General features: G+C 41.3%; 8 protein-coding genes across 10 annotated transcripts; 2 read left to right on the plus strand and 6 right to left on the minus strand.

Moving 5' to 3' along the window:
• Nucleotides 1-22,286: 22,286 nt before the first annotated feature.
• Nucleotides 22,287-32,048, minus strand: wnt11 (wingless-type MMTV integration site family, member 11). The gene is made up of 6 exons (XM_053441432.1): nt 31,798-32,048; nt 30,012-30,206; nt 28,060-28,304; nt 26,113-26,390; nt 25,649-25,941; nt 22,287-23,321 (listed from the first exon to the last, which is right to left on the minus strand). The coding sequence occupies exons 2-6, from the start codon at nt 30,092-30,094 to the stop codon at nt 23,147-23,149; spliced, it is 1,074 nt and encodes a 357-aa protein (XP_053297407.1). The 5' UTR covers nt 30,095-30,206; nt 31,798-32,048; the 3' UTR covers nt 22,287-23,146.
• A 6,627-nt stretch (nt 32,049-38,675) lies between these two features.
• Nucleotides 38,676-51,721, minus strand: si:dkey-250d21.1 (uncharacterized). The gene is made up of 11 exons (XM_053441241.1): nt 51,357-51,721; nt 49,156-49,276; nt 47,785-47,892; nt 47,663-47,699; nt 45,673-47,468; nt 45,559-45,589; nt 43,459-45,224; nt 43,278-43,326; nt 41,375-43,173; nt 40,984-41,020; nt 38,676-40,844 (listed from the first exon to the last, which is right to left on the minus strand). The coding sequence occupies exons 1-11, from the start codon at nt 51,443-51,445 to the stop codon at nt 39,310-39,312; spliced, it is 7,368 nt and encodes a 2,455-aa protein (XP_053297216.1). The 5' UTR covers nt 51,446-51,721; the 3' UTR covers nt 38,676-39,309.
• si:ch211-266i6.3 (cytoskeleton-associated protein 2) lies at nt 50,866-60,149 on the plus strand. 2 transcript variants are annotated; one of them, XM_053441245.1, is made up of 8 exons: nt 50,866-51,016; nt 56,976-57,358; nt 57,688-57,742; nt 57,852-58,654; nt 58,738-59,014; nt 59,120-59,180; nt 59,275-59,506; nt 59,629-60,149. In XM_053441245.1, the coding sequence occupies exons 3-8, from the start codon at nt 57,701-57,703 to the stop codon at nt 59,885-59,887; spliced, it is 1,674 nt and encodes a 557-aa protein (XP_053297220.1). In that variant the 5' UTR covers nt 50,866-51,016; nt 56,976-57,358; nt 57,688-57,700; the 3' UTR covers nt 59,888-60,149. The 2 variants fall into 2 exon arrangements, with proteins under 2 accessions (XP_053297220.1, XP_053297219.1); XM_053441244.1 differs by having other exon boundaries at nt 50,867-51,016; nt 56,976-57,362.
• On the minus strand, nt 52,263-56,034 carry thap12a (THAP domain containing 12a). Its single transcript, XM_053441242.1, has 5 exons — nt 55,853-56,034; nt 54,901-55,018; nt 54,712-54,810; nt 54,577-54,613; nt 52,263-54,445 (listed from the first exon to the last, which is right to left on the minus strand). Exons 1-5 carry the CDS (start codon nt 55,936-55,938, stop codon nt 52,629-52,631), a joined length of 2,157 nt encoding a protein of 718 aa, XP_053297217.1. The 5' UTR covers nt 55,939-56,034; the 3' UTR covers nt 52,263-52,628.
• Nucleotides 60,150-60,714: 565 nt separating the features above from the next.
• Nucleotides 60,715-69,892, minus strand: stt3a (STT3 oligosaccharyltransferase complex catalytic subunit A). 2 transcript variants are annotated; one of them, XM_053441247.1, is made up of 19 exons: nt 69,756-69,827; nt 69,599-69,663; nt 68,927-69,047; nt 68,763-68,823; nt 68,555-68,676; nt 68,199-68,344; nt 67,045-67,135; nt 66,850-66,956; nt 66,243-66,407; nt 65,923-66,103; nt 65,653-65,808; nt 65,151-65,242; nt 64,860-65,015; nt 64,075-64,263; nt 63,482-63,598; nt 63,302-63,404; nt 62,751-62,939; nt 62,120-62,235; nt 60,715-61,397 (listed from the first exon to the last, which is right to left on the minus strand). In XM_053441247.1, the coding sequence occupies exons 3-19, from the start codon at nt 69,012-69,014 to the stop codon at nt 61,359-61,361; spliced, it is 2,118 nt and encodes a 705-aa protein (XP_053297222.1). In that variant the 5' UTR covers nt 69,015-69,047; nt 69,599-69,663; nt 69,756-69,827; the 3' UTR covers nt 60,715-61,358. The 2 variants fall into 2 exon arrangements, with proteins under 2 accessions (XP_053297222.1, XP_053297221.1); XM_053441246.1 differs by lacking the exon at nt 69,599-69,663 and having other exon boundaries at nt 69,756-69,892.
• A 629-nt stretch (nt 69,893-70,521) lies between these two features.
• Nucleotides 70,522-78,682, minus strand: ei24 (EI24 autophagy associated transmembrane protein). Its single transcript, XM_053441248.1, has 11 exons — nt 78,531-78,682; nt 77,138-77,274; nt 75,755-75,900; nt 75,149-75,209; nt 74,366-74,432; nt 74,157-74,281; nt 73,676-73,795; nt 73,023-73,134; nt 72,817-72,928; nt 71,704-71,778; nt 70,522-71,623 (listed from the first exon to the last, which is right to left on the minus strand). The coding sequence occupies exons 2-11, from the start codon at nt 77,177-77,179 to the stop codon at nt 71,461-71,463; spliced, it is 1,023 nt and encodes a 340-aa protein (XP_053297223.1). The 5' UTR covers nt 77,180-77,274; nt 78,531-78,682; the 3' UTR covers nt 70,522-71,460.
• Nucleotides 78,683-82,543: 3,861 nt separating this feature from the next.
• Nucleotides 82,544-90,596, plus strand: LOC128456964 (beta-galactosidase-1-like protein 2). Its single transcript, XM_053441413.1, has 18 exons — nt 82,544-82,596; nt 82,675-82,743; nt 83,156-83,251; nt 83,994-84,102; nt 84,199-84,291; nt 84,412-84,493; nt 84,653-84,717; nt 84,834-84,918; nt 85,597-85,734; nt 85,930-86,010; nt 86,093-86,199; nt 86,297-86,443; nt 87,215-87,286; nt 87,420-87,498; nt 87,603-87,690; nt 87,777-87,888; nt 87,990-88,106; nt 89,803-90,596. The coding sequence occupies exons 1-18, from the start codon at nt 82,559-82,561 to the stop codon at nt 89,887-89,889; spliced, it is 1,665 nt and encodes a 554-aa protein (XP_053297388.1). The 5' UTR covers nt 82,544-82,558; the 3' UTR covers nt 89,890-90,596.
• b3gat1b (beta-1,3-glucuronyltransferase 1 (glucuronosyltransferase P) b) lies at nt 90,043-116,591 on the minus strand. The gene is made up of 8 exons (XM_053441412.1): nt 116,332-116,591; nt 103,935-104,182; nt 97,064-97,142; nt 94,073-94,215; nt 93,365-93,876; nt 92,870-93,166; nt 92,465-92,570; nt 90,043-91,433 (listed from the first exon to the last, which is right to left on the minus strand). Exons 4-7 carry the CDS (start codon nt 94,182-94,184, stop codon nt 92,484-92,486), a joined length of 1,008 nt encoding a protein of 335 aa, XP_053297387.1. The 5' UTR covers nt 94,185-94,215; nt 97,064-97,142; nt 103,935-104,182; nt 116,332-116,591; the 3' UTR covers nt 90,043-91,433; nt 92,465-92,483.
• Between the last annotated feature and the right edge of the window lie 26,850 nt (nt 116,592-143,441).

Here is a 143,441-nt window from a genome sequence, read left to right on the forward strand (position 1 = left end):
TGGGTGTTAAATGAAATATCTAAGCAATTATGAAACTGATCACTGTGACATTTCACCTCAGGATGAAGTGTTTGATAAATACTTTAACTTTTCGTCTTGCTCCTCTATCAAATCATTGAATACTTTGGTTTTTGACCACTGCCATTATCTTCAGCTCTACTTTAATCAACATGCTAAGACACTAAACTAAGGGGGGGGGGACAGAATGACTCTTCTACTGGTGAAGGGAAAAGATTCATCGGTTTTCCTGATATAAAAAAACCTGTATATATGCGATAATATAAAAGAGGTATTGTTGGATATGTTAACCACATTATGGCTGTAGAGACAGACAGGAAATAAATAGTCTAAGATTCATCCCATAATTAAGATACAGTTTATTTTAACGCTGATTTGGATGCAGGTTTGAAAAAAACTAAGCATCGACTATAAATAATGTAGAGGAAGTGCAGTCTTGACAGAGGTATGTCATACTTCAACCCAGCCAGCTTTTTAATTCACAGAAAACCCCATTTGTCAATCAGCACTGTGGCGCTGTGGCAATAACACGATGAGATTATAATGCAGCATTGCTTAGAAAAATAAACAGAGAAAAAAATAACTCCAGCATAAAAATGTTTGCAGGCAATTGATGACAATCAGAGTGGAGTCCTCCCAGAGCCTCTGCCGCTCCGACAGACTGCTGCATCATGCACGGACCAACATTCTCCCTGTGATGTGATTTACGACACATCATTTGCAGTGTACAATTAAGTCCCGTAAATTTGCCCCGAATACACTGAGTGCTTGTATCTCTGTGCAGTTTGGTGACACACGGAGCCTCGGGCTGACAGCAGCAGATCCCCCACACAGACACGGGATAGAACACAATACATCACACCACAACAGCATGTCGGCCTCCTGCCTCGACCATTAGGAGGATCAAGTCACAACAGCTCCGGGGAAGAGTCACACTTGCAGGCCGAGGGAATGTCCGCAGCAGGGCGCAGCGTCAGCCGAGCGGAACTAGCTGAAAGTTTGGATTTTGCTATGGTGGGGAAACCACTTACTCATATGTTACTGTGTTAGGTTTTATGATTTCAGTTCATACTGGTCTGCAAGCATCTGTGATATTCGTTCACGAGGGACCAGTAAAGCTCTTCATAAAAACTCCCAGAGTTTATGTAAGCTAAATTCTAGTGGTCTCTCCTGACCAGCAAGGCCTCCTTCTCTGTTTTTCCCAGACTCTCAGTGCACCTTATAGACATTAGAGAGATAGGCCGAGAGAAAAAAGGAAGAAGAAGAAGGAAAAACACAGATTTTATTCAGTACAGATAGCAGAGCTGAGGTTGTAGCCTAGGATGCTTTCAGACATGCACTGATCTCCGGATAATCTCCTGACATTCTCTGGAGGGGCAAATGTCCGAATGCAAACCTCCGGGCTTTCTCTGTAGTTTCTCCTGCCAGCCCCAGAGTAAAGAGTCGAGATAATGCCTGAAACTGCCCATGTGAGAATACAGCAAGAGATCCTCTGCATGGATTCACTGCAAGCGAGTGGGCGTGTTGATGAGGTTTCTAACACGCAACAGACGCCAAAAGAAAAAAGTACCAAAAGAACACAACTTTCTCAGGATGAAAAAATCAAAGCCATTCACATGTTTGATGATATCATTTGATGCCGTTGTTGATGTGCAGTAACCAAAACCCCATGATTTCCGCAGGTAGATTTGACATTTTGGTCGTGTCTCTGCGTGAGGCTCCGCCCCTCGCTTCCAAGATCGCTGCGTTGTTGTGAGCATGGGTTAGTGGAGAATCTCCTGCCGTGTTGTTCATATGTTAAAAGCAAACTCTGGATAAAGGCAGGACCCAATCGCGGGGACATTCTCTCGAGTTCATTATCTGAAAACGGGTTTAGAAACACACACTGGGTCCAGGTTGGATCGGCCGGTTTTTGATCCGCCACTTTGGCAACCTCACAGCTTCAGAGGAAAAAGAAACTCACAAACACGTAGATGAAGAACAATATAAGATTAGGAATCCTTGAAATGTTTGAACTCTCTGTCTCACGTAGTTAAACACCTGCTGCTGGATTCAGGCCTGTGGCAGATGCTTACAGTCTGGCTGCATCGCTGTGTGCTGAGTGAAGGATTGCCGGCGTGTGACCCTTCCCTCTGATTAGCACAAGCTAAACAAATCATCCCTAAATGTCAGTTCTGGGTGTTCTGGCTCACCAGGACCAACACTCTACTGCTAATAACTCACCACGCAGATGAAAAGTCACGAGAGGGTTTGAACGCAGAACTGGAAGTGAGTTGTTAAAGCTGCACAGGCAAAAGATTTAACTGTAAAAACAAACGTGAACAGTCCAGACTAAATTATTATGAGGAAGTGTATTATCAGGCCAGAGGCTGCACATTGCCTTGATGATGTGACGTCAACTTTGGACTCCAACACGTCCACCCGGTGTCAAACAGAGAATCTTAGGGAGGTTTTCTGCAGGTGCTGCTCTTTGCTTTGTCCTCTCAGCCTCGGCTATTACTGCTCATGCTAACTACACATTTCCTCTCATATTTATGACAAAGGAACCACTGTTGCAGCTGCGACTGGAAAAGTAAAACACTTCACTTCCTGTGAAGCTCGGGCCTGTTCCCATTGAAGACTGCTCAGGCATGTTCACCAGGGCAAATGTAAAACTTTTCATGCACAGGATATTAGTTGATTTGTTGTTTTTCAGTAGGGCCTGTTAGATTGAAGCCCAACTCGGCTCCAGATCCACAGCTCAGTCCATCAGGGCAGATGGACCCTCACCTCGTAATCCCACCACAGCACAGAGCAACAGGGACAAAAGGCAGCTCAGCCTCTGTAACGGACAGAAACTCCCTGCAGGGTCGGACTCCGGTAAAATCTCTGTTCCCCAGTGAGCACTACATCTCAGGTCTTCATCAATGCCCCAGTTTGGAGCTTCAAGAGAAACAATATACCCTGTGGCTTTCTCTTTCTGCCCCTCTGCTTTCTCCTTCCTCCTCTCGTTGACAGTGGAGCGAAGAGGCTGGAGAGTCATTGAGTAGTTTTAATAGATTGTTTGCAGAGCTCTGACTGACATACTACAATGATCTCAAGCACAGACAAATAAACAGAGTTACTTTTCAATTTAAACCTTTTCTCAGTTTATTATTTTGTCTCTTGTTTTTGTTGTTGTGTAGTTTGTTCACTACATAAAGATCCTTTATATTTATGACTTGCGATTAGTATTTTCACTATTAAATAATCCTACATTCTGGAGAGCAATAACTTATAAAGTTTAATAAAACATTTTCACAGGTTCCATATTCTGGTCAATTTTGTAGGAGATTAAAGAAAGAAAGAAAAAATTCATGTGATACCCTCAGTGGTTACAGCCCTGGTCCAATAATTGTTATACTTCCACTACATAAAGTGAACTGTAAACTAACATAACATCACATATATAATTAATATGGCATCACAAACATGGAAATAAATATTAAAACAATGTTTTAAGACAAAACATATATTATTTATATATTTTGTAATCCACATATATATGTAATACAAATAAAATTTTGGAAAAACATTCAACATTCAAGTGAATAATTGATGATATCCAAATAGACTTATGAATATTGTTAAACCTGGTTCATATTACATTCACCTTGATCCAGAGAGGAAGAACGTTGGCTGGATGTTACACTTCTAGTGCAATCAACATTCTCCATGAGCTGTAAAACAAGTCTCTGCTGACTCACCATAAATTCTCGACAACAACACTGTCATTTCACCGATCTCTGGTTTTTGCAGAGCTATTAAAACTCCGGTTCCTCGGAGCTAGAGGAGTTTGTAATCATACACTTTCACCACACTGTATGAGATGCTTGTGATTACAGAGACTTCTCTGTCTGAGAGGTAATTTTAAAGCGGCGGTGTGTTTGTTTCTGTTGCCATGAAGATAGGTGAATACCAGAGGCCTGACCTTATCAGCTGCATACTTTGAGAGACAACATGCTACAACCTTCCCAATTAGCACTTTGCTCTTTTGGAAGCGATTTGAAAACATTGAGAGGAATTTGATTTAACGGCATGAATTATGATATTTGTTCTCGTGCTGAGGAGCGCGTGCTATCCTGTAATGATCCTCTGGATGTCAGACCTCTAAATCAGCTGTGAAATAAAGCTGCATAAATATCTAAATCATATTTTATGGGGACTGTTATTTTCCTGTCCAGCGATGCCACGCTAGACTATTATCAGAACCGTCTAAATGCAGGGAAATAGCCTTGAACTCTGCCAAGTCCCGTTTGTTAATGATTCTTCAGTTGAATCTGTTTACATCTATTGGACATCTCAGCATGTGAGACAGGAGAGGCCACCATGAGAACAATGGACAGAGTAAATATTTGATCCATCTTTCCTCTCGTGTGTTTCTCACTGTCATTACGAATAGAGGGTGAGATGCAAAAGATTGCATGGCTGGAGTTTGTAATGACTCATAAACAGCTTGTGTGAGAAATGAAATATGGTTCTAATTGAAGTATAAATGTTTATGACAGTATACAAAATATCAAAGCCACGACTGAAACTCTGTATATAACCCTGGCCACTATCAGAGGCTGCTAATAATGCTTATCCGAGCTGATGACCGAGTTTTCATTGTTGGGTTCTTCGAGCAAACAAACACATCTCTCTGAATGTCTGTCTGTCAGTGAGCAGTGTCTCAACATCCACTTCTCGTTATTCAGGCCAGTTTCCATTCAGGAGAAGCAGAAAGAGGGAATCTAAGATGGCAGCCGTCCTCATCGCACAAGTACAAAGAATCAACTCAGAGCACCAGTTTCAGTTCCGGGCACCGACTCACTGAATGTTTAAATCAAAACTGGGTGAAGCCGATACAAAACAAAATGAATTTACTTCATAGGTCAAAACAAAAGTGTAATTGTTCCAGTTATATCGTGGATATGGCTCAATCCAAATCTTTAAATCTTGGGATTTATTAATGTTCACTAATCACCGCATATAAAGCTCATTGCTAATGTGTTGAGTTGGTCAAAGTTATCTGGATTTTCTTTTGAAACTTTTTTCAGTACCATTTAATGTCGCCCTCGACTCCGCTCCTTCACTGTGAACCTTGTTTGCATTTCTTTTTCATATATACTGTATATCTATATATAGATTTATATATATAATCAACTGAATGCAGAAACATTTCTGTGTATACCCTCTGATGTATGCACAAGCGCTATTTTTCTACATCACCATGAGAAGTTTGTCATGGTCCTGAATGAAAAAAGAAATGTGATGTGGAAAAGTTAAATCTATACACAGAAATTTACCATATATAGTGCAAAATAGAGAATGTGTCATATCATTCATGATTCTTCAAATAAACTTATTACAGTCATTTCTGGAAGCAATTTTAAAGCAACTTCCTTAATTACATCATTAATAACTTCCTTATTAATTCACTAAAGGTTCATCAGGTACAATTTTCTTTCATTGTTGAATATTTTACATGTTAGACTAGAGTCCTTTAACATAAATTACTATTATCTTTTTATTTTATAAATGAAATTATATTATATATATTATTTAAATATGAAATCTCAGCAGTATTAATTCTTCTGCTTTAAAGCTTATAAATGAAATTATAAACTCACAAAATACATGAAGCAGAAAGTTTAAATAAAAAATCCCACTGTTACTGTTTTGTTCTTGTTTATAATAATGACGACACATAACTCACATATATTGACACATTATTAATTAACTCAGTAGTAGTCAGGAGCAACCAATTTAAACGGAAATAGAAACAAATAAACATACGTATTATACATACATATTTCTAAACAGCACAGTGAAGTGAACATCAGATCCTCTGTCCTGTGGCCTGACCTCTCCCACACACACCCATAGACACACACTGACACCACATCCAGATGCGTTCAAGCACCTTCTTTTCATGTACTTTTCTAGCCGTGTAGCTTCTGGCGTGTACCAAGGTTTTATGTTCCCAGAAGTGTGGAGTTATTTCCATGTGCATGTGGGGAACCAAGTAACCACTGGAGCGCTCGCATTACTGTCAGTAATAACATCTACATTTGTTTCTCGTTTTGATATTAAAGGTACAAGTGGCATGAAAGAAACAACTTGGCTTATAAATTACCATGGCCTTTTTTATCTGAATATATGTGAATACAGGCTGATTGTTTCTTATGCAGGAGATTTTAACTAGAATTGAAAGATTCAGATTCAAGCTCATGATCATCACAATTCACAATTAAAAATTCAAATATAGTTAAAAAAAATTATAATAAAAAGATACAACTCTCATTTAACCTCTGCTGCTCCAGACTGCTTTCTGAGAATGCTTTCAGAATTAAGATTGGGTAAAAATGGATTTAATCTTCAATTAAATGAGACTGATAATGAAAACTTATGACACTACACCCAATTTTTATAATACACATTCCTATTGTATTGTATAGATGAATTATGGGTATTCTGTCTGTCATAGAATAAAAACGAAACAAGCTATTGTAAGGAGCGGTGCGTGTGAGACAGAAAAGTAGCGCACGCTAAAACACAAGTTTCCAGAGCCGCGGTTGAAAGAATTGACTGTTCTAACCATTTCTCCTCCACCTCAATGGAAAAAATCATGATGTCAAAGGAAAGATTCAAAGGAGAATTCATACGGGCTTAGCTAAAGACAAGTGTGGTGTGAAAACAATCTGACTGCACTCAAACTGGGCAACATAATTATGCCGTGGCAGATGTTGTTGACATGGAATCGTCTTGTAAGTGTTGCAAGGAATTATGGGACTGCAATATATATTTAGCTTGCGCACTTTATGCAAGTACTCAGTGCTAAAAACATCTGTTGTGTGTTTTATTATTAACTATAGTATATTGTTGGATTATATTGCTAATTTGAATTAATTGTTTTAGTATATATAAGTTAGTTTTCCTATTGTAAGCTGTTTTATATCTACATTGTGGGAGCTGTTGGGTTCCTCTCGAATTTCTAAGATCTCTATTTTACTATGTAAACTAACGTATAATATGTGTTATGATCTGGACCTATACAAATGAAATTGAATTGAATTTGAATTGCTTTATAGTCAACATTACTATTACAAGCTATTTATCTTTCTAATAGAAATATTGTGATTTAAACATCGAACTACATTTCTCAGTTCAAGAGTGGTCCCCAGCAGTCAATGTTGACTCCTCTTCCTTGCTTCTACTGAAGTTAACATGATAACCAGATCGCCTTGACAGATTCTGATAGCAACTCACTGTAGAGCTGAGGCTGTCATGAAGAAGTAACACTACCAACAGTGCATATTATTACTTCTTCTCATATGAATGTCACGATGGCTGAAGTGACCATCAGCCCACTTCTATCAATAATCCACATTTAGATAACATTTACAAAGGCCACTTACTGACCTCATATATAATAAACAATATCAGTAATAATTATATATATATATGTCATTTTATGTTTTTATGTAAAATCATCATTTGCTAAGTAATTTTGTATGTGTACTAAAGAAAATCAATTTAATGTGGTAAAAGTACAATATTTCTAAGTATTTTGTAGAATATTAGCACAAGTACACATACTACAATAATTCCATTCTATTTCATGTCTTTATCCCTTGCCGTAATATTTTCACTCTGTGGTCGACTACTCCACTTGGGATGTGTCAGTGTCTGCGTGTTTACAGAGCGGCCACTGAAACAAATTGGGATATTGTTTAGACTGCTGTCATTCCTGTAACATCCACATGGTTCTTGTTAATTTTATTTACTAACTCGTTCCACTGCATTACATTTAATTTAACCAAAAGCACCATATGAGGTTTTTATTTGATTCTTGGTTAAACGAGCATGGAGGGGAAAAAAACTAATGTTCATTGGGGTTATAATTTTGCGGTCAGGTGATTAGAGCCACTGTCAGTGAGAGAAATGGCAGAGGGGCACAGGAAATGATCATGGCCCCCGTGGAGGGAAGTCAGAGGCCAGGGCCACAAGTCCAGCTGCTGCAGCCCAGTGTGTGCAAGGTCAGGAGACTGTTGAGAGAGAGAGAGAGAGAGAGAGAGAGAGAGAGAGAGAGGCTGAACACACGAGCCACAAGAGAAACACTCAGGGGGGCCAACACTTACAGAGAAGTTGACAAAGAAAAACAGTCACACACTCAAGAGCTTCATGGCCCGGAGACAAATGTTGAGTTTTTACATTTAGTTAGAATTTTGATTTGTTAAGTAACCTTGTCCTCCGGGCAGCACAGGGTCGGGCAGGGGAGATCTCTGCCTAGTTGCTCATAAATCATATGTGTTTGCTGCTGATGGCTGCTCAGACACATTGCGCAGGCATGTGGAGGAGGAGGAAGCACGCTAGTTTGATTCCCCGGCACGGCATTCCGTTTAGAACAGAGGTGTTTTCTGACTCATTGAGCTTTTATTTTCAGCAGCCGCAAGTTCTGAAGGTGCTAATGGATTCTGGCAGAGGAGCTCTGGTTTGCAGTGAGCCCAACGTCTAAATGTAAACAAATGGAACGCAGCTAATGTGGAATTTCTTTATTACCTGATACGGCCATTAAAAGGATCAGTGCCACTCCAATCACAGAAAATCCAGAGATGGTCTCCAGGTCTGTGTCATTTGAGCCAATGCAGGTTCAGCTCCACCGAACAAATGTGTCCAGGCCACGTTCAACGTGACGAGCGAGCAGAAGTGAAAACAGCCGCGAGGAACTTTCATCTGTCAAAACAAAAGTGGGATGCAAACAAACAAAGATGCAGCTTGAGCCTGCTAGAACCCAGACATGAAATGGTTCTTCTCAGTCAGGGTGAGCAGTGATCAAAGGGAAAAGCCTGGCGGGGTCTTTCATGTGGGGACCATCTCGTGTGCCCCTCCCGCTTTCAAGGCCAAAACGTTTCTTCCTTCTGACTGGCGGCTACACAGACAGATAATTTCTTCCGCTGCACCCCCCCCAACCCAAAGTTTAGCTCGGGTCCAAAAGTCTCATTGCAAATAATTAGTTTCCCCTGTTCCGGCGCTGCCACGGTTAAAATACCTCAGTAACCCTGGTCGTGTTTGGCAGAGAGACAGACAAATCTGAGAGCAATTGAGGGTCTTGGCACTTTCAATAATTTTGACCCAGAGAAGATTTCCGATCTTTTCTCTCTGACTTGCAGCTAAAGGAAGAAGGACTTCCCTTGCCAAGGCTGCGGGTGCAGATGTTGGAATCTAACTTTTACAAATTGCAACAAATGGATAGTGACACAGCCGAAGCTGAAAGAGTAGAGCGGGAGAACTCAGAATGAATAAAACAATTTACAGATTCTGTTGACATTAAGGAGGACGACATAATGGAGAGCTGATGCAGAATATGCATGAACAAAGGGCAGGACTTTTAGTTCTTCTCAGGCAGTCCAAATCATCTCCAGTCCTCCATTTGTCTTCTGTTCATCAGCCTCTATTAAGGCTGTTTAAGGGAAATGAGTGCTATGACCCTCACCTCAATAGAAACCAGCCGATTGAAACTGTGTGCACATGTGTGGGACAGAAAACGTTACACATGCAAAATATGAACATTCAACAATTTCCATTCTTTGAAACAGCTTTCACGCCAACGCACAGCCAAAATGCAGCCAAGGTCAAGAATATGAATACACCGAATCAACGTCTGACTAAGTTGTTCTGATTGGCCAGAGGCGCAGAGGAGAAATGCTGCGAGGAGACTCATTTCAAAGTTCTCATCAAAGCCTCCTCAAATACCCCAGCCAAAATAGAGCTTGACACACAGCTGCACCTTGTTGAGGAGCTGGGTTGATTTAATCTGTGCTAAACATGATCTAATTTAAAGCTAATAAGGCCCTTGTGTGGTCGAAGTGCAGCACAACTTCAATCTATCAAACTGATAAGAAGAATTGACCTCTGTCAAAGAAGGACATTTTCTGCAGGCTCTGTCAGGCCCCCAAGGGCAAGTGTCCTCCTTTTCATTCTCCATGATGGCTCATTATCTGCCACTTTTTTAAATCTTTGGCTACATCCATACTTCAAAGTTTTCATTTTTAAATTTTCATTCGAAAATGGTGTTTCCAAACTAAAACCATCTCTGTTCACACAAGCATTTTGGCTCCATATCAGTGTTAAGCCCCCTCTGTTCTAACACACTTGACCACTCATGTACACTGGGCGTGCACGTGCCAGTGTAAACGGAGATTGCTTGAATAACAGCTCATCTCCTATGTAGACACTTGTGTCATGACTACAGGGTCCATGTTTTGTTCTACACTGGTAGTCAAGGCTGATGATGGTTGTTTTCTTATGGAAGAGGGGCATGTGATAGTAGCCTGACAAATCAGTGAAGGCTATGTCTCGACTGAAAATATCTTGTCCAATCAGAGAACAGTTTGTTTCAAAACAGAGGCATATCCAAACGTCTACATTTTAGCGTCTCTAAAACTCAAAATATTGTGGACGTGAAGCGCATTCTGAAGCAGAGTCAAACCGAAATGTAGTCGTATGGATGTGGCCTAAGTCTGTTAATTTTTTGTCCTTACTCACTAGCAAGGATACGATGTGTTCTTCCCTGCTTAATCAAATTCTGTGAATAAAAAGTATGCTAATACAGATGGCCTTGTAGTGACCATTCAGCTCAAAGTGGTATTTCCAAACCAGAGCCAGGTGATGGGTGGACGCCCCCTGACGCTGTGTCCACCTGTCACAGCCAGTGATAGTTGAGCAGCAGTAATTGTACCACGCTGGCATGAAAGCCCACAGGAAATCCCTCCAACAAAACACCCGCCAGGCTGGAATGTTGGCACCGCGCTGGTACTCGAGTCTCTCAGCCGGGGCAGCACCGGCGGAGCTCGAGGCCCATGTGAAGCACAGAGGAATGCTGGAGGCCAACACTGGGTCGGAGGGAGGGAGGGGGACGGGTCAGTGGTTGGAGGACAGTGGTGGGGAACCGCCGAGGTTAGTGGAGGATTTGGGTAAGGGATTTGAGGCCAGCAGCCGAGGCTGCAGCGCTAATCCCCAATTGGCAGGCTGAGGAGAAGTGTGAGGGCCTCTATGCTTCAGAGGCCATCTGTCACCGTGAAGTGCTCTGCATCCTTTCTGTCAAACACACTTAAGGAGTGAGGGGTGTTTCTGCCTTGACTCTGGGTGGAAGGACACAACGAGGAGTCCACTGATGGAGAGGGTCAGATAAATCTAATTTCATAGCAGATAAGCAAACGTAGAGTTGGTTATAATGTGACATCAAAAGCTTCAAGCTCATTTCAGCTTTAATACTCAAACATAAGCTATATTGTACACTTAGCTATCGATTTCATGTTTTTACTCATGAAAAGTAAATAAAAGTTAGTAAATTATAGATATTCACAGTACAAGTAAGCACTGTTTCGCAATACCATCAGGAGAGGATTCTGATCTATGCCAATCTTTTTCTGCAGCACGACATTGGCCCCAGACATAGCCTGTCATTTACTGTATGTGGTTCCGTGACAAGCCAAGTGACTGCCATTAGAATCTGTGATCACAGCTGCCCAACCAGCTCAGCTATGAATTGTGGTCCACAGTGGAACGAACATTGCCATGGACATTCTCCTGGAGACATATTCACATAGGAATGCAGTGTTATCTAACCACCCAGTCAACAATCTGGTTCTGTTGCAGCGAAAAGAGAGGGATGAAGAATAATGGAAAATGTGAGGAAACAATCAGTTGTACGTCTTCATCTCAATTTGTTAACTGGCCTGATGGGAAGAGGAAGGACAAACTGCAGTAATAAACATGACAACACTGTACACCATTTATGATGTGCTGGACAATCACATAAACACACCTCCAGTGAGAGACTGGAGGCAGCGTTGAAGAAGATGTTGGCGCTGACGGAGATAAAAAAAGTTTCCTTAATCAGTTACTTGACGTAGGATAAACATTAAAACTGACTCAACTGCTGCCCCCAAAATAAACAGCGGTTATGGAAATTCAGTTATATTTTATCCACTGTTATTGTTATTCTACTGTGGAACAAAAAAATGTTTCCTTGGAGGTCACAGTGCTTTTTAAACAAGAACAGAAAGAAACATACAAGAAAGCAAGAAAAGACAATGCAACACTACTACAGATCTTTATACTGACACAACCCAGATAGCATTCTGATGTGGGCCTCTTCAGCCTTCGATGCAGCACTTCTGGCCTTTTTTGTGCTCCGGACGAAATGGATGCGGGCCTATAAATATTGCAAAACAAATCACGACCATTTTTGACAAACATGCAGGGCTCTAGGCAAGATTTAATCGGTATGTGAACCTAAAATGGTGGTTCATGATGAATAATGAACACAAAACCAATTTCGTCACCACTGGCTAATCAGACAGTGAGGCTAATATGGCCCACATATTGTTGACCAGTATTGGGCCACTTAAGGTATACATATGGCATAGTCAGCACCTGTTTGTCTGGATATGAGCCTAAACATAAAATGCAGCAAAAGGGGTCAGGTTATCTTGCAACATATCTAGGCCAGTTTTGGCAAAGATATGGCACAGTCACTACTGCCTAATCAGACACTGAGCCTAAAGTGACCCAAATATGATGCAGCAAATGTGGCCCTGTTATAAAAACAAATATTTGTATGTGGGCAGGATAAAGATGGAATATGAACAGTGGGCTAGTTTAAAAATGTACTATGGCCTGAATCTGGGCCACAATAAAATTGTAATCTTGCCCAGATCTGCCAAACAGGAGTGGACCGCACAAGTGTCATCATTCCACATAGATTGTGGGCCAGACTATTTTGCTATGTGGGGAAGCTCCGCGATTATACCGTTACACTAGAGGAAGAAGAAGAAGAAGAAGAAGAAGAAGAAGAAGAAGAAGAAGAAGAAGAAGAAGAAGAAGAAGAAGAAGAAGAAGAAGAAGATAGATAGATAGATAGATAGATAGATAGATAGATAGATAGATAGATTTAGTATTGTTTATCTTACTTTGGTTGGTTTTAATTTAGTTTAGCTTAGCTTAGTCTATTTCACACAACATGAATACAAAATACATAAATTAGATGTATTTGTATTTTGTATTGTTTTTGCACCTGACTGCAATTGGATAGCAGTCAAGATTGGCTCACACACACACACACAGACACACACAAACACACACACACAAACAATAACCTGACAAATAAGGCCGCTCCTGTCAGTCCATAGCAGCGCCCCTCCAGAAAGTCACACAAGGCCCTGAAAGGACAAATGTTTGTTTCCCCCAGCAGAACTAATGAGGGCATCAGTTCCTGCCACCTCGGCTCTCCTGCACCGAAACAAACGGCGCCCAGCTCCCGCTTTGCCTGGGCTTGAAAGCGAGAAGTAAATATTAGGACTTGACTATTTAGACTGAGCTGGAAAAGTGCAGCCCACAGCAGGGCCATGAGAGGGGCAGCGGGAGAAATGAGCAGCTCCCCTGGCAGAACATCGGAAATCTGTTCACCAGCAGGATGTGACAGAGATGTGTGCTAATTGCTTTAACCCTTCACACCTACTTGCTCCTTGTAATGGCCCTCCAGTTATCCCTCTTCAGATGAGATGACTCTGGCCTCTCTGGTGATCATATGACATTTGTTTCAGTGTAATAACAATGTAATTGGCCAACTCTGAGAACAAAAAAGTGACGAAGGTCTGTTGTGCTTTTATTACATCTGTTCCTTGGGCAAACTCGAACAACCGCAGATTGTCATCTTACTGTCGTCCATGAGGAATGTGTGCCCTGGTAAGAGCCAGCTAAACAGGTCAATGCTTAACCACAGAGAACAATATTGTCTCAACTTATAAGAACATAATCTCTATAGACAGATCCTAAATGTGAATATGCAGACTCTGTTGGCAAGAGGTGAGGCCAAGATGTCTGGTGTCCGTTTCTACTTTGACCAATCACATTTGAGCATGCAAACGGTCGCATGGAGAGCAGAAGAGGCTGAACACATTGACGGGAATGCTATCAGCAAAACCAAAATGTTGTCAGGACCTAAATCACCTACAGAAACTATCAATGTGTGAAACGTTCAACTTATTTGATGAATTAAAGTAGTCAGCCTGTAAGTGTACGGTGAATGGAAGACAGAGTCCAAAAATCTACACTGGAAGCTCATAAATATTAGCTGTTTTCTCCAATGGCTAATTGTGTGTTAATGAGGTGTGGTAATAATTAGAAAAAATTGTTCCTGACTGCTAAAATTCACGTGAACATCATCTCAAAGAAAATGTGGGTGCACAACTTGCTGACATCATCACTGATAGGAACAACATGATTTTACAATCGCCTACAGTACCTTCCATTGTCAAATGATACACTTTTGTCCCAAACTGTGCCTCCACCTGTCACAATGAACCTAACTGAACACTTTCTAACCAATATAGAGATTTTTCTGGAAAACATCCACACGTTTAAAGATTTGTAGATGCCTCTCCTGATCCCTTTTACCTTTCCCATTATTTTTGAAATATTAGAAAGAGGTACTTACAGCGTGCTGTAAACACATGAATACAACATATTTAGTTTCAGTCTCCCTGTTGTTTCTACTTTCAGACTTCGAAGCACATGAACACACTGAAGTCGGAGCAAGACGTCAGAACACATCTTCCAAGAAGCACATGAAAGCCCAGTCAGTCGTCATAAGACGTTAGCCGACGGGCTCCGAGAATCATAAGAACACATCATGTGTTGTGTGCATGCATCGTAAAATCCTGCAACTAAGTCTGATTGATTTTGCCCTCTCCAATAAAAACACTTATTTTCCGACTTGTGTCTCGATTACTTTAATAAATGATAAACGGTTCATGTAATCCCCCAAATGGAAAAATTTGCTGAAACTTTGTTAAATTAGGAACTTTTTCTAGGCTATGGCTTAAGTTCTCTGTTGCTCCACGTACTTTTCCATTATTGAGTGTTGATCTGTATTTAAGTTAGGCTCTGATATGGCTTTTGGAAACATATTTCTGTTCACACAGATGACATATGTGTGTCTAATGTAGGCAAGAAATCCTTTATGCTTTCATTCTGCCATTACAGGCGTTTGAGACCATGCGTGACCAACTCCACATATGATTTGTATGGACAAATTCTCTCTGCATTTTGAATGTGTTCACACCTGTATATTTACACCTCTGGTCACTGGACAGATCCACTGTGTGTGGGGGTTTTAAAGACAGCCTCTGCAGGAGTTTTTAATCCATCCACCATTGTTAGTTGAAACAAGTTAGTGAGCAGGGTGTATCTGGAGATGGAGCCGTGGTGGCTGCTCCCCTCTTGGCTACACCAGCGTGTAGATTTTACAGCCCAGCTGAGGGTTCAGTCCATTCTAGCACTAATGTAGGCCACTAAATCAGGCTGGTGTCAGGCTGCAGGTATAATGTAGTGGACCTGTGGCCTGTGGCTGAGGTCTCTGGGTCAAACACAGAACAGTGGATGGTTTTCTGCACCATCAATGTTCCTCAGAGCTCCACCGAATAAGGGCGGAGAAACATAGGTCTGTCCTTATGGCTCCAAATCAGTTTGAATCCCCATCTCCTAACAAACCTAAAGACGCATATTACATTACACTACATGTGTATCAAAAGTGACTTACAACTGGTGAATTCGACATCTATGAGGGGCCATTTAACTGCCGACCTTCTGGTTGGAGGACGGCCCCTCTACCCCCTCAGACACAGCCACCCACATCATGTGACCACACCAGGCATGTGCTTGCCATGTACTCAGGAGTCATTTGGTTGTAGGTCGCAGAGTTGCCACAGATTGCTTAAATAATGGCTCCTCTCCCTAACATGTGAGCACTTCTATCATTGGAAATTCAGAATTGAACTGCACAACAGCTTTTAGGGAAGACAACAGGGTCGGCAACACTTGTAATTGATTGGTGTTGTGTTAGGGTTAGGGTTAGGGTTGCACTCGTAGATGACGCTAATGCTGGTGGTTCTCTTCCGAAAGAGGGTCATGTGACAGGAGCCTGACGAATCACAAAGTGGTTGCAAGAGTCTATGTCATCGTTTTCAATCGTCTCCGTTTCTGCCCGTTCAGACTAAAATGCAGAGTTTTCTAATTAAGCTGTAAAATGGGGCCGGCAGTGTTCTCCAAACTCTAAAACTCTGCAGTAGTGTGGATGTAACATTAACCCCAGTTAACACATATTTAAGTGAATACATTATATTTTGTCTGCTTTAGTGTAGTTATTGATGCTAAATTATTTTAGTAGAATTCTGGTTTATTTTCACAGTTATGGGCATCCTTTCTGTTGACAATGAAAACACTGCACTCAGGTTTATAACCTGTCTTATTCTGCCTTGTGTCCTTTGCTCTGGATTCCATTGTTACACCCCTGCTCTTTAATCAACAGTTAGCACGGATAGGACAATGTCATCAGAACTGATATAAGTTTAGTTGTCATTTGATGTTGCAACAACTTGACAAAATGAAGTAAATGGAAATAAATAAAATGTAACAAGTATATATAATGTAAAAACATTTTGGCACTAATAGTTAAAGTAGCTTTCCTTATTCCAGGCAATCAGTAGGTTAAAATGTCTTGGTAAATAAGTAGTGTTTCCTCACGGTTACAGGAATTGAATCATCAGGTGAATGCAACTGGTGCTTGAAATTGTTGACAAGCTGCTTAGATTGGCCTGAGATTGATCTAATTATTTCAGTGCCACGAAAAATGTCAGGAGCAGTTAGTTTCCAGTTGGGTCTCCCTATTTAAACAGTTTTTAAAACTCCCTCCCGTCAAACCAATGCAATGAACAGTGCAAATCACACATAATGGCCCTGCTGGCTGCCCATCTCAGGAAATAAAGGGTTTTACCTCATTCAGGCTGAGGAATATGGAAGCAATTAAAGAGTAGGGGGGGGGGGGGGGGGGGTAATCTGGCTACCACTCAAAATGACCCTCAGGTTGGAAATGTAGAAGAGATTGGAACAAATATGCATGTGTATAAAGTTGTTTCCCTCCTCACATCTATCGCTCTTTCTCCCTGTAAAAAACGTCTCTTTTAAACGAGAGCTTGAGTTGAGAGATTTGTGAGGGCGAAAGACGGATTTACTGTGTCGCGCTTGAGTTGCAGCAAGAGGAGAAATGTCTGAATTTCATAGCTGAGCCGTTCATTCGGACAACTTTAGAGAGCAGCAGCGTTTAACCACATCATTGGGGGATTTGAGCCGTGCACTGAGCTCACATGGTGTGTCTGCTTTAAGCCGAGGTTGTGTATGTACGTTTCAGCCACTCAGCCGCTGTGGCTGTCAAGGGAAGCGGAGGAGCATTTTTACCACTCAGGCTTCGACTCGTCGTCATGTTCTGGTGATCGGCAGCATCGTGAAATAAAAAACCTTACAAGAAGAATGATTTTCACATTCAACCTTTGGGTCACAGTCAGGGTAGACTCTTTTTTTTCTTTTTTTTTTTTAGATAAACAGAACTCACATCTGTTTTCAATACGTCAATATATATGACAAACAAAGTCCTCTCCCAACAATATCGGCTTGTGCATTTATTTGATTATAGTGGAAAGTGAAACGCTGGAAAAGAACGCTCGAGCTGTGCCGAGGCTCAAGTGAAGATCCACAAATCAGTACAGCGTGGGACACTTTTATTGTACTACTCCAAATGTTTCCAAATTTTTTTCTCATTTAGCAATGAACGAAAAAAATCTGTTCCTCCATTCATAGAAACTTTGAAAATAGAATAAATGAATTAACCATGAACATCTGAGCATCTTGCAACTAAAAACAAATGAAAAAGTTAAACCGTTGCATCAGTTAGCGAACAGAAAAGTAATAATGTTAATTCTTGTGCAATATCGAGTCCCTGTTCTAATGTTTTCCTTCATATCCCAGCTTTCTTTCATACCGACCATTAACCAGTTTCCTTTGATGTGTTTGCGTTACATCAGTCAACTCGGCAGCACATGGCTGCTGACTGTTAGATCAGAACATAAGCAGAGGGAAAAAATACTTCACGCAGGGTGATGAAATGCAAAGGCAATCGGCCTGACGCCTTAACTGATCTGTGGTCGTGCGGGGGGGCTCCATTTATCGGATCATCACAGCTGATCTTGGCTAGGTGAATGTTTTTCATCATTGGCGGAGAGCAGCTCCGGCCTTAAACAGTGGGAGGTTTCACGTCAGGGGTGGTTCACATAGTATCCACCACCACACTCTCCACAGGACACACACACACGCACACAATAGGCGACACTCCTCTAAAACTGTGACTGAAGTCATCTTTACCATTGTGACCTGATTTCTTTCCTTGAATTATATGATGAAGTTTACTCTGTTTAAGTCGGCCAGACAGCGGGCAAACAAGGCGGCATTTCACAAATCTTCATGTGAATGAAGCCGTGCCGCTTCCCTCTTTAACCCCGCTCTGTAATGTTAGTTAGCTATTTTTTTCCTTTGGGTTTGTTGACTCCTCGACTGAGGGCGCAGCCCGCTCTGTCGGTCCCAGATTTACTGTGATTACACGGAGCAGTGTTTGCTTTTCCCAGAGTGCTTAGCTCGCTGTGTCTTTGATCCATATTAATTCAGTCTTACTCTCTTGTCATCTATCGTCCCTTTGATAGATTGAACTGAGGGTCTGTCCTCCAGATAGGCCCCCGTTCACTGTATGTCACCAAATTATTTTATATTATTGTTTGAACCATTTTAAATTAGTTTTTACCCTGAAGAATGTGGCACTTTATTCAGCTTATAAAAATAGCTGGGGTGTAAAATTCAAAAACTTTTTACAAACATATGTGAGAATTTAATACAGATGTTTATATTTAAAAATATCAACTATAAGGGTAATTTGAAATCATTTCACTTTGCTAGTTCAGCTTCACAACTTGAGTTGACTTAATGTGCCTAAATAAGGCCAAGCTTTTCAACTCCTCACTGAACTGGCCTTATTTACACACATACTTTTAGATTTGTTTGGTGTATTAAATTGCGAGCATATTTAAATTACCTTGTGAGGCTGCATTGGAATTGTATTGTATTGTCCTGTTTGAAATGTCTGATCGTGGCAAAAAATGAAAAAGTGATGCCACCTCAAGCAAAAAGGATTACAAACTATATTGCTTTCACATGTTGACATATGTTACATGTTTATTATATTGCTTTTTGTTTCTCTAATGATACCGAATTAGTCTCAGATTAATAGAAAAAATACAACGAGTGGATAAAAGACTTGTTAATTTTGTTGTCATTGATATTACATCTGTTCCAGGGTCTGGGTTCAGTGTTATTTCATCTTCAAGAGTAGGATCACTTAAAATGAACTTAAAGTTGGGTTTGTTTCTATTCAGACATTTTCTACCTACACATAACACATGTAAATATTAACATGACAAAAAAAAAAAGAAGAAAACCAAAATTGTATACACATGGACCTGGACAATATAAAAGAAAATAAGGAAAAGAAAACAAGCTGTAAATAGCATGAAACAAAAACAAGATGTTGGTAGAGAATTAAAGGATGATGTATAACAGAAAAACCTAAATTTATTGTTATCGCCATTATTGTTATTTGGATTCGTTTAAAGATCTTTGGAAAAACTATTTTTTTATTAAACACCTTGAAAAAAACTCCTGGAGGTGTGTCAGTCTGCTCCTCAGCCATTCGCCACTTTGTCTTTATCTAGGGAGGCGCATTTTTTTCATGATCTGCTATCTCCCAGCAACACGCACACACACACACACACACACACACACCAAAGAAAGAAAAGGCCTTTAACAGCATATACTACTGGGTTCCTATTTAAAGGCTGGAGGGTGAGGGTAGGCGTGGTGTCCACTAAAGTCCATTTACAGTACGGGTCAGTACATCTGAAAGCCTTTACCACTCCTGCCAAATTCTTTGTCTCCCTCATTCACAGCCAGTTATCTCGACCGCAGGCGACACAAAGGCAATTGGCTTTATATTGTCCGGGCCGGCATTAACCCCTGATATTTTCACTGCTCTCCATTAAACTCCTCTTTTCCTTCTCCATTACCGGGCAATTCCCACAGAGCGTGGGGTCACACCAACCACCGAGAGATACTTAGATACTTTCTGACAAAGACAGGAAGAAGAAAAAAGAGAAACGTAAACTGCGGAGGCGATTAGTTCCGTTTTTTTTTGTTGTCTTTACTTTTGTTTGGTCTTCGCCTCGGACACAAAGGTCTCCACAGCCTGGATGAGGGACACTCTAAAGCTCCTTTTTACCTGATCCTGCCCAAAATGGCGGCCCACTCATGACCCGTTCACTCACGCAGTCAATGGTCCGCTCCATCACGGCTGAGTTGTGTTGACGGACAGAAAAATGGAAGAATGTTTAACAGTGAGTTCCGATTTTTGGCACATTCATTCCTCCAATGAAATCTTTAGCTGTGCAGACCACGGTATTTCAGAGTGAGATATTTCAGTGGGGTTAGAAGGGGGTCAGCTGAATAGTCGCACGGCATCATGATAACAGCAGTTGCAGTTTGCCAGGTTCAGCATTTCCAGACTGAACAGGTCAAACTGGAGGCCCTATCTAATCTGCACAGGCATGATGAAATGACTCCTGAAATTACTAATGTCATGTTTTGCTTTTGGTTGGGATTTTTTCACGTGGCTTTGGTGTGTGGCAACACATTTCTCAATTTAAATTAAACATTTACCTTTTTGAACAATTTCTTAACGTTAGTGAACTCTTAGACGAGACTGAATTGCCAGTAAATGAAAATAACGATCATTTTGTGAGACATACCGTTGGTCTTAGCTCGGCACTTTAGAGGGTCAAGAGTTCACCTGATTCCCTCATTGTCAGACCCTTCTTTCAAGAGTGCTTAAGACATTCCATAGAGTATTTGATGGGTTTTAAATACGCATTTAAGCACGTCTTTTTACAGCACATACCAAATGAGCTAAGACGAGAATCCGCCCTGCTTTACACGATTCTCCAACACACTCAGAAACACTAATACGACTCTGCTGTCCTCAGAAGTACTTTTCCCATCCTCGTGCTCTGCTATGAGACAGTGTGCACGTCCTCAATCAGCAGGTCAGGCTTCTACAGCAGTGAACTCACTGACAGACAGCAGTGTGTGGACTCTTGTATATATACACACACACACACACACACACACACTCGCACACAAACGGACACCCTATTGATCCCAACTGCCAGGCTGAGGAATGCCAGTGACTGAGGAGTCCTCGAGGCTGTGGACGGACAGACCCCCGCTCACCTGCACACAGCAGATCCCCTCTTCCTCCGAACCCCGACCATCCTATCCCACTGCTCCAGCTTTCGAACTGGCACTGAACAACAACAGGCATGGACCAGAAGACTTAGATGTCCTGTTTCATTTACTTCCCAAAGTCGTGCATCGTCTAGGTAGAACACTAAAGCGTTAAAGTTTGTATATCTTGCATCTTGGCTTTCATGCTGGAGTCTCCTCATTATCTGAAATGGATGAGCCTAATCCACTCTGCATAACCTAAGTCTGTATCCAAATATAAAGTTGGATGAAAAGGTCAACTGTGAGACCAGCCCAGCATCACAAAATGTCTGAGCGACTCGTGGTAACAGCCCGAGTTTTAGTGTGTGTGGTTGTTTTGGCAGTTTCTGTGTGTGCGTCCACAGGCTCGGGTCAAGAAGTGTTACAGCTCCAGTGAGTGTGCGGCTCGGCGCTGCGATTTATCATGTGAGCTCACAGCATGGGGCCTATATCTTCCACAGCTATTTCTGTCGGTGTAAAATCATGAGAACCACTTTAGCCAACACAAGGCTGGTCAGAGGGTAATATCTCGGTTCATCACAGCGCCAAGTCTGTTCCCTCTGACAGACCCACAGTCTGGCTTTATGTTCTAAATAAATTAGATCTCTGCTTCTTTTTTTTTATTTGATGTTTGTCCACTGGAGGTCTGGCTCTCAGACAGATGAATGTTGGAGAGGTGAAGCCGGGCTAGGAGTGACAAAACACCCTTTGTGATGGCCTTTGTGAGGAGGTGGAATGTCCAAACAAACACTTTCCCAGGGTTTGGGGGATTCAGAGAACGGGCTGAACCCTGCAAGTCATTACTGACTGCGCTGAGCTGATTTACAGTCACTGTGGTGGTAAACTGCTATTTTATAAGGCTGTGAATTATATTTAATGTTACTTAGAAAATAATTAGCTGTAGAGGTAATAGGTCCTGTAAGAAGAGCTTTATAATACATTCTTAAAGGAAAAGGACAAAAAACATGCGCTATCCAATGTAAAGATCATGGTGAAGATCATTTAATTATTTTATAAATACTCTTTATTTCAGTATACAAAATAACAGTATGTACATCCACACAGAAGTGGTTTACAAAATCCATGAGTTCAGCTCTTATGCTCTAAAAAATAGAATATATTTTTGAACTGACGTCAGTCAGACATAGAGGAGAAAAATGCAACATTTCACAAAGTTCTTAAAAGTCCTCTCTCAATCCACAGGGATGCAGGCGTGTCAGGATTCCCACACAGGACCCACGGTCAGAGTCCAAAAACATCAACCATAAAAAAAAATCCATGATTGAAAAGTAATTGAAGTTCCCTTTGTGTTCTCTTTTCCCTCAATAGTCCATTTCTCTGCAGAGGAAAAAGATTTGATAGTACCTAAAAAGTACCACATGGTTCCATCAGAACCCTTCGAATCCCGTGGAATGGAAAGTCAAACATTAGTCTTGGTCGAGTGTCGAAAAAACACCAAGTCCTCTCCTCCAGCAAAAAATCCAATATTATTTCTTTTTAATAGAGATAGAATAAAATAGACTTTCAATATCCCTGGTTGGGATTTTATGATCATTAAAATGAAAAAACTAAAGAAGAAGAACCCAGGAGGACGGCGGTCTTCACGCAGGCGCTCTGATGCTGACGCCACACTCTCCACATCCAGGTTTGTGAAGCGAGAAAGTTTGCAAGCCCGACTGGCAGCTCGGAGATTCAATACAAAAATGATACTGACAAGAATAGACGACTTGTTCGGTGAGATACACATGCTGAAGATGAAGGCCGGATCGAGCCTTCTCGGAATTGGTAGTGCTTCGGTTAATCTGCTTGCCCCCGGGTGGCTGAGTACATGCAGAGGACTGATGGTGTAGCCGTCAGCGGCACGGAATCATTTGCAGACGTATCGCTCCACGATCCGCTCGCACTTCTTGCAGGTCACGTAGCAGCACCAGTGGTACTTGCAGTGGCAGCGCTCCACCAGCTTCTCGCTGTACGGGTTGTAGCCACGGCCGCAGCACATCAGGTCACAGCTGTCGCTTCCGAGGGATGTTTTGTTGCACTGCCTGAAAGTGGCACAGAAAAAGAAGATATTAAATAAGACGTGGGCGCCAACATGTTTCCTGCCTCACACAATGAACTTTACAGCTTAGCTTTGAAACATTTTGAACCATCTATAGAGAGACCCACAATGGTCCTTTAAAAGTGCTCGACCGACCGGCATGCCTTAACCTTTCGTGCACTCCTTCCTCCAAACATGTTTTTCATTCATGCGCTTTTTGTCTCGCCGTCTTTGGCCAGTGGACGCTATGGAACCTCTCGTTCCAGAAGCCCGGGGCATCTTAAATGAGCAGAGAATAGCCCCACCATAAATCACACTGAATGCACAAGGCTGCCCTCCCTCTCTTTAGCTTGCCCTCTTCACATAATTGCATTGTTTTACGATGGCAGAGTGTTAATGACCAGTGTGTTGAGAGCGATGCTGAGCCGACGGCCCCTGTGGGAGTGAGGAGGTGGAGGAGGAGGAGGAGGGACTGGGTGTGCGACAGGTTTATGACATTGCTGAGAGCTTGAAAATAGACAGAAACTCCCACACAGTCGAGGTTTATCAGGAGCAACAACTTGTTATGTCACTGCTGTGCTAGAAACTGAGCAGCCGGTTGGGACTGTATATTCTGTAGTTCACATCTACCGCTATAGAAGCAGAGACCCAATAATGTAATTTAGGACTAACGGACAAACTTCCCTCCCCAGGGCCATGAGATCTCCTTGTTGCACAACTGATCAAACTTTGTTCATCAGAAACTGCTGCTAAAATTCACTTTCCCTGCTCCACATACTCTCATTAGACCAAAAACAGGACAGCAGAGCACGACATCGAAACCTACCCACACACACACACACACACTCACATTTACTCAAACCAAAACACCAGCATCACACTTTTATGTCATGATGGGTGTCTCGTCATTTGGCAAAAGGTTGCAGACTGTGCATGGCTGTAAGCGTTATCAGGCTCAGTGAGTGTCCCTGACATGAGGCATGTCTCCTGGTTATCTGTAGAGCGGCCTCAGCTTGTGGGACACATGATGTAGCCAGCCACACGATGCATGGCATTTACAACATATAAGACCACCACGTGCCATTTACTGGAGTTCATTGTAGAGTCAGCTACGTGAAAGAGCTGTACCTTCTTGCCAGTCTAAAAATAAGTACAGCGCAGTTTAAATTAGCCTTCACAGTGCAAGTTAAAGTGACAAATCCACACAATTTAGAAGCTGGCTTACACAACTACGACTGCAGGCAGCTGATGTTAAATCTCACCATGAGGCAGACCCTTAGTCCCACAATGATCTAACTGTTAAACCACGTTACACGTTGTCAACAGCGTTGTTCACGTTATTGTTCATGTACTTGCTTAGGAAAGCAGAGCATACTATTTGAGTATTACATTAGAGAGCACTCCATAGAACCTATAACCTGAAGAGTGATCTGCTCTATAATCTTCGACTTAGACTGATGTTTGGTCCACTTCTGGATTTGCGTGTATTAAATATAAACAAAGATGGCGACACTCGAGGAGATTAACATTTGGCAAATGACGAAATCAAGACAGGAAGCACAACAATCGCCAACTTGTAAATGGATGATTCTGGACCTGGTCATACAGCTTCTCTCCAAACCTCTCCGCCTTTCCCTCAATGATAACATGTCCACTGAACCTGTCATGGACTCACAGCTTTACGTGGTGGTATTGCATCTTGCATATGTGTCACATTCATTTCTGAGGACGTGCCCACCCTAATAAACAAACAGACGCAGGATACGCGAAGCAACCCTCTGTTTACACGTAATTAAAAGCAAGTATATATTCTGACCCTTTGACAAAGGGCTGACTTACTGCCTACTACCTTCTCACAGACCACACACTGGATCTGAGTGGTGTAAGTATGTTTGCTTTATCTTCGGGGACTATTAACTGTTTCCCCATTTGTGTGGCCCTCTCCAATCAATATCAGCTCTGGTGCACTCAGCCCTAAGAATAACTTCATTAGTCATTGTTTCAGATACCAGGACAAACACTCTAGTCACAGTGGCCTTTTCCCTGACACATGCTCAGACAAGCCACAGACGGAGCACTCTCAGGGGCCACTGGTTGTTATCAGCCAGTCTGCAAACTAAACGGTGCCACCACGCAAAGCGGCACTTCACTAGAGTCAACATCCTGGATGAGCAGACATCCAGGATTGGTCATTTCCTGTTTTTCAGCTGCATGAGTCTGTCACCAATGGGATTCGTGCCAGCAAATCAAACCCCCAAACAACAGAGTACTATCATTAACACAAAAAAAAAATGCACTCATGGTGAAACACAGTTGATGTGACGGTCTCACCTGTCCTGTGTGCCGATAGAGCCTAGCTTATCATTTTTGGCGCAGAAGTCCGGGGAGCTCTGCAGGTAGACCAGCTCGTTGTCCCTCACCGGCCTGATGTCGATATCTTTAGGTACCAGCTGCTTGCGTGTCCCCGTCGGCCTGTGGACCACTTTGGTGGCAGACAGGTACTTGGTCTTCAGGTCCATGGCGATCTCCCTCAGGTCTTGCAGGCCTCTCCAGCAGGTTCTTATGGAGCAGGAGCCGGACACCCCATGACATTTACATTTCATCACCAGAGCCTCTCTCAGTACCTTTATATGAGGACAGACGACTCAGGGTTAGTCAAGGCTCACAGTGTGTACATCTAAGATACAGTACAAGCAGTGTATCTAAAACCGACATAAATATAATTCAATTTGAGACATTTCAAAGGAAACAATGTGTTTGCATTTTCCCCCTTTTCTTATGCTGAAAACTCTCACCTGTCTGCCGACCTCACTGTTGTGCAGGTGCATCAGTTTGTTGGCATGGGAGCCTGGGCGCTTCATCTTCATGGGAGCATCAGAGAACTTGGAGCCCATGATCAAGCCGTAGTGCAGGTTGTCGCCACAGCCTCCCCAGCGATAGCCAGGCTCAGGGATCTCTGCTGGGATGGGACCACAGGAGCACAGTCGCAGGTCTCCGGAAGTGCAGGCCCGCGCTATGGTGTGGCTGATGGTCGCAGCAGAGAGGGCGTAGACAAACGCAGACTCTCTCGTCCCTGAAAGAACAGACCTCAGAGTTATTACGGCGCAAAAGGTTTCCAGGTTTTTTGTCAGCCATGGGCCTGCAACAATTCAATCCATTTAATGGGGCACTGGCCCTAACTGAAATCTGATTGGACTACTGTCAGTAGTCATTAAAAAAAAACTACTGAGTTAACAACAGTACAAACTAAAAATATGACCATTTATAAAGACATTATCTTGTAAGGGTTTGCGTTTTTGAAGTACACAATGTGCTTGAAGAAGGAAAGTTTTTAAAAAACATTTAATGATTTGTGTCTTTGCCCAAAGCAATTGAGTTAACAGTGAACAAGGAATGACTTTAATGTTCATATTGCTGAATCAGGAATTGGACATGGATTTTGGACATTGTATCGGTCTCTCTGTGTAAATTGTGGCCCCTTATGTCTAGAGGTCAAAGGGAGGGAGAGGTGATCTGTGCTCGTCCAGCCACTGAGCAACGGGTGAGACAAGCTGCCAAGTGGACCAATCACAGTTGGCGCTGGCTGCTTTACACTGACATGTAGCTACATTTCTAGGGAGCTGCACATCAGGTAACAGCGTTGGCTATGTGGCAGAACTGTACTTTCAAGTAAAAGTAACAAATCCACACAATTTAGAAGCTGGAATATGCAACGAGGCTATTTGTGTTCTTTATCTGTGTTTGATCAATAGTTGCTGGTTTCTCTTTTGCAGTTGATCAATGGATAAATTCAACTCTACTATTTATAATTAGTAGAATAATATTTGTAGATTCAGATTGGATTTATTTAGATGGAGAGGATGCTAGAATCTACATTTCTGTTGTCCATCTATTGTAATTTTTAAATCGCCCCCTCAGCTTTTCTACTGTCTCAATCGAAGAAATCGGACTTCCCGAACAAAGCCGATCAAACCCAGTCCATCACTGCCCGTGCTGTAATGCAGAGTGAACACCAAAGTAACTGGTGGTGCGATGCTACACTGAAAGCACACATGTTAAAGACCAGGGAGCAATTCAAAGTAAAGGAAGAAATCAAGTATGACCGAGGGCTGGTTAGATCAAAGCCGTGCCGGGACAGAGATGAGCCTTTTCCTGTTCAGAGCAGACTGTTCATTTGGCAAAGGGCAGCTACGTCATCTCTCTGCACGGCTCCCCCAGCAAACTGACTCCAGCTCATTCAACGTCCTTCAGGCAACAGAGTCAGACTGCGGCGCAAAGAGGTGTGTGGTCAGATGCAGGGATGCTTTAGATTTCAGGAATAACAAGCCTATTATTAAATCACCCAGAATACACGCAGGTAGTGAAAGGGGGTATTCTCAAATAACAGCTTCAGAACAAATCCCTGGTGACGGCTCCTCAGGAAGAAATGTTGGAATAAACGGAACATTGAGGCCACATGTCATCGTAAAACCAGAAATAAACTTAGAAAAGGGCACGATTCTGTAAGTATCTAAATTCTTTAGAAGGCAGCTGGGTTTTAATAAATTTCAAGAAATGTTATTGTGGCGTCGGAGCACAGACACAATTCACTGTAAACTGCACCGCAAAGCAGGACTCAGTGACCCTGCCTGTTCACTGAATGTCGAGCGGGAGCATAAACACAAGACTCTTGTGGAACAAAAAGAACTGGAGTGGCTCTTTTGACACAATACACTATCATTCCAAACTGTTTATGACCGTACCTCGTTCAAGGTCTGGACGATACTTTGGGGAATCGGATGGGATATCGATGGAGGAGCAGTTCCAACGCATATCCGCAAAGGTCTTCTGACACGTTTTCTTGACTTCGCGGGCCGCTTGGATGATGGTCTGCATGAGCTCCAGGTTGCTGCGGCACAGCTGAGCCTGGGAGGACACCATGCCGGGCAGCAACTTACAGTGTTGGGTCTGGTTGATGTGTAAAGATGTGGGAGCGTGCGACAGTGCTCTGCATGAGATAACAACACATGGGAATAGGTCAGTTTGAGTTCAACAATATATATAGTCTTCTTACTTGCAGGGGTGATAATTGCTTAATCACATGTTCTTCGTTTTATGTGTTGTGAAACTGTTACATTCACAGCGTGCTGTGAGTTGTATTTACAGAGGTGTGTTAGTGATTTGAGTTTCATCTGTGCACATTCTTCAAGCCTGTGAGACGCATCAGCTTTGGACAAACACTTAAGGAATCGGAACAGATAATGTTTCAAACAGGCACATATCTTGGCCCGAATCACAGAAAAGAACCATCTTATCAAAGAGAAACTCCCAAGGGAACATCAGCTGTGGATTCATAAAATATAAATGACACCTTCTTGGCAGAGGGCTTCCTTTTGTTAAAGCATAGAAATGGCCTCAAGATAAAAAAATATATGTATTAAAAAAAAACTCCAAGTTTTGATCCACAGTCCGATGAAACAATACATAGATGCCTCACGTTTTCCACCACAGGAAGCATCTTCCTCTGTGGCCTCAGTTTGACACGAATCATGTGTTTACACTATTAAAGGCTGCTCACATTTGATTTGATTCAAACCGTTCAAATTTATTGGGGATTAACTTAATAGAGAAACCACAAGCCGAGCCGGTTAGCTCTGATCTCTACTTTCTGCGTCCTGCACTCTGCTGAGAGTTCGTGAGAACCAGTGCACCCTGGCCTGTTCTGCATTAGGGGCCGAGGGGCCGCCACTCTGTGCCCAACGATAAGCTGCGACTCCACGGGGCTTGAGGTAACCCAGCACTCACAGGTGTTTACAACTGCATCTGTTTTGCATTGCGCCGCTCGGCATCATCAGAACTGTAAGACTTCTCGCTTAGATTTAGCACAGGCCATCCCTGCGCGCATGGGACATCTGCTTAAGTCTTCCGTGCATCACTCAGGCTGATGAGGCGTCATGCATGGTTGAGGTAAAGACGGTCCAGAAAGTCGTGATTTCACAGTGATCGGACATAAGATGCACACACAAAATGATCAGATAAAGAAATAAGGAACAGAACATGCAGATTGTGAGGGAGACCTCCAAGGGTTTAAAAGAACACAAAAAAACCTTCAGTTAAAACTAACCAAAATTCCGAAATAGCAACTTGGCAACCTTACGTACTTTCCAAAATTATTGCGCAAATTATCGCTTACTTTTGCTTGTACCATAAAAACAGTGCGGTGTTCAGCATGAGCAATCAACCCTTGTGTCATAGCTTCCTTCTGCAGCCACCATATTTACATTGATGTGAGGCCTGACCAGACTGCACACAGAGAGCGGTGACATCACTGGCGCTGTCTGCGGCACCATGACGCCTGCTCGTCTTATTTTCTGTTCTTATCTGTTTACTTTTATACAGCAGGAGGTCAATTCTGCCTGAGATCTTACGACTGAAACATCTTCTGTTAGTGAAGTTAATTAAACAAAGAGTAAAACATTCATAGGGTGAAGATCTGCCTGCTAATCTACAGTCTCCTCCATCAGATAGATGTATACACAACCCTTTCCCTTAACCAGAAGCAACCTGAGGAATGCCTATGTCAATCTGCCATGGGCCCTTAGTGCCATAAAACACTGAAAAATGCCACAGAGGGCCACATGACAGCAGGACAACATGTTGTGAAATGGTTTGAGTAGTGTAAAGGTGGAAGAAGGGAACCGGCGAGAATACTTACAGCCATTTGATGCCCGAGCAGACCTGAGACAGCAGCAGAAGTGTGAGCACACTGAGAGGCAGGACATGAGAGCTGCTCCTCATGGTTGGACTGTGGCTCCAGTTCACACGAGACAAGAAAATACAAATGGTTTGTTGGGCTCCTCGGTTGAGACTCAAAAGTCAGCGCTCATGGCACGGCCTCCTCCTCTAAACCCTGTAATAAATACATTAAACATGGTCAGTGACTTTGGCCGTGCAAGAGCGACCCAGCTTCAGATTCTCAGTGTTTTTACTGGATGCGCTGAGGTAAACTGAGGCACAGTGAGTTTCAAAACCTCACAGGTTTTAGATGTTGCAGAGATAATTTCAAAACAGATCAAATGTGAACATGGGAAGTGAAGGAGAAAAACATTAAAGAGTGATCATTTTATTCACCGTGAACACTCCCTGATTATTTCTCACATTGAATAATGACGGAAAAAAGACGGAAATTGTTTAATTGTTGATTATTTATATTTTAAGAAAAATCTGGATGATACAGTAACAGTTCAGCTTTCTGCTGAATGCCAATAAACAGAAGTGAGAAGACAATTGCAATGTAACCCTTAAGACAAAGTCACATCCTAAATATTAAGAGGGGTCTCCTAAATCTTCGCAATACTCACTTTCCTATTTAACTTTTTCAGTTATAGTTAGTTCCACATTGGATAAACTATTTGCCTTATATCCTATAGAGAGTAACACATTCACGGCCTATAACACGGTCCAAGCGGCTTTATTTTTATACACCTATTTCACCCACGGTTGGTGTCACCTCTGCTCCACTTGGATAAAGGTAAAGAGTCGGAGGCGTCAGCAGAGATCAGCAGTGATCTGCAGTCAGAGGACAGGGGCAGCGCATCACAGACCCTGTATCTGATCAGCTCGGAGCTGTGCGTCTTTGAAGAGCGCGTAAAAACCGCAGGGGGCAGATAATGCGCCTTTTCATCAGCTCGACGCTGATAGGAGGAGACACACCCGAAAGTGTGTTAAATCCCTGCGATTAATTATTGAAATGAGCTGACTGAAACTCACCACTATACTATTGTGTGTTACAACTGCTTTTCATCCACTACACTAGTCGGACCTGTGCGTAAAAACAATAAAGACTCTACCTCATAATACAGCTTACATTGTTTTCCTGAACATTTCTACAGTTTGACTTTCAGATCTGTTTAAATCAGTCACGGCCTCTAGTGCTTGAATTTACACTGGTATCTTCATAAATGGCAGCTCCAGTTTCCCCCGACAAGATAGAGAGAGACAGACTCACACATCGACCGACGTGTCTGTCAGCAGCCACAGATAAGCTGGGTAAAACAGGACACATCACACTTCCTAAACATCAGCACGGATGTAACTAACAAGGATCTTTTATTAGCAGCCTAATCATAATGTTATAAATAAATGTCCCTATCCTTACAATACCTCATAGGAATCACCCGAGTGGTGATATTATAATATACAGAAACATAAAGTTAAGATAATGTATTATTATACATGTAGTGGGCACCGGATTCAAGGCAGCTCACACCACTTCTCCTATCTTAGTCCGATCTTTGTTAACTTTCTTTCCATATTCTTTTTCCAGTCACACCTCCGGAGACGGACCGTGTCTCCAAACAAAGCAATCAGCTTTGCATTCACTGAATAACCCCGCACTCTAAACGCATCCATTGTGCGTAAAAGCCAGGCTCCAGCCGGTGGAGCAGCAGCCGGCGCGCTCTGACTTTCTCCTCCGTGCAGCAGAACAAGTTTCCACTCACCTTTCCTGCGGTGCCGGTCACTTCTCAGCGCTCAATAAATCGACGAGGAGGAAAAGAAAGGAGTGATATATCCTTTGAGAGTGTTGTTGTCAGCCTGACGCATGAGTAAAATCCAGCACGGGGTGGTAGAGTAGCTCCGGACAGGTACGCATGGTGTGAGTGTGTGTGAGAGAGAGAGGGAGAGTGTGAGCTGAGAGCAGAGGAGTGTGAGTGAGTGAATGTGAGTGGGGGCAGCCTCGGCTCTAAAGTACCCCTGCCCTACTTTGATCTCACTGCTGATGTCAGACCTGCATTAACATAAGAAAGCTCCCTGCACCGGGACCAGAGCGCAGCCACTCGGAAACACTGCGCGTTGGATTGATATCTCACTGTAAGGTGCTCGGCAAAAAGTCCAGTGATATTCCCACAGGGAGCCGAAGTGAGTTACTGTGTGTCGGTGATGATGAATAGTCCGCACTGACCTTATTTTAAAGGCATTCATATAGTTCCCCTGGTGTCATTATCATCTACTCATTTAAACATTCCTCCAGGTCCCACAGGACACTTTAGTAGCGACCTTAAAATGATTAACCTTACAGTCTCATGTCACCAATTATTTTGTAAAGAATATGCAGACTATAGGATGTTAAATTGGAGTCAGATGAGGATGGTACTAGTATAAAATAACTCACCTGTGTCTTTGTGAAATGTACCTTTGGTTTACAGTTTTTCAACAGCAAAATGCCATGTTTCTCCTTTGTTTTACACAATCGCTGAAACTAAAAAATGTAACGTCTCTCGGGATGATCAAATCCGTTTCAGTGATATAACATTCACATGTTTAAAATTATTTTATATTTTATTCCAAATATGTAATATACATTATGATGATATGCAAACATAAAAGTGGCCAACATTTGTGCTTCAAACTCAATTTACCAAATGCAGTGTATATATTAATTTCAAACATTTTATTTTGAGGGAAATAATAATTTAGTAATTCCACTAAAGTTAATATAAAATCCATGTAGAAACCAGGTTTATCACTCAGTTGTTTTCGTGTAACTTTTTTATTTTCTTGTTTTCTGTGCGCTAAGGCCGACCAAAAGAGAACGGCCAGCAAATTTCAATACAGGAATTCAGCTGTGGTGGATCTGCATGGTCCTTTGTCTGTGAGGAAAATGCCCTCAGAAGTGATGTTCATCACACGCCCATTCTATCATAACCCGCAGTCAAATATAATGTGCTATTTGATTACATTTTAAACAGCCCAGAAAATTTAATTTGAAAGGAAAATGATGTTCTGAATTCGCAATGAAACAAAACTTATTTTATTAAACAATGTGATTTCTTTATTAAAGTTACAATAAATGTACATGATTATATATATGAATTATTATATATAATACTGTGTGGCATGGTTTTGTGGTACACACATGGACACTCACAAACATTGTACGTTCTTTAAAATCAAATCAGATAAAACTTCCTTGATGTTACACAGTGCAGTTCTCCTGCACCGGCTGATTTCCTCAAATATTAACCACACTGTAAGTGATACGTTTCCGAGCCAGCTGTGGGAAGGAAAGGTATAGTTTCCCTGAGACTCTGCAGCACCTCCAGCACTGAGACAAAGGCAATAGTGAGCTGTTGTCCAGACCTTGACCTTGCAACTGGTATAGCTAACATGGCTGGCCTCGTGCTCTGCAGGCTGCTCCACTGGGAGCAGCAGATCAGGTGTTGTCATGCTGTCTCTGGAGCAGACACATTTACAGACCACAACAAGCTCTCTTCCTCTGGGAACACCCGGATCCTGTGTCTAAATCTGTTTGCCAAACAGGGTCCACTGCAGTGACTTCTACAGACTATGATAGCCCCATACGTACATGCATCTTATTTGTAGTGGGGCCGTGTTGGTGGATCCAGAGACACTCCATGTGTTTTACATGGCACTCAACTGTGAATGGGCACAGGTCGGAGCGTGTGTGGGAGTCGAGGAGCTTCAAGCAGGACTGGGCCCGTCTGCAGACAAACGGTTTTACACACAGGCTCTCCATTCCTGAGCTAGGATCAACACGCAGCCCCTTGATCCTCATGTCTCACCTTCAGCAAAGAGGAGGGAGGACACCTTCAGAGGGAGGTGAGGCGGGGGATGAGACGACCGCTGGAGTTCATGATAATGAAATAACTCATGTCACACGACAGCAGAATCAGAGTTAAGCTATGATAGATAATCCACATGTAGGATCCGAAACAGCCTCCCCGGAGATAACGTTACTCTGTCAATGCAATCAGCTTGTGACATGGTGTTTTTAAAAAGCTCTGTAAAGATGTGCTGTTTTATTAATAGGAAAAACCTTTACAGGTAAAAAACCAAAAGTATTATTATAATCTTTGTATGACACTCAGTTGTTTAACCCAGATGTGGTTTGGAGTATTCAATCAATCAATCAAATTTTATTCGTATAGCCCATATTCACAAATCACGATTTGTCTCATAGGGCTTTTACAAGGTGGGACATCCTCTGCCCTTAACCCTCAACTAGAGTAAGGAAAAACTACTAAAAAAAAACGTTTGACAGGGTAAAAAGAACGTAGGAACCTCAGAGAGAGCCACATGTGAGGGTATTATCAAATTACTTTAAGTTAGTAAATAGATCAAATATATTCGATGATTTAGAAACACAATAATGTTTCAAAAACCCAAAACGTAAATGCAGATATAGGACCTGCCTTGTGTGCAGCTTTATGTCACATGTTTTGTGTTGCAAAATTTGTGTCATAGTTAAAATCTCCCCCAAAAATTAACATTTCTCGATTAGCTGGTTGAAGAGTGGAGTTAGTTCTGCTCCGAATGAACACAGCGTTCATATTTGGGAGGAATGAGTCCTCGGGCTCAAAGCACTGGGCCATTGTTCCCCAATCTCCAGAGGATCGAGCCATTATCATGAATCTGGAGGCTCGCTGGGGGTAGAGGGGGGAGTCAGGACACTCAACTTTCACCCATGAGGATCTGAGTCTGAATGGGTGCAGGGTTACTATTATGCCCCTGGAAAATTATCCCATGGTCTGAGCAGGGTGCAGATAAAACTAAACTGGTCTGGAACGAACAGTGCAGCACTGGGATGATTTCCTGACTGTTTTAAATGTTTCAAGGTGACTTGAAAGGGAGACAAACACAATAAAGAAAATGGTATGTTCTGAACCTGGTTCAGTTTTGATGCCAAACTCTCATTCCACAAAGAACAGAAGAAATATTCTAACCACAAGGATAAATTAATAAAACATTAACTCTCTGATGAGGTATGTTCATTTCTGACTATTCAGCCTGCTCTCAATTTCCAAGTTAGGCCATCTGACCATAGATAATGTCCCAATCAAAACCAGCAGTTTGATTAACAGCCATCATAAAAGCAGTTTTTATGGAAACAATCAGTGAACCTTAACTATAACACAGTCTTTTGCCTATTATCTCCAGCTAAATGCTGAGCGGAGCTCGGCTGCCAGCGGATTATTGACAAATAATAAGATCATTATGTGGCCAGAGATCTGACAGGGCAAGAACTGTTTGACCAGTCACAGCCTCAGAGTGGCCATGTGAGAATCCCATCACCCTCCGGTGTCCCCTCTGTGAGAGCTGCCGTAGTTCACAGTGGGGATCCCCACAGAAACAACAAGCTCTGTCCAGTCTGTCTGACCGGACCCACATCATTTGTGAACCATTTGTTTATAACCTCTGTCTCTATTGAGCTTTGAGGACAGCGCTCTTTTAAGTGACAGATGGGTGGCACCTTTGAACATGTCATGTGGTCCTCCAGGAGCATACATCTCGAGCGGTGCATGTGCTCTTGAAACATGCAGAGAAGGGTCAGTCTCCAAAAACAAAATCCCTGTGCCGGCTCTGGTGGGAGCAGAGGGTATGACTGTTGCCTGCGGGGGTAAGAGGGGAGTGAATACAGTCCTGACACAGGAGGGGAGCATCATAAATCTGAATTAAATAAGCTCCAACAACAAGTTCCAACTGACCTTTACATCCACTTTCAAGCCCAGTGAGTTTTGAACAGACTGTGTGACCTAAAAGGGATATTAGAACCGGAAGACACTAACTGATGATATCATCAGGTGGTTCAATTGACAGAAATAGGGACTGATTGATTTGAGTAGTAGTACTTTTGATGCACTTCTTGTCTTTCAGGTTGAGTTATATTTGAATGTAGAGCAGACTTACTCCTGTGAATAGAACCATTATGGTTCCGTTATTTACTGTCCACATGAGCAGCTGCAGGATTTGTCTCATGACATCATCACCACAGTCTGTCTCTTTACTTCTCCGCCGCTCCTGGACTCAGCTATACATCACTAAAGAATCAACATGCGAATATTTGCTTTTGTGGGTGGATTTACTTTTTGAAAAGAGACACTTCTTCCAAACTGAAGTGCGGCCGCGCTGACTCACACAGGTCCCTTCATCACAGTGTCTAAAGAGGTGCTGCTGAAGATGAGCAAAAGGTGCTGAGAGCGCATTGGTGTCGTGGTGGAACCACTTGGGTGGGGTGATGTCTTCATATCTTCAGCAGCGTCTGGATTGGATCCATTCATCTACAGATATATCACCACCCACTCCTCCTGGTGAGCACAAGGCAGAAGAGTGGTAGAGGAATCTTTAGCACCAGCCCAGCTGCAGGCCTTTAAACACAACAATAGATAAATTGTGCCGATACATCTGGTTCGCATGAGTTCAGCCCTTTAGATTTTTTGGTTGGCAAAGGAATCAGAGCTCCAGAGCATCGTTATAAACCATTAAAGCTTAATTCTGTACAAAAGAAAAGAATATTGAATTCCAAGCTCCATTTCCATTGTTCTTTGAATGTGTTCAAAAGAAATAAGAGGCTGTTGCACAGGTCAGAGCTGAGCACTGCTTTTACAGGAGCCATTTCAGGTTTAAAGTTCTGAGCAATTATAAATTAAATTTGATTCACTGCCTGCTGATTGGATGAATCTATGTACTGGTTAAAGGGCCCTTCATGTGTCACACAGTTAAAAATTCTTTAGCTTTATCATGGTGAGTAAAATTGTTATTTAAAGCTACAATCAACAAGTCGGCCGCTAAATAATTCAAACCAAACGTATTGCTCATACGAGGAGAATCGGAATTCAGGCCTGTGCTGCCAATTTCCCCTGAAAGAGAACCTTGAAATAAAATCCACTTAAGCCCTCTGTCTCCCCTCCAGAGTGTAGTTAAACCCTGGCTGTGTATGGACATGATTACGGAGTGCCACAGGTTTTACATCAGTGCAGAACCTTGACTTCCAGCAGGAAACCTGCTGCATGGGTCAATTACGTCTATACCTTGTTTTGCTTAAAGATGGAGGATGTTCTCCACGCTCGGACGCACAGGGTGCACCTGAGATTTCAACTGTAGCGAGGTCCATGTAAATAAATACAACACAGCTTGCAGGAAGTGTATTACTCTTGGCAGAAAGCGTAGACGTGGGGTTATTGTGAGAGGATGCTGGTGTGGAGCTGCCCTGCACATGGCTGCAGCGAGGCCTGCATGTGAACGCTCGCTGCGGCCCACAGCGGAGACAGATCCGTTTGCTCAGCAGCTGAGCGGGCACGCGGAGATGCTCCTTTCACACTGAGCTGAGCACCGACAATCAGAGCTTTGTCAGGCAGGCATCTGCTGTTACAGCTCACAGGAAGAATACGTCTCTTTAAAAAACGTGCACTGCGGGGTTATCAGTGTTAAAGATCAGGTGGCTTCATGTCAACAAATACAATATGGTGGACTTTCCACAGCAGTGTATAGTCTCTGTTGGGGATGTTTCAGAAGCACAACCAGAATTTAGACATTTAATCTTCAGCTCAAACTCAATGTGATATTATTAAGCCCTGTTGTTTTAAATGTGTCACTATAGATTCAGTCAGTACATTTTATACCACTTGAATACTGGAGAGAACTGGTAATCATCCAGCCGACATAAGCTGTACAGGCTTTTAAACAGTATCTAGATTGTTATAGGTTTTACATTAAGTATCAAAGCTTAACTGTGACACTATATAAAACATATTTAAAGCCATAAAGGGTAATAACCGTATAATCAAGTTTTTCTAATTGTCTGCACAGTAGCTATAACTGAAATTCCTTGCTGAAATTCATGGCAAATGATTGACAAGAGAGACACCATTCGACAGCAGTCCCACTGAATCCTAAGAATTACATATTAACTAAACCACAGCTGAAACAATGACGCTCCGAAACCACCATTTGCATCACTGGCAATACAAGTTGAACCCGTCTCAGCATTGTCCCGGCTATATGCTTGAGTCAAAGAGTGATGACATAAATATTAATCAGTGTCTAAAGAAAATAAGATGTTGTATGACCTTATACCCTCACTCTTAACTCACACTCTCGATGATCAGTCAGTGAATCACCGGAGGAATTTTTGATTCAATAGATCTTGACCTGAACTAGACGGTGGAATGGCTTTGAGTCAGCAATGATTAACAACGGCCTACTGTTATGCAAATTGAGACTTTTAGAAGAGAGAATAATAATATATCAAAGTGAGACATACACAGCTAGTCAGTTTGGAAAATATATACCTTTACTTTTCAAAGTAAATCATACGGGTCATAGTCGCAGTGTATTATATATTTTTTTAAAGTGTAAATGTAGTTCTAGCATCTGGTGACAAACTCTAAAACGTCACGCTGTCAAGCTGCACCGATACAATATTTGAATTCTTGCTGTTTTAAAGTCCCACCACATTCAGTTTACTCCAGTAGGCAAATTACAGCCTCACTGCACCACCTAGTGTTGACTTTTAGACACGACTACACATTTCACACACGAAGGTCTATCTAGCTTGAGGAAAAACTCAAAAGGCATTAACTTATTTTTGGAGCATTTTATTACTTTTCTGACAAATATATATACGAAGGTTTTCCCATTAAGGAAACATTCTTTCAAAGATACGTTTACAGCAAATTGATTCCTGCAGAGAGACAGGAAACTTGGGAAATCAGAGAACATGATTGAACTAACTATGCTATTTGTGCCCAGGAAAGGTAAAGGGTGCAATTTCCTCAATTATAATGAACTTATGACAGGAATACACAAGCCAGTCTTGTCATTTTGGTAATGAGAAAAAAATAGTTGTTTCACAGCCAATGGGACATTTTTAAACATGTGTATTATCATAATACATGGGGTGAATTATTAGTTTTGCATCAAGGCACAAGCATTGATAACTGTCAGTGGAGCATTGCTTTCTTTTGCCAAGATATTGGTCCCATTGGGCAGTACAACTGTACAAACTACAGAGAAAAATAAAAAAAACTTAACATGGGGCTTGGTTTGCAGGAAAATAACAAAAGGAAAAGAATTTAGATCATAATGTACACAGAAATATTGAGTTCAGAACTTGCGACCTCAATGTGGATTGAGACAATAGCTGTTGAATATGTTTGTGGTCATCTCAAACGCATTATTCAAATCTGCTAACCGTGATGGAAGACCTTCAACTCTTACAGTGCATGGAGCTCAGAGAGAGACCTTTTCTCCTGCTGGATGAACTCCTGGAGGCTTCTTTTTCCTTGCCTGAAGTTGCTCTCCTTCCTTGAAAATGGCAAGATGACTTGGAGTCTGAGGAGAGTCTCAATGTTACTAAAGCTTCTAATCTGGGACGTCTTCAGGGTATCGAGCACGGTAGTAGGAAGATAGCCGGCCAGGGGATCCAACCATTTTTCCCTCCATGATTTCATCTCAGACTGAAGGGAGGTCTCATCTGGCAAGTCATCCTTGTACAGGCGGAACACAAGACCACTAAGAATGCTGGTTTCTAATTTGGACATTGCGTAAGGCACAATCTCCAGACACCTCAAAGTATCCAATACCTTTTCGGTGAAGAGGTCGTCAATCTCTGCTATTGAGTGCTCTATAACTCCCATGCTTACTGATTCTTTGTAAAACTCACTCAAAGGCTCTAGGAGCACTGAATGCAACATTTTGACATGGAGTTTAGAAGCCAATGCGACAGCTTCCTCAAACCAGGCCTTGTGATGGGTGTCGACATCACTCTTCAGCCTATCAAGACATGCTTTGAGATCAGGCAAACTATTCACAGCAAGTAGCATGTCTAATGGTTTTCCCTGAAGAGACCGACTTAGCTTCTTAGTTAAACTCAGGACATTTTTCTGCACAACCGTTGTAAGGATGAACTCAAAGTTTCTGATTTCATTGAAGAACTGTGATGCTTGCTGCTGGTCTGAAACACTTCCCTCTCCTTTCAGCTCATTCAAGCAGAGCGTGACTGATTCTAAAATCTCTACCATCACTTCATGCATGTCATGACTCTTCTCCCAGTTCTTAATGAGTTTGTCCCGCAGCTCGTTGCCCTTTCCTTCATCGTCCTGGAACACGTGAATGATCGTTTCTTCCAGTTTGTTCTGGCGCTCTGCATCCTCTGTGAACCAATGTAATATTTTACTAATGAGAACTGCTCCATCAGCTACTTCTTGAGCAGAGGAGGATTTAGCCAGCCAAATATTAAGAGGCAAAGCAGAACTGACACTTCTTACGGCTCGAGGATATTTCTCAGCTATATCTAAGCTTACAGTCCTCATCTGAGCTCCGACTTCACCTACACTCAGCAAGGCCTGTCCTCTACAGTACTCCATGTTGAGCCCCCACTTCTCAGACAGGGCCGTCACAATAGCATCTGCAAGAGTAGCATGGTTTTCACTGAAAGGGATGAAAGCCAGTGTTTCCTCACACTGGACATCCTCTTTGTTTAGGTACCTGATGCATATGGGGACATACAGCTCCCTGTCAATTTCAACAGCTTGCTCAGTTATGATTGTGAAGAACTGAGAGTCCCAGAGTTCCTTGAGAATTTGTTCCCGCAGCTGTGGCTCATAGAAAGACACTGCTGTTGTTGACCCCTTCACGACCTCTAGTATCACTTCGTTATTAGCCAAATTCCCTTCTCCATCCTCGGGCTTCTTTGATTCACTGGAGGCCTGCAGTTCTGCTGGTGTCTCTTGTTGTAATTCAAAGACTCCTGATGGCAACAATAACAAAAGTTAAATACCCCGCAAAAAACTTCACACACAGCAAACATTGAGCCGAATAACTGCTCATTGTCTTTATATAGAAAGAACTTTACATATGGTATATATGGTGGCCATGAATGTACTTACCACTTTCCAACTTTAGTCCTTGCAAAGTTCCCATTACCTATAAAATATGACAAACAACTTTGATTATGTATTGCCAATTCCAAAGGCTTTAAAATAATGTTTTTATTTCCTACATAATGCAAAGACAAAGTATAATCTAGGGCTACAATCTATCCATTATCGCTAAGTATTTTCTTTATCACTTGTTTTGTATCTAAAATGTCAACTGAGCAAAAGATATTCTGTCTACCACCAACATTTTTGAGTACATTTCCATTTGGGGAAATGGTTAACTTCCTGCCAGGAAAATCCCCTTGACAATGAAAATCGTAACAAAATGTTCTGTTGGTCAGTCTATCAACTAACTGTTGCAGCTCTAGTATAATGTTAAGGAAACACAATTTTGATTTACCTGGGATAGACATGGACTGCTCTCTGGATCCACCTCTATACACTTCTCAATGACCTCCGGTAGTCTCTGCAGTGTTGTGCAGTGAGACAGGAGCATCACATGATCCATTCTGCTGCCTTTGCATAGAGTGTTTCTTAACAGATCCCTCATGGAATTCAGCGTTGTCTTCATCAGATCACACTCCATACTGACACTGGGCAGGACAGCAACAAGCCTCAGCAGTAAGCTAACAGTTGGGTGGCTCTTTGACTCAGGGTGCACAAGCGTTTCTGCAATGGATGATGGGGGAGCAACATCCTGGTATTTCTCGCTCCATACAGTGGCCCAGATGTTGATTTCCTGCTCGGCTACTTCCGGCTCAGGGAGATCTGTAAGGTAGAGGCTGAACGGCTTGTCTGTGGACTCCGACAAAATCGGTTGGGGGTTGCACGCGGGCAGCAATGACAGGACCGACAGGGCCTTCAAGTGGCTGTCTGAGAAACTGTATTTCATCTCATCAACAAGACTTCTGAGGAGAGGAACACTCAGATTTTCTCTGTAATATAACTCAGGAGACTCATAGCTTTGGGCTTCCTCTGAGAAACACACTTGCTCAGGAGCTACCTTGGTTGCTAGCTGGAAGGCCTGTTCAAACCAGTTAGTGTGTAGAAGGCTCACATTCTCTAACATTTTGTTAAGATTCTCTATGATTGAGGGGATTTTTTCAACTTCACAGAGAATGTCAGCAGGGTTTCCACAGCGGAAGACAGTGCTACAGTTCCGAAGAGGAGCACAAGCATTCTTCAAAATCACAAGGGTGACAATGAAGTCCATGTTTCTTAGAGCGGTAGAGAGAACTTGTGCATGCATCGACTTGGCTCCTGCGGCAGTAGAGCTTACAGCATCTAGGCAGCTGAGAATACCCTCTAATGTGTCAGCGAGTATGTCAAAGAAGTCTTCTCTCTTTTTCCACCTTGAGCAACAGGTTTCTGGAATTTCATCCAGGGCCTCTCTCGGCATATTTAGAAGCCCATCAACAGCCTGTGCCAACTGTCCCTCAAGACACGGAGAGTCATCAAAGAACAGCATCAAGTCTTCTGTGATATCCAACATCTTAGCTACTGAAGGGCAAGGCACACTTCCTGCCAGCCAGACGGCAAGGCCACAAGACTCACTGGGCGTTACAACAGAGAGCGGATAATTCTTCAAGATATCCAAAGACATTTTCTTCAGACTTTGGTAACCTGAGCCCAAATGCATGAATGCTTGCCCTCGACACTGAGACATCGGTAGGCCCCAGTCTTCAGTGAGAATCTTTGCGAGGTTATTTGCTTGCGTATCAACATGGCAGTTTTCATCAAATGGTAAGAAACCAATGAGCTCCACTTTCGGGGCTGATTCTCCGACATACCTGACAAAAACAGGTAGTTGTGTCTTATCAGCGATTCTAACAGGTTTGTCTGTGATCAATGAGAAGAATGGAGATTCCTGTATTTCCTTGAGTATGACATCCCTGATTCCATTTATGAGGAGGTTCACCATTTCACCATCACCTATAGAGGGCATGCATTTGTTCTCTCTTCCAAACCAGTGGCACATGCTGAGCTCCTGGATGAAAAGTTCTTTCTCTTCTTCTGACAGGTCAGAGAGACTGCTATTCTTTTTTCCCAGTAGTGCAGCCAGTCTGAACACTGTCGCCAGACTATGACGATTATCTCCAGTGTGTCCATTCTCATCTGCTGGTTTCATGTCTTGGTCCTCCATCTTGTCAGCTGATTGCTCGATGTTGGGCTCCTCCGCTTCCTCTTTTATAGAATCATCTAAATCAGAGAGAAAACCAGACAACTTAACAGAGCTGTTTGGACAAACATTCACTCTTATTACTATAAATATGAAATGAAAACATATATTTTAACAGCCATACCTTCCATATTATTTTCAGAGTTCCTGATTAAACTTTTGGATTCCTTGTCCTGTTGAGTATACACAATATAACGAGTCATACAGTTAATAAAATGGACATTCATATAATTAATAGAAAAATAAGAAAATAATAAGAAAATAATGTAACACAGTCTCTTTAATTAAAGAATACAAATACATACCAGACAGATACCCTCCAAGGCTTGTGGTGTAACCTTCAAACACTGGGTCACCATGCGGTCCAGGTCTCTGCTGAAGTTGTTGCCCACCTGCAGCATAGCCAAACATGGGGACCTGTCTTTAGGATATGTATTTCTCAGGTACTCTTGGAACTTCTTGTGGCGCATCACAACACCACAGTCCTCCAGTGCTGTGCTGGGTAGCACAGACATAATCTTCAGCAGGGCATTGATGTTCCCAAAGTACTGCATGAGTGGCAGACGAAGTGTGTGAAATATAGAGCTTGGGATGGTCGTGGATGCCACTTTGGTCTTCCAGGTTACTCTCCAACAGCAGAGCTCAGTGGCGAAGTTGTCTGCATCAGGAAGATCCCTGCTGTAGAGAGGAGGTTTCGACTTCAAGCTCTCAAACATGTAGCTCACTGTGACCGAGCATGGAACCAGGGAGAGGAAGTTGAGAGCCTCTTTGTGGTCTTCTGAAAAATGATCCTTCACTGCATTGATCAGGTTGTCTACCAGGGGCACACTTAGTCCATCTTTGTAAAAGCCAACTGGCTTAATCATGCCATCTCTTGGCAACGAGTTTTCAGGCACCTCAATCTGCACTCTTAGGCTCTGTGCAATTGCACAAGCCTCATCAAACCAGCTCTGGTGAAACACCTTCATATTGGTCTTTACTCGGTTCAGAGTGGACACAATACCACTGATTTGGCAAAGCTGGGATGCGGCACTTAAGTGGTCCTTCTGGAGCCCTGCACTCAGCTCTCTGGTAAAAGAGGATGCATTCTTTAAGACCACCATGGCAATGATGAAATCAAACTCCATTAACTTGCAGAGAAGGGACCCAGCTTGTGTGGATACAGATGATTTCCATCTCTGTGGGTTGTTTTTAATCTTCTCCAGACATTCAACCAGGGGCTCCAGAATCTGCACCAACACCTCATAAGAATCATGCTTCTCTTGCCAACAGCCACAGAACTTCCCTCGATACTCCTGGACCTTTTCATAGCTCTCTCTAAGACCAAACGCTAACACATAGTCAAGCTGTTTTTCTAAAATAGCACTGCTACCAAAAAACATCAAAACCTCTTCAAATGTATCCAGGGCTCTTTTAATAGCAGGCACTGGGATGGATTTTGACCACCATGTGTTGAAAGAGTAGGTAGAGCAGTGTGTGCTTATAGCGAGAGGATATTTCTCCTGAACTTTGCAGGCAAAGGCTTTCAGCTTGTAGGAGACATCACCAGAGCCTAGGTAGGCTTGGCCTCTGCAGTTATTCAAATCAAGACGCCACTCGACAGTAACCACTTCCAGGAGACGCAGCACCATGAGATCACAATCAAGATCAGCCTCAAGGAATCCCATCAACTCCAGACGCATGACATCAAAACTATCCACAAACCGAAGGAAAAGAGGGAGATGATCTCTCTCCCCCAGTTTCACAACACTGTCAATGAATAAGGAAAAGAATGAGCTCCCCACTTCTGTGAGGATTCCTGCCCTGACAGCGTTCTCGCACACAGTGAGAACTTCTTTCATTTCTGACTTGGTCACGTAGTCCACCTCTCCATCTTGAGCAGAAGTGTCACTATGTAGCCTGCTTTGACTGTTATATGCGGCAACTACTGCAGATTGCAAAGCAGATTTAAGCGCCTCTCGATCAGTCTCGGCACACTTCAGTTCCACAAGCCTTTCCGCATCCATCTCTAGGTTTATTAGTTGTATTTCCTCCTCAGTGTCCTTTTCTGCATTGTTTCCATGAGCTGCCACTGAAATGAAAGTGGGAATGGTGGTGTAAGCAGAGATTCCATAATGATTAGTCATTAGGGGGACATACTGGCGAGTAATTAAATAGAAACTTAAAAAAAACACTTTAAATGTCACTTCAACAATATTTCTAAAACGTACACATTAAGTTGTCTTTTTCCTTAAAATGCACTATAGCTTTCATTCTGCAATCTTTCCATCTAAGTGCGTGGCAACCAACTTAAATTGTAAATTGTGATCTTATATGATAGAACAAACTTGACATTATCCAAAGCGACTCCATGTTGAAACAGATGTGAACATTTTCTCTGGAAATGTATGTTAAAATTTGTTCACCTTTGGCCGGCTTCTCTTTCGTGTCATCATCCTGTAACACACACAAATGTTAAAACACACCCAATAGATACACAAACAATTTCAACATAAATCTGCTTATTATAGTCGACTCACCATTTGCAGAATGCGCAGGATGTCTGGGTGCTTCTGGACATATGAATCCACCATTTGCTCAACACTGAAGTGCACGTCTTGGTTAACATAGACATATGCCATGCTGCACTGTCTTTGGTCCTCTGGTGTGCCTGTCAGGTAGGCGTGGCAGCGCTCCAGTACCATATGATATTGGCCATACACATCTGCCTCTGCGTTTACACATGGAACAGTGCCCAACACTCTCAGCAAGCTCTGCACATTCGGGTAAAACCCAATATCTGGGATCTTGAGTGTAGCAAACACTGTGGTTGGTAGGATTCTGCGCTTGCTTGCGTGTCTCCATTTCACTTCCCAGCAACCAAGCTCTTCGTAAAATGTGTCAGGCCTTGCAAGGTTGTTCAGGTTGGCATCTGCTACTTTATCCCTGCGAATGCTGAAATTGTGGTCAGCCATGTAAGAGGGCACTAATGACAGCCATCGTAGAATCCTCACCATCTCAGTGCTGAACACTCTCTTCACTTCTGCAACAAGATACTGCAAGATAGGTCGGCTCAGAGTTTCTCTGTAAAAGTCCTCCAGTGGTGTTTCAGCTGTGTCCCCTTCGTCCATCTCTGGTTTGGTGACCTCAACTCCTAGCTTCTTGGCTCGGCCAATTGCATCTGAAAACCATTTCCTGTGGAATATTGCAAGCTCCTGTTGATATTTGTTTACCAGCTTTAAGGCATTGGAGATTGTGTACTGCAAGGTACTGCTGATGCTAATTATTCCCCTGAGACTTGAGTTGAGTATGCTCACACAACAGAGAGTGTTCTTCAGAACAACAAGCGTGATAATGAAATTGAAATTCTTCAAAACTGGCTTGAGCTTGGCCATCTGCTCAGCAGTGTCTTCGTCTACCTTTGAAATCATCTCATTGATGCAGTTCAGGAATGGCTCCAGAATATCTAACATAGTCTGGAAGGCATCAGTGCTGTGGTCCCAATTCACACTGACAGCTGCTTTGATCCGATCCACTTCTCCTTTTAAATGCCCATATGTTATCTGGATCTTTCCTTCCAGTCTTTTGGACAGCTCTGGTGTTCTCCTGAGTAATGAGGCTACCTCCTCCACGGTGTCTGCAGCCTTCTGGATGGAGGGCATTGGCATGCAGCGGATAATCCAGATGTTGAAGGCATATGGGTCACTTGGCGACAGGACTACTTGTGGAAACTCCTGCAGAATTCTGCTGGTAAGGTCTCGCATTTTCTGACACATGCTGCCTGTAACCAAATAAGTGAGTCCCCTGCAGTGCTCCATCCTCAGCCCCCACTTGTTTCTCAACTCAGCGAGAAGCATGTAAAACAGATTCTCTGCATCCATGTCACATGGCAGGAACCCAATGAGGTGCTTTTGTGGGAACCCATCAACTGTGACAGACCTGATGAAAACAGGGATCTGCTCTTTTCCTTCTATGCTCGTCACATCCTGAAGAAGAATGGAGAAGAATCGTGCCAGTCTGAGGCTGTTTTGGATCTCCTCCCGCATGAGGTCTTCGCTGAACTGCAGGATTTCTGTCCTGTCAATTTTCTCCACACAGACAGGATTGAGTGCTTGCTGACCCCTGGAGCCACCAATCGACTCATCGGCATTGATGTTTGCACCATTGATGCTGAAACCAGTCAGTGCCAGAACTTCCTTAAAATACACTTTTAGAGTCTCTTTTTCTTTAGAGCTTGTCACATCCTCATGGGTTTGGTTATCGTTTTGCAGTTCAGGCATTTCACTCTGCTCTCCAGAAAATTCTTGTGTCTCCCCTGTCACTTCTGCTCTGTTTTCTAGTCGGAAAAAGAAGATAACACTCATTGATTTGGGGAGATGAGTTTTAAAAAATTCGCAAATTCCGTCAGTGAATAATTATTTAAAACAAGGTCTAATACATTTGAACATCATCTAAAACTCAAGTCTAGTTGAGGTTTATGTCTCAACGGGCTTAAATAAGGAACATTTAAAGGATGAATTAAGGCAGTACCTTTTGTTTTCTTCACAGAAGAAGGTTCCTCTTCCGACTAGGAAAATTAAAAGGGTAATTATATATTTGCATTTTTCATGTGACATTAAAAATGCAGTCACTATAAACACTCAAACACTTACAGGATCTCTAGCTCGTTTCCTGTTGCAGGGCAGTTGATTATTCTCCGGTGTCGTACAGTCAAATATTGTTGGAACAGCATCATCACTTAGGACACAACCAGAGTCCATCTGAAAAGCAAGAAGCAGGAGAACAGACTTTTATTCAAAGCCTAAATCTTCAGACCATGTGATATTAAAAGGAAGTACATTTTACTATAGGACACATTTTATTCGATCTAATAATTATAGGATCTTTAAATCAACATAAGCTTGATGATTATCTAAAAGAAAGTAACCAGAGTGTTTTTTGCTAAACAAGTTTGTGTAATTTTTCAAAGGATCATGTTATTATTGACAACAAAAAAAGCTCATTGCCTCTTATACACAGTATTTTAGTTTTGCAATACATTTGTTAAGGGTATATTTCCCCCTGTTTTGTTACTTTTTTGATTGAATTATAGCTTACAGTGGCTGCAGATATAATTCAGACATATTCACATTTTTTGTTGTGGATTCGTATTGTTAATAGGTACGTTTTTCAATTTTAGCTCATCAATCTACACTCAATAACGAACATACAAAAACAATAAATCAATCAATTGGCAAGTTAGATGTGAAAAAGTTTGGGACATTTTTTTCCCCATTCAGATTTATTCACCAGGTTTCTTGAGGGCACACTAAGTGAGGGCTTTGTAAAACAGTCAATGTAACAGAACTTGCCAATTTCTCCAAATGTAATGTCATTCCTCTTTCAAACTCATTTTCTCTGACAGAATATTTAAGGCTGTTTTTTTAGCTCAACATCTGTAACTCTTTAAGTTGCTTGACAGATATTCTCGATGGTTTATTTCTGCAGTGAAGACGATAGGACGTGCCATCGACTCATTTATAGTTGTAACCTCCTGCAGGTTAGATGCTGACTAACACTGAAAGACAAACTATAGACTCAGAACCTGAAGCTTACTGAAGCTTAGAGCCCTAATGGATCCTAACTTCTTGCATGCAAGAAAGATCTGTTTTAACATTATAAGCTTCACAAAGTCTGGAATTAGAGCTTATACTGTTGTATCAAATTGCATTAGACCGTTCAGATGTGCCTTGTAAACTGGTAATTCTAGTTGCCCTGGTTCAGGTGTGACAATAGAATGTGTTAAAGTTTTGACAGTTATGGTACAGGCTCACCAAGAAGAGTGAGCAGTGATATACTGGTGCTATAATAACAACAAAATTACGATACACTTTTTAAAAACTGTTTCACTAGAGCTTTTATTAATATGATTAATTACACCTGTGTTTATCTACTATTTCATGTCAACATGACTGCTATGGAAATGGTCTATCCTGTTTCTCAACATACACAGAGGGCTAATGGACAATGTATTGGTTTCTTACCTGTTCGGAGATCATAGAGGGCTCAAAGTGCTTTGCACAAAGTCTGTGGAGTTTATGCAACTGCTCAGCAGGTTCTGATGACAAGTCCTGGCGACCACAGTTGATCAGCCATTGTTTACAGCTGAAAAAAACAGAAGGGACAGATATAAAGCATTGGGGTCACAAACATACACATACATGCATTTTCTTCTGTACTCTACATAGTACCGATGCCAAGGATGTCCTGTTTGGTTTTGATTATTTTCTTCACTAAGCTATATTAAGAATGAGGACACTATGTATTCTCAAGTTAAAAGGTTGAATAGAGGTATTGATGAATTTGATTTTTGGTCTGTTAGTCAGCAGGATTACATCAAGACTACTGGGTGGATTACAATGCAATTTGTTGAAAAGATGTGGTCTAGGTCAGGGAAGACCCCATTTAAAATATTTTGCAGGTGTGGATCAGAAAATGGATCCAATTGTATCTGTTCACTTTCTTTTACATTGTGAAATAAAGCATTTTTCAGCATTTCCATTGTATGTATGGACTGTGCCATGACAGCAGACCGTGCAAAACAAGTTGTGTTTACAAATTGGGTTAGATAGTTTTGTTTTCATGGCGCCATCTAGTGGTAAAATATCCCAGGACTGCCTAGCAAAGCTGTGACCTCTCATCCAAACAGGTTTGCTGTGTTTAGTCACAAGAGCCTAAATTTCGACTTACAGACACAATAAAAACAACACATATATATATATATATATATATATATATATATAAAGAAATGCCATATTGATAACTTGTTATCCATCAATGTATCATTTGCAACAGTTAGTTGAGCCGCCTCAAACGAGTCGGTTGTGCGTTTACCTTTTTGATTAAACGGATCAAAAATTACGAATTTTGACTCAACACCAACTCATTTTCTTTTGAATTGTGACAATTAATTGTGACAGCACCCCCTTGAGGTCAATGACTGTCATTTTTTGGCACCTCAGTAGTGGGTCGACTTTTCAACCCCAGCCACGAAAAGAAGGCAAGTAAATTCTTGGGCCACTTAAAAAAAGCCAGTGGTGATAATTAATGACTTCATGACTGGGCAAACGCACACAACCATGACATCTCCTCCCAACTCAGAGAGATGCGCTTCTCTGTGTGTTTTACACAAATAGATGAAGTCATGTCTGCAGATCAGCATGGATCTGTCACCCTCACCTGACTCATACAGATCTGCTCTATCACAACCTCAGGGTTTGCAATGATGCAAAACGTAGTTGCGATTTATTGCTGCACCACTTTACAGGATTTTTGCTGCCTTCCATGCCCCATGGATTTTCTTCCTTCTCTTATTCTGTCTATCATATTGTGTAAATAATGCAGGTGGAAAATAAGGGTGGATTAAAACGCCTAAGGGGCAATGGGCTTCACCTCCCTCAGTATAACGTAACAGCAGAACGATGGGTTAGAAATCACTAACTCCCTGCACGGCTGTGGTGTATCAGTCGGTGTTTCCTGAGTCAGAGGTTATATTTCCTCTGAGTCAGACCTGGAGCCGTCACTCAAATGCCCTCATTTAATTCATCCGACTTTTCAGTTTTTTTAATCGCAAACACGAATCGTGTAAAACGAGCCTGATCTCGCGGTGGAGTGACGGCGCCAGTTGCGACGCGGCCACAGAATACAGAAGGCGCTAGATTGTTATTTATTAACACGGACATCACCTGTTAAAATTACGCAAACATCAGTATGAATGTCCCTCGATGTGCTGTGGTGCAACACGACTTAGTTTGATGAGAAACAACCACAACGGCTGCAGTATGACTGAGGTAGCTTCGTTTCCCGTCGCTAAAGACAGTCCTAACGTTACACACCTCTGAGGCGGTAGGTGTCGTGCACCGATGGCGATTTAGATTACAACACAAAAAAGTTTTTAACTATGGTTTATTGTTGTTTGTGAAGCCTCCGAACACAAAGACACGCAGACAGAAACAACAAGGAGCAGCAGCGTCCTTCTCCGGCTCGAAATGACCGCTCAGAGCCCATTTCGTGCGTTTTTTTCCCTTTCGAGAGTAACTAGTCTGCGCCATTTTCGACGGAGTTGTGTCACTGTTAGCCAACATGCTGTGAAGCTAACGCTAACAGTTGGGAGCTAACGCATTCATTGTGCAGGCTCTGGACTCGTTTTAAACGCCAAGTTCAGAGAAATAAACGCAGCTCTTACCGCTCCGGGTCCGCAGGGAAGCTGAAAAGTGCAGTGGTCGATTCCCCTTGCTGGTAATCACAGCTCACCGCGGCGCAGCAGTCAGTCATTTTGGACTGCAATGTAGCTAGCTAGTAAGTTAGCTAGCTTAGCAGGCGGTTGCAAGCGGGCTAGCCTACTCTGAGCAAACCTGCAGCAGAGTCTACAGGCTCATGCCGTGGGGGAACCTGCAGCCCTCCCTGTCGAGTCTCACTGTTGTTTATGCGCAGCGTCTCTTTTGCGAACTAAGAACCGTCTAAGTCCATGCTTCCAGAAGTTGATGTTGCGTGGTGAGAGTCGCCGAAAGCGTGTTATCCCATCAACCAGGAACTACACCGTGCAGTAAGACATGTTCCCCAGCAGAGGGCGGAGTGGCTCCAACAGGCCTTAGCAGAGTTCCAGTGAGGAGATGAACTGAACAGGTCCTCCACTGTGTGGGAGCCGGAACTGGTTACACACCTTTTTATCAAGATACGATTTTATTTAATAGGAAATGCTTTTGCCCGCTTGTTCCGGCTGACACAGTATATAATAATCAATAAAACAATAGTATATGTAATAATAATTCCTGAGCCAAAGGGACAACTGGTTAGAGCAAGGTTTTCTTTTTCATAACTTGGGAACATGCAGCACCAGATAATGGCTGCATTCTCAGTTCACTCTGCAAAAATCTTCCTTTCAAATATTTTTGTAATCAGCCTCCTAAAAGTTACGAGAAATAATTAGACCAACAAAAGTGTACTAAATGTACTGCACCATGTGCCTGATAATAAACATACAAATGTCTTACTTACTCATCCATCCACCCCGTCATAATATATAAGTGTTGTATGTACTCTATGTTGTGTATAAATGTATTGTGGAGAAGACAACCACAAACACTTAAAATTCCAAAGAATTCATCTCTTTATTCACTGTACATGTTCAGGGAAGGTTTTATTAATCCCACTATCCACTTATCAAATTTCAGCAGATCTACTGGTGACAGACGCACTTTGATAACATTTATAATTCTAAACCCAATTTAAATCGTTTTCTATTGATTTGAACAATGGAGAAAAGGAATGGTGACATTAATAAAGACAGCAGTCTGGCATGACACTTTGCTGTCCAGGTGTTTGTTCATTTACATTCTAGATTTGATAAAAAACAATCAATATATCTACCTCAAGTTAAAGATAACACAACCTGCACATACTAACAAAACAGTGGATAATCTGTCCAGAGGCTGAACCACATCACAACTGAGTACATTCACACCTGCGCCTCTCTGGTAGGGTATGTGTTCATGTAGACCTCAACCATTGAATCCAGATCATACCCTACATCATAATTCATGTTCAAAACAGCAAGACTTTTTGATTTGAACTGGTCAGGCGTGTTCTCCATGTACACCCTGAAGCACTTGAATGCCACATCGCAGCGGTCCTCCAGAGCGAACGTAGGCAGGGTGCCAATCAGTCTCAGGACCACAAGCACATTTGGGAAGAACTTCACATCGGGCAGCTGCAGTGTTTCATGAAGGCTGGATGGCGACGTCTCACCTTTGACCTTTTTGCTCCATTTCACCCACCAACAGTGGAGCTCGGCAGAGAGGGTAGCTGCATTAGGGATTAAATTCTTAAACATCTGAATGCTCTCCTCCTCGGGCTCACTGGACTTGTGCTGCTCTATGATGGCGGGGATCAGCGACAGACACCTCAGGGTCTTCAGGTGGTCCTCGCCAAACAGCTCATCGATTTCTTTGATGATGTGGTTCACCACGGGAACAGACAGGTGGTTTTTGTAGTAACTGTCTGGTTGATTGGTTCCAGATTCTGACTGATACTTCCTCAAAAATGAGCGAGGAAGCTTGACCGGGATCTCCATCGCATTGGCTAGGTTAACGGCCTCATCATTCCAGAACTCATGATACACATCGATGTTGTCCGACACTTCCTTCAGGGAGTGCAGTACAGCTTTCAGACTGCTTGCCGCAAAATGGGCATCCTGTTCTTTCCCCTGCACGTTCTTCCCAAATGCTCGAGTGAGAGTCATTGTGTTTTTCAGCACGACCAGCGCCATGATGAACTCAAAGTCAGTAAGTGCTTTCGATATCTCTAAGGCGCTGTGTGCGACTTGATCGTTCCACCTCATTTCCTCGTTATCATGCACGCTGTCCACACATAATAGCAGGGCCTCTACGATGTCCACCGCCACTTCAAACGCATCGTGCTGTCTGGTCCAGCTGGAGCGACAGGTCTCCTTCAGTTCATTGGCTTTCTCTTCTTTGTCTGGGTAGAAAATCGAAATAGCATGCTCCAACTCCAGCTGTAGGAACTGGGACTGACTAAAGAACGAGTCAATTTTCTTAAAGGTAGACATAACGAGCTGAACCCCGGACAAAGCCATACTACTGGCAAGTGACACGTTCAGCGTTCGACTAGATCTCAGTGCAACTACTGCCAATGGATATTTCTCAATCAGTTTGGCAGAAAATGCTTTTATTTTGCTAAAATGTGTCCCAGAGTAGGAGTGGGCTTGACCTCGACACTGCTCCATATCCAGGCCCCATTTGTCAGTCATCTCAGACAGCAGTTTCTCTGCCAGGTCATCTCCATCACCTTCAAAGTCAAGATATCCAAAGAACCTCTCCCGCAGGCAGTTAGACTGGTCCACAAAACGGACAAACACAGGGAGGGACCATTCTCCTGAGATCTTCACCACATCATCAGTGAGTAATGAGAAAGAGCCGTTTAGTTTTACTTCCTCCACCAGCTTACTGCGGATGCATTTTTCACACACCTCAATCAACTGATTGAGCTGAGCTGAGGACCAGCCCTCCTTGTTCTCATCATACTTCTTCTTCAGGACTTCATCTCCACCATTCATGCGATATTCTAACAATGCCTGAAAGTTGCTTGACCCAAGACCATCTTGTTTCACATCACCAGGCCCTGTAGGAGGAATGCTCTGTTCTCCCAAAAGCACAAGAACTTCAAATAATGACTTGAGATACTCTTTGTGTTCATCCTCCTCAGTAACAGTCGGGACATCTTCCTTTGCTGCCTCCATTTGAGACTTCTTCATTTCTGAAAGGGAAACAGTTGCAGGACAGAAACCAAGTTATTTGTTAATCTGGCGACAAATATGGGCATGGGAATCATCTCATTTTCCTTGTCAAGAAATACATTTATGTGTGTGTGTAGATTTTTCTTCTTACTTTTTCTCCCCCTACTCTCCGTTTCTTCAGGTTTGCTCTACAGAAATAAAGAGACAAGACAACCATTTTAAATGAGTAGAAAATCAAATGGAACCAAGAATTTCCCCCCAATTCAAAACTATATATTTCACCCACCGTCTCTTTGTTCCGCTTCACCTGTCCGTTTTGAGACTGGCTTGGTGTGTCAAAGATGGTCGGTATGGCATCATCCTTCAACACTGTACCTTGAGCTTCCTGAAAACAGTTAATTCCCAAAGGTTAATCACATAGCACACATGGAGACTGACCTCAGAAAATGATGTGCATCTGGAAGAAATAACTTACACTGTCAATGGAAGACGTTTCAAAATGTTTTCCACACAGCCTGTAGAACCTGTACAGATGATCTACTGATCTGTCTGCCAGGTCTTTCCTCTGGCATTTCTCTACCCACTTCTTGGACCTGGAGGGAGAGGGCATATACAATACCTTAACACATCATGTCAAAAGCACAAAATGTACAAAGCAATCCTCCTAACCTACTAGCATGACTGATACACACTCATGAAAGTTATTAAACCAGTATGGCATGATCAAATATGAACCTCACAATGTGACCACTAGTTACCCCTCAACCTTTAATCATTTAAAATAATGAAATCCTATGCATCTAATTTAGTATATACCTGTGGGCATATTCATGTATATATTAGTTGTTTTTATTTCTTTCATCGATCAGATGTGAATGAATATATGTATAAGTGGTTATGTTTTTTCTTTGGGTGTTTTCTTTTACCAGGGTTTGAATATTTTGTTTTTCTTTATTCACTATTCCAGGTCAATTCGATATTACTCTTACTATTATTCGATACACTCCTTGTGACTAAAAACTTGTAAACACTTTGTCTGTTGTGAACATTTGAGAAAACCTAAACTTATAATTAGATAATGCTGCACAACAATTCACATAGGTTAGAATGTAATGACTGTCGTTGACTCAAACATGGATGACTTTAAAATGTCATGAATACAATGTGATGAGGAGCTGATGCTTAGTCCAATATACACTGACGAGTCATGGTACAGGGTATATTGGTACGTGTGGCAGCTTTAATAAAAGACTGAGCATATTTATTAATTAAGGCGTGAAAAGGCTGTTTGATTTAAATGTCATTTCAACAACAGTTAGTGTTGTTTCCACTATCATGGTTTGAATTTCCGCGCATTCTCAACGGGTAGCTACAACATCTATGGCTACAACTAGCACTAGCTTTAGCATGATGTTAGCATGAGTTACCTTTCTGCATCGTGAGGGAACCTGAAGAGTGGCTGATTATCGGATTTACTACTCGTGCAGCTCGGTGCTGCACAGCGGCTCTGCATTATTACAAACTATATGTCGTACACGTGTTTAGCTGTGAGGTTACTGGGAGTAGCCAATTGCTAACGCTAGCTGTCATGTCATATGAAACAAGATGGCTTCCGATTTGCAATTTCAAAATAAGATAGCCGAGCTGGCGTACTTTGAAACCTATGGTTATACGATTGTTAAATTCAGTTATGTTCGATGAGAACGTAATTAGGAAAGAATGTCACATTACGTCTTGATAACATCATTGCAATACCCCCATCACAACTAAGCAATGTTTTACTTGTCAAATGTAAGTCATGAACCTATCATCAAAATATCGAGGCTTCGTCCATGAAACCACTCCACATAATCCATATATGTTAATTTGTCCCCATTTCAAAATTACTCTTATTTCTAAACACAAATAGTAGTTTTCACGTTTATTTTGAAGGGAAAGCGGCTTCCTTGTTTAAAAAGATCTCTGGAGCTTGACGTAACGAGCGCGCGAGTTTCGGTTGGCTCCCACAATCCTTAGCGGTCTGTTCAAAGTGGATGAAAACATGTCATGACAAATTCCTCATGAACAAGTCATGGCATGTATCCCGTCTTGCCTTACTACTAGTGATGTATAATAATATTGATGCAATATATATATAAAATAATATTTTCAGTTCATTTGTTATTAATTCTGTATTATTATTATTATTATTATTCATATTTAATTTTCCAATCTTAAGTGATAGAAACACACTATGTTACATATCTTTAAAACGACTTTAAAACGACCACACAATGTATCATTCCATAAAAGGTACAAGTCTGGTGATGTAAATAAATAGATAACAATTATAATAAGAGTGTTACATTTTTCTACCTGATATTTCCTTCAACATTTTATTTGATGTGGGTTTTGTTTTTTTAAATCAATGCTTCATGCGTGTATCACGTCGTTTTACATTACTGTTACTGGTAAATGATAATAATAATGCAAATAACAGTAGTAGAATTTTCCTTTTGATATTTCTCATCGACATTATCTTCGTTTTGTGCTCGTTTTCCCCTCCTACAGCAACGTGAAGTGAACATGTGATTGATCCTGAGTATCACTGCTGATGGAGGTTATAGCGGTGTATACTGGGCACAGAGGCCGTGTATCGGCGGTCACACCCTGTGTGGAGCTTTCGCCAGGGACGGTATCAATGGAATCCTATTTGCTTTCAAACATTTGAACAGAAGCAGTGAACAGTTGGGGGATAATAAGAGAGGCGCCTGTTCTCCAACTCTCGTTCCCACTTTGGAGACATCCTATTGGTCAATCTTGCTCTCTCGCGATACTAGTGTGACCAATCAGAGCGCAACCGCGCCAAGTCAAATGAAGTTCTGTTTTTCCGGAGCGAGGCGAGTCTCACTGATCCAGAGCCTCCTCCCCGAGTTGTCCTACAAATAATTGCAGTAGGTAAGTTAGCCTTTAGTACTTAACGTAATGTGAATTTATAATATATAACAGCTCATGTTGCGTACCGCTAACATCAACTCTCCCTGTTGTCCTTCATGTCCGTTGATTTTACGTTTTAAGCACGTTAACGTTCTACCCTGTCGGCCATTGAGTTATTATTTTTTTTGTTAAGAAATCGCGATCAGCTGCTTAACATCTGCACAGTTTAAACTGTTGATTGGTCAATAACATTTTGTCAACTATAACCATGACGTACTAAATGACCCAGTTCATTCACAGTTGTAGTTTTATCGTGTTTTATATCGTGCTTTCTTCATTTTTACAGAAAACGTTCCAGAATGGATACCGTTGCAGTTTCAAGTCGAAACTGCGGCAACAAAGTAAGTTTATAGCGGTGGACGTCACATGAACCGGTTGGTGTGTTTATTAATGAGTAACTTTAGATTGTCCCCTGCCTACATAATCATGTCATTGTTTTACATTTATTAGGGAAACAAGGAGAACACTCAGCCTGCCCATGGAAGCAAATCCCTCATCCAGAAAAAGCCTGTGGCTCCTTTTCACGTGAAAAGCAACGAAAAAGAGGAGACCTCAGCAAAACATGGTCCTCTTAAACCCAAGCCCAAACTGATGGACAGAAGATCCACATATGGTGATGCTCTAAAAAAGACAAAGACTGCACAGAAAGATGGAAAACCAGCTGCTGCGTCTGATGTCGCACGACGACAAACACTCAGCCGGGCCTTCCTCACAGAGCAGGCTGTGAAACACCAAAAAATCGTTGCAGAAGTTCCAAAGCGGCCAGCTGCAGCGCTGTCTTCCAGATCGGCTCTTGGCATGTATAAAGGAAAGATGGTCGAGTCAAAGATAGGATCCATTTGGAAGTCAACTGCTAGTCTGGACAGTGCAGACCTCAAACCAGTGGCATCAAAAACCGAGAGACATAGTGTTCAGAATGTGAAAAAAGTAAGGTCACAATCTGTTTCTGACCTACCTAAACCTGGCACAAAAAAACCTGCACCAACCGTGTCCAAGTCGGCGTTCAACAGACCTGCTCAGGTATCCAGGCCTGCTGTCACCAGCCGCCCTCCTACAGGATTCTACTCTGCTCGCCCTTCTACCAGAACTGTCCCAGCAACCAAATCCAGAAACCCTGCCATGACCGCCACCAAGGGAAGTGGCTCACTGAGCTCCAAGCCCAAGATTCCAGTGAAAGACAAGGTCAACAAGCCTTCTGCCGCAAGCACCCTCAGTCAGTTCAGATTAACCGCGGAGACTGCTGAGGAAAAAAGGTAACAGTTTATATTCAAAACACGCACTTTGTTGGACCTGTGCATCCGAAACGGTCCCAAAATGTTTTGTGTTTTGTCTGCAGAGCAAAACTGGCTGAGTGGCTGGCTTCCAAGGGCAAAACGTCCAAGAGACCGGCTATGACAACAGCAGCACCTCCAAAAACCAACGCCTTCAAACCAGGAACCAATCTGAAATCCCAGTCTCGTGCTGAGCCTCGGCCTGTTGCACACAAACCAGACACACAGGAAGCAGCGTTACCACCACGCAACCAAACTCCAAGGATCCTCAACACTACACTGGAGCTGCTGGAAAGCTCTGATGAGGATCTGTCCGTTGACCCACAGGAAAGTGTGGATGATGTAAGTGAACAGTTTCTGTTACCTCTTTAGCTGCATTTTAAAATATTCCCTCCCCTGGTCACACACTGAACACCTGCATCTTCTCTCTGTTTCCTGTAATGACAGATTGTTGTGAACCTGTGTGATGTTTTGGAGGCAATGGCGACTCCCTCCAGATGCAGTGAAAGTAAGTTAAGCCTTTACTGTTCACTCTGATTTGTTTAGTCAATTCAGTTCTAGAAAGATGCTCAGGTTTACCTAACCCTGTTTTATGTCTCCAGGTGAATATTCACAGGTGACAGAAGAGTGTCATGATGTGACGGAGGACGTCAAAATGAAGGATGAATGTGACGAAGAGGAGGTGAAGAATGAAGCAGAAGAACGAGATGAACAAAAAATCGAGACAGATGAAGAGGAATTAGAGAGAGATGATGATGTGGTGGAGACCACACCACCGATGGGAGATGCTTCAGTAGTAAAATACAGTGTGAAGACAACTCCATACCTGCAAAGGTGAGAATGTTCTTTCCTCTAATCCTTTGAATCAGCGGTTTTTATAAAATACCCAAAAAGTGATTCATTTTCACTTGTGATACTATTTTGTTTCACCTTTTTAAAATATCTTCTGCGTGTAGTGTCAAGAGGACGATCGAAGGAGATGTCAGTTCATCCAGGAGGAAGAGCAACATCAAAGATCTGAAGTTTCTGACACCGGTTCGTCGCTCCACTCGCATTAATCGCCAATGCTCCCGCCTGCCAACGATGCTGGCGGACCATGACCCCTGTGTGTCATCTCTGGCGGAGCTGGTGAAACTGGATGATGATCCCAATGCCTACATTTACAGGAGAAACCCTGCTCTCCTAGACGATCTGCCCGACCAACCCAGACTGTGAGGAGGAGCTCTGTATATTTGTTACAAAAAGAGACGGTTGGCTAATGGACACTTAATACTGATGTTAAGATGGTGTTACTAATATACATTTGTTAAAGAATTTTAACCATATTAATAATTTTATTGTACTGTGGCGAAAACACTCATGTCTAGTTATTCTGCTTTGAATGTATTGTAAAGACTTTCCTCCAATAGCTTTTTACTTTAATGTAAAGTTGACACATATTGCAAAATGTTCTACAATAAAAGCATTGCCTTATTTAGGTAATTTGTGCTTTCATACTAGCCTTGTGAATGTTGATAAATGTCTACTTTGTAGGTTGCTTATTAAATCTGTGGCGATATCAGGTGAGGATCCAGAAACATATCTAGCAATTTCTTTCTGACAAAGGCTGAAAATTCAGTAAATTCTCAATAAGAAACACTAGGTGGCATAAGTAGCCACTTGATCTTAGTCAGCCTTGTACTCTGCACAGATTCGGCAGATGAATATGCAGAATCTGTCGGTGAAGTCCTATGGATTCAGTTTGTAGCTTGACCAATCACATTTGAGCAGTCTGGTTGTCGACAGGTAAAAGGTGGAACGAATTCTGAAATGCATCACCTATGCTTTTTCATTTATCTATATTCGTATGCAAATTGCTGTTTATAAATATACCTAAACGTCGTCTGGACCTGAAACAAAAAGTGGCACTGTTTTGTTAGAAGAAACCAAACGTTTCTCCAATGAAGATCGGAGGATGGAGTTTTCACCTGGATGTCTGCGGTCTATGCCGGAAGTCTCAAATTATTGGGAATACTTCAGAATAAAAGAAGCAGGACTTTACATATAGTTAATGTATTTTTAATTCATAACCCCTTTAACTGAGTCAATTAGAGACAGTCTCACTGACACCCATGATGTGTGTATAAGCTGAGTATAGAACATGGGATATTACAGAATCTTTCACTGTCTGGTACTATATAGCATTCTGTGCTATGGATGGTCCCCTCCTGAGGCTAATTCATCATAAAACGAAAGAGATTCCCAAATGCAACAACAGCACTCTGGTGATTATTTGACAGAATTTCAACATCAGATGTTACAAATAATTCAGTGCATTTCTTTTGTGAGAAAAAAAGACAAATCACATTTTTCCATGTTTAATCCCACTTTAATTGACCAGATTATAAAAAAATCTAAAGTGCTCAAATGAACACTACTTTCTTTTGACCACATTCATGGCAAACCCCTGAAGTCAGACTGGATGTTTTGACACTAGCTTCCTCTGATCCCAGATGAGACATTTCATTATAACAAAAAAAAAAGAAAAGAAAAAAACAATCATCCACAAAAAAAAAAAATCTCTGATGCAATTTTCTTCCCCGAAACAAAAGGTATAAAAAAGTACTCTTTCCCACTCATCTGCAGACCACAGGGGAAGGTGTTCAGTGCTGTGCGCTAAAAGAATCCTCACTGCCATCTGAAGGTTTTATGTTCTTGAAAGACCTCGGTTGTCCAGATCTTTCACCTACAAAATGGAAAACAGAACAAGGTTATACAGTTCTGTTGAAATGTATCTGTTCACACTTCATACTATACTTTTGCATAAACACATATCCTCCTGTATTAGTATAGCTACCACCCTCAGATAAAAGGATCAGTTAGAGTTATGTGTTAATTTAAATTTTATTCCAGTAGAGACTGCAACTAATGGTAAGATTATTTGATGATTAAATACAGTATTGATTTGGTCTGAGACAATAGATGACTAAAAATTATATAAAAAACTTCTTCTTGACCAGGATAATGTCACCAGGTTGTGTTAAACCAACAGGTCAGAGCAATTAAGGGATAGTTCACTGAAAAATGTAAAATCATGATGGTGTAAATGACGCCGTTTAAGGTTGAATATGTCGGGGCCTTCCAGACCCTCGGACGACACCACCCGAGCAGTATGGAGGCATGCTTTGTCATTTTTTCAGGTTTATTATGTCTGAGGAAGGAATCACCATCAACTGCAATTGTATTTAATTTGGCTGCAATGCTTTTACTCCTCGAAACTCCAAAAGTGTTTTGTGGACTCAAACACTTAACAAATATTCTAATTCAAACTTTGGTTAACCCTAACCCAATTTCCTTCAATCGGTCATTTCTACACTACTTTGTGATTTTTAACATTTCCCGAATAGAATCTGTTCTTAATCAACAAGTTATTCGGATATGTCAAAGAAAGGAGGCCGGCAGTGTTACCTTGTATATCCTGACCAGCCAGTGCTCTGTCGTGTAGGCCTCCTCCAACACATCCAGCTCAAAGTCTTTGTTTCCGATTTCAGCGTTCCTCACTCTGTCGTAACCAGGTGGACGCTCTGCAGAGAAAATCATCACAATTACAGCACAAAATTCCTTCTTACAACAATTAACACTAAATGAGATGAACCATCAAATCTTAAGTTGTTCTGCCGCTGGTTGCATTCAGCTCAGAAGCTGATAAGGTAACTGTGCATCTTCGCAAAATGGGTCATGGCTTTCTCCGGAGTCTTACTATCACACATTAGGTGAGAGGGGATGCAGGAGGTAAGATATAACTTCTGCTGTGGAGATCACATCTTTTAAGAGACAATCTGGAGAAACTCTCTAGAAACTCTGGAGCAACCGACTCAAACCTTTGTCTTCTCACTTACAGCCCCTCCATAGAATGTTAGGAGATTATCCAGAGTTCAGAGCACGTCTGAAAACAGCTTGAGTCTTCAGTCTTAAAATATGGAGCATCATATAAACGAAGGAGCTGCACTGATCAGCCAAAACGCAACCAAGGGTTAATTTTCAATACATATTTGACAGCGAGAGAATACAATGACAAACAGGCTGTATAGTCACTCACTCGCTTCTGTGTAGACCTGGCCGAAGCGGTAGTAGCACATCTTGTACATTAGGCAGTTGAGCAGGACAGGCGAGCCCTCGCGGTCCACTCTGAACTCTCCAGTAGGAGTGTAGTAGTCGTGCTCCTTGATGTGTTTGCCTGTGTCTGTGCTTCCACCAATTCGGACCATCCACAAAAACTTGTTGATGTCTGTGATGAAAAGAGATCGATTACATTACATTGTTTTTTACTTTACTTTGAAATGACCATTTAATAAAAGAATAATTCAATGACAAAGTAATAAGCATTGTAAAATTGCAGATATAAATAGACCACATAATTTATAGGATGGCAAATTTGTACAAATCCATAATTATTACACAGTGAACTTGAAACAATGTGAGGTATCTGTGTGCATATATATATATATATATATATATATATATAAAAATGGAGTATGTAGCAGAAATTGTAGTATTGATTTTAATTTGTCACATCTACAACTGGTTATACACACACAGGTTTTGTTATTAATTATGTAATTCATGTCGTTAATGAAACTTAGTACGTACCATCTGAGGAATAGCCTGTCAGTCCTCCAAAGATCACCAGGACGTAACTGACATCCAGCTCCCTCATGATCTCATAGGCCCGCTCTTCTGTAGATGCCATGGCCTACAGAACAAACAACAGCCCCTGTCAATACAGCAGCACTTCATAAACACAGGTGCCCTGAAGGTTACTCAGCTCACCTGTCCAACTCTGGAGATGTGAGTGTTGTTCCATGTGTTGTTGTCCACTAGAATCGTTCGATTGGCCATTGCCGTTATCTGATAGCCGTAATCCCACCATGACATCACTTTGGCATCCTGGAATCACAGAAATCTAACTCAAGTATTTGAATGGAAACACTTTGACATAACTGCTTTGACTTGGCAGAGCTAAACAATCTTTACACAAGATAGGTCAGCATCCTAATTTAAAGTGTGACTTCCTTTTTGGGTGAAAATGAGCACAGCTTTCCCAAATACAAGCTGTCGACCTTTGATTTGAGGGTGTTAACCTTTTCAAATATATATAAAATGTCATGATGTAGAGACGTCCCAAACGGTTGCCTCTGTGTAAGTACTGGCCCTGAAAGGTACAAAACGGTTTGAAACACTGGGTTTGGTTATGAGCCATGTTCAACCTATAAATGTAGATTTCTTTATAAATGTGGTAATAACTGTGATATTAAAACAAGCATTAATGTATTTCATCAAAGAACAGTCATAATTTAGTTTATAGCTCAAACATTGAAATGTGCAGTACAACTTGAATGACTTCTTTATTTCCTATGACTGACCTCAGGGGTGTTGTGGCGGAGCCAGTAGTAAGCCTCTCTGAAGTCATCAAAGATGATACGGCTGCCGTCACCTCCACGGGCGGACAAGACAATTGAGGGAGAGGAGTAGGCTTCGCTGGTCACCCAGGTAGAGTGGAAGGTGTATGTGATGAGGAAGAAGGCCATGACCAGAATCATTCCACTGGCAACCTGGTGGGTACACAACACAAGGTTAGGGTTTCTGTATGCCTGCTTTTATTCTGACAACGGAAATCACCTGGATTGGTTGGCACTCTGAGCAAATACCTCCTACGAGGCCAAACAATCCATAAAACATCTGTACAGATCTTATAATAAATAGATAAAGGAAAAGGGAAGTGGTCTGATATTCTGAATACCATTGTTCAAACTCATAGATCTCCACATGATTATCATGTCTGATTTTGTACATGAAAATCCACACTATTCAGAGAATGTTGCAATGTCAAGGGAAGTGATAAACATCCTGGATCTTTAACCAAATGTAATGGGTTCTTCCCTCGCTCATGTCCCATCCCACCTCAAGTGAAAATTTTTTCAGTAGTTTTTACTTAACCCTTACAAAATTTAAATGAAAAGTAAAACCCAGACATGGAAGAGAAAATATTAAAGTAGAATACAAGTTACTAAAAAACTAAATGACCATCATTGGAAAAAGAAATAACTAAATGAACAGAGAGAAAAACCAATATGGTCAATTTTTCACTGTGGCTGACACCACCCTCCGACAGCTAGAACAACACCAACCAGTCCCTCAGACCTCCTACCTCGTTTTTGATGGGGTAGGTGGCATCCTGCTGCTTCTTGCTTTTCTTGTCTGGCCGGCTCACATCCAGATTCTTCATGTAAGTGGTTAGCACCTGGGACACGCCGATGCCCGACAGGATGCACATAACTGGGGCCAACACCAACATCAGACGCACCTGAGGAGGCAACCAAAATGAAGGACATCAACCCATGCTGCATATAAAGCCCTGACTACATAAGCAAAGCAAATAACTGGCTCTCTGAGGAGTCGTTAGACATGTACAACATGTGCGGCTCTATACAGGACCTACCATGACAGCTGAGAAGTACATGCTGGTCACTCCATACATGATGATGAAAATTCTGGCATCAGACAGGTTGTTGAAGCAGTAGTACAGACCAACTGTGAGGAAAGCAAAAGGTTACAGTCAGTAAAAAGCCAAAAAGACTTACATTAAGCTGTGTTCAGTTTTATCCAAGATATTTATTAATCAGTCAAACTTTATCTGTATAGCACCTTTCCAACAGGTAAGTGCATTTAAAAGAGCTTCATAATTCACTGATGAGCCAAGAGTAAACACATTAAAAAAAGCTGAGTGATACATTTCATAAAATTGATTATAAAAGTAAAAAAAAGAGGGGGAAAAAAAGGTTTCTAGCTGCTATCACAGGAGGGTGTAGCAGGGGCTTGGAGCGAAAATGCTAAGTTGCCTCAACAACTATTCTTGTCTTACACTTTGGACCAGCTAACTGATTCGCACCAGAGGATCTGAGTTCCCACAGAAAAACAGTTTATGTCAAGTGCAAACTTGCCTGGGAACATGAAGACCAGCAGCTGGAGGTCAAAGTAATACGAGGACCAGGTTGTGGGCTGATGCTCAGAGACGGACGCGATGATGGGGATGTTGTTCTTGGCATAGGAGGGGTCCAGCAGGGAGTAGAAACGGCCAGTCCATGGAGAGATCTTACCTGAGGAAAACATAGTTCAGGGTGTTAGTCAGGGTCCCAAAGCAGGAGAACAAATCAGTTGGCAATTGTAAGTGTAATTTTTCCATCCATCATGTCACCAAACACAACTGTTACCTGTTAGCATGAGAACAGTACCCACAGACAGCAGGACGAAGCCCACCAGGGAGATGACGCTCTTGAACAACACCTCAAATTGCTGGGGGTTGAGCTTACTGCGTAGGAAGTCCACAAAGGCATGAATCTGGCACAACCCAAACACACCGAAGGCTGCCATGTGCTCTGAAGACTGCACCGGCTGGTGTAAGAGAGAGGAGAGACACAGGTGAACAGTGTGAATCACACAGAGCAAAACCATTACGTTTTTATCCTCTTTGGCCGAGTTGATGTTTTGATTTGGAAAAATGTTTGTTCTTTTCTTTGTCCTCAAAGCTTACCTGGAATCCAACAAAAGAGATCTGCATGGAGAGGATGGTGCCCAGGCAGTAGACTGTGCAGTAGGCTACATATATGCGGTGAGAGAATCGGCCTGTGAGCATCAGAACCAGGACGTGGAGGGGGATAAGGTTGATCAGGAACACGTAGCCACCCCAGGAGGAAACCTACGTACACACAAACACTCAATCATGACCCTTGTTTACTCTGAATTCATTCAGTCAAAACGTTCAGTGTGTAAGATTTAGGTGAAAGAGATCTATTGGCCGAAATTAAATAAACAATATTATTCTAGTGAAACTGTTTTGTGTGTAATCTTCTAAACAGTAAGAATTGTCGTTTTCTTTACCTTAAAATGGGCCCTTTATATTTACACAGGGAGGGTGGCCACTCTATAGAGGCCACCGTGTTTTTTTACATTTGTCCAAACTGGACAGACTAAAGATTTAAGTTTTTATGACAACTGAAGGTTACGAAAGGTTCTCTTTCATGTTTGGTAGGGGAGGCTGAGGTGAGGGGTATTCAGCTGCAACACACAACTTCACCACTAGATGTCACTAAATTCTACACACTGAACCTTTAAACAAGCAGATTTTTAGATCTCCTCACCATGTAGAAGTAGGCCAGTGCACACACCGACGACCAATACACTGACCCGGTGTTGACAGCCTTGATCCACATGTAATAGGTCAGCAGCATGCAAAAGATAGCAATTCCTGTGTAATAAAGCACAGGGGAAATTACTTATTAATCTTTTACAGATAATTTATTTTAACAACGTTATTGTGCACATCATGTACATACCTTCATTATCATATGAGCCAGCAACCGACCGAGAGATATAACCAGGAACCACTGCGATCATGGCAGCAGCCAGGAGCCCGGCACCTGCATCCTGCAGAGACAAACAACAATTCAGTGGAAGTATATTTATAGTTAGAAAAAAATATAAAACTCAGCAGAAAGCAGAATACTCACTTTTAAGTGAGGCTACTAATGGGGGACTCCATAGATTTTTCACATACATATTAGTGTAGTTGTTGCAATGATTATCACTCAATGAATGCAATCACTTATATTATGTCTTCTCTGGCTCTGATGGGGGCTACCTTAAGTTATTTGGGCAATCATGTATCAGGCTTGAGACTGAAGTTTTTCAAGGAAAATCTGGGTTACAAACCGGGGGTATGAAGTTTGAAAGATGTGGACATTTATTAGCCAAGAGGAGCCTAATGTCCGGGCTGCACTGGGCGACTATTTAGCACGTGATAGCTGCTTTGCTGATCTGCTGCATCTCGCACGCCTCTCCTGTATACACAGGGAGTGTGTATGCTGCATGGCTGCTGTAGAGGTGCTACATGAGGTGTCTGGTTTGATAACTATATTTACTAGTTTAAAAGTAGGCCTAAGTACTCTTTTAAATGCCAGGACTCTATGCCATGAAGCTGTGCATCCTCCAGTCTGGTAAACATTGCAAAATAAAAACCTTGTTAAAAGAAATGAATGGATTCAGTCAACGGAAATTCTAAGAGTGCTATTAATTTGAAACAGGTATGGGAAGAGTTGGACATTTTTATATTAGTTTCATATTCACCATATATAGACACTGAAACTGTTGTGAAAGATCCTTTTCACCTTCTGTTTGGCAGCGAGCAGAAAAAAAAAGGCAAGACCCCGACTCTCCAGAGGAGCAGCTCTAACCCCAAAACATGGTCTCAGATATGCATAGCAAGAGGTTCTGTGAAGAACATGTACCTCTTCGCATTCATTATGGCCCTGGCGTCATGTATAGACAACAGAACTGTGCCATTAGAATTTTAAGTTTTGAATTTTAAGTCCTTTATTTTAAGTAAAGTGATTGGCTAAAACCGCTAAAGTTCCTCATAAGAGAGAAGGCTAGCCATTTATATCATCAAGAATTCATAAAGTTTTCATTGTGTATCTTGTTACTGTTTTACCTTAAGCTCCTTGGTGAAGTGGTAGGTAACGACGGTGGTGAAAGAGGAGAACAAGGGAGCCAGGAAGACGCAGACGTTACGGATGTCAATGGTGATGTGGAAAAAATGAAGGACATGGTACAGGACGGCAGAAGTGATCATGAGTCCTGGGGGGAGAGAAGAGGGGAGATACAGGACGTATTGAAATAAACTCGCTGCACTGCCACAAATTTCAAGAACAACACTGACTCTCTTTATTTGAACCTCATGCAACTTTGGAGCTTTTGTACCTGACATTAAACAACCTAGGAAAATAGGCTGATGTGCTTGCAATTGTTGACTTTAACTTTTCTCTGGTCATTTAATCGGATTCCTACCTGGATAGATTGTGCCTCCGATGATCCTGCCCAGAGGATACCATGCCCTGTCATCAAACCAATTGTGAAACTTGTAAAATCCTTCTTCTGTCAGGAAGCGGGTGGTACGGTAGTTGAAGTAGCTGGTGATGAGATTAAGGTTAAAGTGAGACATTCAATCGATGAGGAACAACCTCTAACAATTAACTGGGATACAAGCAGAACTTACGGATCAAACTCATGGATGACGCTTTCGAACCTCAAGACAGAAAACAGCCTGGTGGAGAACGCTGAAATAAGAAAAAGAACACAGTGGATCCAGATGTTTATTTTTAACCATCAAGAGACAGTTACCAGTGATGTGTGAGAACCAGAACTTAGTAGGGGACTCACAGAGGATTGCAGCCATAGACAGGATGAGCAGCTTCAGCAGCGTGTCCTGTTTCTCGTAGGACAAACGCAAGAAGCCCAGCTTGGTCATTTTGGCGAGGTTAGGGACAGCTCACCGTACAACCTGCAGGGAGGAAGACAAACACTGTAACGAGTGTGTGGTGGAAAGCACTGAAAAAGGCCTCTGTGGCCCAGCACTGACTGAGAACATGTCTTCATGGTCCTAATGAGACAAGCCAGATGTTCAGAGGAGAACTCAAAGTCTTGCAGGAGTCACCCTCCATGTTCAGCCCAACCAGATAAGGCCACGCACTTGGATGCTGCGTCAGGAACCAGGAAGCAGCCACTCTGGAAAACTTCAGCAGGGACTCGGGTCTCTGTGTGTCTTCAGATTTTATATTAAGAAGCAGTTTGAAAAAAAAAAAACCATTCAGATGGACAGAGCTGGGATTAAAGCTAACTTTGAAGGCAGCACTTTCAGAGAGGGAGCATACGAAGTGCTGACAGCTTCCCCACACCACAGAGCAAGGCACCAGCAGCAGCTAGCATGTACTAACTACACGTTAACACACACAAACATACGAATTGCTACAGCTCGGCAGCTTCAGGCCGGTTAGGTCTGTTGCTGCTGCTCACATCCAGACTGAAGTGTGTGGAGTAGCTAGCGAGGCTAACCTGCTAGCTGCTGTATCCTGCTCCGCGTCCCGTCACAAACGTGTTCAGTAAAAACCCGGAGTCTCCTTCACGCGAGTCAGCAGAACAACAGTTAGAAATCAAACCCGCGGCTGCATAACTCGCTCTCGCTTTGAATAAAATGTTCATTCAGACTCACCCGCTCCGCTCCTGCACTCAAACACTTCTCTCACACAAGCTTCACTGCCTGCGTGTCCCGCCCCCGGCGGTGCCGCTCTGCGCATTTATTGGTCGAACGTCAGTCAACAGAAAACAAGCGCGCGTCTGAATGGTTGCTCGGCTGTTCGTCAAACCCGCTTCCCTGCCATGTAACTGTAGTGTAGTGACGTGTCCTTAGTACGAGGAGGACACGTGTCGACCCCTGCTGGTTAAAAACACGCACGACCTAAAAATGTCACCGCTGTGATTACTTCACATAAATACAGAAAAGGTTCCAGCGACTTATTCTATTCTATACAATTATACAATAATACTTGAACATTTATTTTAGTATAATTAGAATAATACTTTTATTACCGAATATAAAGCATAAATAATGATTCCTAAGAAAATAATTATTGATCATGATTAACAATGCTTTGTTGTGTGTTGTCTGGTTCCCTTTGTGATTAGATTTGATAAAATGGTGATTTTCGACCTCTTTACCTGAACATAATCAGGCATAATCTTGTAAATATTGTATGTTGTTTGTATATTTAGATATGTATTGAAATTAGACACAGTACTTTTAGAAAAAAGTCACTCACACATATAATCTTCTTACAGTACTAGCAAACTGTATTCAAATCACTGAGCATTCTCTCTGATTAATGAGTGAAAACATGGTGAGTGGGCCGCTCTGTGGTGGTAGAGGGCTGAACACTCATGATGTGTTTTCTGGGGGATAAAAACTAAAGCAAGCAGGATAAGGTTGATCACCTTATATTAGGCTCCTTCCTTTATTACAGAGTGTAGCATTGTAGTGGTCAAACAAAACAAAGACATCGCAGTTTGGCAGTGTTTATCTCAACTATCATCTACTGAATTCACAGACTGAAAACACTGAGGCAGCTTCTTCTTCTCTGCTGGTGTCACCTTGCCTTTTGCAGAATGTACATCTCATCGGGATGAGACACCAGGCAAACCTTTAGTTAGCACACAACAAGAGTTTGAGGAAGAGTATTTGGTGTATACTCCTCTGTTCTTTTTAGATTGACTTGATATAGATTTGATTTGTGAATTCTACTTAGAACAAAGCTGTAACAGGATAAAAATGCAGTTTCCCCATCAACCACACAAGGTGTTTCCTGGAACTGCTCGGACACCATCATTTGACAAAGAGACATGGATCCATGTGAAAGAAAGCATTCAACCCGAGAGGAAGGAATGTGACTTGCAACATGAAAAAAAAAATAGTTGTCAACAGGTAAAACAAGACCCTGCGTTGCTCCTGAATGCTAACAAGCAAATAAATCCTCTAGTCACAAGTTTGCTTCAACATATGAAAACTAGGTGATTTATTGTGCTGTAATTTATTAAAGGAGATTCACTCAAATGGCACATTTTACAAAACAAAAACCAAAAACAATGAAAGAAAATTAACAGAAAAAAGTTGAGAGCTGAGTATATAATGTGTTTCGAGTGTGAGGCACAGATTTTTGTGTCATACTGAAAATGTGTCTGGTGGTTTTACTTCAAAATGAAAAACCATACGGCCAGATATTAGATTAAAAACATGGAAACCCTTCGTCTTAAACCGCATATTATCTTCATCGAGGAAAATCCTTCTGGAAGAATCATCTTTCTTCGCAGTGAGTGAAGCCACTCTGCTGTTTTGCCATCTCGCCTCCTTGAAAGTGGCTCCATCACTGGGTGGGCACGAGTCTCTGGCGGCTCGGGGAAGTGTGAGGGGAGGACAGCCTCTCTGAGGAGGTGGAGGACGTCAGGGACGACTGCAGGTGGACCGTCTTGTGGAAAAGCTTGTTGCTGATCAGCACGACCAGGGAGAAGAGACGCAGCTGGAAGTGGCTGAAAGAGAGGAAATGTGATCAGGGACTCGTGCACTGAAAAGGAAACCATTCAAAAAAGAAGTTTTACTTTTCACTTACTACAGCTTAGTTGGTGTCTTAGCCTCATTAGCGCTGATGATGAACAGAGGGAAAAGGATGGAGAACAAGCAGCCACTATGGAGAAAAGATTCACATATGGTTTCAAAGCTTTATCCAAGCTCCATATTTATCTTAACAGTTGGCTATTACTTTAAAAAAGAAGAGCTTTATGACTGATTATAACAGTTAAAGTTCAATTGCAAAATATCTATGTTAGTTAAGAAGGTCACGTAGACCTCCAGAAAGTTAGTCTTTGTTTTTTGAGTTGTTGCTGAGACATAATTATTTGTATGAACGGCATCACATCATTAACCCCTTAAAGTGTTGTTGAAGATCAGTTAGTGATCAGTGAAGAGTCACAAAAATACTTATGCACTACGTTGTTAAAGGCGCCCAGGCCACTGGATAAGAAATACAACATGTGTAGAATCATAACTTTTAAATTAATTCAAGTTATTGCAAAACTACACTTATATCACTGTCTGAATGTTGAGTAGTCAATAAACCTCTATGAATCACTGGTCAATCTTTAATGCTGCAATTGTATCTTTGCTTGACATCGCTTAAATTTCTCTGTGCCTCCAAAATGTTCAAACCTCATCAATCCATGAGGATGAGGATCCGAGAGGAATTACAGTTCGGTTCAATAGTTTTCTCGTGTGACCAAATCAGCCGGAAATTGTTCAATAAGGTCTGTTACATTGCAAAACACAAGTGTGATTATTTGACACAGAATGACCCCTTTTTTTCTGCTATATAAATTATATCTTGCACGAGTTACTACTGTAAATCCTAATATGTACAAATGTTTTCAAACAAAACATATTTCTCATCTACATGAATGTCATTTTCTTTCACTCAAGCCTCACACACCTTTCATAGACACATTTCTACGAATTATATTGACAAAAACCTTTGCTTAATTGTAATCTCATAAACATTTCAGAGCTTGAAAACTGTTTCTATAATAATTCATGTAGCCCGTAGGGCAGCTGGAAAATGGACCTTGTTTACAAATTTGAATTTAAACATAAAAGTTGTGCTGCAAATTCAGGGTTTTCATTATTTAACACTGCAGGTATTAACTTGATGAATACAAGTTTACAATTTTACCTAATGATGTATGAGGAGGGCAGAGCTGTCAGTAGAGCCATAGGTAAACCAAAGCCAAAGTAATATGGCCAGTTCCTCTCAATGTTGGACAGTCGTTGGTGCATCTCGATGCCTGAGACAAACACAAACAGTCACATGTGTGTTTGAGATCTTCATTCGATGCAAATTTATTCTTTTCAATGTGAAGTATGAAGTCAGTATCTCACCATGATTGAACCAGCGATACTCAAAGCAGTACAGGGAGTAGAGCAGAGACATGTGCAGGAGGCTAACCATCTGTCCAATGGCATCGATGGGGAACAGGCTAACGATCATACCCTGGAGGGCCACAAAATACACAAACAAATTATATTCCCTGTGACTGCACTCACAGAGGAGGGTGTGCTTACACTGGCCTCATCTCAGGAAGGAGAAACGCCTCTCAGCTAATTTGTGTTGAAAATGAAAATAGTGGTTCAAAACAAGTAACCACACAACTTCAGAAAAAACACATCCTCATTATGTGTTACAACAAAAAGCTTCTTTATATTTTGAAATTTCTCCTAATGGACTTGAGGCCAATTTGCTGTTGACAAGACTTGTTCTGAATGACAATACTGTTTGGGGCAGAGGGAAATTAGGCATCCTTGCACACTGTTCATGGACAGCATGACTTTGTGAGTCATTAGAAAAGCGCACACTTGGCAAAACATTCAGTGAATCTGGGCCGACAATGACAAACCACAGCTACAACTGTGAGGAGACTCAGATACAGAGCCTGTGTCTGTCCTCACTATGGTGTGGTTTTGAAAAAAACAGAAGGTAGCAATGTCTCTGTCTTTGTACTTCACACAAAAACATGTTTGTGTTTTAAATGTACCTGAATGAGGAAGAGTGCCTGGAGGAGGAGGTTGAAGAGCATGTCTGCGATGATCTTACTGACGCTGGGGAATGCCTGAGCTTTACAGCCGGACACTTCAAATGCAAGGTCAGCAATATCCTGCAAAAAGAATCACACGCACACACACACTTAGTGTCTGTGTCTGTGACGATGTAAACACAAATACAAACTGCAAATAAGCCAAGCACAAAAAAATGGAAAAATTTGGAATGAGTATGAGGAATGACATAAAACATGTGCTTGTATAGACTCTTAGAAGAGACCATGAATAAAGATTTTGTTATGTTATGTTAATATTTATGTATGATTTTTACTATTGTTCCTTGATGCTCCAACAAAAATATACGTACAATTAATTCAAGACCTGTGAAAAGAAGATAATTTTGATAACTTTGAGGATAATATGACACATCAGCATGTGATAATCAAATCATAACATCATAACAAAGCAGGGCCTCACCTGGAACCAGATGGCGTTGACTATCTTGCTGAGGACAAACAGAGGCAGAACCCAGAGAGCGCTGAAGACGGAGGTCAAGATGAACTCTAACCAGGACCACACACTGCCATGGAGGGAGGGGTCACCTAGAGCAAAAACAGCATGTTGGCTGACTGGTTCCGACCACAGGACAAAGACCCTGCCCCACATTAACTAGCATCAATACATACCGATGATTTTTGCAGTGAGAGTCTGCAGCAATGGGATAAACACCCGGTAGAAGAGGAACAGACTGAGCTGGAGAGGAGATAAAAAGCTATAATTATTCTTTCACTCATAATACGTGAAGCTGTGTTGAGTAATACAATGATAAATTCATTTCATTTGTAGGATGAATCAATATTTAAAAAGACTAAACAACCAGGACATTTAAATTAAATTAAAAAGATTTGCATGTATATGATCATATTCAAGACACTTTAAGACTTTTGGGACATGCAGAAATAACCCAGAAGATTAGGGACATAAATCATTAACATGTGGCCGTCAGAGAAGGACATGTTCCCAAAATTGTTCAAGAGCTAAAGGATGAGTAAAGGACTATACATGGCTAAAAAAAGTTTAGATAAGACGTGTTCACACAACAGGAACCTTTCCAAGGCATTCAGGTGAGGGGGGGCGTCTGGGCAGAGCAGGCAGGAGGGAGGACGTGACCTATAAATTCCACTTTGGAGTTCTGTTTCCTTCTGAAGTGTGTATTCTTACTGTTTCGCATTTGTCATGTGTTGCGAGTTTCCTTGACACACCCAGAGTGATTTTATGTATTCTCACATACTGGTTAACTTGAAAATTTGACATGGGTGCTGGCAAAAAGTTCCTGAAAATGTCCAGAGCAACTGACTGAATTTGCATTTTCAAACACAGTTCCTCCAAACAATTTCAGAAAAATGTCCAGAGTTCAGTGCGTGTCTTAGAGACAAGGCTGTACTGTGACACTAGGTCATATATCTTACCCAGAACACGCCTCCATTCCAGGCACAGCACTGAAAAATCCTGCTGGCTACTTTGGGTTCACTGAAAGACAAATAATAAATCATGACAATAACATCACTGTAGATTCATCTAATGATAGCGTCGTTTTATTTAAATTCTAGATTAATTAATAAACTTTAAGAAAATAACAATTTAAGCAAATCTTGTGGATACATTTCAAACCAAATGTGGTTTTAGGGCTACAGAGACTAAATGGATGCTAGCTGGATTTTACTGACATGAGTTAAGCACTTCGTTTCAAGCTGTGTAAACTTTTTTGCATAGATTGCTGGGTATCATCCCAAAACATCCCACATCTTCAGGTAGATACATTTGGACTGAATGATAGAGTTTGTGGGAGAGGTAAACAAATGTTCTATCTTTGACAATCTTGTCAGGGTAAGAAAAATTTGCAAAGCTAAGTGCTTGAGTTTCAAGCCAAGGCTTTTAGGAGAATATAAGTTTTCCAAAAACTGGCCATAATGTGTGAAAGAAATCAAAAGAAGATCCATGAGAATTTTCTTCAGTAGGCAGTGTCAGTTAACAGTAGCATTGCAACCAAAATATACAGTCCACCCCAATCCTACTTGTCTGGTTTTCGCTCTTCACTCTGTGCCCTTCTCTGTGCCAGGGCCCCACTAGCCCTTCTCCTCCGCTGCTCTTCCCTTTTCTGCTGGATGCGGGCATCCAGCTTGGAGATTGTTCCAATCCCCAATATGGAGTCCTTGATCCCCTAGACAGCCCAGAGCAGGAGAGAGAAAACAAACATGATGTTTCTAACTTGTTGAAAGGAACTCTTTGTTATGCTAAAACAATGCTAACACTAGAGCCATTTAGTGAACTGCTCAGGAGACATTTATTTCTGACACTCCTGTGACTCCATATGAATGCTGTGGCTAATGTAGGCTGGAAGTAAAATTATGCTGAAGTCCAATTTGTAGTAAAAGTCATAAATATACCAAGTATTGACCAATAGTTAACGTACACTGTTTATTGAAAAGGCAAAGTCTATTTCTCCTTTACAGGTAGCAGAGAGACCATTGCTGGGGTCAGAACAGAGATACCTGGAATTATTCCAAAGACAAATATTATCTTTGGACTTGTTATGAGTACAGCCAGCTCACATTCAGGAGGGTCCACAGTCAAAAAGAAGTTTGACAATCTTGATTTGGCCTGTGGACAGACAGCTGAGTGACTTCAGAAGAGTTGTCTGATAATTGTGTCCTTCTTGCATCATACATACAGCACTGAGCAACTTTAAACAGTTTAAAGAACCTGACTTCATCAGAGAGACGTCTAGTTAATCCAAAATTGATTCTACAGCATGACAACAACAGAGTGCAGCCCGAGTGATGAAGAACCTCCTTCAAAGACACAAGAAACTGACACAACCTAAATCCACAGATGAACTGCTCAAGAACAACTTCTCCAAGATGCTTCCTCACTGCCAAGTATTTTGAAAGTGTAAGTGCCCCAAAGAGAACTGGAGCTATCTGCAGGTCACACTAAATACTAAGCACTAAATATTTCCTATTTACTAAACTTTGTATGAAATTGAGTGGTTAATAAGTAATATTCGTGCCATCCTTACTTTACCTCTTGCACCTTAAACATTTGCACAACACTGTATCTCAGTCAGAGAGTTGGATGCGTTTGTATTGAATTAATGTTAACACTACAACAAATACATTACAGGCTCCATTAAGGCAGCATCTCCTGTAGAACTATAGTAGGAGAGTTATTAATAACATGAACGTGGGTCGTGTGTGGAGCTCTGAACATACACCTGTTTTCTTGACTGTATCACATGTCAGTGTTTCTTGATTATAATCTGTATCTGCTCAGCTGAAACAACAAACCTGCTAACTTACCACTTTATTAGGAACATTCTAATGCAATCCAATAATCAGCTTTGAAATGAAATATCTTTTACAAATATTCGAAATAAGTGTGTGTGTGTGTGAGCTGACCGTCGCAACATTGCGGAGGAAGGCCCTGACGCTGTCTGTCATCTCTGGACCAGCTGCAGATCCATCAACTGCAGAAGGAGGGGGGGCTGGTGACCTGGTGGTCAGCTGTCATGGCAGGGAGGAGCTAACCCAGGAACCTGCAAACACCACAGCAACAAAGTGACGACAAGAGCAATAGGGTGGAACCAGCAAATTGCAATTCAGATCAACACAGCTAGACTCACTCTGGAATGCTGTGAGAACAGCGGCTAAATGCATTCATAGTCTGTGGTGAATTTGCTTGCAATACACAGAAGTGTATACACTACTATAAACATAGTTATGCTATGTACATAACTTTCCCATGAAGATCAGCTTTATCAATCTGTTGACTTTACAGTATTTATAAGTGCTTATACTTTTTTTAGAAAACCTGTCCTCTGTGTAATGGCTTTTTAAGGCCTCTGTGTGGTTTTAAAAACTGTGAACTTGGTAATTTATACACATGGTAGCTTGTTTTGTATTATCAGAACCAAATGTTCCAGTCTATATGCCATAGTTTAATAACAGTTACTAAATGGATGACAAAAACCCTTCTGGCATTGAAACAGTTCAATTATCCGAGCTGTTTTGACACATGTTTTCAGTATTAGGGAGCCAATTCGTGCGGATTCATGTGTGATGTAACTTTATTTTTGAAGAATACTTGTTCAACCCACCACATCAAACACATTGTATCAATATGTGGTTGATTACTCCCTTCTCCCGAAAAAATAGCAGAATCTATTATTCATTGTTCAAGAGTCTTTCCTTTGTCCTGGACAAGGAACACATTTTTGTTCCTTGTCCAGTGTGTAAAACAGGAAACAACTTGATTATCCCAGGAAATGGTGAATCCAACAGGATTTACTGTTATGTTGTTAGCTTTTATCAACTAACTGAAAAAATGGATGCTAATTAACTGTATGTTTAATGAATAATACTGTTATCCTACTTACTGTGTAGTTGACGACACGCACACACTCGTTCTTCACATGTTAACTTCACAAAACCGCAGCTCTACCTCTCTCAGACGTTTTACAAGTGCGAAGCTGGTTCAGCTCAGTGACAGTGTTAGTTAGCAGCTGACTCAGTGTGTTAGCTCAGGAGGCTAAACTGTGTTAGCTGCCACTCGTGCTTATTGTTAAGAAACAGTTCAATATTAAAAACCGTGTGTCTGGCCTGGTCAGTAGAACGCCTCCACTCTCATACGCTGTGTCTGCTGGGTGGTTCAGTGCTGTGTTAGCTCACCAGCCTGTGTTGCTAACTGTGGACGCTCAACAACTAAAATAACAGTTTTCCCTCCAGGACAACACCGAGCAGAGCGCGTGCAGTCTGCGGCAGAGCACACACTCCACCGCGGCGTGTTTCTTACCTCATGCGACGGGCTCCGGGCTGTGTTCACTTCGTCAGTTCTTTCTTTTAGCCCCTTTAATGTCACAACAACAACAACAACACTACATCCAGCAGCCAGGGCCGTTGTAAACATATTGCGCAAGCGCGGAACGCTAAGGAGCATGGGAAGTGTAGTCTTCTTGACTTGAGAGCAAAAGATGGAGGGATGCGTCGCAAAGTCTCTATTGTCAATTCAGCCAACCGTTCAGGATTTAGAAGGAAGTGACGTTTCTCTCTAATCCACAGTGTTAAAGGGATATTTCACTGAAAAATAATGATTCACTCATTATCCACCCATCACTCTGCTGATGGAGGACAGCATGCCTTCATCAGCAGGGGTTTCCATCACCATAGCAACCAGATGCTGAGATTTTAATTTGAAGCTGATTTTGATTGACAGTTACATTCCATCAATAACTCCACTGTGGCTGTGACAACAGGACGAACCTGGTTGGACACCTTTCGACAGGAGACCTCTGATTGGCAGTTGGTTATTGCACTCTGACCTTGTGTGAGGTCATGTCTCACTCTGTTGCAGTCTGTATTTATCCAGCATGCTAACCTATACAATTCCGGCTCATAATTAAAGTCAGAAATTAAGCTACTGTAAAACATGAAGCTGCTGCTGTTGTGTGCTGGTTTCTGTGCTGGATGTTGTAAAATGTACTTATTCAAATGGGATAAACCCCTTGAGTTGCACCAACTTATTTTCAAGAGGGTGGTTGCTTTCATGACAAATGAGGGAATATTGCTGATGGCTTGTCTTGTGTTTTCTGCTTATATTTAAATGAATGAGCTATACGTGATAGCATCTGGTTGCTATGGTGACTGATGAGGGAGTCTCTCTCTCTCTCTCTCTGAGTGTATTGTGTGTGTGTGTGTGTGTGTGTGTGTTGTGTGTGTGTGTGTGTGTGTGTGTGTGTGTGTGTGTGTGTGTGTGTGTGTGTATGTCTGTGTCTGAGTGTGTGAGAGAGAGAGATGTTTCTTTTATACAAATTACCAAATTGAAGTGTATATTATTTTTTGCTGTTGCGATTATTTCTCTCTGTGTCCCTCTCTATCTCTCTCTCTCCCTCTCTCTCTCTCTCTCTCTCTCTCTCTCTCTCTCTCTCTCTCTCTCTCTCTCTCTCTCTCTCTCTCTCTCGAACCAGCTCATCGTGAGTGATACCAAGAAAAGGAGAGCTCGTACCAACGCTAACATTGATTGCCCGGATGAGCTCACTGCCAAAGAAAAGGAGTTGAAGAAGAGTCGAGCAGAGATGCTGGAGGTGAGGCTGCAGCAGGAGACGACTCCATCTGAGAGACTGAGCTGCAGAGAGGTGGCGGCAGAGACGAGCTGGAGCAGAAAGAAGGAGGTGGAGAAGGAGAACAATCTTACAGATTCTTGGAACCACAAGAGAGCTTGTGTTTTTGGGAGCGAAGTGATTTCTTTGGATAACATGGGTATATATGAACTTTTTGATATATGAAGGGGCTTGATTGTTAAGGGTTTTTCGTAAAATTGTGTATAGCTAAATTTGTCTAGTTATACGATACTATACTCTACATAAGCCTTGAAACCTCAGTGCACTGCAATCAAATTAAATGCATGCAAAATAGACAAAACACAAGAAAATGTTAACCAGCCATTTTCAATTTCCTCAGTGACAAAGTAGTGCTGAAGCCACATCAGTACCTGGCAGAGAGTTGATATAAGAAAACACTTGTTGCACGTTTCACTGGGACGGACGTCTGACGTCTTCCTCTCCGTCAGAAACACTGATTGTTTATGGCATTCTTTGATCTCTCTCTCTCTCCCTCTCAACTTGCTTCCTGAGCCTGGTCTTGGGAATGGGAGGATAGTCTTCCTCTTCCTCCTCCTCTTCCTCCTCTCTCGGTGAGCACTGCTGAGTCTCCTCCAAGGCCCCTGACACATGAGCCTGTGGAGCACAAAGACAATGTCTTGTGTGTTTTCCAATTGTTAGACTTTAATGTTCTTGATGCATAGTGATATTTTTCTAAATAAATGTTTTATTTTAAAGAAGTCACATGAAAGTATTTTGAATTCTCATTGCCACATTGGGAATAAACTTTATATGAAGAAAAAGTAATTCAAGCAACAAAATAATAGACTGTGATTGAGAAACGACCTGTTTCCACAGACTAATCTCACTTTACAATGATGGTTCACACCTCCGATTTTCACCCAGACAATATCAGGACAATCACAATTTTTAAAGCAAAAATGCTTGGAAATATCATATTTTCACTGTTTGGATTGTAGCAACAGAAATGGAGATTCTCTTGGCACTTGGCAAAGATGACATCACTGAAAAGATGGCAGAGGGCAGTAATATAACCCAAATAGGGTTAGCCTACAAAATCAGAAGTCTGGTCCTTTGCTTGAAGTGTGGCCCTGAAAAGAGAGAATTCTAAATACACGCCTCTTTATTTTTGTTATTTCATGGCAGGCTCAGGAAACAGGATTATAAACACTGGGCCCACACCAATTAATCATAAAGTGTAAATTAAAGTCTGTTCTTCAGCATTCAGTGAGTAGCTGTTGAACCTTTAACTGAAGCAAATAGAGAAGAGTAATTGTTCACAAGATGTATTGTTTAATGGTAAAGTTACATTGTAATTTCATAGATTGAGTAGATTGTTGGTGTTAAAGGAAGGCAGAAATTAAAATCAGTTTTAGTTGGGGACAACTAGTTACATCATTACCTTCAAAACGTCACTTTGCTCTGCTGTCTGGTTGAAAATATGAGGGTTGCAGACCTTTCTGACAAAATCTATTAGGCTCCACCATATGAAAGGAATTTTTTTTTTCAGAATCTCTGATGGGTAACTTCACAATCAGGTGAACTACATTCAGAAAGGTCCTAGACCGCTGACACTAAGAGATACTGTATACTGTATATACTATATACTACAAAGTCTTTCCATAAATAGTTTTGTGTTATGATGATGTCATATTGCAAGACTGAATAACACTTTATTTGATTTTAAGACAAACTATCCACATTTATAAAAAAGTTTAAATGCCAAGTATATGTTTCAATAAACCCAGAATATTATCAGAAATATATGTTAGTGTACACTTGATGTAGTCAGTTTTTCTGTAAAACCCATCGAGAGACACAAACGAAGGCTGCACCCTGTTAATGAGGTGTATCACATTTCTATGGCTGTGCAGGGTCACACCCACGAGGCGGTGCACTGTTCACGCCTGCATCATGCGTTCGTCTGTGCTCAGATGCTGCTGTTCACTTAACCCTGATGCCACTGTCCATGTCACACACCATCCATGGTTGTCCTGAGGAAAAGAAATGTGCAGAAAAGGAAATGTGCACTCATCTGTCTGTGCATTGTTGGATTCATCATGTTCTACAGATACCTCAGGTAAGTAAAGTTCTTGCTATTGTTCAGTATATTTCCGTCAAAGTTGTTATGAGGCGTTGTGTGGTAAATGTTATACCTTATTGTGAATGAATAATCCATTATGTTGTCTAGGCAATATCCGAATATTGTATACTGTACCTTCAAGTGAAATATCTTACCATAAAATAGATGAAAATATGAAAAGACACTAAACACTACAGATATTATAATTCATCTCTATAAAAAGGATAACAAATATGGCAGGATAGATTACTTAAGCTGTTATTAAGTGCAACAGTATAACCCTATTTCAAAATATTGCTTATATTGTTTTTGCCTTGGGGACATTAATAAAGAATATAGAATTATATTGTCTGTACCTCCCACTCAAATTAAAATGCCAACAAAAGCGTCCGCAAATTCCTACCAAGCATGTCATGTGGTCAGTTCCAATACAATGGCCTCTGTGCTACAATAAACAACAACTCCCCTTCCAGAGTGCCAGCAGGGGGATGGAGGATAAGCAGGAAAGTGGGCTTGAGCTCCAACTCCTCGCAGTTCACCCTGGGGGGAGAGCCCTTCCAAATCATCGGGGGATCCATCCATTACTTCCGTGTGCCCCGGGCCTACTGGAGGGACCGGCTGATGAAAATGAAGGCCTGTGGCATCAACACACTTACTACGTAGGAATCCCTCTACATATGTTTTGTGTCACACGCCCCCGGCCAACATTTGAGCATTAACAAAGAATATCCTTGCAGGTATGTGCCATGGAGTCTGCACCAGCCAGAGAGAGGAGCCTTCAACTTCAAAACGCAGCTGGATTTGGTGTAAGGAGTAGTTTGAATCTGACTTGAAAACAAAACATTAATTTATCACCAAAGCATGTGCTGATCCTGTATCTGTAGATTGTACTTTCATCGATGCAAATATTGATCTTAAAAAGACAAAGGAAAGAGATACACCACCTACAATACTACCAGCCCCAAGGTGAACTGGGAATACTCTCCTGGTGCTCGGGGGAGAAGATAGAGGCTAGAGTCCCACCTGACAACAGTGGGATCTCCATGACAACAGCAACTTATCAAGCAATCAAGCACACAGCGAGGATGAGTGACGAGGCGCATAACGCCTTGGCCTGCTGCTGTTGTTGCAGAGCACACGCTCCTAAGATAATGGGATATGGGGTCTGGCTTAATGTCTTGGTGCAAATGGAAACCTCTTGTCCTGTCTTGGTTGCAGAGCCTACATCAGTCTTGCTGCTGAATTGGAATTGTGGGTAATTTTACGTCCAGGGCCGTACATATCTTCTGAGCTGGATCTCGGAGGACTACCGAGGTAATGCTTGTGTTTTAAATAATTTTCAGGAAATAAAGTACATTAGTGTGTATAGACTTGCTGCCTCTGTTGTCCAATAGTAATTGCATACTGTGTAACACATGGTTCAACCCCTCGAAATCTTTCTTGCTGTATCTCCTTCTGTCAAGTAAATGCACAAACCCTGTGTATGCATGATGCAGATTTTAAACCGAGGCTTGTGTTATACTTTATTGTAACAGCTCCAAAGTGTTTATGTCCCTGAAAAAAAAGAATTAAGTTTAAGTGAATTTACCCGACAGCACACAAGTCACTTAAGGGGCGGCTGTGGCTGAGGGGTAGAGTGGTCGTCCTCCAACCTGAAGGTTGGCAGTTTGATCCCCAGTCTGACCCATCTGCATGCCGAAGTGTCCGTGGGCAAGATGCTGAACTCTGAATGTCCCCTCATAGAATAACAAAGTGCTGCAAATAGATGCACTGTGTGAATGGGTAAATGTCAAACTTTACTGTAAAGCACTTTGAGTGGTCATCAAGACTAGAATAGCGCTATATAAATACAAAACCAAAACCATTCAATCTGAACCACAATATGATACTTTTATTTATTAATTGCAACCAGGGTGAAAAAGTCACATCCTGCTGAAAGGGAGGACTGGTCCAGTATGCAAATCTCTGTTCAGTATACGTACTGTGCCTACATTGTCCCTGCAGCTCTGTGGTTTTCGTCACACCTATAAGCATCTCTTTGTCTCCTTCTGTGCAGCTGGCTGCTCCAAGACGACAGCATGAGACTGAGGACGACTTACCCAGGCTTCACTCAGGCTGTCAACACTTTCTTTGACAAACTTATACCAAAAGTGGTTCCACTGCAGGTCCATGTTTCCTTTATTTCAGTGATGCTAGAAAAATGTGTTTAGTAGTTCCACTTGTCATTCTTATAACAAGACATTTGATGTTTTTCGATTCAGTTTAAGAAAGGTGGTCCCATTATTGCAGTGCAGGTGGAAAATGAGTATGGATCCTTTGCAAAGGATGAAAGTTACATGCTTTTTGTCAAAGAGGTAATGTGATCAAAATTATATATTTTTAAATGCCCAGGATGTAGAATAGATAGTGGTAAAATTGACCATCCTGATGATGTCCAAAACACCAGGGCTTGACATTCTGTTTTATTTTGAAAGGCTTTACAGTCCAGAGGGATCAGCGAGCTCCTACTTACATCAGACAACCGCAATGCATTAATATCGGGGGGTGTTATTGGAGGTACACACGCACACACACGTACACAACCTAATTCATGCAGACACACACACACACACACACACACACACACACACACACACACACACACACACACACACACACACACACACACACACACACACACACACACAGCTGAACTTGTAATCTCCTATTTTGTAGCCATCAGATCAGTGAAGCTGCAGAAGCTAAGTCAAAGAGACATCCAGGATCTGAATGCTATCCAGGTGTGTAGCTGACCTCTCTACATTGTTTCACTTGCTGTCACAAAGGACATAACTAAGTTGAGTATGGCTTATCAGCAGTGTAACTTAACCTGTGTTTTCTGCACTCAAACTGTCAGCCCAACAGCCCTAGCATCGTCATGGACTATTGGACTGGCTGGTATGACGTGTGGGGTGACCTCCACCATGTGCTTCCTCCTGAGGGTAAGACCTTCTACATACTACAAGATTTCACTCAAGATAAATGAGAATCAAGAATATTAATTGTTTGGATTCGACACATTGATTTTGAATCTTTTATTAAATATCAGGTTTTTGCTGAAAAGAGCCTTAAAGTGCAATTTTGTGGAGGACTCACGTGCAGCTGCAAACTTTTGTACCCATTGGTCTAAATGCTTATTGAGTTCTTTTGACTTGGACAAAAACTGTAGAGCAGATTCAAATTTGAAAACCTGCATGAGATGAATCCAGTTCTGTGCCTGAACAGAGATACTTAGTTATCACTCAAGTCCTTTGTTTATATGCCAGTGTAATTTTTCTGTATTTGACATTAACCACTAGTCACAGTCAGCTCCTGTAAACAAATCATTTCGGTTTAATTATTTATACATATTTTCCGACGGCTTCCCTTTTTCTCCGAGGAACATCAGCTACTTGGCCACGATGCAAATACAACTGACAAACACAGGGCTAACTTACATTTGCATGAATCATTACAGACCCTGAGCCAGTACAGGATCAGGAAAAAGGTTTCAATAGCATGAAAATAGCATGAAAAAATACATTCAAGGTGTATATGTGATGTAATGATTTCCCTGCTTCAGTGACCTGTGCTTCAAGGAGTCAGTTTGTTAACAGCACATACGTTGACCTTTTTGTCAGATATGGTGTCCACCATCAGGGAAATCCTGAGACGAGGCATGTCTGTCAACCTCTACATGTTCCATGGAGGCTCCAGCTTTGGCTTCATGAGCGGAGCACTCACTAATCCGTCCTACAAAGCACTGGTCACCAGCTATGGTTGGTTCCTCTTTGTCCTGTGCTCTGTCACAAGCAAATCAGTTGTGTCTTGTATGCAAATGCTAAAAACATTTGATTATATTGATGTAGCACTGGCGTGTTTTCCAACTTGTCGAGAGAACAGCATTGCACTCACACCCACCAGGTGGCAGTGCATGATAGTTAACAAACGGTTTGTCACACCATGTTTTCCAGATTATGATGCTCCCTTGTCTGAAGCTGGGGAGTACACTCCAAAGTACCATCTCCTTAGGGATCTACTTCACCGCTTCAACAGTAAGTAGATATGGATGAGAAAACAGCGATGATCTGACTGACCCCGGGGTTTGATATCGTCTGTGACCTCTCTGTTCAGGAGTTGAGAGTTTCCCTGACCTGCCAACCCTGCATTACAGAGAGGCTTATGAACCAGCTATCATGTACCAGCACCTGTCATTATGGGATGCTCTGAGCTTCACTGAGGGAGTATGTTCTATGTAAGATTATCTGTAGTCTACATGTGTAACGAAAAGAACGGTGCATCTCCGTCAAGTAATCTTAACTGTTTCAATTTGCTCCACAGCCATTTAAGTCACTCAGGCCAGTAAACATGGAGAGTCTTCCTGTGAACAACGGGAATGGCCAGTCGTTTGGGTACACACTGTATGAGACCACCATCACCAGCGGAGGATTCTTGAAGTCTGGAGACAATGTCCGAGACAGAGCCTTGGTGAGTCCTCGATGTGCATGAAGGCATGATTTCTGGCTTATGCAGTATGGATGTGGTGGACTGCAATTTCATACATTATAATCCTTGATATATTTGTAACTGTTGCAGCAAAATTGCAACAAACATTTTTAAACGTTGTTAAAAATGTTCCCTTAAGAGTTAGAGTAGATGTTACCCACTTGTACGCACGAAGGCTGCTTCGCATCACGTTTGGTGCGTGGGTTGTGCAGGTCCTCAGAAAATGAAAGTGATGCATACGCAAGATGCAACACCAACATAAATGTCAGGGCAGGAGCGAGTCCTTAACAGGGTCAGTGGGGGTACGTCATCATCAACAGAAAGGGAGGAGCCGCATTGGCAGATCGAGAGAATTGAACTCGTCGTTGTCATGGCGTGTCGGATTTAGAGGTCTGACATACCACCTACGAATGCACGAACTGCGTTGCTCTTCCTGTGTTGAACTTAACATCAGCCAAATATTGACCTCCTTGAGTGTCACCATCTTAGTCAAGATTATAGAACCGAGAGCCCTACAATCTTAAGTCTGAGGGTGCGCCCTCAACTGGAGTCCTCTAGTAACACGAATAGCATCGAAGCAAGTAAGGAAACATGAACGTTAATGATGCAACCGGTTGCCAACATTTGCTTGTGGTTAAACAGCAAGTATCTCACGGGCTTAAGACCAGTCTTGAGACATTCCCTTCATTCAAAGCAGACTTTCTGTTCTTTACTATAAAACATTGTCATCTACAGCAATATTTTTCTTCCTAGGTGTTTGTTGACAGAAACTACATTGGCCTTTTCAAGCGCCAGAGTGTGGATCTGGCGGTTCCTGATGGTAAGGTATGGTATCAAGTTGGTCACCGCAGGCAGATGTACAATAAACGTCATTCACAGTGTTTTATTGGAGGTGATGGAATCTGAACTGCTGGCGGTCAAAACTTGCAAAAGACATAAAAGCAAACAATCCCTACAGGAGCGGCGAACCTTGAGTTTACTGGTGGAGAACTGTGGACGAGTTCACCAGGGAAGGGACCTTGACAAACAACATAAAGGTGATTGACTGACAATGTGTAGTTCATTGCTATTGCATGCCATTAAACCACTCAAGCACTCAGTGGATAGTATACAAGTCATTTTTGATTTATGCTTTTTACAGGCCTTCTGGGAGACATTTTATTAAACAATATTCCCTTGCAGAATTTTACAATATACAGTCTGGATATGAAACCCAGCTTTATTGATAGGTTCGTATGCTTTATTAAATCTACCACGCTGCATATCACTTTCATTTTGTTTTAATAATGTATTTGAATTTTGTGCCTTTTTCTAGTCTTTATAATGCACCATGGAAATCTCTTCCTGAGAATCCCGGCTTCCCTGGATTTTTCATGGGGAGGATGTTTGCGTACGGATATCCCAGTGACACGTTTGTGAAGCTGCCAGTAAGTCACAGCAAACACACAATGTGTTTTTTGTACATTTTGGCATGAGAATTACTTAATGTATGCATTGTGAAGCAGTGACCTTGTCTTTGGTTCCACAGGGCTGGGAGAAAGGGGTTGTGTTTATCAATGGGCTGAATCTGGGCCGATACTGGTCCATCGGACCCCAGCAGGCTCTCTACCTCCCCAGTCCCTTTCTCAACGGTGGAATCAACCAGGTACAGCTAGAGGAACAGTTTGACCTTTTGGAAATACACTGATTTGTTTTCCTGCCAAAAATTTGATGAAAAGATTGATATTGTTCTCATGTCCACAATATAAATTACCATTAGCTCAGCAACAGCACATTGGGAAATCACTCATTAACATTATATGTGTCATCGATTTAATCGTAGGTTACTGTGTCAGGCTCAGAAATACCCTGGAACATTATCAGTGCTTGAAAACATTTTTTTTTTTACAGTCATTTGTCAATTCTTTCAAAAGTAGTGCCTCAAAAGGAAACAGGAAAAGTAACTTCCAGATTAATAAAATCTGCTAATATCACTTATTTACGCACACATAGACTAATGATTTTAGTGTTGCTGAGAGTGTGACACTACGAGGGAGCATAAGATACGGGCCCCTTATGGGAAAAAACATATCTGAGATTTCAAGAATAACGTTGTAATATTAAAAGAAGAAATCATAAATTAGACGAGACAAAATACGAAATAAGATACCTAAGTTTTTTTGAGGAAAAAATCATACAAAAAATAGATTTTTTTTAGGATCTATGCTGCAAGGAAAACTCATGCTCACTGGAATTTCACACATTCTGGATCCAAAATCTTAGATCAGAAAAACTACTCACGCTCAAACGTTTATTGCAACAGTAGAACAGGTTAGTGTTTGGCATCCAGGCTCCATCTTAATCACTCCCCCCGATATGATTACACAGGAGTGAAGGGAGTTATGAGCAAATACTTGTGACCCCCCCCGTCGGAGCCTACAGGTGGATTCTGGGGTTGGGGAGTGGCTGAAGCAACTGGTAGCAAAACTGCAGCAGCAGTGCGAGCAAAGGGGTTGATTGGACATTTTTCTCTGCTAAGATAGACCACCTACTAAGGTGGGTGTGTATTATAGATGGTTGTTGAGAGTGAGGTATGTCGCTCCATTTACCAATCTCATCGTTTCTCGAGAATCTATGAACTCTCTTGGAAGAGAACACAGACATTTCAACCCACATTTGATCCTCCACAAAAGACAACATTTTCTCTAAGTCCGTGTGATTCTGTCTTCAGAATAGACACAGTGTCTTGTACAATCTTTTCAAAGCATTGATACTTATGATAATGTAACGATACCTCTTTAACCTCATAAATGTATGACTTTATTCTAGTTATATTAAACCTGTATTCTTGAAATCTCAAATTCTTTCCCCTCTAAGTGGCCCTATTGGTCCACGTGGCTACACAGTGTGCCAATTATCACTATAAAGTAATGGAGCAATTAAACACAACTCACATATTTATTGTCGGCTCAACAGTCCTTCAAGTCAGCTGAGTATTTGAAGGTGAAATGACTCTTTCTCAGACATTAAGCAGATGCGGCAGGACACTAGAATTATAATTTACTGATGTGGAGAAGTCCTCACACCACCAAATAGGCTACAATGCATTTCTGTATTTTCCCCTTGTCCTTGAGTAAGGTAAAAATAACTTTCATGTTTCAATCCATCTAAATGTGGTCGTTTTCTCGCGTACAGACATGAGAGTGATATTGATCTTGCATAACCCAAAATGCTAAACTATTCCTCTGAAGTTCTTTTTCCTTGCATTAAAAATGACTTAGAAGATGAATTTGACATTAACAGTGTTTGAACTCAGCAGGCCCTCTGTCCCATACTTTGTACTTTGTGTTCAAATAAATAAGGTCATTGTGTTTGAGGAGCAAGAGGGAGACTTCAAGGTCCAATTTGAGGACACACCTGATCTTGGCATGGAAGCAGACATCCAGTGACCGTCATCAGCGCCTGTATGAACCTTGTATTTGTGTAAAACGTGTTCATCACATCACATCAAACCTTCCAATTAAGAAACATCACTGTCATCTTCTTTTTCTTAATACTTCAAAAAACATTTACTTCATGTATCAAAGACAGAGTGAGACATATTTGTATGGGAGCAGTTTATAGCTATGTACATACAGTACCTTTAATTCCAGTGACATATTGTATCGAGCAGAATCACTGTGGACATCTCGTTTCCTGTGCATTCCCTGTAAAGTGGGACAGTTTCTGTTTGAGGATGGCTGTTATATATCATAGAATTAGATTTGTATTGCTTGTGTGAATATTTTGAACATGTGTTGCCTAGCATTTACTGAACTGGAAACAGCCTGTAAAACAACAAGTACAACCAAAAATGGCAGAAGTGGTTTAAACAGCTTTTAAATGAAACACAAGCAGCAATGAGGTGACATCAGACTCTTACTTTAAAGTGACAAGTTGAAGGTTTCAGATGCTCGCCACATCGATAACTGACCAAACTCTGAACAGTCCGAGTCTGAAAGAACAATGAGTGTTTGTGAGCAGTGCAGCTGTAAGTCAGTGGGGTATGAAATCATCACTTGCCAGCCAGCCATCCATGGTTGGAATAATTATACATTGTAATATTTGAAAGGATGCACATCCAGTTTTTAGGCGAATGGCTTCATATCCCATTGTCTCTCACAAGTAAACAGTACCAGTTACACTGAAACAATAAATAATTCTGAAGTGAAACATTCAGTTCACTTTTTTATATTAGCTTATTAAGAAAGAGTGTATGGTGAATACTGAAACCTCTTTTAAAATGAGTAGAACTCAGTAGTACCACAGCATATCAGGAAAAAAGAACCCTGGAGTAAAAGACTGTATGGCATGGCATTGTTTTTGCACAATAATAAATCACTGTGTTTTTGAGTGCATGTGTGTCTGTGTGCTAATAATGTGCAGTTGAGCATGTTTAATGTGTGTTGAGGAGTACCAGTCCTCATTAGTGCTGGGTCCAGGGTGCTATCTAAAAAGCTCAGTGTTGTACAGTACAGACGGGGAGGGCTCAGATCCCCCAGTGCAGTCTGTCTCACTTATGACAAGGAACCCTTTTATTCCTCTGTGCAGCCCTGTGCCTGACAGCCAGCGTGCCTCGGAACAAAAGGGTCCTATTTGATCCTGATTGGAGGGTTGGCTGGTGATGTCGGTGCTGAGAGGGCTCTTTATTGCTCGTTTTGCCTCTTCTTCTTGAAGTTTAAATCACGTAACATCCTTTGTCCTCGCAGACCTCGCCGGGCTCCTTTTGGCAAGTACCACCGGGGTCTCACATCGGCCTGTGCTCCAGACACAGAACAGGCAGGCTTGTTTTTGTGCAGTTGTGCTTTGATGCTCTGGTCGGCACATGCACGTGGCTTTGTGCTGCCTCCTTGGGTGGATGGGTTTTTCCTCCATTTCTAGGCTGCACTGAAGAACAGCTACTGTGCTGTGATAATATTTTTGACTCTGGCTCCTATGAGCTCCGTGGAGTCCCCTGAAACAACAAGTTTACATTTAATCAGTATAAACAATGAACATGGTCCCTTAATTTCATATTGGAGTTATCGTAATTACAAATTTAGGAATTATAAGTCATGTCTTAATTACAACAAGTACCTGAACACAAAGCAAGGACAATTAATATCCACAAGAGACTATTTTAATTTTAAATAAATTTTACTCAAATTTAATGGATATATCATTATTTGCACAGTATTTTAACTAATAATAACAGTACTACTACTACTACTAATAATAATAAAAAAACAGGTATAATTATTTACCACATTTGATAAACATGCTAACATGTGCTTATCTGCACAAAACACAAACTACAGTCAATCTAAAACTTGATCATAAATCATAATACTATTGGACATTATAAAAATGTTGACCTGATGGGTCAAAGAATCAATGAAATTATAAGAATTGATCCTAATAGGAGACATAGACCTCTGTGCCATGTTACATGGCAATCATCCAACAGTTGTCAAGACATTGTAATTGTAATTGTAATGATGCCAGAGACAAAGTCAGGTGATAACTAAAATCAGGTACGTTCTGGGATTGTGATGAAGGCCCTGAGGCAAAAAACCTCGGCCTGTCAATGAAGTTGTTCCATACACTTCAGTGTTGCTGACATTTTAACATGTTCAGACTTTTTCCCTCCTCCATGCACCTTGGATGTAGGTAAAGTTGAACCAGGAACCTTTACTCCTCTTAAATCAACACAAGCCCCAATTAGATATGAACACGATCAAAATCCATCAAATAGCTGTTCCAATATTCAACTCTAATTCTATTTGATTACAGGAAAAATACATCCTGCTGAGACATTTCAATCAGAACCAAAGTGATGGAGTGGCAGAGAAAGAACTTTCACATTTCATACAAGGTCAGGCATCTGTTTGAAGTATGGTCCATATCTCACGAGGCACATGTGTGCTCTCCTTTGAACAATCCCCCCAAAATAATCACTGGAGTCTGGAAAGGCTGTGATTTGCATGTCAAAATCTCAGTTATTACCTGCGTGAGATGAAGTATGTCATATCTCCACGTTAGAGTCTGTAAATCCTTTCTTGCCCTCATTTACCAGCACAGGCTTCTCTGTCCGCGTGTGCCATACTAATACCTGTGGGTAGGAAGACGAGGATGGAACAGAAATTCAGTCGTGTGATGAGATACTAAGACAGAAATTTTGGTTTGAAAGGCTGTGCAGTGCTACAAATAATACCTAGAGGCAGAATGTGAGCTGTAAGGGTGCAGGGTTGGCTGTAAGCTGACAGTTTACTGGCTTTAAGAACAACTTGTTATGACAGCCAGGTACATCAAGAGAAGTCCTCATTATACAACCAGCATTTACACATGCAACTTGTCTTTTTGCCGGATCACAGGGGTTACACACACACACACAGAGGCTCCTTCTCTTACTTTAGTGCAGTTGGCAGCTTTAGGCTCCAAGTCGCCGAGAGTCACCAGCTCCTTTAATAAACTGCTCTCCTGGTATCCTCCCTTCACCCCGCGTAACTTGAAATAAGCCTGAGGTTTGGACAGAATGAGGCGCAGGTTCACTGCGAACCCGGCCATGTCGATGGCGAAGGGCCGGTGAGGGTCGAATACAGTCTTCCAGCCGTAAACCTTGCCCAAAGTGTTCACTTTAGGGGACTCGTACCGAAGGCCGCCCACGAAAGCCACGGGCCACACCGACACCTTACGGGTGGTACGCATCTGTCAGTGAGAATCACAGACAGAGATACAAGTCACTCATGTAAGTCTTTTTAAGCTCCATAAATGTAGATTTACCTTAAACAAACAACAAGTAGGAAGAAAGGAAAAGGAGGAAGAAACACTCAAGCAGTTGACTGTCAAAGTCATTCATAAACCATGTTTATTTATGAATAAAGCTATTATCATTAGACTCCTCACCTCATCAAACAGCTCCAGACTGTATGTGTTGTCATCGTCTGCAAAGTACACGATCCCAGACATGCTGTTATTTCTGCTGAAGGTCTCCCGGAGCCACCTCAGGGCCAGGTTCCTCTGTATGGTGCCACGTGGTATTCGGGGGTCCCTCGTGTCCCCACGTACCTTGTAGTTCCTGGGCGTCTCCACGTTGATGTGGGTGTAGTTCAGTCCGGTCTCCACGAGGAGACTGCTGACCAGAGGGGTCCTCCGCTGAGAGTCCTCCACCAGGATCCAGTGCAGGTTGGGCACGTGGAGCAAGGTGTTGGCCAAGCGTGTCAGCTCGGCCTTCTGCACCGGCCGGCTGTAAGTGGGAGTGATGACGTGGATCGTGGGCAGGAAGTCGGACCAGGGGGGAGGACGACTGTAGACGTACTCGGTGCGCACCACCTCCACGATGTCCCGGTTCTGCAGGGAGCAGGACTCCTTGACAGCAAAAGTATTCCTGGAGTTGGAGCGACCGTCTCGTCTGTCATCTATTAGGAAAATAAACATCATATGCAAGAATTAACCCTCTGTACATATGGCTGCAGGGCATTCCATCACCATATAGCATTTTCCCCTCAGGTAAAAACATATGCTTATGCTGCAGGTAACAGTCAGGCCTCTGGTTTGCATCCTGCAGCCGTGAGGAATATTGATGGAAAAACTCTTAGTCAATTTTACTCTCACCGTTTCGGGAGGCGAGCAGAGGAGTCATGTTGCTCTGGTGCCAAACAGTAATGAGCAGAGTCCAAGGCAACACAATCAACACAATGGCGACAATGTCTCGTCTCTTCGGCATCTCCAGGGTCAGACCTGAGTCATGTCACTACCTGTGAGACATGTACACATGACATGCTGCATTATCACAAGGAGGAGAGCCGTGAAATGAGATGCTGCAGCTTCACATCTCACAGAAGAGAACAAGCCAGTGAAATATCTTCAAGAAACACATTTGAAATACTGCTGGACACAATTTTCTGTATTTCATGTATACATATTTTTCCTTCAATGGTTTTCTTTTATATTTTTCATTATTTTCTCAATTCTATAAATTAAATGAATGCGTTTTTAGGAATTTTCTTCATCATCTCTATATTAAGGCAAGGCAGTTTTATTTAAAAAGGACATTTCATACACCGAGGTAGATTCAAGGTGCTGTACACGGACAAATACAAATACTTTGAATCAGACAGCACAGTGTAAAACAATGTTTAAGAGTTGAATAAACATTTATTTTTTTTAATTGAAGGAAAAAATCATACAATTCCCATAGACAGAACTGTATCAAATAATTGAGTTAAAATGCAATGATGGTCATGACCTTGTAAAATTGTTTAGCTAAAGGAACTTGGGAATAAAAAAGTTTTAAACCTGGTTTTAAGAATTGCAATGAATGGAGCATTACGGAGACCTTCAGGCAGTTGGGTCCAGTGCTTTGCTTAATAGTTAGTAAAAGCTGCTTCTCCAAGTTTTGACTGATTTCAAATAGATGTTGTGTTTGCTCTCAGATAGAGAGATTCATGGTGACAAAATAATGTTTGCACAAGACTCCATATAGAGCTTAATCTTTAAATGGAACATGGTTTTAGTATATACATTCAGCCTGTGAATGAGCTTGTATATTGTATTTTCAAATGAAGTGAATTGCATGTTGAACTCCCTGCATGGTGGCCCTCTACGAACAGCAACATGCTGTAGCTGCAGGGCTCATACAACAAGGGAGGAGGCATTTTGTCCAGAAGCACTCTCCGCCTGATGGAGCTGCTTCCAAACAGAAAATAGGTCAGAAAGTGCTCTGAGCTTTCTTTTTTAGTCTCATTTGAAAGCGTGCTCGTGTACAACACAGAACATTTGAACTCATGATTGGAAGAAGGCAGGGGGTTGAAAGCGTTGACACAGACATAGGTTTCTATAGATTCAAGTATAGCCTGCTACTTGGAGGTAGCCTGGATGCCAGACGAATTTAGCCCCGCCCACAACAGATTTGGTCGGGCAGTTCGGTCTGGAGTCGCTCCATTGGGAAAAAATTATGGCCCGACCGGGCCAATCAGATTGTCAGGGCGGGCTTTATACGATGATTGACAGATGATCAACGGTAACGTAATCAACCACGTCATCACAGTGCCCTCGGGTTGAATTCATTTTCAACAAACATGCCTGCCGCTGGCGAGCTGAGATGTGTAGATGCTGCCATTGAGTCTGTTTTAGAAGACATCGACAGCGCATTCATTTTGAAAGAGGAACACAGAACGTGGAGGCTACGCCAAAGCACCGCGCTAATCCCTATCGCCCCGGCGCTTGGCTGTTAACAACGGACGCTGAAGCGACGCTGAACCGCCGGGCAGCGCTAATAATATCACCCGTTGATCCAGTAGATCGCTGCACGGCTTTGTGCCGGTCACACCGGAGGCTGAAGCACCGCGAGGCAGCCTTGGCGCAGCGTGGTGCTTCAGCCTCCGGTGTGACCGGCACAAAGTTTTAACATGGGAGTGGATGGGAGACAGCTGTTATTTAAGGCTTGGCGCTGCGCTGAAGCGTCCGGTGTGAACTCACAATGCGTTGCTTAGCATACGTCACATACTACGTTGCTCTGATTGGTTGTAGGTCTATCCAATTGAGCGAAGAGGAATTTTACTTCCTGGTCAGTTGAAACACGCCCCATAATTTTTTCCCAATGGAGCGACTCCAGACCGAACTGCCCGACCAAAAATGTTGTGGGCGGGGCTAAGTTCGTCTGGCATCCAGGCTAACTTGGAGGACTTCCATCTATTCTATACTGAGCTTTATTTACCCAGAGATGGTCAGAGCTTTATTTCTAAATCTTCCTTTGTTAATGCAAACTCCTCCAAGATCCCCAAGTAAAGCTGTGGAATTCAGTTCATTTCCACAGCGTGGACTCCATCAGTGCAGCAAGTGTACCAAATCTAAAAATCTAAAAACATTTCTGACAGTAGATTATAAACCCAGGTACACCAAAGAAGCGAGAGACAGTCAGAGCAGCAGAGTGGTGAGTATACCATTGCCTTGTTGTTGCATTAATGGAGTAAGTGCAGTTGAAGGAACTTTATATGACTTTACCATGTGAGCTGCTACAGTTGGCTACAGGCGATTCTCATCAGGCCTTCGTCAGCGACTTGGTTGTTTTTTAAGGCAGAATATAGAGTCGCTGTGGCTCAGGAGGCAAATTAGCTAGTTCCTCCTCCAGCATGTCCTCAACAGGTTTAAGTGTCCTTCAGCAAATTTATCCCAATGGTCAAACCAGCCTGGTGTGTGTTTGTGTGTGTATTTTCTTTTGCTACCTCTTAACCACTTAAGCACAAACACTGAACCTGTCACAACCAGCAGACCTCACAGGGTCCAAAGCCTGGTCCTAATGAGACAAGACATCATTTCTGACATCATGGTGAAGGTTAGGGGTAAAATGTGTATTGTGGTTATGCATGAATTTGTCATGGTTAAGGTAAAGGATACCTTAGTTAGTGCAAAGTCCTAATAAGGATAGCTGCACAAACCTGAGTGATTGTGTGTGTATGTGTATGTGTTTGTGTGTGTGTGTGTGTTAGTGTGTGTGTGTGTGTGTGTGTGTGTGCCCGCCACCTGAGATACAGAAAGTACAGAAGTTTTGGATAAAACACTAGAGTAATATGTATAAATGCAGTCTTTTCCATACCATCTTACCTAAATTTATACCCAGCAGACATTGTCCTTCCAGGGGTGGATACTTTGTTGAAGACACCTTCCCTTCACTCGATTCTCCCTGCAGAGAGAACACATGTGAAAGAAGAGAATCCATTAGACAGCATGTCATGTATCTCAGGGTAGAGGTAGACACAAAATAAGATAGAGAATATGTGCATAATTTAAACCTTTCACTACAGAGGGAAGAATTTTTTTTGTAAAAAAAGATACTTGACTAAAGTGCAGTGGCACAGGATGATTGCACAAGGATGCATACTGTATTTCTGCATTAGTATAACAGATATTGAAATAAACGTATCCATATATATGCTATGTATAGACTGTTATAAGTATATAGGCAAGTATATTATGAATATTAATATCAATGGTATGTGCTATATATGCATAGTTATAAGTAAAGTGTGTCTGCTGATGAAACTATAACCGCATACCACGAGGCTTACAGTATTTACAGTCTATATATATGATGAATATTTTACATTCAATGTGGAAGCAACTGTTTCAATTTACAAGTTTGTGGGGTTCTGATGTGATTCATTACAGAAGTCATTATGTTTCGGTATGTTCAGGCATTCTTCAGCCAATCACGACCTAAAGCCATAATACTACCGTCAAACTGACAACTGATCAGTTGCTTCAAAAAAGGAAATAAACTAAGCTGTCAAAAATTTGACAACCCAAAAAATCTATAATGTGTTTCTGTTTTTTATGAAGAGCCCTCTGTGCAGATTTAGTAATGACAACACTGGGTCACACCGGGTCACATATTTTGGTAATATATGTGGGACTGCTCTGGACCAGTTCACACACTATCTAAGGCTGAACGAGACATGCACACTGTCCTCACGTGTCATCCTCTGTGGATATTTTTAACACAAACACACAACTGAAAAAGGACTGATTTAAAGCTGCATTGGAAAAATATTAAATCACACCAACTAATGTCAAAAACAAGACGTGTGTTGATGGGAAAATAAATGGGATTGGTGCAAGTTGGTGATTAACTGATACAGTCAACTGAAATGTCAGAACTAAATAAATGCACCTTGGTGAAGGCTTCCCCAAGACTGAGGCTTTAAATCTGAATCAATTTAACCTTTTCTACCATTTCTAAATCAGTAATTGAAACGAGGGATACAGATGCTTGATCTCTAATGAGGGGTGCAGGGAAGAACAAGAAAAACAAATTACACTAAAAAATTTGACCAGATTCAGCTGATATTTATTCTGTATATTTGTTTTTCTGGATTCTTCTTTACAAAGAAATGCAGACTTGTTACACAATGTACATGTATGTGCATGTCCCTTTTCAGGTTACTGATCTCCATTTGCTCAACATGCCGTTCAGTCCTCAGTCTTCACACCGCAGTCATCTGTGATCACAACTACACAGGCTCCAACCACTCAGTGTGCTTCTCTCCAGATCGTCTGCTGGTTAATCACAAGTCTATAGACCTAATTAATCCCTGATTAAAAAGGATCAAGCTCAGTCTGAGATCAAAGGTTGTGCGGGATAATTAACACATCAGGATGGGTTTAATAGGGTCACGTTTAAACAGCATGGCATTGGTGTAGACAAGCTAATTATCCATGCACATCGCGTTCTTCACCTCTCCAACGTTTTGCATCACCATTTTAAGGTGAATTAGCATTGTGACTGCAAGCAACCGCAGAACAAACAAATATGAGACCAGACGATAAAAAAGAGCAAACACCACAAACCGCAGGCGAGGCAGCGTAAAGTGAATACACAGAGTCTAATTAAACAACGCTGTGTGTATCACTATGGAAAGAATCATCATATATTCAATCATCCAGTGAATATTGCACCGTACAAGTATGAGCTACAGGCAAAATGCCACCAAATTTAGCTGCAGTGATTGAGTTGATATGAGCATTCATCATCTAAATTGGGTTATACTTGCACAATGGGTTCAAGAATTATGGCAATTTATGACAGAGAGGTCATGGCAGGTATGGTAGAAAAAACCAAATGACAAAAAACCCATGAAAGCTGAAGTTTTAATGATCTATTGATAATGTTGGATTAATCTGAATAGAGAAAACACGATCATTTAATCTAACTGATGACTGGATAAAATATGGAGAAATTCCCCTAAGGCAGACTTGAGATGTCATACTCAAAGAGTCCACAGTCCGCTTTAATCTTTGTATCACACAAATCGAATCAGTTAATCCGTGAATCCAAGTGAACATTCGTGTCAAATTTGAAAGGATTCTCTTGAGGCGTTCTTCAGGCGTCATCCTTTGGTCCAAGGTAATGTTTGTGCCAGATGTACTGAAATTCCCGTTGCGTGTTCCTGAAATAACTCCTTCCAAACCACATGAAATCACAGTGACCTTGATCTTCGACCACCAAAATGTAATCTTGAGACGCAAAGAATGCACCAAATTCGAAGATATTACCTCAGAACCTTTTTGAGATATCGTGTTGACAAAAACAGGTTACCGTGACCTTTGACCTTTAACTACGAAAGTCAACCTCACTTCAGTTCTTCTTTAAGTCAAGTTACCATTTGTACTAGATGTTAAGAAATTCCATCAAATGTCGCTTCCCAACGAGATGTTGGGTTAATAAGGTCACTTTATTTTACATTTATGACTGTATTTTATTTTTATTACTTAGACCTTAATGTATTACATTTTTTACTGTCCTTATGTCGTTTTGTCGTTTTACCTTGGTCAACCAAGTTGTCTTTAAATGTCCAAATAAACAAAATGGACTTGACATCGACAGCGAAATCTAATCAGTTGATCTTTGAATGTTTGTACACAATTTGAAGAAATCCCCTTCTGTTCCATGAATGGATGGACAATCAGAAAACACAATACCTCCGTCCACTGGCTGTCATTAGTCTGGAGTCAAAACAAAGTCTAACTACATTTAACAGATCAAGAGTTCTCAGCAAATTGGAAAGTTCTCCCAGCCTCGAACACTAATCACTGGTTTCTTTCCACTAAACTCCATCTGTTCAGTCAGAAATCCTGCAAACTACGAGACAGAGAAAGAACAGATAAAATGGACGCAAACGAAACCTTCTTGGTTGAATTAATTAATGAGGAAAAACACAATAACTAGTCTGTCGTCCTGACAGATGTGCTGCAGTGAAGCACCACTCTCCTTGTCAATCAAACGCAGTGAACTTTCTGACTGGATCTGATTGTTACAGTTGGTCACGTCTGGCTGCCTGAATATCCAGTGGGCACCAGTGACTCTGTTCACACTAACATCCAGTCGCTTCAACACATTTATAAATATACCCAAAGTCCCAACGCATCAAACTGGCTGATGGTTTAGATTTACAGTCGATGCCAGTATGATATGTACAAATGCTGATAGTTAAAACACTCTACTCCACATATTGTTCTTCACCAGTAAATCTGTTTCATTCTGTTGTTCACATAAAGACAGCAACTAACCAACTAACCAATCAACCAACCAACCAACCAACCAACCAGCGTTCATATCCCAACAAGCCATGGGCAACAGCTTCCACATTATTAACGGATTATGTCTTTACTGCAGTGGCAGGCAACAAATAATAGGTCCCTGAAAAGGAGAGATTCAGTCAAACAAAATGACAATTTAAAGCTACTCAAGCTGATACATTTTTTTTTAAATGACATTTTATGAAAAAAATATATTACTCATGAGTTTAGAATTCGATTATGTCCCAATCCCATTATGGATTGCGAGACAGAGATTGATCTGGTCTTCAGCTGCTGTTGCCCTAATTTCATGGCTTCTTTTAAAGCACAATGCTCTAATTCATGTGGTTAAAATGTTGCCAAGTTTATCATCACCCTCACAATGTTTGTGGTCTTAGCTGAGTTCACTTCCAATTACAATGACTGCAGAGTCATGAGTTTATAATAGTTGTTTATGTTACGTGTAAAGTTTTAAATGAGCAGTATGAGTGGCCTCATTTTAAAAAGCCGCTTTGTCTCATGTCTATTGTTCTTTGAAGATAGTATGGTCTGGCTGATTATCGATATCTCTGCTGCTCTACCGATACCACATGAGATGATGTTTGTTGGAATAGAACAGCACGTGCCGTAAAAGATTAGAGTAAAAGAGGCAAAATCAGTGCCTTCAATGAAACATTAGTTTAAAACAAACAACTCAGCCTATTAAAAATGTTAAAATCTGGTTTTAGTGGCTGTTGCTATGACATTCCTTGAATTTCATATGATATAATGTGTCATTGCTTTCTAAACACCAATTATTTGGTTGGTTGAAACTGTATAGCAGTAGCTCATTGAACACGTCCACAAGCATTACATTTGCCAAAGCAACAGGGGCCAGTGACAGTCTGATGTTGTTATCTTCTACAGATTAACTTCTGTAGGGAGCAGGTGTTAAGGTAATACAGGTTCACATTCCCTGTTTTTTATATGGGATATACATGTAAATCTGCAGTTCCCATCTGTTTCCAACACTGATATAGTGTTTCAAGCAAAAATGCATAACGCATGATAGTAACACCATCACTATCGCTTATCTTTCCATTTTCATTCCTCAAAGATAAATGGGAAAGGGAAATATATTTTAAAACAGTCACACATGAAAATACAGTAGCTCTATTTATGTTTAGAGGTGTTTTTTTTAATGTAATCCAATCAGCTGACACGGCACAAGTAAAGACAGGCGTCTAATGATAAGAACAACAATCAACAACCTGTTTGCCCAGAGGGAAACCACACAGAACTGACCTCTGCATAATTACTGTGCATCATTATTTGACTGGGACTGCACAGTGAACTTCTGTCTACTTCGCTACAATGCTGTGATTGTGCTTTTCGAAGCTGGCTTCTTTGGCACACTGTGTGATTCAGTTTGTTCCGTATTTCAACTGCAGCAGACATAAGAAATGACCAAGCAGCTATAAATAAACACATCTGTAGGTCAGTACATCACAGGCGGTGTACTGTATGAGTGAATACAGCCAGTGGATCTTGCTGTAATGCTGGAAAAAAACTCGATGGAGGAGGGTGGAAAGTGCTGCCAGCCTCACTTAACACTTAAAAAGATTGAAAGATCCTTACTTAGGTCTCTCTTGACATCAAACCTAGCAGAGACGTGTCTTTTTTAATCCAGTCTCAGCTGGGAGATCCATTCTAATGTTGTTAGTGCTAATGACAGTCAAATGGCAGGGGCTGCTGGGGGCTATGAGGCAGATCCAACCGAGGGCAGGCTGATGAAAGATGCTCCACTTAAAGAGCAATAAGCCTGGAGAACACTGCGCAGAACAAAAGATAGGTGAGGCCTGTGATGTGGACTGTAAATACAGCTACATTTAGCTAGGCATTCAACACTAATGACTACACCTTTTCATTCTTCTTCTTTGTGATCAACCTCCAAACCCTGGTTGTCACACTGTGTCCAGTGCTAATCCTCATTACAAAGGACAGTCATCCAGGCAGGTGGCGGACACAGTCACAGACAGACAGACAGACAGACAGACAGACAGACAGACAGACAGACAGACAGACAAACAAACAAATGAATAAATGACTCAATCAATCTATCAATCAATCAATAAATAATCATATTTTCACAAATCCCAATTTGCCTCACAAGACTACACAAGGTGTGACATCCTCTGCCATCAATCTTTGACTATAGAGTGAAACTACCCCCAAAAAATGATTTTAATGAGAGACAAAACATAGAAAGATCTGAGAGTCACAAGTGCGAGATCCCTTTCTCAGGACAGACAGAGGCACGATAGATGAAGCATGTAGCAGAGCACATTAACAAAATAATAACATATAGATACATTACACACATTATATATTATACATTTATATGATTATTCTGGAGAAAGCCACGCAGATGCTTAGCAACAACGTTCTCAAGGATTTTAGAGAGAAAGTGGAGGTTGGTCTATAGTCGGCTAAAACCTCAAGGTTCAGGGTGAGTTTTTTTATTTATAGCTTTAATTACAACTATTGTGATACATAACCTGATGGTAATGATGATTTATTGTACTGAGTCAAGTATTATTTATAAAGGGCACAATTCCTTTGAGTGGCTTTGTTGCATTAAGGTCTACGAGATAAGTTGCTGGTTTAGAAGACGAGATAATTAAAGTTAACAGATCAAGGCTGATGTGAGAGAAACCATCGAAATAAATGACAGGATTCTCAGCTGTTCCTGAGATTTCTCTGCTTTAAGATACATTAGCTTCAAGGAGAGGATGAATTTTGTTTCAAATAATTTCAACTTTATCATTAAAGAAGCACATAAAGTCATTGCTGTGGAATAAATAGATAAATAAATAACGTTTGCAATATATTTTAGTCCTGTCAAAGATAGAAATAGGATTTATGTCTGCAATTAAATTTACTGCACAGGAAGCTTATGATGAACTTTGGAGAACTGTTTATCCTGGCAGCTGTTAGCATTAACATAAACACCTACTGTGACCTGTGCGTCTGATTGTTTATGACGGCTGCAGGTAATGTCTGATGTGTTCATGTTTCTGTTTCCATAAGCCTCTTATATATGTTGACACAGTCCTTTGCAGATGGTGCAAGATGTCGCTGCTCTGCCAGAGTTTTAATATTCAGCAGGGATTTTAAGGATGAGATCTCTCTGAAATAGTTTTTCAGTTCAGAACCTCTCATGTCTGCCTCTCTCCTGCAGGTGCTCCTCAAAGTGTATTCGTGCTTTTTGGGTCACAGAAAAGTTTAATTTGTAAAAAACCATCTTATTAGACAGCATTTTAACAGTCATAATATCAATGAGCACTGACTCTCAATTTAACTAATTCAATTAGAATGTTAATTCAATTCATTACAGTAAAAATAATCAAATTTTACTCACATAAATCGCTGTCGATCCACTTCCCCCGTCAGTTTGATGCTGTTGTGCTGTGTTGGTGCTGATAATGTTGCTGAGCCTCGATGTGTCAGTTGGGATGAACACAGGCATCCATCAAGTCTTCCTAGTGAAGGAGAACTCGGTTGGTGAACGTACGAGCTGCAGAGTTGGGATGACGACGGGATTTTGTTCACTGCATCCGGTGGGTGCTAGCCAATCCTTGGGTAGGGTTGTGTCCTCGGTGCCAGCCCCTGTAGAGACAGAGGAGGTCATCCCTCTGGAAGAATGCTGCTTCTCATTGCAAAAACAAAGGCTGGGATTGTCAAAGCTGGTGGCAAGGGGACAGGCGGAGGGGCAGCCATGGCCGGAGGACTCAGGACAATAGAATAAATCACATAAAAAATGTCACAGCCCCACAAATGGAATTCTTGCTCGGGGATGAAGCAGGATTTGAGAAATTGAGAAAGCCATGCATAACGAGGGGGTTGTTTGTCTGATGCATAAACACCGAGTCACATGGTCCACTAGTCATACTGTAAGAGCATTTCTATTCAATTTGCTTTCATTTCCTGAAAGGCATATGAAAGGACTACATCCTGAATGGACCCCTATGCTTGAAAAGTCTAATAATGGGACTGGGGTAAAAATATGCCTTGATCAGAAGACGTTGTTAGAGCTAGCAGATGAAGCAGTGAAATGCAGAACAACAATGTCACCAAGTAAGGAGGGTGCTGGATGGTGAAAAGCAGTGGTCGTGAACAACACTGCACATAACAGATGAAACTGTGTTAGATAAGACTCACATCTAGACTCTGTATTAGTTCGAGAACTGTTTATTTGTTGACCAGTGTAATGGCACTCTGACAGTAGAAATCAGACTAAATGGTGAATCTTAACAACCATCTAATAAAAGCTCTTCACATTAAGATCACAGATGTAACACTGTGTTCACCTCATATCTTTCCAACATGTGGTAAAAGATATTCATGTCAGCTTCTGATTTACAGATCCAAACTCAGACTAAGCGTCTATACACAATACACCAACTGAAAGGCAGCGGTTGAAACATCTTTGAATATGTCATCACTTAAAGCATATTGTGGCCGCACCAGAAAAATTAAAAATGAATCAGTATTATTGCATTAAAGGTGTTATAGGCTATTATAACAAGACATATTCCCGTTATTATAATGTATAAACTTCAAAAATCACATAGCACAAATAAACATTTCTTGTTATAACAAAATACCATAGCTTGTTATATATTATTATTGTAAAAACATTTGACAGGATAACTGATAACTTATTCTGCATTGTTATTACTGGTGTTTGAATAAGGAACCAGTGCTTTGAGAACACATCAATCCAGGCATAAACTCATTATTATGACCTGATAATGTTCTAATCAGTCTTGGGTTGAGACATAGTGATATCCTGCTGTTACTGAGCAGTGTGGGGGAAAGTGAGCCAGTTTACAATTTTAGTTCAACTCATTCAAGATAAATAGTATATTGTTGAATCAGGAAAGGCTCATATTGGTTTTTATAATGTGATACATAACATATTTTACAGTTTGTAAAATTGGGTCTGATGATATTTTAGGAAAATACTGAAGTGAAAAAACACCATGAAGAGAATCCAATGGGCTGCTGTGCAGACATCACAGGTTGAAATGTGCAATTTTCAAATGAACAACTATACTATTATGGTAATAGGTATGTTTGTATATTATTCTTGAGCGGCTCTGCCCCCACAGCAATCAACAAATCAAGTCTAATTAAAAAATGAATCACACAACCCACCATGGCATCATGCATTCTGCCTCTTTCTAAAGGCATCAGGCAACAGATTGAAGTGAACAACATCCTTAAAATGCAACTACATGTAGCTACTTCTTGATTTCCACTCGCTCTCACATATGAACCAGCCCAAACTCCATTTCCCATTTTACGTCTTTCTTACGTCTGGGTTATTATTATCTCAGTACTGAATAATTCAGATCAGTCATCTAGAACGTTTCTTAGAAATTAAAAATACTCTCTGGATATGTATGCACCTGATAACTTGCATCGGCCTCATTTCCCTCAAGAAAATCTATTCACTGCTGTTTATCCATGCATATGTTAATAGGCAGCAGAATAATGTAAACAGCCTTTCATGGCCGAGAGTATTAGCTGCTTTATTATCTGCTGTGCTATTTGAAATTATGTGTGCTTGTAAATAGACGGATAGCAGAAGAAGAATTGCTCTCAGCTCCAGTTTCCCCAAACAGGAATAATCTCTAACCAATGTGTCATTAAGCTGCCCTGTCCTCACCTGACTTACTGAACGCTTCATGTTACCCACACATGCTGCAAGAGACTTTTTGAGATGAATCAGAGGTTTGGGGACACATTTGTATTTTCTGGTGTCCCCTGTAGGCTTTGACATCATCCTCTGGTTGTTCCTCAGGTCCTCACACACTACGGCCATTTTATCACCTCTGTCAATCCATCAATATTCTGTGTGCATCTGTGCTGAGGCTCAGAGAAATGCCTTTCAGCGTTTGACAGATGGGTGATTAATGATGTAGTTTCAAAGGTGTCACATGCAGAAGCAGAGGTGTGATATTAAGATGCTAATCATTCAAATTCTAATTAAATATATAGTTCCTGCATCTGGCGGCTTTAAAGTGTATGTCAGGAAAACACTGTGGATTTTCAGGTGAAATGTGTCTGATGATAATTTGTGTCTTCACTGCAACAGCTCTATCTCCGCTGGTGTCATTTCTCTCACTTAAGTTGTATTTTAATTTACTGGATACATCTTGTGCACATGTGAGTGTTTGCTTTGAGCCTGGTAAATGGTATTAAGACCATAAGATGATAGATGCTGCATAATTTTGTTAAGGTGTACAGTTTAGTTTCTGCATGGGCCAGTCTGCCTTGGTCCTCGTGATGTAAATGTGGCCATCCACCCGCTCGCGTGCAGCCCAAAAAGGTGTGACCAAGCTGACTCTAGACTACGCACATTTCGTTATTCAACACTTTCCAGTCCAGTTGGTCGGGTACTAGGGTTGGGTTGCAAAAACAAAGAAGAAGAAGACAAAGAACATGTAAGCTTGGCTGCATTCTGAAAGTCCTTTTTGCTTTTGAATCTTCCTAACTGAGTGAAATGACCTGGAAGTATTTCAGCGGCCGCAATAACATGACCTGTTTGAATTCTCTAAAGGAAAGGAGCGTCAATGCTTCCTAACTCACCTCCTTCAGCAAAGGAAACCTTCCCGTCAGACCATCCTTTACAAGATGATTTAAACATTATCAGTATGTCGTACCCACAGGCGAACAATATTGTCATGCTGCTGATGTAAAATGATCAAATTGAAGGTTGCATCAGTTGCATCTGTATTTAGAGCATTAAATATATAGAATCCTTCCATGGATTATATATATTTAATGCTCTAAATACACAAATTCCATGCAGTCACAGAGGCTAAAACTCTTGCCTCAAGAAAGGTAAGGGTTAAACTGGATCGTCTCTTCAGTGGGAAGAGGAATGAAGCCTATCTGGCGGGCAGTAAATACATCAGTGAGTTAACATGTTGTTAGTAGTTTTAGTGATGTTTTCTAATCAAGCTGCTTCAGACCTGAAGGCAGGTGGTTCAGGGAATGGGGCTGGAGGGGGGCAGGTCACTGTCTCCAAAAAGTGAGACAAGCTTAAAACCAAATACAAGGTAAAGTACATCATTTGATTAGGCACCATCAATAGTATGGTGTACAGCTAATACAGGCTTACATTGGCTATACTTGCTGTTTAAATGGAAAATAAATAAACAAGTTTTAAAAAGGTAATTTGATTAACCGCCAATTATTAAAGTCCTAAAGAAATGATTAATAGCCCCAAAGCAGAAACCCTTTGTAACAGTTTTGACAATTCCACTGTAGGTGACCCTGCATTCTGCCTCAACTACCTTTTGTCTAACATTCTGTTATTCATGGCATGAGTAGGAGTTGAATAATCCCCCCCCACAGGCACAGACAGCGTTGAGGCAACAGCAGCTTCTTGGCCATGTTTGATGCCATGCATGAGGCACTAGGGGAAAGGCCGTCCATTCTGCTTCCCCTTGTTGCCTCATGCTCTGTGCCAAACCATGGCCAGACTGCTGCTGAAATCTCCTAATTTACATATGCACATCTGGACACAAATAGTGAGGAGGAGCCAGAGCCCATGGTCTCTACCTCGTCCCAGCCTCCCACGAAAAGACTGAAGCACGGTTGCAGCATGCTGGCCCTTCTTAAACAGCAGGCTGGAAAGGAGGAGGCAAGGGACGCTGCATTACAGCAGCAGAACAAACGTTCTCTGGATCTATTTGAGAGCTTGTACTTTACATGTTGAGCATGACCACACAGGGGGTTCTGAGGCAGCTATGATTTTGCATCTCACAGAAAAACATAATAATAATATATTTGACATTAGTGAACTAGCGTACAAATGCTAGGGGGCGCCATCCATTCAAAGGGGCCCTAGAAATGAGGGAAAAAAGGCAATCTAAATGATTAACTTTTACAATTGTTTTACTGGTATTATTGTCATACTATTGTGTCTAAAACTTGCAGCATCGTCAATGTATTGGAGTTTTTTGTGGTGAAACGTGATGTGATGAAGGTAATTGTCTATAATGGACGAGGCAACAGCCACAATTTTCTGTACACAACAATTTGTGTTCATTTTCATGTGAGCAGCACATGAGCCAACCAGAAAACAACACAGTGAGAGTTTGGTGTTAAAATCTTATTGCATAACTTAAAGCTTTAGAAATAGACTTTAAAGGTATAGTTTGAGAGAAATAAAAAAGAAATCAAAGTGAGAAATAGTTAAATAATGTAATATATTGGCATATGAAACTACAGCCTTCTACTGCGAAGATATTCACAAGTACAGACTGTGTGAAGTAATTTCAGTGAATGTGTTAATGAGTACTAGATAGCACTGTGCCAACAAAGCATTTCACAGCTCCCACATGGAAAAAGTTCTCACCTACAGTCCACTTTGCATTGGTAGGTACGATCATCTTGTGTGCATATGGCTTGATGAAAAAAAACATAACTTTGGAACCATGATAAATATCTTTGGCCACTAAATACCACAGGGGCTGGATTTCTTATTTAGTCGAAAACAACAACTTAAAGAGCGAATATAGACTTGTTCAAGTATTAAGACATTTTCTTCTAATAAAGGAAAGGTTATAGTGATAAGCATGAAACACAACCCTGCTCATCTCAGCCCACTCAGGGGTTTTGCAGCTCAAGCCATTGTGGTGTGACCAGGAGCGAATTGTTGCTAATCTTAGCTAAAGTTAGCAAACTACACACTCCTCATTTGCAGCGCTGTTGCAATGGTTTAGTATTTTTATATAAATGCTAAACGGTCATTTAAATGCATAGATTCTTCCATCACAGTCAGTGGCTGCTGTTCAGGGAAACTTACATAGCCTTGGTTCCAAAATCAATCTGATAAATATACAGACCAGGAAAAAATCTAAAGGAAGGTCGAGAATATAATTAAAAAAATTAAAACCATGTGTTTCTGTGCAAGAACATTAATTAACAGAGATTTAATTGATTGCTGTAAAGTATTTGGCATCAGATTTGTGTCCGTTAATTCATGTTTTTTCAGTTCCAAAGCAAAATTATTTTCCTATTCAGATTTTCTAATGTTCACACTCAAATAGCCCCTGCTTGTGCTTAGATTTGCTTGAGCTAAAACTGTGCCCTTATATGCATTGGCTTAACTTGAGCTCTTCTCATCCTGCTCTCCCTGCTTCTGTGCACACAAACAGCTGTTCTAGGATTTGTGGATGTGTTTTGCTTCTTTTTCTACTTTAAAGCGGCTTTTAGACATGCACTGAACTCCAGGGATCCTCCGGAGGAGGTGTATGTGTGAATGCAAATGTCTGAGGGAGTGCTTCCGGATTATCTGTAGACTTTTTCTGCCTGGCTCCCTAGCATAAGGTCAGAAGAATGTCTTGCCGCGAGCGAGTGGGGGATCACGAGTCAGATGCAAACAAAAAAACAAAAACCGTGAGCCAACGCTTATGTCAATGTGCTGTGAATAACGTCTGGTGATCTTTGCAGCAGATGTAATACATAACTTCCTGTTGCTGCCTGCTGCACCCTGCAGCTTCACCTCTCGCCTGAATAATGTGGGATTTGTTGCTGTTGTGAAAGTGTCTACGCAGAGAACCTCCTGTTGCGTTGTGCAAGTGTGAAAAGATAACTACCAATAAAACTATATATCGCAGGTCATGTCTAAAAACGGCTTTAGAGACATACACCCATAACGAGGTCAGGACACATAGACTGTATATAAAAAGACGGGGCAACACTGCACCTGCCAACATTATTGCTGCATTAAATAAATCCAAGCGTAGAAGAAAAGGTCCAACTGCAGAGGAGAAAAATGAGAGCAGACGTTTCATGTGGGAACAGAAACAACGTGAGAGCGAGGATCGTGCTGACTGTCAGCCTCCTCATCTTCAAATGCCAACCAGCCTCTTCATCAGCTGGACACTGACACATACAAGTCAAAAGATACAAAAAAATCTCTTTTGCAAGCACATTTTGAACTCTGCCCAGTTTGATTTTGAAAAACCTTACAGAAAACAGCTCAATTATTTTCTGAAATGACAATGGTACAAAGCTATTTTATTTATTGTATTGGTTTCCAAATGAGCCAATACCCATATTAAGCCATCAATATTCAGTCTTGATGTGATGGTCGGTCTTTTACTTGTAAACTACTGAAAATCGGTGTGGAGTCAAAACAATGTCACGTTGAACTACCCTCTCCCTTCATGCATGAGGAGTCCAATCTCTCCACAATAAAATCTACTTTCATTGTCCAAGTCATCTAAATGTTAAACTTAGACTTTATCATTGATTGTTTCACCATTTTCCATCTTGTGCGCTCAACTGAAACTCTTAAACACCAGAGACTAATTGAATACACTAAAAAGCTTTGAACTTTATGTCAAACTAAAATCATTAATTTCAACTAAGATAACTGCTCGGGAGCAAAAAAACAAACCAGTACACCTGAGCACATTCTCCTTCTCTGGATTTGGTTATAGGCATACTATAATCTAATTATTGCATGCACTTGGACTATAACACTTGCAGAATAATTGATCAGTCTCTTCCCATGTTCTTGTTATTTTGCATACTGGATTTGTTGATGGAGTAAATAATGATGTGCTTGTTTCCCTTGAGGAGAACAACATTCATCAAAATGTATATCTCATCCCGGTGTGAATTCGCTAAATATGACCATAATCAAACCAATAAGTATGTTGAGATGCTTATACGGCCATGTTGTACCCACTGCATTCTTATGATAGAATTTAAAACAGCAGCCAGAGGCGAATGACAATCAGTTCCATCAGAAATCAGAGTGGATACACGATTGCTGAGCACAAGTGTAATATTCTGCTGGGCATGTAATTAGTTTAATCCAATTATTCTCATGATCAAAGAAAGAAACAGAAATTCTGTGTAAGTAGTTACAGCTAATGGAGCAGCTTCTCATTTTGCCTTGAAGTCAGGGAATATTTTTGCCTCCACATTTGGAAGACATGTGGCAATATTCACAAATAGGAGATGTACACTTTATTTTTGAGAGACCTTGAGCTAAAGTAAAAAAGAAAACAATGCATCTGATTCACATAAAGTACAGATGCAACCGCAAACAGATTTAACACAAATAAAACAAATGCAATATAATCGCAGCAACATATACAACAAAGCAAGCAACCACAATCAGGGATGAAGTGAATGGCTGGGCTTTACCATCAAACACTATACAATAATATTCTGAACTATCCTTATTGAAAAAACACACAACACATATTCTCAGCTGTTGAAAAAGTGTCTCCCAACACGGGAACACTTTAAAAATAGTGCAGTGACATTTGAGTAGTCCAGTCGTCACCACAATGTCTCATTTAGTTGAGGAGACCCACACTGCTGCTCGATCTCTGTCAGTCAGCCAATGATACTGATGGAGGAAGCAGGACAAGGTCAGTGCACTCATAGTCAGCAATCACTTTGTTGTTGGTCTTGCAAGATTGGATATGTTTGTCCATTCCTATAAAGCACATGTCTACTGTTTGTGTGTGTGTGTGTGTGTGTGTATATGTGTTTGTGTTTTTTTTTCTCTTGTACAGCTATCTTTGTGAGGACCAGTTTAAGTCTACAACCTACAGAGTTTGGACATTTTGGGAAAGTGAGGTCCTCACTTTGTTACCCCCCTTTAATGGACTGATTGGGGGTTAAGAGTTGGTTTTAGGGTTAGGGTTAGAATTAGGTTTAGGGTGGGTTAAGGGATAGGTTAGGGTTAGGTTTAGGGTTAGGGTTAGGGCTAGGTTAGGGTTAGGGTTAGGGTTAGGCTTAGGTTTAGGGTTAGGTTTAGGCTTAGGCTTAGGCTTAGGCTTAGGGTTAGGGTTAGGGTTAGGCTTAGGCTTAGGCTTAGGTTTAGGGTTAGGGTTAGGCTTAGGCTTAGGCTTAGGCTTAGGTTTAGGGTTAGGGTTAGGCTTAGGCTTAGGCTTAGGTTTAGGGTTAGGGTTATGGTTAGGGTTAGGCATTGAGTTTGGATGGTTAGGGTTAGGGTAAGAGGCCAATGAATGCATTATGCCAATGAGTGTCCTCACTAAGATAGCTGTACAAACATGAGTGAGTGCATGTAAGTGTATCAGAGACCGAATCGCATTCTTTTTCCATTTTTCCATATGAGCCAAATTGTCAAGTAGACCTTGGGAACGTTTCCTCCTCTCATGATCCCCTTCTGTGTGTCCCACAGGGCTGTATTCCGGGTCTCATTTTATGAAATATAATAAGCATGTTATTTTGTGGGCGGACAAAGCCTAAGCATTTGGGTTATTTTCAACTCAGAGTTGTCAGTAGACAAAAGTCGTACAATCCTGCTTTGTTCATGTGACACATTTAACCAAGAGCAAGTCATTACTTTCATCTGCAGATCTAGAGAAGGTCAAACATGCTTTGATCTCATCCAGACCTGTCTATTGCAACGCCCTTCATTCCAGTGTCAGCAGGTGGAACAGCCAAAGACCACAACTGATACAAAACACTGCAAATCCAAGCTGACACTGGGCAAGAGGTGAGGTATACTCCCTGGACAGGTCCATAGTGTATCACAGGGCCAACATACAAAGAGAAAAGACCATTCTAACTCACATTAACAGTAAAGGGTCCTATAAAAAGTAAAATATTACTGTACTGGTATGCTTATATTCTATTATGATATGTGCAAATTTACATGGTGTGTAGCGAACTGCAGATTTCAACAGGTCGAACAGTTGGCCTCATCAGACTGAACATGTGTAGCCACATAAACCATGATGAGCAAATCTTGATGAGCAAATGTTTCCAACCAGAAATGTGCCAAATTGTGTTTTACTAATTGGATAAAAGCCACTTGACGATGGTGCTAGTTCATGAGACATTCACTCAAAACGATGAATGTGAACTTCACAGTGGACCTAAAAGAAAAGGAGTCTTCAAAATCAATACAATCCAGGTGATGGCATCATGTAGTTCAGAGCAACGTAGTGGACCAATCGACGATGAGGCTGACCATAAATAGAACCACACCACTAGAGGCCTTAACAACTAAAATACTGCCAATTTCCTTGCAGGACATAGGAAAGTGAAAACACATCATTAAAGGAAGTCTACAACCACTTTACCGCCAGTTCACTGTAGCATCTACTATTTTTGATCCAGTCATTTTCCAGTTTGCATTAAGTAGGTTACTTTGGATGAGACGTTTGTGGGAACTTCCTGAGAGGAAATGAGGATTATGAGAACTAAGTCATAAAATGTGTAATTCTGATCTACAAATGATCTACAACTGAAAATAAAGACATATAAAGAGTACAGTGATTTGTAAATTTGAGTACTCACACATGTCTAGTCAGAATCACACACCAACACCAAGCAAGTGGAACACATGTAAATCAGTTCCACAAATGCAAACTTCACAACCTGGTTAAATATTTATATATATTTATTTATAATTTTCATCTTTCAGAAGCTTTCTGTGTGTCCTTCTTTCATTGAAGGTGCATCATTAGCTTACTTGTGTGGACTTAGGGCAGCTAAGTGTTCCAGAAGGCAGTACATGATAAAATGTTTGTCCATGGAGAAATTGTTATATATTATTGTATCACTTCGTTAAGTTTCAGAATTTTGAAAACACTTTGAAAATATTTGGAAATTTGCGTCCAGCGACCATCTCATCATCAATTAATATAAATCAAAATGGACGGAGGCAATGTTACACTCACTCACTGTCTTTTCTATTCTATTCCAGCAACGCTTGTACTTGATTATCTTACTCCGAGGTTACAGAGATCAATGCAGGTTGTTTTCTCCTGGAAGGGAGTCACTTGATATAAGCCCGACGAACAAGTGACGACCACTTGAGCTAAAAGACCCAATCAGCAAGCGTTTGTCCTCTTTTCTAACATCTCAGTTTCTGCCCATCCAGACTAAAATGCAGCCTGGAGTTTTCAAACTAAAACAGGCCCGGTAGCGTTTCCAAACTATGCCAGGTTCTATCTCTGGCAGAGTTGATGTTGACTTAAGAGGACTCAGCCCCCTGCATTGTACGATGCTGATTGATGCTGTGTAATCTTTACTACTCTTTTTTTCTGCTCATGCTGGTGGAGCGAGGACGCGCTCTGTGTATTGATCTGCTCACACAGCTTTTCCTTCCGCTTAAAGTGGGAGCTCGCCTCTGATCCTAACCAGCTTTCAAGTGGGCAAAAACAACCTCAAACAATCTGAATCAAAGGCACTTTTTAGCAACGTACTGTGCACAGCACAGTATGCAGATAAAAAAAATGGCAAGAACGCAGCGCTGGTCCAATGTAATGATTTTCTCTTGAACCTCCTTCTGAGCTTCTGATGCATTTGATTTGGTTTCCATAGGAACTGATGCGGAAATAAAATGTTTGGGAAGGATTTCAAATATCCATGAAATTCTCTTCTGATTAATTTCCAGACAGGTTTTCCTTCTAGATCAAACTATTCAAAAGGGACCACTGATGAGCAACATATTACCAAACAGCTCTTTTAGACTTAACAATCTATCAAATATAATTTAGCTAAGATCTACTCCTGTGGCAATCAAATATTATATATCTGACAAACACTGAGGTGACTCCGCACAGACGCTGAATAGACAATTTGTTTTTTTGTGGCTCCCCACAGTTTACGCCGTGCTTTGTATGGAAAACATCTAGCTCTACTGACTCACTTGTACACTCTGGGGGAGGTTTGAGTGTAGTCTACTCCATATGCAAGTGAACAGTGAGACGTATAGAGCATTACAAGAGAATTGGATCAGCAGTTGAAGGAATGTTGCTCTTAAAGTCTGAAAATGATATTTTGTAAATATTTCAGTATTGTTGCGATTGTATCAATACCACTGAAACAACATTGTTTTAGCGCTTTGTTGTCTGAGATTGATGGATAGATAGATGGATAGATGGATAGATAGATATATATATATATAGATAGATAGATAGATAGATAGATAGATAGATAGATAGATAGATAGATAGATAGATAGATAGAGCCCAATTAAAATCCAAACATATTGGGCATAGCTCAAGTGTGTTTCTATGAAGGCTATGCAAATATTGTCAATTCATATTCATATATATTAAGAAATACTGAACTTTAGTTAAGGGAAACATAACCTTAAACCAACACTGAACATATTGTGAATAGAATTACTGATGTAAAGCATTTGTCTGAGTAGGCTGGGCAAATAGTCAACAAATAGTCAGTTGTTATTGAAACAAATGTATATTAAACTTAACTGAAGAAAAAACTGACCTAGGACAAAAAGCAAACATTTTAATTCTACGAATACACTTCCTGCTATGGTAACAATTAGGTTTATTCCATTCATCACTCGGTAATAAGGTGTTGTTATGTGGCAAGTTGGTATCAAAATGCCAGACAGAATCTTCTAGATCGTCCAAAGTCTAATTCAATTTTTCATGTTCATATATATAGTGCTCAGCAAAGCCAAGAATGACAGGGAACAAAGGCATTTCACAAGCGAGACCAGATTTCATGCTTAAAAAGATGCAAAATATAACTGAAAAACCAACAATTCTAGCTTTCTATAAATCAACATAAAAGTTCTGTGTAGTTGAGCCCGAACAGCTGGTTGGATAAACTCATCCCTGCTGTAGCTTGAGTTTTAGTCAACGAGCACTACAGTATGATGTTAAACCCAGCAAAGCAAAAAACAGTAAGGCAGAGTATGTGTCATGTCTGTCTCTCCTGAATCTACCAATGTGCTGACATAAAGAAGAGGAAAAGGTTCAGACCTTAATTGGGATGTAGACTGTGCACGTCGCCTCCTCCTCCTCCTCCTCCTCTTCCTCTGCTGCCTCTGCCTCCGAGCTCAGTCTGATCTCATCACACACGTAAAATTCTTTCTGCTGCCGTCAACGTCTCAATGGTGTGTCTGCCACTTACATGTGAGCGCTGCGTCCCTGAATGAATGAATGAATAGAGCTTACAGGTGTACATGTCCGGAATGCACGCCGGAGCTCGGGCTCTGCTCCAGTGCTCACGGACTGAGATGTGGGAGAAGAGGGGGCAGCTTATTTGGCACTAAACCCTCCCTCCATCCCTCCCTCTATTCCACTCTCCTCCCTCCCCTCTTCCTCTCTCTGTCACTCTTTCTCTCCTCTCATTCCATTTAAACCATTTGTTTTGCTGCTGCTCGGCTCTTGCACCAAACGAGTTCCATCGACTTCCTCCTGCCTGCTGTTTGTATTAATTGTCTGATTCCTGCAGGAGTGTGTATGTGTGTGTGTGTGTGTGTGTGTGTGTGTGTGTGTGTGTGCGTGTGGGGGAGAGATACTCTGAGTGTATTTATATGGGACTGAGGGAGTCTCTGCTTTGAGGACAGGACCAACCCCCATCCTCTGTGAAACAAACAGCCACTGGCCCGTACTGGAGAGGGATTGGCAACCTACATGGTACAAAAGGATGAGGAGGAAAGATTTTAGCATGTGTCTCTCTCTCTCTCTCTCTCTCTCTCTCTCTCTCTCTCTCTCTCTCTCTCTCTCTCTCTCTCTCTCTCACACAAACACACACACACACGCACATAGATTAAGGGGAGATGATCAAATTTCTATATGCAGCGTGCCAAATGGAAAAGCCACTGGTTTAAATAAGCACAAAATTGCCGTCCAAACAAGTGGGGATGTAATTACAGTTTATGACGCTGAGTGATCACCCCTCAGGAACCATTAAGTGCTACTTTTCCTGTTTTTGAAAGGTGTGACATTTAGGAGAAATGCTAAGCTATGGGCAACACACAACACTTGCACCTAACCTTTACTAAATAATGGATTGTGGCTGCACGCATCATGTGACACTTCAGTAATTAGAAACATACATGAAAAACGAACACCTCAGCAGTCGTAGAGCCACAGTACGTGTGCACATTAGGAGACTCCATAATGCAATACACTGATTAATAGTGAGACAACAGTGTTGTTTTAAGTCAGACGTGCACCTCAGACAAGTAGTGATGAAGTGAAACCACCTCCTGAAGCCATCAATCATACTTTGAAACTTTCCGCTCCAGTTGTTTGACGACGTTCCTCCACACCACAGGATTGAAGTACTTTATACCTGTCTCTTTAAGATCCCATGTCATTATATTAAGTATAGGCCATCATAAAAACACAAAGCAAATGCTTATGAAAAGGTATATAGCAGATTGCATGTCGGATGCCCTGGAAAGATCAGTGTCTGCTTGTGTAAAAAAATTATTATGTGTAAATAAACATGTTATGTGTTGATATGCTTCATGCTGCAGTCCTCCCTCAAGCCAGTGAGCGACGAGATGCGTTCTCCCTCCTCCCATCAAGACGAGACCCGAAGGTGCTGCAGCTGTGGCCTTTCAAAGTTTAAATGGTGACCTTTAAATGTTGTCCCCCCATAACAGAACTTTATAGGTATAGGGCTGGATGTGGATCTTTGCTTTGTTTATTTTCAGAGAAAGGTTGCAAATTGTGAAGAAAAAAAAAGTAAGTGAAACTTTTATTACGCTTTTCCTTGTTTTCTAGCCGGAAAGTGAAATGATTGCATCATGTCTCTTATCAATTAATAAATCAAATACGAAATGAATTAATCATACAAAACAAAGTTTATATTAAATTTAGATTTTTGCCAAGTATCAGAAACTTGTCCAAGTTATTTGTCAAAAATATACACGTATAATGTCAATATTGTTATTTGTAGTTATCGGAATTACCAGGCAAAACAATGTTTTGTGTTTTCTGAGCAGTTTATTAGGAACACCATGTTAACACTTGGCATGCTCTCTGAACAAGTTGTATGGATGAAATGTTTTCTGTAGCTTTTTTTAATGGTTATTTTTAATGAAGACACTTCCTGCTGGTGTGACGGATATGTATCTTCCATTTTATCAGGAGCGAGACACATTCAGATATCAAACTTCTTCTTCATCCGTGTCAGTGTTTTTAAACTTGGTAACAAGATGCCAGACAGTGTCTTCAGAATTGAAAGATTCATATTTCAGAAGTACTGAGCAGAGCCGAGAGTGTGAGGCTACGTCTCAGCAGACGAACCTCTGACAGTGACATTACAAAACAGAAATCACAAGAATGTTTAAACTATAGGATCAATGTTACAGTCATGACAGTATTTCACAAACCACATTCGATTTCATGCTGTGAAACAACGAAGGAAGTAAGAAATTAACAAACATGATTATGATGATTTGCAACAGAGACCAACCCTCTGGTATCTATCGTCCCACTTCCCTCCGATTCAAATGTTTAATGTGAACATCAGCTCTTGAACTGTAGCAGTGTGATTTTACTGTATATATTGTACGACTATGGGATAATTGCATTAATTAGTAGGTGTATAGATGCTCCTAATAAAGCAGAAGTAAGTGTAAATCAATATATAACCAAAATTGTCAGTGAGATTCCCAATCAGCATGAAATTCGAAGGGTAGAAACTACAAACATATATAGAGAGCACAGGTCAGGTGTTATCAGAACAGGGAATGTATATATGATGGTCTCTTTATCCCTAATGGTCCATCTGTGAGCATGTAACCCACATTACGCAATACATCGATGTGCTGTGGGAAGTTTTTGGCTAAATAACATCGCTCTGTTCCATCCGAGTGTTGGCGGTGATGTTTGGATGCTTTACAGTTGAGAACAGTGTTCTGTTGCTCTACGTCTCCACTGTTTGCCTTGCAAAAGAAACAAGTAGGTCAATGCGCCTGGGGACCCTGTGCGCCTTTTGACAGACTTCCAGATCTCCTGGAAGTTAGTCTCCAGAGGGGTGGAGGCAATATTTAGGGCAAAGCCTGCACAGTCGTCTCCTTCCTGCAGCTCCTGCATGTGAAAACATGGAATATGAATGTATACAGTATATACAGTACTTATAAACACACATCATATATTAATAAGACATGAATTCTGTAAATATGAAATGATGTATATAGAGTATGGATGGGGTAAGGAGTCTGATGCTTTCATGAGAGGATTTCAACTTTATTTGGTTTATAGGTTGTCTCAAGAACAGTAGAGTTACAGCAGCTGATGTCTCATGGGAAACCGTCCTCTACCTTTTCACTGCCACTGTTACCAGACAACAGCTGCCCAAACCTTAGCAATGGTGGCTGAGGGAAGGAGAGCAAGGCAGAGGAAGTCGCAAGAAATAAAACGGCTCAGCCGAGCTGAATGGTCGGGGGCTTTGTCTCCGGGTGTCTCAATGGGCGGCCTACAATGTGTGTTAATTCATTCTTCACAAAGCGCCCTGAAGCGAGGCTTTCCCAATCCAGCAAACAAATCACTTCCCCGGCTCAATTGGTATTCTAAGGCTGATTCTCCAGCCTTTGTGTTGTGAAATGAACACATGGAATAACAAACCGATTCAAGTTGTAGGTGTACTTCACTTACTGAGAGGTGACTCTTTTTTTTTTACCTATATGCATTGTGAACAACCTTGTCTCCCCCAGGAATACAGCAAGTGGATGGTTTGTAGGGAAAGTGGTTAGTGGGTGGATTTTGTTCATTGGCCACACTAAACAATAACATTTTATTTGTATTAAGGCGATTCAATTTGAGGGAAGTAAAATAAGACAAAAACAAGCTACACACATGTAACGTCAAACTCCACAAAAACAATAACACAATAGAACATGAACAATGAGGGGAGCCCTCCTTGATTTAACTGCAGCAGTCACCAGGGGTTGGATGGCAGACGCACATAGCACACAACCTGTCCTCAGAGACCAGGATTCATATTTAGAGTGCCATCCAGGGTTTAGGCAAGAGTTTGGTGTCAGGACAAGGACATTAACAAAGAGGAACCAATGTATTTGGTTATAATAATCACAAATCTCAATTTCTTGATCACCTTGGACAACTTGTGTGACGATGAGGAGTTAAGTCAGATATATACTTTGAAACCACACATTCAGAAAGCCTGGTTTAAGGCTTTCTGAGCTTCTTTGCATACTTGCTCTCTACTACGCCTGTTTTACACATGTGAGGAAACACCACAGATCTCACGACATGCAAATTTGCATTCTATAATAAGAAAAGGTTAGCCTGTGGTTTCTTCTGCGACCATGGCAGAATAAGCAATTGATGGATCCATTGTAGATTGCATGAGATGACCTTAAATCAACCACGTCCTGACGATGGCAAATATTTGCCTCTACACTGCCGACTGCTCAAGTGTGTGTTGCATCTTGTGTACTTTTAATTTCTGAGGACGTGCTTGACCAATTTACTTAACAAAATAAGTAAGACAGCTATGATGCGTATACAATCACAGAAACACTGACACATATTATAATTTATATCCAGTATACAAAGCCATCAAGGGTTAGATGTTAGGGAATTTTGAAATTATTGAAACGTTAAATAGAAATTAAACTCTGCAAGTGCCCTTTTGTCCTGTGGTCCCTGCATTTCTTTGCACTGTTGAGAAAGAATTGCACTTTATTTTAAAGTATACGTCTGTAACAGCCAAGGAAGCTAAACTGGATTCTTCAAATAAACTCTCACAAAAGATAATTGCATATAAAAATGAAAAATCTAGGCAACTTAATCAAACTTCACAACTTCGCATTCGGCTGTTTCTTTATTTTCATACATTGAGCCAAGGCTTGGTTCAAGGTTATTTCACAGTATAGTGTGAATTATTAAGGAACCAAATGGCCTTGCTTCATTATTCAATAACAAAGGGTGCAGGGCAAGTGTCTTGTCTCCGTTGATGTGTTGTGGTTTAAGGGTTCTGGACGAATCTAGTAAGAGCCGTCACTGGAGACAATCAATATTTAAACGAAGAGAGAAAATTGCTTTCTATTGTGAATCGTGTTTGGTCTGAAAATTCTAGATTTGAATTCATGAGATTACTGCTTTTATTTTATTTTTTCTCATGCATTTCTAATTCAACATTCTAGCACCTGATTTACCTTCAGCAAAACATTGGATTTCAATAAACTTCACAATTTATTGTTTTGCTTCAAGTCAAAATGTGAAGCATGAAACATTTCCTGAAATCTATCATCATGAGGTATAATGAAAATATGCTGATGGATGGGTTCCAATTTTAAAAGCCATCAAAAACAGTTTATGTATCATGCACAATCTGAATACTTATCTATCACTAAAATAAACAGTTCATTCTTTATCACCATCATAAGATCACGTTCCTGCTGGTTGAAAATCTGTCATAGTGTAATTTCTGAGTTTTCCTCTTCTGATTTACAGTATGTTTGCAACTATGTGTATCTGAACACCAGTGGTGGAGGAAGTCCTCTTCATTGTACTGAAGTAAAAGTACAAATTGAAAAAAAAAATAGTAAAAGCAAATGTATCACATTAACTTTCCTTCTTGAGTAAAAGTAAGTACTTGCTTTGAAATGTACTTAATCAAAAGTGAAAGTACTTGCTATTCCCTAAGGGCTGCTGCACACTGGAGGATTTTCAACTCTTGACGGATTTGGCCAGAACGTGAGACTACCCACTTTGCGTTTGTAGGAGACAATTTCACAGTGGTGATTTCCACAGACTTGAAATCTCCCAGAAACTCTAAAATCTTCTCCTTCTTCAGTTAATTTACGGAGGTTGGCACTACATTTTTAGGTACATTGCGGCCACCTTCTTAAATGGATTGTGGAGTGCTTGCATGATTAAACGTGACTTCAGAAGAAAAATACAAACATACTGACATCGTGTTCTGTTTTGCAGTGATACCCCCCCCCCCCCCCCCCCCCGCCAAAAAAAAAAAAAAAAAAGGTTTGTGACGCTCCCCGGTGAGCCCGCTCTCTGCGGGTTTCTGTCTGAGCTGATTATCTTAGATATTTGCCATTTGAGATTTAATTATTTTAATATTTGGTTTAACTCACCACATTTCAGGATTATTCGGTCAGAAAATTGGCACAGATTGACATTCAGTTTGGAACGCCCCCGCAATTGTGCAAATCGGGTCTAAAAGCCTGATTATCCTGTAATGTACAGCAGCCTTAATGCTCTGTTACATCATCAAGGCCTCCTCAGAATCAGTTTTCTTCACCAGTGATGCTGCTGCTGCAGACCTAAGTTGCTCGAGTTGGAGGAAGGGGAGTCTACCCATAGATTAAGGCTAGATGTCTCGTCCGCGTTGCCGGCCAACGGAGTCGAACGTCCGCACATGGCGGCCATCTTGCCAGAGGTTGCTCGCCCACCCATAACATTGTGTTGGTAGTGGAACATGTACTAAACATGTACTAAATGTACTAAATAAAATAAAATAATTCTTGATGTATATTTGTAAAGGGAAATCTTGTACCTATATAGAACATTATTCTATTTTTTTGAAAACAAAATAATTATTCATAAGTATGCAGTGTCATAACTACATCTCTGACGTTTATAACAAACCAAAATGTTTAAAAATCGGTTGAAAATTGAGCAAGTTATGGTTATTTTAAAAGTACGTACCACTACAACACAATGTTATGGGTGAGCGAGCTACCTCTGGCAAGATGGCCGCCATGTGCGGACGTTCGACTCCGTTGGCCGAGACATCTAGCCTTTATATATATCTATGGGTCTACCTGCCCACTTTGAGTGATTACTTTTAAAAAATGTTGTGGACTAAGTACAGATACGTTTATTTATGTAGGGGAGTAAAAGCGAAAAAGTACCTGAATATAAACCTACTTAAGTAAAGTTCAGTTACATGATACAAGCTGGTCTCTATGTTTCCTGCCAGTGTTATTGGTGATAGTTTCTTTGTGCAAACTCCATTTTCCTCACCCTGGTCATTCATTACGAGATTCATCCACACTCAGGAAGAGATTAATGTTAACCTTTGACTATTTTTGTGTTTTGTTTATCAATGAATAGTTCAAGTGATGTTTGACTTCTTGCAAGTAGCTAAAACATACACTAAATCTAATGTGAACCAGTTCATAAAACAGGTATTTGTGCAATGCCCCCTGTGTGCCCTCTGTTCTCATTGACTGCCCAGAGGTTTTGACTGAGATGAGAAATTAAAATATTCATGAAATCCTTGGTGCATGTTTTGTTGTTGACCTTCAGATTTCCACCGGTTTTGTTAGTTTGCAGGTACAGCAGTGTTTCTTGGTTGGCTGATCAATTACTTTGCAAACTACAGTCCCATCAGACTGAGCTGTACTTTGTGTTTAGTGCCAAATAGCAAATCTCATCACACAAAAACACCATTGTGCAATGATCCATACAAATATACTGGATGAGGGTCATAAGTAAAATCATTTCCTGTTGACTTCTCTAAAGAAAACCCTTGTTCAGTATTCATTTATATCTGTTCTTTGTTCTGGCGGCATCCTGTTCATGAGGCTCAGCTCTGTCTCATCCAGTTGTGCGTTTTGTTTGAAATGTTGCATCACAATGTCATTACTGTTATTTAAATGCGTCCTATCACAGGACATCACTGGGGGTGTGGAGAAACATGAAGCCTTCAAATAAAGATTAAATAAATGTCTATATACAGATCTCCACATTTCAATGCATGCTTGATTTTATATGGATCTTTATAGACCTATAAACCTAAATTACCTGAGTAACTTGCAATATAAATCTCATCATCCTAAGTGCGTTTCCATATAGTGTGGGCACATTTGAGAGAGTGCACAAACACCAAAGTTAATTATTTTTCCATCAGAACCAATCTTTTGTTCTTCACTTTTGCATGCCTTGCATTTCATGAATGCACCTTCTATTAATTATACACTAAAATCTCCTCAATAATAAAAAGAGTATTGAAGAGAGGTGTTGTCACTGCTTTGCATGAACGTCATAAATACTTGATGTTGTGCAGCCAGTGAGCCTCACTACCTTCCCCTCAGGTCCCTGTCAATGGTCATACGTTTGAAAACGGTTTTAATGAAGCTGCAAACACTTTGTTGTGATTGTTCCATTTCCACAAAATGCAGATATGCTGTAAAATCTACAACCTGCAGTTCTACTCCTTCTTCTGGAAAATGATGATGGATTATGTATATTTGGTTAATAAAGGGGAATTCTGTTACTGCAGTGTAACGCTACACTGGCTGATACTTTCCTGACAGATAAGTGACCCAGTGGAATCCAGTATATCTACTAGATCTGACTTTAAATTATGAATCTGAAAAAAAGCACTGAAAATACTGTCCTTCAGTTTTTGTTTGTTGGCATAAATGTGACATAACTTCACTTTAAAAACGTACTACATTTATTTTCCTGCAGACAAGGGGACTTTGGTGCATATTGACGTCCAACACATTCCTCAAGATATCTTGGTTGGTGCTGGATTCAGCAAATTCAATCTCATACATGAGCAAACAAAACCAGCAATTCCCGGTTCAGAGCTGGAGAGTGGACGACATTTAAAACAGTTTTACCATTATTATTACACATGACCTCAGGGCTTAAAAAATAAACCATATATACAGTTTATATTCCATTGTCTATTGTATCAAGACTCCACTCCATTAGGTATTCTTAATGTACAAGAATGGAGAGATAGTCCTTCACTCTGAGAAGCAAGGATACAATGAAACCAAATGTTCTCCATGCTAGTCCATGTATTCCTATTCCAGTGGCCCACTTTTCCACCAGGTTACCTCACGGGATGTTATGGTCACACACAATGTTTGAGCAGGTATGACTCTCTCCTATTCACTGTTACACTCATGCCTGAGGAAGGCTGGCAGAATACACATATGCCTCCTCGCTCACACAGAGATTGGAAGACAACAGGAGCCTAAGGTTCACCACTGATATGTTTGGGGATGTGTGACCGAGCCCCTTTAGCCCTTTAGTCCACACTGAATTTGTCACGCCCTGACTGGGAACCAACCCTCGGCTCCGGCAGATTCAAGGAACAACCCATGAGATCTCATTCCAGAAGAGTGTAGTCCTGGGACCATCATCCGAGTGCACTTTTCTGACCAATTCATCTCACATGAAAATGTTGGATGGTCCTGTAGGGAGCAGCATTGAGATGATTATTTATATGGCTGTTCTGCAAAGTCTGCACAGTAACCTCTGTTCTCTGGTTACTTTTAATTACACAACTTACAAAGTCAGGTCACAGGACACTTATGTATGTGAAATCACACTCACACACTCCTTTCTTAGACGTGAACATGTATAATGTGTGTTTGTGAATTCTCTGTGTGTCAGTCCATGTATCAACTCTGTTTCCTAATTTTTTTAATCTCCACCCTGAACGTTGTTGCTTATTATCTCTGACTGTCTCAGTTTGTTGGTGTTTTGTCCTTTTCAGGTCACAGGTGTAACGACACATGATGACAAGCGGTGCACAGATTGTAAGGCAGTTGGAGCTTTGTAAAACTAACCGACTTGACTTGCATCGGTCCCCCACATTCCTACCATGACGTGTATTAAACCAGCAGAAATCAGGTCCAATCATTGCTTCTCCACATGATGGATAACACTTGTGCCATATGCTGCTCAGAATAACCGAGCTAATGGCGACAGGCTCAGTCACATGGGCAGAAACTCTGCGTGGAACTCCTCCAGAATAGAACTACCTATAGAGACTGTACTACTTCATGTTGTTGGCCACAGTTTAAAAGTAATTGTATCACATAAATCACACAGCTGATAATATGCTGTGTGGAAATATACATGTATGGTATGTTAATGATATATATAGTGCAGAAAGATAAAAAAAAAAATTATAAAATATGATCACTGCATTAAAATACAGGACGCATACTGTAGCACATGCTCTGGGAATTTCCCAGTCGTCTCCAGGAGGTGGTTCTGGATGAATATAGTTTCCAGTGCCAGGCTGACCAGTGGCCGGTTTGATGACCTGCATTCTCCATTTCAAAGTTTTTGTGAGTTCAAATACTTCAACTTGAACGAGTGAAGGGGATATTACACAAATTTAACGTGCACGTTCACAGCCTTCGCAATGTTTGCATCACCCAGCGTGATTGATGTAAAATTTGTATTTTTACAAATCTCATCTTTTGGAAAATTTGCACCATAACACCTAACAATTTAAACCTCCTACACTCCTCTAAATGCATCACCTCATGTCAACTTATTTTGCTATTGGGTTTTTTAAAGGTTGATATAAACGTTATCCCTAAAACATGACAGGCTGTGCAGGGACCATGACAGAACGGGCAGCATTAATTGTTCTTCATCATAATTTCCTTTTTATACACAATTTCTCTCACAGGCAGTTAGACTATAGTGTAGTTGTGTTTAAATCTGCTAGCATTGCAGCTTTAGTGCACCAGCCTCGTGTCACCCTTTGTTACCAGTCAACAAGAAACATACACACAATGCAAGCGCCTGTCCACCAGTCTTTGTCAGCCTATCACAGATATAAGGGTGTCAATTGAAAATTGGGAAAATACAAGATACAATAGTTCCAAATTTAGCTAAGAGCTCATTTCCATACAGACCTAAATCCACGTCCAACAGCCTCGGCCAATGTGAACTTTTTGAAGGCTCTATGTGTCAGTGTCAGAATCAAACATCCAGTATCCAGGCTCCACTCCTTAACTGTCCTGAGTTACTCACACAAAGTGAAGAAGCACCACATCTAATCAGACCCTCTGCCTTTATTTCCACGTCCTCCCACAACATGAGGAGACAAACAACCTTGTTTTTAATAATGCGAGCCCGAGCGAGAAGACCTTTATCTCTGGAGGAGACTGCAGAAATAATGGCAGTAATTAACTGAGCGTTACTCCTCACTGAGACCTCCCGAGAACCCCCACAGTCGTTCCAGCACCACGTGTGCCACCTCCTCCTCTGCCTAAATTGACACTGCTGCCTGGTTTGACATGCTTGCTCACACATCGGGGAACAGGAAACAGTTTTGTACCGAGAGCTGCGACTGCACTGCCCTTCATGCAGCCGAGGATCTAAATACAGATGTAAATCCCCCACAAAGAATGCATTTTTTGCATCTGATCACTTTAATCATTAGCATGAAAATCGAAACAGATCGGTCGTCACTGGGGGATCATTACCGATCATTTAGTGCTGTGACTTTGCAACGTGTTAATCTGAATGTAGAGCATTTGGTCCAGCGGTCGCGGCTGCACACTTGGTGCCGCTGTGACAGCCTGCAGTAAATCACTATGCCTTGATAATTTATGAACACGCGCTAAAAGAAAGGGAGGCGTGATCATTATGCCCTGACAGCTCGTACAGTTACTTCCCACATGCAGAGCCGAAAGTATATTACCTCCGACAGGTTTACACCGTCATCTGGGCCCTTTGCAATGAGAAACTGCAGTGCACAGCCGCAGGGCCCCTCAATGAGGAGGATTCAATAAGGATTTTGTTTTCCTTGTTTGTTTTAATAACACCTGCCCCACATGCTCAACTAGAATATCACTAGAGCGCAAACCTCCGCCAAGGCCCAACCGTCAGATTAAATTCAATTAAGCTGCACCAAGTTGCATAAATTAAAGTCTCCTAAATGTGATCTATGGAGAGTTCTCCTATCTCGCTATGTCAAAGAGAGTGATAATAAGCCTGTTCCTCCCTGACCCTTATCCTTCCACAGGGTTTCATGTTAATTTGTGTCATAGTTTTTATAGAACCCGTATCTTACTAAACCCAACCGTCCCTTTAGGAAAACACATTTAAAATTACTTGATCCAAAATTTGAGTTGGATCTGCACCAAAATGGACACACTCACAAAAATCTGTCCACTAAACAGGCCTGGTATCCTCAATCACAATCCATGAACTAATGACTGAGATATCAAGCACAATCTTGAATAACACTCACTCTCTCATGTTCCTCATCCCATGTCCCAGCCTTCCGAGCTTTGTAAAAATCAGCCCAGTTGTATTTGTTGTCACAAAGAAAGGACCAGGGGTGAAAATAGGTAGCAGGTAGGCAAATAAACCACATGCTAGTCAGCAGCAGCAGTGAATCCAACACCCTGAGCAGACAAAGATTAGAGAAGCTCCAGTATTTCATCATGCAATGGGCAGAACGTCTCAGGAAGGAGGCTGAGCAGAGCCACTCCAATGGGTTCTTCCACGCCTCCTCCAAACTGAAGGGAAATCGCTTGAGTAGTGTTTGTTTAATCCTGCTAACAGAAAAACCAACGAACAAACAAATGCATGCGAAAACGTAACTTTCTTGGCAAGGGTAAAAAAGCACTTCAGAGGAAGAGGACCGTAACGTGCATTATATATATCTCTACTGGGCCATTTAATATGTAACTTGTACAGCATACACCAAAAGGCTGCAGTATTTTGACAGGAAGTGATTTGAAATCAGCTGTTGAGAAGCAGGTTATTTTCGACAGGACAAACATCCCCTGCTGTTTCATAAACCACTCTGCTGTCGATGGTGGAAACATATTCCACCTGATCTTTTCCTCCTCCTGCCTGTGGCTCTCTGCTGGAACATACGCAGCATTTATCAGCTGCTGTTCCTGGAAAGTGTCGAGGATGTGGAGCCTCACGCACTGCTCTGTCTGTCCAGTAACATCCACTCATTGGTTTGTGTGATTCAAGCAACAATCTTGTTGTTGTGAGTCATTGTGTTGAAACAACCATCTCTAATTTGAGCTCTGAGCCTCTTTTAATTTGAGAAAACGATGTCTCTAATACAAACAAGCTCGCTGTGCTGAGTGATTTCAAAGTGAAGTGTAATCAGTCGAATGAAACACAAGAACCAGAGAAGCTGGGAGGCCTCACATCAGCAGCTTGACAACAGACAGCTGCTGTGACAACCACTACCCCCCCCCCCCCACCATGTCTCTCCTCATGTGTCTCTCCTCATGTCTCTCCTCAAGTGTCTCTACTCATGTGTCTCTCTCCTCATGTCTCTCCTCATGTGTCTGACTTCATGTGTCTCCTCATGTCTCGCCTATCCTCATGTGTCTCTCCTATGTGTCTCCTCATGTCTCTCCTCATATGTCTCTCTTCATGTCTCTCCTCATGTCTCTCCTCAAGTGTCTCTACTCATGTGTCTCTCTCCTCATGTCTCTCCTCATGTGTCTGACTTCATGTGTCTCCTCATGTCTCGCCTATCCTCATGTGTCTCTCCTATGTGTCTCCTCATGTCTCTCCTCATATGTCTCTCTTCATGTCTCTCCTCATGTCTCTCTCCTCATGTCTCGCCTCATGTCTCTATCCTCATGTGTCTCTCCTATGTGTCTCCTCATTTCTCTCCTCATGTGTCTCTCCTCATGTGTCTCTCCTCATGTCTCTCCTCAAGTGTCTCTACTCATGTGTCTCTCTCCTCATGTCTTTCCTCATGTGTCTGTCTTCATGTGTCTCCTCATGTCTTGCCTATCCTCATGTGTCTCTCCTATGTGTCTCCTCATGTCTCTCCTCATATGTCTCTCTTCATGTCTCTCCTCATGTCTCTCTCCTCATGTCTCGCCTCATGTCTCTATCCTCATGTGTCTCTCCTATGTGTCTCCTCATTTCTCTCCTCATGTGTCTCTCCTTATGTTTCTCCTCATGTGTCTTTTCTCATGACTCTCCTCATGTCTCTTCATGTGTCTCTCTTCATGTGTCTCCTCATGACTCTCCTCATGTCTCCTCATGTCTTTCTCCTCATGTCACTCTCCTCATGTCTCTCCTTGTGTCGCTTGTCTTGTGTCTCTCCTCATGTCTCTCCTCATGTGTCTCTTCTTGTGTCTCTCCTCATGTGTCTCTCTTCACGTCTCTCCTCTTGTGTCATTCCTCATGTCTCTACTCATGTCTCCTCCTGTATCTCCTCCTCTCTCTCCTCTGTGTCAGCTCTGTAGCAGCCTTTGGAATCCAGGGAGGGTTGATTGCCCACTACTAGTCCCAGTTGTCCCAGTCAACAATCCCTGGTTCACCTGGAGGTTCTCTGAGTTTCCTCCACAAACCACCAGCACTCAGGTGATGGGGTTTGCCGCAGGTCACTGTGGCACAGGAGGTGCCACCAGGGTCTCCCCACAACAGCCAGAGATGAACCAGCAGCTTTTCAGCATCTTTTTATTCTCAAACACAAGCGAAAACATAAATTCAAATAACTCAGCTCACAATCTCCAGCAGCTACTGCATCTTACTCTGATGGAGCTCTTGAACATCACCACAGACTGCGTCAGAGAACATTGTAAACAGACACAACACTAGTTTACTAAATGTCTTAATGTTGAAAAAATAATAATGAATAAATTCTGGTCTAAGCAACATCAATCCTGTGTTGGTGGCATCGTATAGAATCCTGCCCTCATTTATATTTATGATACAATCGTTTGTTTTAAAAATTCTGTACAATATTTGAGGTATTTTTGTGACAGGTTACGTAAAAGAGTCTCGAGGTCATGTTGTGAACTTCTCAACCAAAGCTCATATATTCAGGTTTCTGGGGGCAAAAGATTATTCGCAGGCCTCACACATGTGATCCATTCCTCTTCATCTGACTGTCGGCCGTGCCCACATGACAAATGACATTACAGCCCTGGGCTCCATGGAAACATGAAAAGCCATCTTACAAGACAAAGTAGTTAGGCACCAGGTCTGAAGGACTCATTCTTACCTGACAGTCATACTGCCTCACTGTCAAAAAGATTCATCCACGTCCTGGCCGTGGTATAAATCACACCCAGGGTTTCACATGTTCCACAGGAAGTGGTTTCCGGCTGGTTAAGAAGGTGCCGCATGAGGTGGAGATTCAGCAGCAGCAGCAGCAGCATAATATCCTGTTACTGACAGTGGCAATATGAAATGGGCACTCTATACAGTTTGTGCACATCTGTACACAAGCATGTAAACTAGACACTCCAGGCTCTGCCAGACAGTTTCTCTTGTCGTTTGTCATAACACAATTACTTGTCAGTGCAGAGTATCAGTTACAAAGTTTACGTCGACAGCAACATGGCACATAAAGAAATCTTGTAATGTGATGTAACATTAAAACCTTAAGATTTAAGGTCAGATCCTTTTTTATTTTCCTGGATGACAATGAAATATTTCATTTTTAGAAATAAAAGAAAAGACATGGAAGATTGAATTTAGTTTTTCAATTATATGAGTGTGGGCTGCAAACTTGTCACACCAAAAAAATGATGACTAAAAAACTACTACTAAGTAAGTTTTCCGTTTCCAATAACAGAAGTATGTACCAGGGGGATGCACTGTGCCTGATGTCCCCTCCACTTGCATCTTTCTGACATTTGGATATGGAGGAGCCACATGCAGCAATTATTTATAGGAAACATTTAGATTGAGTTGGGTCCTGCATGTAAAGCTCCAGCCCACTCATTCTCCAGTTATCAAAACAACAGCAACATTAAGGCACTAAAGATAAGAAAGGTCGTCAAACAAAAAAGAACCAAGACCAAACCTTGATCCTATAAAACAAACCTGGGTGCATATGTAATAACACTAAAGCCACATTTCTGCTGTTTATCACTGACAATACTAAACACAATTAAATATTTACACTTTACACAGTTGTATAAACTGATGCCATACTATGATTTATTCATGTATTATTTTTTGTATTAATGTTCTGCAGAACAGAGGCTCAGAGTCGGATGCAGCTTTAGGATGTTTATTGTAAAACGATTCTACAGACGGGTTTTACAGAGGCTCTGGACTGGAGACTGGGAGAGGAGGAGAGGAGCTGGGCAGGCAGACAAAGTCTGAACTGAGGTTCAGAAACCAGGCAGATGGTGGGACCCACAGAGACTCCAAATGGGACTTGCGGGAAAAGATTGTGCTGGATTTGGTGGGTAACTGGTGGATAATGAGCACGAGGTACAGGCAAACAAGACAACAAACAGATAAAACACAGCTCACATCAACATGTCAAACCAAAGGTAGATGTGGCCGAAATGTTAGTACAACTACTGGTGACTAAATGATCTGGCAAAGATCCCATTTCAGTAATGCAGATGTTGAGAAGATGATTGAATCCACACTCAGCTAAATCCACACACAGGCAAATGCAGGAGCAAGCTATGACAAGATGCCCTTTATCCTCCGGAGATACAGACTGTGGATGTTCACCTTATCAAAACACCATGATGGCAACTCGGAACACAAAACATAAGATAACTAATCCTGGGTGTTCCAGCAGAGGCCTTCAGGCTGCTCAGGTCAGTGTAACACCATTTAGGTCAGGCATCATGCACAATTTTTAAAGGTAGCAGAGTGTGTTTTACTAACATATTCCCTGAGAGAAACAATCGAATTGGGGTGTGAGAAATCCCTGGGAGTGTAGAATGCACTGAGCCCCACAGCAAACGTCTGGACCATCTTAAAGCTACTAATAGAAGGGATGGGATGGCTTCAATCTGAATGATCCTCCACCCTTCCATCGTCCGCCTGCAGGAATGTCCTTCGTTCTGTCGGCCACGTTGGCCAGCTTCAGTACAATTAGCTGACGCCTGGTGGTTTAACAATGAAACCGTGGAGTGGCTTTGTGTGAATGATTTGAGGCCAATGCACAGGACCCCAACAGAAGTCACATCAATACTATACAAAATCTCCTTATGGGTGGTTTCCTTTTAGACATTTCTTAAAGGAAACTACTCACTATGATTTGATACTGTACTGTGCCACCTGCTTTAAAGCACATGGCAGTGATGCTTGAATGGATGTAGGAGTTAAGGTTGTCATATGCAGTCTGTGGGGGAGCCAATGTTCCAGTATGAATCGGTCCAGCATTTGTAAAGAGGTATCACAGCAAGTTATTCATCTGAGACCATAAAGAGAGTGATATTTTAATTTGAAAATGCTCTTGACAACAAAATAGGTCCCTCCATGCTTCTGTCACTGACAGGTGTCCAGGAGAAAATCGAGTCCAGAGATTGTCTGGTGATATTTCTCTCCCCCTGCTGTCATTCATCCAAGAACAGCTTGTTTTCAAGTCTGTACTTTTCCACTGGAACACTCTGCAACTGCTCTGACTGCAGTGTCCTTACTGTTGAATGAGGAAACCCAGACATGGCTTTGGATTACACTTTTCATCCATTGGTAATAACCAAAGGCCTTGCAGGGAGACATTAGAGCTTTTATTAGAGGAAGACGTTAAAAAAAGAAGGAGGAGACTCAGGGTGGGAGCAGAAAGGCCTCGCACAGTTAGAACACGTAATGGGCACAGTGTTATATTGGGTATGGTTACGTGCTGTGTTGAAGGTAATGGCTGCAGGGTTTATGGCAGGTCTTGGACTTGCAGACTACAGCCTTTGTGCAGCAGTGAGGTGGAATACAGATGGTTCAGAGATAAATAAATATTCTGCCAATCCCACCGCTGGTCTCCCAGCTCTGATACAGCTGAGTGAATCACAGTGAAGCATGACAGCTCAACAACTGAATCAGACCCTCCACAAAATAATATCGCTGCCTGGATGTTGCAGATCGGAAATGATGTGAACGCCCCAACATGTTTTCTACACAAACAATGTTAAAAGGACGCTCACATTTCTATTAAGATATCTACATAGAGAAAGTGAGGGGTGTCACTTTGGCTTCATCTTTTCACTGGTGGTATTTTATTCAAATATGTAATTTATGTAATATGTTTTGAAAGTGAACTCCTGTGTGATTCCATTTTGTGAGCTGCCAATAAAACCTGCAGTTTGCTTCATTAATGCAAACTGTATAAACTGTATCCAATGTATCCAAAATATGGATGATATGTTGTTTCTTCCTTCATGGAGGACAAATGTAACTCTTATCCGAAGTTGAATGAACAAGCTGCTGAAAACAAGTAGTTATTCTTAAAGTTTTGATAAGAACATTATTTGAATCTGCAAGCATTTAGCTCGTATTTACATTCAAACCTGTCTGTATTCAGCTGATTTTTATGTCCATGCTCATTTGTTGAGCGGACACCTGACACTAATGCTGTAAATGTCAATGGTAATCAATGTGTACTGCCCCTGCTAAATATACTTGTAAGCGATACTGGTGGAGGTCTGGCAGCTGAGACCTTATTCAGGACTGGATAGAATAAAATGTTCTTAGGTTCCAGACATTTGACCTGAAGATCTTCAACGATAATTTACACTTTTTTTATACTGAAAATTGTTACAAAGAAATTGTAAAATGTGAAGTATGTAAATTGTCAGTGTGATAAAAATGACAGTTTTTCATGAACATTAAAGATGAATATATATTTGCATGGGCTTTCTACATATACATATATTACAGAATATGTATCTCATGCATGTTCAATAGCTAGTCAACTGTGCGGGTGTCAACCTTTAGTTCAACAAATACTCTTCAACTTCTCACCTCCAGGCCACGGAAAAAATGCACGAAATTTAAATGATAGAATCACTGCAACAGAGTCTTCAGCATCATCAGGGGAATCAAATTATGGTAAATGTAAGAATTACTCTTTATGACATTTTCTATGCACAGTATTTTTATGGATTTGATAATTAATCAGAGAATTTCCTAAGGTTAGTCAGTCAGTCAGTCAGTCAGTCAGTTAGTTAGTTGGTTATTCAGTCTTTGTTTTTTCAGAAGGCATGTGAACAGCTGTTCCAACACTGCCTCGACATGAGATTATTAAAAATAATGAAAATTAATGATTGAATTAATTTATGGTTTAATGGGAAACTGTTGATGTATCTCTTTCCTTGATTGTCTCCTAAACCAATTAGACAATGATCATTACACTTTTGAAGTCCATTCACCTCTCCTTTGAGGGTTGCAGGTGGAGCTGGAAATAATCCCAGTGGTCGCCATCCCATCGAAGGGCCAACATGAGATATACAGAGATATACAGTATAACCATTCACGACTACCATCAATTAAGAGTCTCCAATTAGCTTAAGTTTAAGTTAATTATTATTTTCTTCTCTCTTTCAGATCCACACTAATCTAGACAATGTTATCTTTAAGTGATGGCGTGAGATAAAATGCTATAATTAAATGGCATTAAATGGGTTATCTATCTTATTAATTAGTCATGATATAGATAGACTGTAATACCAAAAGATCAATACTTAAGTGCACCCTTGATATTCATTCAAATGTACTTTGTGAGACAAGTTGGAATCCTGTCATTATTTGAAACGGAACTATTTCTTCTTTTTCTTTCTTTGTTAGATTTAAGAATTGAAAACATCTCTTACTTTAATTGTGTATTTGTCTTGGAAAATATGCTGCATTGGGGACCAGCCTCTTTAATTATGTGTTATATATTTTTTACACAATGGCACTGGAGAGCATAGACTGTGAAGGAGCAGAAAATGCAAAAGAGGCTCTCACAATACACACAGGGCCACAGTTACTGAATACGGTTACCTTTTGCCCATAGAAGAGAAGCATCTCATCACCTGAACAGTGAAGCAGAGCGAAGAGTGAGAGAGAAGAGTGATGTGTGTGGAAAACAAGTGACCATCAGTCTGCTGCACTGATATCACTTCTGATTCCTGCTGCCTGCGGACTGACTGCAGCAGTTTGGTTAAATTATACAACATTTGAAGAGATGCCTTGGATTATTATGAATAGTTCAGTCGACAACAACAACAACAACATGGCTGTGTGTGAGAACTGTAATCTGGTTTACTCACTATCAGAGGTAACGCCTCCATCAGCTGGAGAGTGAAATCCAGGAAAAGGGAGAGTTGATCCATATGTTTTGTTTATCCCAGTCTGAGCATTTCATTTATATACAGGCATCCTTCACTATCTGCTAGTGCAAAATAACAGATCACCTTAGCTTGTAAATAATAAATTAAGACGAGATGTCATTTACAGGACATTCACCTATTGTGATGTGAGTAAATACCCCAGCCAAAGTTCTTACAAAAAATCTAAAGTATAACGCATCACCCCCATTCTCGCCTCATTGCACTGGCTACCTATCACGCTAAGAATTGATTTTTAAATTGTATTGCTAGTTTTTAAATCTCTTTTAACACTGACCTTCTAATCCCGAACACAACTGCTCGTAATCTCAGACCTGCAGATCAACTGTTGCTTCTGGTTCCCATGTGAGACTGAGAAACTGAGTGCGGTAGAGCTTTTCTGTAAGGGCTCCACGACTATGGAATATCCTTCCAATGGGAATCAGACCAGCTACCTCATTGTCCTCTTTAAAATCTCCTTTAATGACACATTTTCATTATATGGCCCTTACCTAGATTTCTTAAGTCTTTTTCTATGTCCATTTTCTGTTTCTATGTTTGTGAAACACTTTGTAAACTTGATTTAGAAAAGTACTATTTAAAAAGGTAATATTATTATTTTTAGTAGTTGTTTTTTGCTGACTCTATGAAATCTCACTCCAAGCTGAGCACAAGAGTTGACAGTGTTCTTTCTATTTTTAAGGCTGAGCCCAGACATCTGTCGAAGAAAACTGTTGTGTCATAAATCATCATAAACAGTGGCGTTTTTACATAAGGGGCACGTGGGGCACTGCCCCACCAGATCCAGATGGCGCTGCTGTGCAGAAAGCTCAATACATCTGTACTTTGTGGCAAGATATATTTTTATTTTATTTTATATGCAAAGTAGCGTGAATGTGTGTGTGAATAAACTTGACTTGTTTTGGAGTGATTTGATTTGTGTGTGTTTCTGTCTGTGTGCTTGCTCTGTGAAATGCTTCTCTCTTGCCGTCCGTCTCTGCTCTCTGGGGCAACGGCCCAAGCTTAAGACTGTTGCCATGGAAACACCAATGAGCGTACCATACAGGCCAAAGTTAACATTGGGAGATGGGGCACTTTCAGATGTGCCCCACGAAATCTGCCTAGCAACTCGACTCGAATAATGCGAAACGCGTCTCCAGCTCCCACCCTGTTGCCTGCTCGGCTTCACCTGAGCTAACAGGCTAACAGGCTATCCCCGTGAACACGACCAGAGTCTGTGGAGAGGTTTCACTCACATATCGGATGAATAATATGATTCGATGTACGGACATGATCCGGTCAACCCAGCGGGGAGAAGCGTTAGAGTTGATGAGGATGAGTGTGTTTGGAGAATAAGCTCCACCACGTAAGATATCTAATGGTATGTAAAGTTGTTTCACTCGACAACCCATTTGATTTGACTACGTTACACAGATTCTTATTCTGCAGAAACAGGTTTACTTTGATCAACTGAAACGTGAGTATTTAAAGTCACATCTGCATTTTAAGAGCAGCTGTTTAAAGTAGCATTACGTCTCCTAAAGCTCTTTATTCAGAGTATTGATGTTGACGTTAATGTGAAGCTATGTGTCTGTCTAATCTTTTTACTTTGTTGCAATCATTTCACTTTAATGCTGTATTATAGGCAACATCTTTGTGTCGCGCTGAGCGCTAAAGATTGTGAAATGTAATTGACATAGGATTTCTGCTCCCTGCTGGCACTCAAAATGCAGCCCATAGTATATCTTACTGGTCTATATAGGCCTACTGCTTATAATAGTCCGCTACCTCTATTTTTGTGACAGTGACATGACGTCATACAAAAATTGTCCCACCAGAAATTTCACGCCAAAATCGCCACTTATCATACACACAGTAATTTCCAACTTCCTTCTCTGCAAATGTCTCTACAGTGTCCATACATGCAAAATAAGCAATGTGTCATTCAAAAAATATTGCTGGCAAAAGAAGTACTACAAAAGGTTTTCTAGAGGCGTCCATCTTGGTTTTCCAATTTGCTTAACTGAATCCTATCGATTCAGGTGTGATGTCATGTGACTTCTAAGGCGAATGGAACTCATAACTTCATCGAGCTGCTTCATAATGGAACCCGTCTTGTTAAAAAAAGGCATACTACTTTTCAAAGTGTGACAGTGTAGGAGGGGAAAAACTTTTCCGTTTGTATAAATGTCAGCTCACAGCTGCTGGACAGAGAGCGACAGGTTTAATATTTCAGTTTCACTAAAAAATGAGTTCATGTAACAGTCAGCTGCTCACACTGGAGTCGGAACCTACTCCAGGCACGACCTGCCACGCTCTCCGCTGACATTATTGCTTGATCAGTGTAATGGGGATAAACTCTGACTTAATTATATGTCAATATAATTTCTCTCAGCACACAGTGATTCACTGCTTTATGATTATTAAACTGAGAACAAGCTCCTCTTGTATAGATTTGACTGAGACTGGTTGTTTCATAAATGCTAAAGTACAACATACAATAAAAAGAACACCCCAGAATTGCGAGATTGTGAGATAGTAGCTTAAGGGTCACCAAAAAAGGTAGGCAGGCAGATTAGCAGACCTCTTGTTGTTTCAAAGGTGAATCGTTTAATTAACAGTATTCTCCTATTCTCCAAATAATTTAAAAAACAATTTTTAGCTATTCTCAACAAAAGAAAACCACATGCTGGTGGCAACACAGCTTCTCCTCTCCTCTTCGTGGAACAACACAGGTTTGAAACTTCCATTCAAAGCTTCAGCCTGATCAATAACAAGCAGGTCCCTAGACACAGTATTCTTTCTGTAAACACACACATTTAACATTATCTTCCACTATAGACGCTCATTCACATCACTAAATGGCTCTTTAAAAGTAAAAAGATAAATAGTGGTGCCCTCTTTAAAGCTGCCCTGTATTGTGGGTTTGAACAAAGGATCAAAAAATGTAATAATATTTCAACCTGGCACATAATAAAAGGTAACTAAAACTGACTTATAGTTGTGTGTTTGCTTTAGTGTACTCCCAGTTCAATTTGAACTGTGACGTGTTGCCCACACGCACAAACCCGAGTAAGTGATGCAATGTTGCAAAATGGTAAATGATAGTGTAATGAACTTATGGAGAAACTAATTGAGTTCAACGAGTGCCGGAGATCTCACCCACTTTGTCATAGAAATGATTATGATGTATGCTGTGTGAGTGGTTGGAAAAAGTCTTTAGTAAAATTTATTTCGAGAAATCTAGAAAGCTATAGCTCCACACCTCTTTCCATATTATGGTTCACAGTTCTCCAGTCCACCTTCAGTCATTTTCTCAATAATTTATTCTGTTGAAATTGACATCACTCTTGTGATATTTCTGCATGATTAAACAATGGTAGCCTCATTTTTGATGGTGCAACTATTCAATGATTAAGGTCTAATCATAATTGTTCTGCATTCTGTTTATCATTGCACTTTTGCATATAGACAAGTAATTAATCCACTGTCCAGCACATGTCTAATCAGTCTTTGATTATAAGTGACAGGCCAGCTCTGTGTTTTTCACACTATGTATATATAAGAGTATGACAAGTGAGTGCTGCACTGATGTGACCCTCCGTCCCCATGTAATCAGTGCTTCTGTTGGTGTGTTCCCATCCAACCCACCAGGGTTTTAATAGCTCAGGAAGCTAATACTGAGACGCTCTGCCTCAATAAACAATCACCTCAGCCTATCAGTGTGCTTACACTGTCCAATTATCCAAATGTTGCACTGCTGATTCTCATATTGCTTCTTATAACTCTTGAGATAAATTTACATTTTTATTAAATTTCCACCTTTTTTTCCCCCCTACAGCACCTGTGATCTGCTTCCCTCACCTCTCATTGGACTGTGCCCCGCAGCGTCAGGTGGTACAGAGTGCTGGAGAAACCTCATGCAGAGTCACTCAGTGGGTACATCGGCCTTTGATGTAGAAGAGAGAGGCTTCACTTTAAATATTTAATAAAAATACAGTCAATCCGTGTTGTATTTGTTGTGATGAACCTTCAATGAGAGACACATAAACCGACAGACACCACCCCCCAACAAACACTTTTCATGCAGGAGGGCATAATGCGTATTTTTTACCTATAGGCTTCAAATATTCTAATTTCAACTCGTAGGATTTCTTTAACTTCACTTCTTCCCAAACACGATTCAATTGAATTACCGCCTCTCGGCACGATTTCAGAAATACTGAACATGGATTTTCACCTTGCAGTGTTCCAGCTCTTCCTCCTGCATGTCGATCCCCTTTTCTTTTTCTCATCAAACTCATCTGTTAACTCTCTCTTCGCAAATCCGATCTTTGATTTTTGCTTGTGTTGGTCTACATCTGCACAAATACGTTTTAGCCCCCCTGAGCCCCTAAAATTGAGAACTATTGAAACGTTGTTGGCCCCGTTTTACTTTTGAAACTCCGTAGCTGCTTTTAAATTGTTTTTGTTTTTGCGTTGCCCACGGTCATCCAGTCTGAAACTGTTTATTCTATACATTTCTTGAGAGAGACTACTGAGCAAGGAGTTAAAATCCTTGTATGTGTTCACACTGAATTTTTTTAACAATGACAGTAGACGATGCTTGAAATATGGATGTTGCTGTAAATAACCTAATGATTGGTGAGCAGCCAACATTTGTGTCTCCCATTATCTATCTAAGAGTCCGGTCACACTGAATATTTCAGAGGAAATATAGAGGTGAACCTTCTTCTTCCAGCCTGTGAGAGCAAGGAGGCAAATAATACATTTGCTTTCTGTGATAAGGCAAATCCTGCTTTTTGGAGTGAAGTATAAACCACGATATTCGTTTTGTATTGGTGTGTCTGTGAACTATGCTCACAACCTGACCTCCTGGTCCTAAGCTATGTCTTGAGTAATGGCCAGAAATGTGTTTTTGCAGAATATTAAGAATATTAAGAAGGGAACATGACTTTTGACCTTTTTTATATGAAATGTCATCACTTCATAACTTTATCCTATTTGACATGTGTGGGACATTCTGTCATAATTAGCATGTGATTTCTAGAGTTATGGCTAAAATGTGATTTGTGAGATCAGAGTGACCTTAACCTTTGAAGTTTGTCCACTAAAATCAGCTGATTTATGAGTCCAAAGTTTGAAGGAATTCACTCGTATTTGAGATGTTCCTGAGATATTGTGTCCAGGACAATGGAATGAACGGGCCACCGGTGCAGAGGGATGAAAAAATTCAAAGAAGAGGGAAGCGCCGATGACATTTCCTTGACAGCATGACTGACACAGCCACATGCAGGTGAAATTGGATTTGCAGTAAATAAGTGTAACTGTGGGGAGCAGTTCGTCATCTTAAACAGGCAGACAGGAGGGGAGGGGTTGGGAGCTTTAATGGCTGTGCCAAGTCTCCAGCATCAGGGGATGAGTTTGATGCATTAACTGTGATGTGAAGCTGGTTCCTGCTCCGTGTCTCTCCTGCTGTGAAACTGAAATCACTGCTGGTAACAGTCAAATCAACTAAACTTTGTCTTCTTGCGGCTCATCTGGACAGATGTGACAGTCCCAGTCCTATTGTGTCTCTGATTTTCACCTGATGTGCTATTTGAAGTGTCAGTGCTGGGAAAGAGAGTGTAAACACAGAACAGCAATCAGTCAGTTAGTTGTTTAGTTGTGTAGTTATTTAATCAGGGAACCTCAATGTTATTAACAAGAGGAACAGATTAGAGCAAACGCTACATGTACATCACATACACAATTTCACTTGTGTGTGTGTTTTTGTTACTTAATGGTCATTGTGATGTGCTGTAGATTATGTATAAAGATGGACAACATGTCTCCTCGTCGACTCGTTCATCAAATTCATCTAAATTATGCTGGATATAGGTGCCATCATCTTTGATGTTATGTGGAGCCAGTCTTTTCAGTAGTGATCATGGAGTTGAGCCGTGGTATCTAGATCCCACTGAGTATTAGATGTCAATCATAACGTTTCACCCTATTTGAATAACTAATTCAAACCAAACTTTACACAATTCTGTGTAGATAGATACAGTAGATAAATAGATACATTTAAGTTTGATTAAAATAGATTTTATTTCAGAATGATGGCTCCTAAGCCTATAGTAAAACACACGAACACATATAACATGCTTTGCCGGCCATTTGGGAATAAATGTATCTTTAATTCATCCACGCCAGTTATATAGAGACATTCTCCTCAATAATTTAAAAGCAGGTTGAGGTATATGTTGCCTCATTGCATTTGTGTTTGAACAAGGTCTCCTCCCCAATGAGCAGCATATAAATAGTACAAGAACCCTATCGTTATTTGATGCAATGCAGTAAGGTCCCCCTCTCTCGCTCTCTCTGGGTCGCCTGCTGCAGTCTCTTATAATCAATAAGGCCGTTGTGTAGGTTACAGAGTAGTGAGGCAAGTGTAAAAGTGGTTTGCAAGCTAGTATTTACCAGCAGTGAATGAATACTGATGAAGACAATGTAGGTCAAAACATCAGTCATTAGGGGTGGCTGTGGCTCAGGAGGTGGAGCGGGTTGTCCACTAACCAGAGGGTCAGAGGTTCAGGCTTCCCCATTGCGCTTGCCTGTGTTGGGCAGCATACTGAACTGCAAAGTCCCCCTGACGGCTGCGTGAGTGTAGTAGAGAAACATAGTGCACATCGCTGCACTGTATGGATTTGTGTGTGTGTGTGTGTGTATGTGTGTGTGTGTGTGTGTGTGTGTGTGTGTGTGTGTGTGTGTGTGTGTGTTTGTGTGTGTGTGTGTGTGTGTGTGTGTGTTGATGAGTAAATGGCTAAACTGTGATGTAAACTACTTTGAATGATCACCAAGACAAGAAAAGCTTTATAAATACAAAACATTTACCACTAACATCATGCTTCTTACCACAAAATGCCAGAGGATTTGAATTAACTCCACGGATTATGATTTCAATAAAGATTATGGTCCAAACAAAAACATTGTGCTTTGATAGACAAGCAAACATTTATTAGTGAGTCCTTATTATTATTATTTAATCTATTGGGTACAAGAGCTACTGATGGATAATAATGAATAACGTTCTTTGTTTTTATTGTGAAAACTTAATCTACTCTATCAAAGAATGTGGGGATGTTTTAAAAATGAGGCACAAAGAGAAAAAGCTTATATCTACTAATATATCACACTGACTAAAGATTTTTAATCAATGCACCGCTGTTACCTGATCTCTAGACATTTTGGTGGCATACAATGTTACTACACTGACACCTCACCACAAACATGAGGAGTGAATTACATTATGAGCTACTATATGTACAGTCCATACACAGAGGT

This window comes from Pleuronectes platessa, chromosome 15 (genome assembly GCF_947347685.1).
Source record: "Pleuronectes platessa chromosome 15, fPlePla1.1, whole genome shotgun sequence".
NCBI lineage: Eukaryota > Metazoa > Chordata > Actinopteri > Pleuronectiformes > Pleuronectidae > Pleuronectes > Pleuronectes platessa.

What these genes read in the sequence shown, in the direction of transcription:
- b3gat1b (XM_053441412.1), bottom strand. Translation starts at nt 94,184, where the DNA reads ATGCCGAAGAGACGAGACATTGTCGCCATTGTGTTGATTGTGTTGCCT. An exon ending in TCTGCTCGCCTCCCGAAACG is followed by an intron (nt 93,877 to 94,072) that starts GTGAGAGTAAAA and finishes TTTTCCTAATAG; the next exon opens with ATGACAGACGAGACGGTCGC. An exon ending in GTCTGGAGCTGTTTGATGAG is followed by an intron (nt 93,167 to 93,364) that starts GTGAGGAGTCTA and finishes TCTCACTGACAG; the next exon opens with ATGCGTACCACCCGTAAGGT.
- wnt11 (XM_053441432.1), bottom strand. Translation starts at nt 30,094, where the DNA reads ATGAGGAGCAGCTCTCATGTCCTGCCTCTCAGTGTGCTCACACTTCTG. An exon ending in TCGTCCAGACCTTGAACGAG is followed by an intron (nt 26,391 to 28,059) that starts GTACGGTCATAA and finishes CTGTTCTTTCAG; the next exon opens with GGACGAGAGAGTCTGCGTTT. An exon ending in ACAGTGAGGTCGGCAGACAG is followed by an intron (nt 25,942 to 26,112) that starts GTGAGAGTTTTC and finishes CCTCATATAAAG; the next exon opens with GTACTGAGAGAGGCTCTGGT.
- si:ch211-266i6.3 (XM_053441245.1), top strand. Translation starts at nt 57,701, where the DNA reads ATGGATACCGTTGCAGTTTCAAGTCGAAACTGCGGCAACAAA. An exon ending in GTCGAAACTGCGGCAACAAA is followed by an intron (nt 57,743 to 57,851) that starts GTAAGTTTATAG and finishes TACATTTATTAG; the next exon opens with GGAAACAAGGAGAACACTCA. An exon ending in GAGACTGCTGAGGAAAAAAG is followed by an intron (nt 58,655 to 58,737) that starts GTAACAGTTTAT and finishes TTTTGTCTGCAG; the next exon opens with AGCAAAACTGGCTGAGTGGC.
- ei24 (XM_053441248.1), bottom strand. Translation starts at nt 77,179, where the DNA reads ATGACAGACAGCGTCAGGGCCTTCCTCCGCAATGTTGCGACG. An exon ending in TCTCACTGCAAAAATCATCG is followed by an intron (nt 74,282 to 74,365) that starts GTATGTATTGAT and finishes TTTTTGCTCTAG; the next exon opens with GTGACCCCTCCCTCCATGGC. An exon ending in AAGACACCAACTAAGCTGTA is followed by an intron (nt 71,624 to 71,703) that starts GTAAGTGAAAAG and finishes CCTCTCTTTCAG; the next exon opens with CCACTTCCAGCTGCGTCTCT.
- thap12a (XM_053441242.1), bottom strand. Translation starts at nt 55,938, where the DNA reads ATGCAGAGCCGCTGTGCAGCACCGAGCTGCACGAGTAGTAAATCCGAT. An exon ending in TTCCCTCACGATGCAGAAAG is followed by an intron (nt 55,019 to 55,852) that starts GTAACTCATGCT and finishes CTCTCCCTCCAG; the next exon opens with GTCCAAGAAGTGGGTAGAGA. An exon ending in GGAGAGTAGGGGGAGAAAAA is followed by an intron (nt 54,446 to 54,576) that starts GTAAGAAGAAAA and finishes TTTCCCTTTCAG; the next exon opens with AAATGAAGAAGTCTCAAATG.
- stt3a (XM_053441246.1), bottom strand. Translation starts at nt 69,014, where the DNA reads ATGACCAAGCTGGGCTTCTTGCGTTTGTCCTACGAGAAACAGGACACG. An exon ending in CACTGGCCTACTTCTACATG is followed by an intron (nt 66,408 to 66,849) that starts GTGAGGAGATCT and finishes GTGTGTACGTAG; the next exon opens with GTTTCCTCCTGGGGTGGCTA. An exon ending in TCCGCCACAACACCCCTGAG is followed by an intron (nt 63,599 to 64,074) that starts GTCAGTCATAGG and finishes CTGTGATTCCAG; the next exon opens with GATGCCAAAGTGATGTCATG.
- LOC128456964 (XM_053441413.1), top strand. Translation starts at nt 82,559, where the DNA reads ATGAAAATGAAGGCCTGTGGCATCAACACACTTACTAC. An exon ending in ATCGGGGGGTGTTATTGGAG is followed by an intron (nt 84,494 to 84,652) that starts GTACACACGCAC and finishes CCTATTTTGTAG; the next exon opens with CCATCAGATCAGTGAAGCTG. An exon ending in TCTACTTCACCGCTTCAACA is followed by an intron (nt 86,011 to 86,092) that starts GTAAGTAGATAT and finishes TCTGTTCAGGAG; the next exon opens with TTGAGAGTTTCCCTGACCTG.
- si:dkey-250d21.1 (XM_053441241.1), bottom strand. Translation starts at nt 51,445, where the DNA reads ATGACTGACTGCTGCGCCGCGGTGAGCTGTGATTACCAGCAAGGGGAA. An exon ending in TCCTGCGCATTCTGCAAATG is followed by an intron (nt 45,590 to 45,672) that starts GTGAGTCGACTA and finishes TGTGTGTTACAG; the next exon opens with GATGATGACACGAAAGAGAA. An exon ending in CTCTGAAAATAATATGGAAG is followed by an intron (nt 43,174 to 43,277) that starts GTATGGCTGTTA and finishes TCTCTGATTTAG; the next exon opens with ATGATTCTATAAAAGAGGAA.